This window comes from Neovison vison, chromosome 7, assembly GCF_020171115.1.
Source record: "Neovison vison isolate M4711 chromosome 7, ASM_NN_V1, whole genome shotgun sequence".
Lineage (NCBI taxonomy): Eukaryota > Metazoa > Chordata > Mammalia > Carnivora > Mustelidae > Neogale > Neogale vison.
Window position 1 is genome coordinate 200,483,436 of NC_058097.1, and position 133,516 is coordinate 200,616,951.

Here is a 133,516-nt window from a genome sequence, read left to right on the forward strand (position 1 = left end):
GCCTGTCCACTGGTCTGGAAGGGAGGCCCTGGAGGGCTGCAGTGTCCTGGGGCCCCAGCCATAGCCGCAGGGCCTGGCCAGGAGACCCCAGGACTCAGTGTCTGACTCAGAGAACTGGGCAGGGGGCGGGTGTGACCAGGGTATCCAGAGCAGGACATTGCCAAGTCTGAGTGCCACCAAACCGTCTCCCGCCTGGCACTAACGGTGGCAGTCTGACTGAGGGGAGGGCCTTCGGGGACTGGCCTTCAGGAACACCTGTCGAAGGAACTCACAGTTTTTCCTTTGAGGATGGATTTTTTGGGGTTGTTTTGGAGGGGCTGAGAGAGACCCGTAAGTGCAGCCCCTGCCCGAATTGCTCTGTGAGCTCTGACCTGTTCATACAGCCTGGGGATGCGGGGATGGGGTGAGACCACGTCCTCGGGATCCAAGCTGCTGGAATCCCAAAGTGGGGGGCAGCGCCGGCCTCCCCCAGGGTGCACGTCGCACACTGACACAGGGAGCAATGCTCAGTGCTTACACCTGCCAGGTGCGGGGCTGAGCGTTCTGTGGTCATTTTTTCCTCACACTCATTTGAACCTGACTCTCCCCTGACCCCAGAGCAGGCTGTGGCTCCCCTGGGAACACAGCACAAACAGACCAGGCATAGAGTCTTAATCGCTCCGAGCCTCAGTTTTCTCACCTGTGAAATGGGGCTCTAGTCATTCAACAGACCGAGAACCTACCACCTACCAACCTCGAGGTAAGAGATAGAACCAGTCCCTGCCTTCTGGGAGCCTCTGGGTGGGTGGAGCCCGGACACGTGACACAAATCAATTCACACCGGATGGTGGTTACCATAGAGGCCGGTGCTGTGACCAAGAACATTAGAACTGGGAGCAAGAGAGCACTGGGACCCGGAGGTCCAGGAAGGCCCCCTGGCAAAGGGACTTGGAAGCGGGAGGCTTGGGGAGGAACACGAGTTCACAGGGCGCAGGCGAAGCCAGCCAAGCAGGAGGGAAACCTGTGGGGGGCCAGAGGGATCAGAGCCCAGGGGTCAAGAGACAGTTTACAGGGCGCATGCAGGGCCCGGGGAGGGGAGGGGAGAGAGATTCAGTCCTTCTAGGAACTAAGAGAAGAAAGCGAAGCAACAGGGTGCGAAGGGCAGAGAGAATATGGAGGTGGAAGGCCACCATGAGGAATTTGGGTTTTCTTTTCATCGCAATGGGACTGTATCAGGGCAAGAGGGGGTGCTGTTGCCAGCATCCCCGAAGAGATGATGTATTTCGAGGGGGGATCTAGACACTGGGGGAGTGGCAGGGACCAGAGAGGCAGGCGGCTCCAGGGTTGTGGCTCAAGCCTGTGGGTGGGTGAGGAAAGCGGCAGAGGAGAGGGGGACATGGGGAAGAGGCTGGACTTCTGCTTGCGGCTTGTTGAGTGTGGGATGCTTGTATCCTCCAAACAGAGACATCTCAGCCCGGAGGGCTGGAGCTCAGACAGCATGTCTGGCCTGCGGACATAGGCCTGGGGTCCCCAGCATAAAGGGCATCGCTGGCTATGGGAAAGGATGGGCTTACCCTGGGAGAAAGGGGGTGGTCCTGGGTGAGCCAGTGAGGTCCCCATTCCCAGGTCAGGGAGTGAAGGCAGAGTCAGAAGCAATTCAGAAGGAGCCGCTGGAGAGAGCCCAGAGGAAAACCAGGGACACGATGGGGAGGAGTGAGAGGAGTGTTTGGAGCCTGGAGCCAACAGTGTCTCCTGCTTCGGCTGAAAGAGGGACGGGGTGGTGACTTGGGGGCAGTGATGTGAGCTCCCAGCCCATGTACTGAGTGCTCAGTAAATGTTATCTATTGTCATTACCAAATTCCTTAAGCCCAGTGGGGAGCCAGCAGGGAACCGAGGGCACCCTAATGTGGGTGACTGAGGTGGCTAGATGGGAGGGGCTTTTACAGAGCGCTAGGGGACCTTCAGGGGCAACCGAGGGAAGCCCTGGCCGCTGAAGGGGCTGGGAGGGATCCATTGCCCCACTAACCCCAGCCCGGAGTCACAGGGAGCTGGAGCGGGGGCCTGCCGCAGAGACCCTCAGCATCAGTTCACCTGCTGCCTCAGGGAAGGGGCTGGGGAAATAAACACTACTCTAGTCTCCTCTTGAGCACCTAGGCCTCCCAGGGGCCGAACCCCAAAAGAAGTCTGTGGGCAGGGGCCCCTGGGGGGCTTTAGGACATGAGGTTAGCCATGAAGCAAGGAGAACAAGGAGGCAACGTGGACCAGCAGGGCAGACTGTGACAGTCCGACTCGCGGGATATCGTTGGCCTGGTCACTGTCTATTCTCATCTCCTGTGTCACCTCATCCAGCTGTCCCACCCCCTAGAATCTACAGGCATGCTTCCATGCCTCCTAGATGGAGTTCTTCTGCAAGTCCAAGGAGACCATGCCCTTTTCCATCATTCTAGATCATTTTCAGCACCTAAGACGTCTCCCCACAGCCACTCGTACCTGCCCTGGTCCCTCCTCTACCTGGCGACAGTCAGCTTTTAAAAACCTCATGCTACTCCCTGTCTTAAAAACCTCCAGTGGGGGGCGCCTGGGTGGCTCAGTCGTTTAAGCGTTGGCCTTTGGCTCAGGTCATGGTCTCAAAGTCCTGGGATCCAGTTGTGTACCCCCCACCACTCAGTCAGGAGTCTGCTTCTCCCTGTGCCCCTCACCCCACTTCTGTTCTCACTCTCTCTCTCAAGTAAATAAATAAAAATTTAAAAGGGGGGGGCACCTGTATGGCTTAGTGGTTTAAAGCCTCTGCCTTTGGCTCAGGTCATGATCCCAGGATCCTGGGATCGATCCCCACATTGGGCTCTCCGCTCCATGGGGAGACTGCTTCCTCCTCTCTCTGCCTGCCTCTCCGCCTACTTGTGGTCTCTGTCTGTCAAATAAATAAATAAAATCTTTAAAAAAAAATTAAAAAAAAAAAAGAAAGAACGAAAACACCCCTGGGGTGCCTGCGTGGCTCAGTGGCTTACGCCGCCGCCTTCGGCTCAGGTCATGATCTCAGGGTCCTGGGATTGAGCCATGCATTGGGCTCCCTGCTCAGCAGGGAGCCTGCTTCCCCCCACCCCCGCCCTTCTCTGCCTACTTGTGATCTCTCTCTTTCTGTCAAATAAATAAATAAATGAATAAATAAATAAATAAAAAATCCGGTGGCTTCTCTTTGCTCCCCTCTTGCTTCTGAGGGGTTGGGAGGTGGGGTGGGTGTGGGGTAGGGGTGATCCTTCTTGTCTAGGGTTCCTGCCTCTATGTCTTTCTCTAAAACAGCCACTCCTGGCCCTCTGGGTCCCATAGCCTGTTTGCTTCCTGCTGGGGATTCATCACAGCTTGGAACATTCCTCTTAATGGGTATGTTTACTTATTTACTGTCTGTCTCCCCGCCCTCTCAGGAAGGCACACCTTTGTCTCCAGATCCCAGCACAGGGCCTGGCACACAGAGGGTGCTGAAGTTTGTTGATTGACTAAATGGAGTGAGACCACGAGAGGGCCCACCGCATACCGCGCACTTTGCACTGCTCCGTTATAGCATTCTTCCAGTGACCCTGCAAAGGGGGCAACGGAGGCTTTGAAAGATGAAGTGATTAGACTCAGGTCATCAGGTGAGTGACCCAATTACCTGAGTGACCCGAGAGACCACTCCAGCCTGCCTGATCCAGAACCGACAGAGTGCTCCTGGGAGAGAGGAAAGGGACGGGTCCCACAAATGTGCTAAAGATGGGTGTGTGACGCCCTGAGGGCAACGAGGGGCTCTGCTGGAATTAGGACAAAGAGGAAGCAGGGGAGCAGACCCAGGACGTGTTTGGACTGCTTAAATGTTAGGGAAGGCTCTTTCTACTGAGAGGGTTCTTGAGGCCCAGAGAAGGCAAGGGACTTGGCTGAGGTCACACCGCCCGTCAACGGCAGAGCCAGGATTCAAACCCAGGGCTCCTGGTGCCTCCTTAGGGGACTTGGCGGGACAGGGCATCAGCCATCTGCATAAGGAAGTTCTAGTTCAAGAGGCGGCATAGCACAGTGGTCTTAGATTTTCCTGGCTGCGTCCTGAACTAACTATGGGAATTGGGAAAATCCTTCAACTTCTCTGGGTCTCAATTTCCTCCTTGTTAGACATGGAATCAAATGAGCTGATGTTAAGGAACCCCTTAGTGGACGCTTCAGAGTTCTGAGTGTCTTTGCAAAGCTTCCGGGCTCTGAAGAAAAACCTGGCTCTGGGGAGTAAGGGGGTGGGACTACTCATCAGTTCTGAAGATGACGGTGGAAAGTTTCAGAGGCCTGGAGGGGACAGTTCTGCCCTGGAGCATCTCTCTCAGAAGACACTCTGGTGAGAGTGGCTGTCACTGAGTCACTCCGATGTGCCACTGAGAGATGAAGGGAGCTGGGAGATGGGATTGGAAATTGAAACGAACCTTTCTTCATGCTCTATCAATTAGACAAGATCTTCGGCCCTGCTACCCTTTTCCACCTTTCAGACACAGGAAAAGCCCACTGAGAATCAGGGTCTAGAGGTGCAATGCCTGGAGGGAGTCCCAGGCCTGCAGCGTCCCAACTGAGTGATCATGGAGAAATCTCTTATCTGGCCAAGCCTCAGCTTCGTCATCTGTAACTTGGGGATGATGAGAAAACCTAATTCTCAGTGTCACCACGAGCATTAAGTGAGATAAGTCATGCAAATCTCTTAGCACAGTGCCTGCCCCAAAGAAAACAGACGCCCTGGGAAGGGGCTGAGATTATCCCCCACTTGCTGACTAACAAGGGAGCTCACCATTGTTTTGTGCGCGTGGGCAGAAGACACGAGATTCCTGGGTCAGAGACAAAGGACTTCATCACTCACGGCATAGTGAACAGTGTGATCACCAGCCTATTGACATTAGTCTCCCTGTCCCTAAGTCCCACAGAGGTGGCACCAGTGGGCCAGACAAATGTCTGCACACAGTGCATTGCAGTATGGAGAGAATTCTAACCTTAGAGCACTCAAATCTTTTCTAGTGGCCAGCAAGCATGTCCGCACTTGGCTCTGGAGGAGACTTCGTCTTCATCTTCCATGATTGCTTACTATACCTACATCCCTGAGAAAAGTCCTGGACAAGGGAGGCCCGGCCTCTCTCACATTTCTGCAAAATGAGCAGAAACTCAAGAGACTCCTGGATAGTTGTTTTGCAAGAACAACCAACCCTCACATTGGAACTGTCTTTGATTTTGGCAGATTTTCCCAAGGCTGCACCACTCTATTGGCACCTGTTCAACAGGGTCAGAAACCAAATCTGTCCAATTTGTCACATGCGGCATTTCTTAAGGCTGCTCTCAACAGGACATCAAGGCCAAGATGAGGCCAGTTTATAGCCCTTACCTCAACCACGACCCTCAGGAGGTCCTAGCTGAACAATTTCATAAAGCGTCCGATCTCCCTGACAAAGGCAAGGTGGCTGCTCCTTAGCTTTCTGTAACAACCTGTCCATTTGGCTGGAAGGGTTACTCGCCGTGGAGCAGCTTATATGAACAGCTGCACATACTCTGCCCGGCCCTGTAAGGAAGAAGTCCAGGGAAATCCTATCTTCTACAGCACCAGTGAGCTGGTGAAGGAAAGCTCTCCCAAAAGCCGTCCAGGCCAAGGTGGTGCCATTGATTATTTCAACTAAAGTTGGGGATACAGTTCAAGTCATCCTGTTTTCAAGAAAGAGGCAAGTTACTCGTTGACTTCCACACAAGTTGGCTAGTCTCAAGGGTGCACATGGTGCTTCTGGGAAGAAACCTGGCGCCCCCCCCCACCCAGCCCAAGTTGGACAAAACTCTATCAGTTAGGGAGCACAGGTTGATGGTGCCTCCCATTGGCCTCTCCACAAGCTGGTAGCCTTAGAGTTCCCAGTCCAAGTTAAATCATTGAGTCTAGTCCTTGTTTTGGGGGGATTGACTAATGGCCCAACCTGTCCCATTTGTCCATGCCACCAGCCAGATGGCATTCATCTACCCCAGGGAATTGTGAGTGGTGATGGCTATGACTGGGTGAGGAAGACACCTGGGGGTCCTGGGGTTGGCAGGTGTTTTGTGTGGAAAGTATTGGAGGTGAGGCGGCTCTCTGCTCCTTCCAGGCTTTCAGTAAGTTAAGCGGAATGACAATCCAGCAGGTCAGAACTGAGGACAGCAGGCCCAGCAGTCAGTTAAATTTAAACCCCTTGCGAGAGTTTGGGTGAGTGGCACCAGGATGTTGACCTCAGTAAGGGAGGTTCTGGTGGCCAGAAAGGCAACGATCATTAATGTCTCTGCTTCCTCCGTGTCTCCTGTGTCTGAGGTCCTCCTTCCCCAGCTGCTGAGGTGGTCGTTTTCCTTCAATGTTACAAAATCCATCTGTTCTGTTCCAGTAACTAGAACGTCCCCTTTTCCCAGTCATTCCCTACTTAAACCTTTCATCTGGAAGGGTCTGGTGCAAGAAGGACAAGGACGTTTTTATAAAACTTACATGGACTTGGGGCGCCTGGGTGGCTCAGTGGGTTAGGCCTCTGCCTTCGGCTCAGGTCATGATCCAGGGGTCCTGGGATCGAGTCCCACATCGGGCTCTCTGCTCAGTGGGGAGCCTGCTTCCCTCTTTCTCTCTCTTTCTCTGCCTGCCGCTCTGCCTACTTGTGATCTCTGTCTGTCAAATAAACAAATAAAATCTAAACAAAACAAAACAAAAAACCAACTTACATGGACTCATCATGTCCCCCAGTCTACATGTGGGCCACTTCCGGGGACTCAGAGAGGTACGCACAGAGCACTCCTCTTATTCTCATGATCCAGGCCCATGAAGCCCAACAAGAGAAACTAGGTGGTTGACCCACGATTGTAGGCCCCCTTTTGACTGAGCTGCCCCCCAGGAGACGCACCAGCCAGGCTGGGGCCAGTGTTAGGGGAAAGAAAGAATCCTACATCTAGGAATGGTGAGTGTAGAAGTCTGAATTTTTATGTAAGTAATCTCTATACCCAGTGTGGGGCTCGAACTCACAACCCTGAGATTTGGAGTCCCATGCTCTACTGACTGAGCCAACCAGGCACTCCAGTGAATTTTTTAGAACTGGTCTAAGCTCCACCCCTCTCATCCTGATCATGACAAAGGACCTGACCAAAGGGAGATGGCTCCATCCTGGGCACAGCCACATTCAGGGACTGAACTGCTATATTGAGATGTGTGGACCAGGAGGGAGGGCCAGAAATTTTCCTGAGGTTTTGTTTTAAGTAAACTCTACCCCCAACGTGGGACTTGAACTCATGACCCCGAGATCAAGAGTCACAGGCTTTTTGAGTTTATATTTGAGGAGGTTACTTCAACACCCAATGCCTGGGGCTGAGAGAAGGTTTGGAAGGGCAACCATATCCCTAGACTATAAGCCCATTATGGAGTGGCTTTTGGGATAAAAGTCACCCTGTTGCTAGATCAAATCATCCAGAAAGTTAAAAACACAGATTAGTATCAAGAACCACAATGATGGGGCGCCTGGGTGGCTCAGTGGGTTAAGCCGCTGCCTTCGGCTCAGGTCATGATCTCAGGGTCCTGGGATCGAGTCCCGCATCGGGCTCTCTGCTCGGCAGGGAGCCTGCTTCCTCCTCTCTTTCTGCCTGCCTCTCTGCCTACTTGTGATTTCTCTCTGTCAAATAAATAAATAAAATCTTTAAAAAAAAAAAAAAAAAAAAAAAAAAAAAAAAAAAAAGAACCACAATGATGTGGCCGCAGTTGGCTGGTTGGACTGGAGCAGCACCCGTGTAACCACAAAAGTGTGAGGCATCACCGATAGCCCCAAGAGGGAGTGAAAGGTTCTATGTATTCAACCCCTCAGGAGTGAACAGAGGCAACACGGCATATACTCTGGCCTCTCTAGTCCCAGGAAAAACAGATGAACGTTGCCGGGAATCACAAGTCTGGCGTGGAGTGGCACCAGAAGCACAGAGTCCCTTATTTTCTTTTTTTTAAGATTTTATTTATTTATTTGACAGGCAGAGATCACAAGTAGGCAGAGAGGCAGGCAGAGAGTGAGAGGGGGAAGCAGGCTCACTGCTGAGCAGGGAGCCCAATGTGGGGCTCGATCCCAGGATCCTGGGATCATGACCTGAGCCGAAGGCAGAGGCTTTAACCCACTGAGCCACCCAGGCGCCCCCAGAGTCCCTTATTTTGTGCCCATTCTATGATGGCGGACCTGTGGCCATGTCTGGTATGTTGAGGGATCCAGGCAGAAATGGAGACAATCTGGACAATGCAGGATCAACCAACAGCTTGATTTCTGTCAGTCTCATTAGAGAATGACCCTTTAGCATGGGCATCTACATAAGTGATCTAGCCTGGTCTACTCTGATTTGTTTCCACAGTTAGCTGAAAATGTTACCATCTAAAACTTTCTATTGGGTGGTAGGGTTACTATTGCTGACATTATCTACCTGGCATTTAGGTACTCCTGGATGTAGCAAACACATCATGTAACAAACAAAACTTGCTTTCCAGTTGGACCTGCAAGGTTCATGCCCTTTGGCTAAGCTGGGCTTGAGTTGGTCCATATAGATGAAGGTTTGTCAATTTCGTTGATCTTTTCGTTGAACTTGTAGGTTAGCTGATTTTCTCTAATCTTCATTACAGCCTTCCTTTTGCTCGCTTTGGGTTTAGCTTGTCCTTCTTTTTCTACGTTCTTTAGGTGGATATTTAAGTTACTGATTTTAGGTCTTTTCTTTTTATAAATGTAGACTTGACAACTATAAATTTCCCTCTAAGCACTGCTTTGGTTGCAACTTGTAAGTTCTAGTTTGTTGTGTTTTTAAAGATTTTTAAAATAAATCTTAAAGAAGCTTCTAATTTCCCCTGTGATTTCTTCTATGACCCATTAGTTATTTAAGAGTGTGTTGTTTAATTTCCACATATTTGTGAATTTCCCCAGTTTCCTCCTGTTATTGCTAGTTTCATTGCATTGTGGTCTGAGAACATATTCTGTATGATTCCAGCCCTTTTAAGTTTATTGAGACTTGCTTTATGGTTTAACATATACTCTATTCTGGAGAATGTTCCATGTATGCTTGAGGATATGCATTCCACCGGCATTGGGTGGAGTGCTCTATAGATGTCTGTCCTTACTTGGGCTTGAGTCACGCAGCTGTGACTTTTCTTTTAAAGGGGTCTACCTTGATAGAAGCTATTTCTGTCTGACTGTGATAATAACATCTGTTTTGGCCTGGTTTTAATATAAGGGCTAGGAGCGTTTCCTAAGTGGGGCTGATCGCAAGAATTTAACTGGATTTCTTTGGGTCACCTTTGAGCAGCGTTGTAAACCCAAACTAAGACGATAAGAACACTAAGAGTAATCAATGACTCATCTGTGGTTTTCTATGGGAGTTGGTCTGTCTCAAGAGAGTCTCCCTGAGTGGGATAAATCTCCCTTATATAAGCAGCCAGGACTCCCTGGAAGGGAAAAAACCAAACCAACCAACCAACCAAACAAACAAAAAACCCTGAGACCTTTTACTGTCATCTTGGAGTGGGTATAAGATTGGCATGACAGACAGTAGGAAGGACTGAGTGGCAAGATGGCTCAGCTGTTTTTATTCTCTCTTAACAAGCAGCACCTCCCAAGTGAGCCTCACCTCCCAAGTGAGCCAGCAAAATTCTAATGATTCATCTGGTTTTTGTCTGTAGTGGTAGTAAATTTCCCTCCATTCATGTTTAGTGTATGTGTGCTGTCTGAAAGGGGACAGAAACTTCTGTATGCCCTAGATGAGTCTTAGGATTGGTTGTTACCATGGGGCGGACCGAGGGTGACCCCTCCACTCCCCAGTTCTACCCGGAGGAGAGTTAGTAACTCCTGGGCGATGTCTGGCAGCTGACCTTGAATCGATATCCGGGTACTCTGCTGGTAACTACCTCCCCAATTTGTCCTCATGAGCAGGAAATAAAGTTGAAGACCCCTTACTGCTTGGTTGATTATACAATCTGGTCAACATGTGTGTTGCTGATTCCTTTGGTCTTCCCTCAGAACTTGTTAGTAAACCCCTGAGGTCCTCATACTGAAAACCATGTTTCTTTTTTTTTTTTTTTTAGATTTTATTTATTTGACAGAGAGGGAGAAATCACAAGTAGGCAGAGAGGCAGGCAGAGAGAGAGAGAGGGGGAAGCAGGCTCCCTGCTGAGCAGAGAGCCCAATGCGGGGCTCGATCCCAGGATCCTGGGATCATGACCTGAGCCGAAGGAAGAGGCTTTAACCCACTGAGCCACCCAGGCGCCCCTGAAAACCATGTTTCTGTCAATGTCTCATCCCCCGTGCCCAAACAGTCAAGAACTGTGGTAAGGTCTCTCATTTCACCCTACTTTCAAATAAACAAGTTATGGGGATACAATTTTGTGGCTACCGGCAAAAAACGTGAGACTTTTGAGTAAGAGATGAAGGACTTTATTACTCAGGGGCTCTGGGTGGCTCAGCCATTAAGTGTCTGCCTTAGGCTTGGGTTGTGATCCCGGGGTCCTGAGATCGAGTCCCTCATCAGGCTCCCTGCTCAGCGGGAAGCCTGCTTCTCCCTTTCCCTCTCCCCTTGTGTTCTCTCGCTGTGCCTCTCTCTGTTAAATGAATAAATAAAATCCTTTTTTTTTTTTTAAAGAACTTTATTACTCACAGCACACAAGTGTCATGAATGTGAGCATTTCGGTCCCTTCCCCTTCCCCTCAAGTCTTGCCAAAGCAAGGCGGCCGGACTCCTATAGGTGCCTGGGGGGACTCTGAGCTGGGGGCATCCAGGTGTTTTATAAGGGGCAGTAATACGCCAGCCCTTTGCTCCAGCGGGGCGAGTTGTCTCTACTGTCCAAGGCTGTCCACTATACAAACATCCAGCAAAAGACAGTCTGGAACCAAGGTAATGTCTCCGCTCACTACACCTGTATTCACGTTAGAGAGGCGGTGATCAATGGTCTCCAACCGCCTCACTCCTCACATCTCACTAAATCCTCAAGGCAACCCTGTCAAGTAGGTCTTTAACTGACCTGGTTTCACAGATGAGGAATTGAAGTCCAGAGAAGTGAAGTGAATTACTCCCGGTGACATAGCCAGTAAGCAGTGGATCCGGGATCAAACCCGGGCCAACCTGATTCCAGGCCTGTGTCTTGTCCATCCTCCTGCAGAACTTGAGGCATGGAGGGGCTCTGAAGGGAGAAAGATGATGGCAATTCTCTTGAGTAGTGGGACGGGATTGTAGGGAGGGTGGGAAGGGTTGAGGGGGGCCAGGAGCCAGATCTGTAGGACCTTGGAGACCACAGTAAGGATTTTGGATTTTTGTCTAAGGTTGATTGGGAGATGCCAGAGAGTTTCAAGCAAAAGAGTGGTATGACCCGATTTATGTTTTTTTAATTCTTTATTTGTTTATTTGACAGGCAGAGATCACAAGTAGACAGAGAGGCAGGCAGAGAGAGAGTGGGGGAAGCAGGCTCCCCGCTGAGCAGGGAGCCCCATGCGGGGCTCGATCCCAGGATCCTGAGATCATGACCTGAGCCCAAGGCAGAGGCTTAATTCACTGAGCTACCCAGGCGCCCCTGACTTGATTTATGTTTTAAAGATTTATTTATTATTTATTTGAGAGAGAGAGAGTCTTGCCGGTTAAGTGAGAGCACAGTGGGAAGGGGCAGAGGGAGAGGGAGCTGAGTGCAGAGCCCCATGTAGGTTTGATCCCACAACCCCAAGGTCACGACCTTACCAACACCAAAAGTCTGATGCTCAACTGATTGTGCCACCCAAGTACCCCTTGATTTATGTTTGTTTATTTATTTATTCACTTATTTATTTTTGAAGATTTTGTTTATTTTGTTGGAGAGAGGGAGAAAGAGAGAGCACAAGCAGGAGGAGTGGCTGGCAGAGGGAGAAGCAGGCTCTCCCCAAGCAAGAAGGGCGATGTAGAACACGATCCCAGGACCCTAGGATCATGACCTGAGCTGAAGGCAGATGTTTAACTGACTGTGCCACCCAAGCGTCCCCTGATTTATGTTTTAAAATAATTGTTTCCTGTTCTGCAAGGTGGGGATAACAGTAGTACCTTCCCGATAAGGTTGTCATGAGGAGTAAATGATAGGGATTAAACAGAAGGAGGAGAGCCGGAGTCTTAGTTGGTGCCAGGAAGAATAGCTGTTGGCTGAGTGGATACTGGCCATGACGGTGACAGAAGGTGCACTGAGAAATTGAGGATGGGACTGGGAGCTGAAGACAGTATGGACCTGGAGGGTCTGTACAGGCCGGCTAGAGTTCAAGAGGTCCTCTAGTCAGCTTGGCATAACTTACCTAGGGTCAGGCCCAGAGTCAGGAGCACTGCTGCCCTAGAGCCTGCCAGTAGATGGAGACAGTGAAGAGGGGCACAGGTCTCTCCAAGTAAGCAGGCGGCAGCAAGGGTCAGAAAATAGCAGTTTCAGGCAATCTATGTAGAAGGAAGATGGGGCCAGGAGAAGGGCGTTCAACCTCCAGGTAAGAATGCAGAAGTATTTGCTGTCTAGTTAAAGGAGGAGGTTGCCAATGAGATTACGGGGGGGGGGTGTCTAATCCTAGCTCCTTCTCCCCTGCCCTGCGAACCGCCCTAAGGCCCTTCAGGCTACACTTTAGGGCACCATTGCCTGCCCCCTCTGGCTTCTCCAAACCTAATAAGGGAGAGGATGCTTAAAGAAAAAGAACACAGAAGGTTGGGGTGGGGGGCGGAAATCGAGTCCAGTGTTCAGGGAGCGGGGATTTCTCAAACCAAGTGGTCCCCATCTGCGGCGGGCAGGAAGGGCGACCCCGCGCAGCCACTTTCAGGTCCTGCGACCCGAGCGGCGTTAGCCCGGAGACTCCCGTCCTGCGGCCCAGCGAGCCCAAAGTTCGTCTACCCGGTTCGCGCGGAGGAGCTCGCCCACAGCCCAAGAGCTCCAGCAGCAGACACGCCCCACTACGGGCAACGTGACGTCTGACAGGCGCCATTTCCGCCCTCATCCTGGGCCTAAAGAGAGGGGGCGGAGCCGAGCGGAAAGCGCTCTGCTTGTACGTCACGTCCGGTGAGCCTAGTGGCGACAACGGCAACATGGCTCTGAACGGTGCTGGTGAGGGTCTGGGCTGTGGGGGCCTAGGGTTGAGGGGTGCAGGAGGTAGCCCGCTCGGGAAAGACCCCTCTGTCTCTTGTGCCTCTCTTCCCCCAGAAGTCGACGATTTCTCCTGGGAGCCCCCAACCGAAGCGGAGACGAAGGTTCTGCAAGCGCGAAGGGAGCGACAGGATCGCATCTCCCGGCTCATGGGCGACTACCTGCTGCGTGGTTACCGCATGCTGGGCGAGACGTGCGCGGACTGCGGGGTGAGGAGAGACTCAGGACGTGGGATCCGGGTTGGGACCGCGGACCAGGCCGCACGGCCCTTCCCCAACTCTCTGGACCCCATCGCCCTGCGTCTCACCCTGTGTCTCATCCGTGCCCGCGTGCTTTCTGCTTCTAGACGATCCTCCTCCAAGATAAACAGCGGAAAATCTACTGCGTGGCTTGCCAGGAGCTCGACTCAGACGTGGATAAAGATAACCCGGGTGAGGGGCGAATGTGCTTGGAGAAGCTGCGTGGTGATAGAGGCCCAGAAACAGTAGGTTTGGGAGGTGACAGTGGAGTCTGTGGTGAGGCGGAGGTAAGGCGCTTTCCCTTTTCGGCTAGGACCATTCATTCAGTAGAAGCACTAAATACCCGTGTGCCAGACACTATCAAGAGTCTGAGCTCAGTTGGGCATAGTCCTAATGGGAGAGATGAAGGAAGGGCATGAATAACTCTGACACAAAGAAGAAAACGGAGGAAGGAAAAACATCTCAAGCATAGGAAGACCAGAACAGTAGAGAGGAGGTGGCCCAGGGCTGATGGGGGACAGACTTCCTGACCACTCCATCCACTTTCTCCTCTTTTAGCTTTGAATGCCCAGGCTGCCCTCTCCCAAGCTCGGGAACACCAGCTTGCCTCCGCCTCGGAGCTCCCCTCCGGCTCGCGGCCAGCCCCTCAGCCCCCAGTACCCCGTCCAGAGCACTGTGAGGGAGCTGCAGCAGGGCTCAAGGCAGCCCAGGGGCCGCCCCCTCCTGTTGTGCCTCCAAATACAGATGTCCTCGCCTGCACACAGGAGGCCCTCCTGCAGAAGCTGACCTGGGCCTCAGCTGAGCTGGGCCCTAGCACCTCCCTGGAGACCAGCATCCAGCTGTGTAGCCTAATCCGGGCTTGTGCTGAGGCTCTGCGCAGCCTGCGGCAGCTGCAACACTGAGAGGCCCCTCCTGAGAAAAACCCTCTAGAAAAACAGCTGTCCTCTTGTGTGGTTTGTTCTTTTCTTGGTTCTGAGTGTGCATGCCAGCTCCAGCTCCACTTGCCTTTTTCCTACCTTTGGCCTCTTACTCTACCACTGTCTGCTCTCCCTGATGCCCTGAGAGATTCGTTGGGCTTGTTTGTGCTTGCTTTCCCCCAGTCAGAATGAGGGGGGAGGGAGAGGACTATGTGATACTTTCTTTCGGAGGAGGAGGTCATAGCCTCCTCAAAAGCAGGAACAAGAGGGATGGACCTCTGCGGCATCCCTGCTGCTTCTCAGCCGTCCAGTGCTCAGTTCCCAGTCTTGAGTGAGATTTTGGGTTCCAGCCCCTTTTGGTATCTTCTCTGTCCCCTGAGCATTCTGATCCCATCATCCTGACCCACCTCATGCCCAGTCAAGGTACTCAGACACGAGACACTGACAGGGCGTCCGGTTTCACGTTAGGGACCCAGTGTGGACTTAACTCAAGTTTCCTGACTCCCCACCCCCAGGCTTAGATCCTTTCCCTGGGGAGTTAAAATTGAGCAGAATAATTAAACACATTTTTGTTGCGGGGAGCAAAGAAGAACCGCTAAGGAACCCCATTCGCCGCTTTCAGTCTCTTTCCCCGCCCCTTTTTCTCGCTCGGTTCTGGTGGATACCCCGTTCCCTTTCTCAGCTTTTCGCGGTGTGGTCCCACCACCGTAGCCCTTTTAAGAGAGGCCCCGCCCATACGAAGGGGGTGGGGCAGGGGCGGAGTCGGAGGAGTCGGGGAAGGAACAAAGCGCGGCCTGCGGGCGGCGGCTGGGCTCGGCCGGCGGGGCCGCGCGGTGCGGGGCCTGCGGGCTGCGCCCGGGCGGAGGGTTGAAGGGAAAGAGGCAGCATCGCCGTCCGCGCCGGCCGGGCCATGAATGGGCTGCCCTCGGCCGAGGCGCCGGGCGGTGCTGGCTGCGCCCTAGCCGGGCTCCCTCCGCTACCGCGCGGCCTCAGCGGTCTTCTCAACGCAAGCGGGGGTTCGTGGCGGGAGCTGGAGCGCGTCTACAGCCAACGCAGCCGCATCCACGACGAGCTGAGCCGCGCGGCCCGTATCCCCGATGGGCCCCGCTACGCTGCGGGCGCCACCAACGCGGGACCCGCCGCCGGTCCCCCCGGCCCGCGTCGCCCTGTCAATCTCGACTCAGCACTAGCAGCGCTGCGCAAGGAGATGGTGAGCGGCTGGGCCCCGGGCCAGCCTGGCGGGGGGCTGCAGTTGAGCTTGAAGGTCCCGGGGCGGAGCGCAGTCAGAGGCCAGTAACCGGGATCTCATGGCTTGAGCGTCAGAAGAACTGCAGAAGCGGGTTGGGTCAGAGGGGTTACAGTAACAATGATTATAGTTGCCGTTTATGCCAGTAGTTACCATGTATTTTTAAGTGCTTTACTCATGTTACTTTATTCCATCTTGCTAGGTAAATGTTACCCCTATTTTACAGATGAGGGTCAGTGACTTGTCTAAAGATTCACAGCTTGTAGATGGCGTCGGCTGTCCACAAAAGTTTGTTGCTTAGAGAGGTGCAGGAAGATTGGCTAGGGCTGAGGGTGGCCTGGACCCCAACCCCAGCCCACCCTCAGTCTTTTGCAGGTGGGGCTGCGGCAGCTGGACATGTCCCTGCTGTGCCAGCTGTGGGGCCTGTACGAGTCAATCCAAGACTATAAGCACCTGTGCCAAGACTTGAGCCTGTGCCAGGACCTGTCATCCTCCCTGCACTCAGACAGCTCTTATCCACCTGATGCTGGCCTGTCTGATGACGATGAGCCTCCCGATGCCAGCCTGCCCCCGGACCCGCCACCCCTCACTGTGCCCCAGACACACAATGCCCGGGACCAGTGGCTGCAGGATGCCTTTCACATCAGCCTCTGAAGAGCTGGGGGTGGGGGGAACACGCACCCATGCAAAAGGCTCAGAAACTCAGCCCGTAGTCAGTACTCAGACTTCTAGTGCCTGCTTTCCCTGTACCACCTCACTTCACAAGAAGGCAAACCTTTGGGCCCCTCAGAGGTAAAATTGCCAACGCCCTCTCTCCCGACTCTGGTTAGCTAGCACTGGGGCAGGCACCTGGGCTACAGCCTTGGCCCATGGCACCAAACCTCCACTCCTCCCACATGTGTGCACCCCAGCTTGGCCAACCTGCTGTCTGGTGGTGGGGCCCAAAGCATCTGGCACTCCCCTTGACGTCTCTGGGATTGGGATGAGTGCCTGGTTCCCATCTCCTTTTCACCTTTTGCTGCTATTGGCAGCTGCTGGCTCAGGGGCATCCCACCTCTGGTCCCTGGGTTCCACTGCTCTAAACCAGGGCATCCCCATTCTTGCACCCACCCACGGCCGGGAGGGCCAAGGCTCCGTGCTGGATATTTAAGTTTAGGGGCCAGACTCTTGGGCACGTAGGTAAATAAATACTCTCTCAGCGTTCTTGTGTTCTGAATGCCTGGCTCTGGGGCGGGGAGATAGCGGTGTTTCTGGGAAGTGCGGTCCCGCGCTCCGCCGGCAGGTGGCGCCGAAGACCCCCGAGTGGAAGAAAGGCTTGCCTACGAGGGAGTGCGAATCCTCCCTCCACCGACGGGGCTGGCGAACAGGCGGAGCTGGCCGAGCTAGCACCGTGGTCTGCGACGGCGGGCGAGTAACTTCCCCTCTGGCCGGAGATCTGGGAGCCCGACCCTCCCCAACCCGCCAACTCGCCTTGGTCGTTCCTGGCCCGCCAGGAAGAAAGGAGAAGGAGCCGCCCATCTTGAGAGAAACTTTCCACCCCAAGTCGGGGCGGAGCTGGGGCGGCACAGGAAATGGGTGGGCCGGAGCCCGCGGGCCTAGGGGCCCTTCGGAGGGAGAGGGGAAGGCGCCTCCAGGATGCGCCCGGGAGCTAGTGAGTGCTCTTCGGGTGGGAGGAAACAGCTGCAGGGGCAGAAGGGGATGAGGTGGCGATGGCCCACACTTCCCCAGAGGCCACAGAAGCCCTGGGCGAGGGGGCGGGGAGAAAGGACCAGGGCCCTGCGCTCCGGGGCAGGAGATCCAGCTCTGGTGAGGAGCGTTTACGTTCCAGACACTCCCATTCTGCACTTACTCTTGTACAGGCCGCCTGGCTCCCCAACAGCACTTGGAGTCTTTAGGCCTGTGTGTGAGGGACTTCCTCTTACGGAGGACCACACCGCTGGGCCTAGGAGACAAACCCACGTGTCAGGCTCGCCGGAAGAAGCCTGCACATTTGGGGATGGTGGGTGTTAAGACCTTCAGGCACACACATAAACCCCCTACAGCTCCCTGAGACGAAGAGGAGAGGACCTCGTGGTTACACACTCAGGCTTCCAGGCTGCTCACCCCCACACCCTGCGCACGGTCCCTTGCCTCTGGAGACAACAGTCGGCACTCTTGGCAGGTCAGAGAGGCTGTTCAAACCAAGTATTTATTAAGCACCAGGTTGCAGTCCGTTCACAAACTTTTTTCCTAGTGCCGGCAGGGAGGGAAAGCTGATGAGCTGCCCCCAGGGCAGTTCCCTAACTCCAGCCCTGACACCTGGAGGTGCTCATTAGCATGCTGGGCCCGCAGGTAGGCGATAAGGGCTCGGATCTAGGTGTGAACAAGGCAGCTAATGCCTGGGGCAGGCTTCTTAGGAGAGGGAGAGTAAATATGTGTGTGTAGCCCAAGCTCCTGCTTACACACACACACATAGACACACACACACACACTCTCTCTCTCTCTCTCTCTCCCTCCCTCCCTCCAGTCTGCAATAACGGATTCTGTTTAATGAGACCTCAGAAATCAGCCAGTCTATGTAGGGAATGCTTCCCCAGATTTCCTACTCTCAGTGACTGTAAAAGTCAGAACTATAATTATCCCTATTCAACAGAAGTAGAAACTGAGGCTCAGAATGTTAGTACTTTGCCCAAAGTCACACACTTGTTGGAAATCAGCTGCTTGTGGGGTGTTGGGACTGTCTTCCGTGACTGGCAAATGCGTGCTACCCAAAGGTAGGGACACTCGAGTTGACCCCTGACTCTGCTCTAAGACCTGGGTGACAGCAGGAGTCTGCCACCCCAGTGTTGACAGTTGGCTCTGGCTCAGATTCGCAGCGTGGCCCTGAGCATGTCTGTTCTTTCTGGGGCTGTTTCCCCAACCTGTGAAATGGGGCCATCATCAATCAGTACGTACCTCCCAGGGCTGCGGGCAGGAAGGGTGGCGGCCTGGGCAGTGCTCCTGAGGGCGGCACCAAATTGCTGGTAGCTCTCTCCCCGGCCCACGCGTCCACACCGCCTCCGCGCGCTATCAGCGGGCCGTGCTGTCCGGGCGGGCCCCTTGGTACGACCCCAGGCACCCCCCCCCCCGCTCCCGCCCCTACAGCGGCCGCCGCGCGAGGCCCCGGAAGCCAGGCCGCCCCGCCCCCCGCTCCCGCCCCGGCCCCGGCCCCCGCCTCCCGCCGGAGCCCCGCCCGCCTTCCGACGGGGGTGCGGCTCCAGGAAACGGCGCGCTCGCCGCTCAGCGCTCCCGCGACCCGACGCGCCCCGACGACCCGGCCGGCTCAGCCCGACCACCCGGCGGGCCCCAGCGGCGGCAGCGGGGTGATCGGCTCCGGGTCCGAGCCTCGGACATCTCCCACGGACGGGGCGGGCGGCGCGGATAGCAGCCCGGGGGGCCATGGGGACCCAGGCCCGGCCAGCGGTCGTGGGCCAGCGGGAGCCCCGAGTCTGAGGAGCGGGCGCCGGGGGCGGCGGGGGCCATGACCTCGGTGTGGAAGCGCCTGCAGCGCGTGGGCAAGCGGGCCGCCAAGTTCCAGTTTGTGGCCTGTTACCACGAGCTGGTGGTGGAGTGCACCAAGAAATGGTGAGTGGCAGGGAGGCCTGGGGGCCTCCGCAGACCGGCTGGGACCCCACGGCGCCGCTGGAGCCCGAGAGAACCCTGTCCCCAGCCCGGTGGCCCCTTGCCCCCACCTTGGGCCCTGGTGTCCCAGACACAGAGACTCAAAAATGCCTCTGCAGCTTGTGGGACCCCTGGAGTTGGGGGTGTGGGTCGCTTTTGGGGAGTGGAGGTCAGAACTGGCAGGCCTGAGAATCTGTCTGTGCCCACAGCTTCCCTAGTGGCGCTCAGCGCTGGGGGAAGGGAGGTCTCGTGTTTTTGTGACCAGAGGGACGGTTGGGGTAACATCAGAAAAGGGAGCAAATTCTGAGGTCTGCGGGTGGCCTGGTCGTGGCAGAAACCTCCATGGACCGCAGCACAGAGCAAGGGTGTTGCCCCCTCCTCCTCTGCCCGCTTGTTGAGCCAGAGGAACCCATACGCACACTTGAGCCAGAGTGGGTGCTGGGAGGCTGGCTGTGTCTCCACGATGTCCTTAAAAGGGGAAACTGAGCACTGGGAGGGATGAGGAGGGAGGCCCCATCTACTTAAAGGAGCCTGAGGGCTCCGAGTCTGGGAGGAGAGGGCTTGGAGGGCGCGGCTGCGGGGTGGGGAGGCTAGGTGAGAGCATACAGGACCTTACTGGACCGCCTGCGGGCCCCAGGGGGCATCTTGTTCACGTGCTCCCACCCGCAGCTGCCGGGACCCCTGCGTCACACCCTAAATATACGTGTTCACTGGTGTTCGCTGGTGTCGGCTTCCCTTGGCTGGATTAGGGCACAGCTGTGGGGGCCTCACCCGCCAGGGCCAGGCCCGGCTAAATTTAGGCTCCCAAGAGGAAGAGCTGCTCCGGCAGGAAGGGATTATGGGGTCCAAAGGGAGGAGAGTGAGCAGGAGGCTGGGGTCCCTGGGGCAGCAGCCATATCCCTGGTTTTGACTGGGCCAGCCAGAGGGCCAGCTCACTGCCTTGGTGAGGCCCAGAAAAGACCAGGGCCTGGCTAAGGTAACACAGCACAGGGCTTGGACTTGAACCCCGGCCTCTGGCTTCTGCCTTCTGCCCCAGGATCCTGGGGGAGGCCAGGCGGGGAACGCTGGGCATGGTCCCAGAGCCCAGGCCCGGGGTGCGGGCAGTGGCAATGCATCTGAGTCACGGGAGTCCAGGCTAGGAAGCTGCCCCTGCCCAGGTCTTGACTGCCCAGGAGGGTGTGCCCAGCCTGAGTCAGGCTGCCTGGCCAGGCCCCGCCCTCTCTAGGCACCCCCTGTCTGCTTCCCCTTTCTGGGAAGGCCCCATGGCTACCTTGCTTAGCCATCGCCTACAGTCTGGGGTTGGGAAGAGGAGCTTGGCTACAGGCCAGAGGGCTCTGGGCTCTGCTTTGTGACCCTGCCTGGCTCCCAACCTCTCTGGGCCTCAGCATCCTCAGGGGCTGACCAGGAAGCCATTTGTCCAGCCTCAGCCCACAGAGGGGCGGTGAGGTGGGCAGACATAGGCATCCTGGCTTGGGGCTGGGCACAGGCAAGAAGGCCTCTTGTCCTGTCCTCAGCCTCATGGTCCCCTCAACCCCCCCCACCCTCCTGGGTTACAGCTGGACCCTCTAACCCGAGACAGCCTTCTCCCTCCCCGGCCCAGCCATGTGTCAGTTCTGGGGGGCCGGGCTCGGCGCAAGCAACTCGTTGCTCTTGTGTTATCTGTCTCTTCACATCTCTGCCTCTCCCCTGAGTCTGCTCTAGCCTGTGCGGTTCAGCCTGGCGGTCACCCTCTGGAAGTCTTCCTTGATGCCCCTTGTGGGAGTTCAGGGGCCCTGCAAAGCTAGAGTCCAGAGCTCGGGGTTTGCGAGTTGGGGAGCATGGCTGATTCTCAGGGCCCCGGGGCTGTGGGTGGGTATCTAATGGCAAGCTGACCCTCTTCCTCTCCGACCACCTCCCACCCTCTACCCCTCGCTCTGACCCCAAGCCTCCCCCCAACCTCAGACCTTCCCGCTTGCCATTCCTTCTTCCTGGAGCCCTCCTTCTCCAGACCCGCGCACAGCCTGTCCCTCCCCTCTGAGCCTCCGCTCAGACACCCGAACCTCAAGAGGATCCCAGTGGCTCTCTCCCGTCTCCCTGAAGTCTGCTTGTTAATTTATTTTCCTTCTTGACTGGCACTCTTCCCCAGTCTCTGTCGTCCCCAGCCCCGGAAGGGTCTTGCCTCCCTTTAGCTCTGCTCTGCCCCTAAACTGGGCTAGGTTTACAGGGCGCACTCCCCACATATTTGTGAGTGAATAGGTTTGTTTAACTCTGAGTCTGTGCCTCTCCGTGTCTCTAAGTCTGTGTCTCTTGCAAGGTCCTTGCTGGGTTTATGTGGGTCTTTCCGTCTCTGTGTGTGCCTGTCTCTCTGAATGTCACTGTCTCTCTTGGTGTCTGTCTTCAGGATCCCTGCAGACCCACATGGGGCCTTTGCCCTTCTGCCCTGGGCCCCGCCCTGCCTGCGCAGCCTCACCCTGCTCCTGGTGGCTCCCGATAACCAGCTGCCTGGGCCATCTCCTGGGGGAGGGGGATGTGGGCAGAAGGAAGACCCCGGAGGAGAAGGAGAGCCAGGCCGGGTGGGCCTCACTGAGTAGAACCTCCTTCTCCCCACCCCCAGGCAACCCGATAAGCTGGTGGTGGTGTGGACCCGGCGGAACCGACGAGTCTGCTCCAAGGTGGGGGAGGTCGCCCGCTGGGGGTGAGGCCAGCCGGGTGGGGGGATAGTGGGTGAGTGAGGTCTGATGGGGGAGTGGAGTCCGGTGTAGGTTTGGATCTGAAACCATATAAAGGAGAGAAAGATGAGGTCGAGTCTGGGACTAAGGGCAGGGGGCGAGGGGAGAGCCATGAGTCAGGGAGGCCTCAGACTGTGCCTTGCAGGCCCACAGCTGGCAGCCAGGCATCCAGAACCCGTACCGGGGCACTGTGGTGTGGATGGTGCCGGAGAATGTGGATATCTCTGTGACCCTGTACAGGGTGAGTCCCTAGCCCTTCTGCACAGGTGGGAATGGGGGGGTGGGTAACACGGGGGATCCCCCAGTGGGTTATCTATCCAAATAGCAGAGCACAAAGGGGTGAGACCAAGAACCGAGATGGGGGTGGGGGTGGCCCAGGAGGTCTCCTCGGAGGAGGTAGCATGCACATGTAGGGCCACGAGCAGTATGAGAGACAGCTGGCCCTTCTCCCCACACTGCCTTCACCCCAGAGCCACTGTACTCACCAGTGCCTCCTTTCCCTAGGACCCTCACGTGGACCAGTACGAGGCCAAAGAGTGGACATTCGTTATTGAGAATGTGAGTGGCCCGGCAGGCTGGGGCCCAGGCTCTTGGGGGCTGTGGGATGGCACTGATGGCCCTTCCCCCGGCCCCTCTCCCTGGCCCGCAGGAGTCTAAGGGGCAGCGGAAGGTGCTGGCCACGGCCGACGTGGACCTGGCCCACCACGCAGGGCCCGTGCCGGCCCCGGTCCCCCTGCGGCTGCGGCTAAAGCCCAAGTCGGTGAAGGTGGTACACGCCGAGCTGAGCCTCACCCTCTCCGGGGTTCTGCTGCGGGAGGGACGTGCCACGTGAGTGCCCACCCTCTTTCCTTGGCCTCGGTCTGCACCTCCGACCCCAGCCCTCACCCCCGACCTCTGACCCTCCCCACCCCCCACCAGGGATGATGACATGCAGAGTCTTGCCAGCCTCATGAGTGTGAAGCCAAGCGATGTGGGCAACCTGGACGACTTTGCTGAGAGCGATGAGGAGGAGGCTAATGGCCCAGGGGCCCCCGAAGCACGGGCTCATGCCCCGCAGCCAGGTGGGCTCATAGCCTGCCGTGGATGAGATCACCAGTACCGAGGGAGGGTGGGGGTGAGCCGGGCCGCGGGCCGTTGGCGCAGGCCCAGTCGGGGGGCTCGCTCCTGCCCAGGCAGTCCCAACCTGCCCAGCCGCTCTGACTGTCCAAACTTGGCTCCTAGTCCCGTGGCAGCCTAGCTCATTAGCTGAGTCCTCCAGGCCCTCTCCGCAGCCCCGACGGGGTGCCTGCCCAGGTTGGCACCTGTCCTGAGCTGGCCGGGCCGAAAGCGTGGCGGGGAGATGCCGGCCCGGTTCCCCAACCCTCGCCACCGACCCTCATGCTCAGCCACTAGCTTCCTCACCCTTCCCTTGGCTCGTTAAGGCTTCGTTTCTGTCTGTCCCTGTGGTTCTCTCTCTCTCTTTCTCTGCATCCGAGGGCCTGTCTCTTCTCGCAGGCCGGGGCGGTGCCCTGAGGCTGGGGCGTTTCCCAGGTAGGCCCAAGACTCTGGTTGGGGGGAAAGGGGTCCGACCTGAGGGGCCCTCCCCTGGGTTGACCTGTCCCCCATCCTCCCCCCAGACCCACCTCGGGAGCTGAAGACAGTTTGTGAGGAGGAGGAGGGGGGCCGGGCACAGCCCCCGCAGGCAGGTGAGGCCCAGGCTGGGGGGCTAGGACTGGGGAGGAAATGGACCTCTGGTCTCAGGGCCCAGGCCTCAGCACCCCTCCCTTCCTTCCTCCCCAGCTGCCCGCCCTTCTAGCATGGAGGATACCAGCCCAGCCCCTGTGAGTGCCCCTGCGCCCCCAGCCAGGGCCTCCCGGGGCCAGGGGTCAGAACCAGCTGCTGTGGCAGGGGGCCAGGAGGGGCTCAAGGCCCCAAGGCCCCCGGGAACCCCACCAGAGAGGAGGTGAGATTTGGGATGGGCCCTACCTCCATCCCCTGCCCCACTGTTAGAAAGCTCCGTTCCCCCTACCTACCTGCCTTTCCGGGGCCTCAGCAATCAGAAGTGTGGGGATGGGGCTGTCAGTGGAGCTATGTGGGTTCCCCAATGCTTTCTCCTGCTCTCCCCTCAGGTCCTCAAGACAGCCAGGCCAGGATGCGGCCCCCACGCCAGCCCCTCGGCTCCGGAAAGGCTCTGATGCCCCTTGGCCCCCAGGCACCCAAGGGGAAGATGAAGCTCCCAAAGCCTTAGGGGCTCCCCTAGCAGGAGTGGGTTCCTCTGGGGAGACCCATGCCCAGGGAAGCCCTCAGGAAGGGACAGAGGCTCAGGGACCCGGGCTGGGCCCAGGCATCGAGGGTGGCGGCTCCAGAGTCTCTTTGGTAGGGCAGAAACCCGAGGTGGAAGAGGGGAGCGCTGGGGACAGGCCAGGGGCTAGGGGGGTGGACGCCGGGCACGAGTCAGGAGGCAGAGAGGTGAACACTAAGAGCTCAGACATCAGCACGGGGAAGGCTGAAGAGAGTTTAGAACCGAGTCAAGTGGATGCTGAGCAGAGATCAAAGGTGAGACACGAGGACACCAAGGGGTCAGAGGCTACAGGGGTGATGTCTGAGGCCAGATTCAAGGAGACTCCCGAGGCTCCTCCGAGGGGCTGCCAGGGAAGGGCAGGGGTCAGGAGCAGGAATGAGGCTCCCACAATCCTGTGCGCATCCCCAGCGGAGCCTGTGGGGCACACCCGGCCTCTTGGTGACCTCAAGGGGGCTGGGGCTGCCGCAGGCCAGGAGAGAGAGAGTGCAGAGGTGAAAGGCAGAGCCCCTGGTGTTGGGGGGACAGGCCCGGAGCAGGGTCCCTCTGTTGGAGCAGCAAGCATCAGGTCCCAGGTGAGCAGGCACCAGAGGGCCCCACCAGCAGCTGACCAAGGAGTAATGTCTAGGGATCTGGGGTTTGGGGAGGCAGAGGCTGGGGATTTGAGCATCCTGGGAACAGAGACTAGGGTGGCAGAGTCACAGGTACTGGGAACCCAGGAGACAGAAGTGAGGGGATCAGGATTCCCAGAGATAGAGACTGGGACAGCAGAAGCTGAGGTATTGGGGGCCCAGGAGACGAAGACCGTGGGATCAGGGGTCCTGGACTCAGAGGCTGCCGGAATGGCAGAGTCTGAGGAACTGGGAACACAGAAAACGGAGGCTGAGCATTCAGGATTTCTGGGGACAAAGATCAGGATGGCAGAGACTGAGATATTGGGAACCCAGGAGCTAGCTAGTGGTTCAGGGATACTGAGGATAGAGGCTGAGACAGCAGAATCTGAAATATGGGGGGCCCAGGAGACAGAGGTGGGAGGTTCCAGGATGCCAGAGATAGAGGCTGGGAGGGCAGAGGTGGAGATATTGGGGACCCAAGAGACAAAAGTGGGGGTTTCAGGGATAAAATCTGAGATAGCAGGGACCCAGGAAATAGAGGTAGGTGGTTCAGGGATGCCAGTATTTGAGACCGAGATGGCAGCAACAGAGATACTGGGGGCCCAGGAGCTAGAAGCTGGGGGTTCAGGGGTTCCCAGGACAGAGAATGAGATGACAGGAGCCCAGGAGACGGAGGTGGCAGATTCAAGGGTTTTAGGGAAAGAGGCTGGAATGGCAGAGGCTGAGGAACTGGGGACTCATCAGCCAGAATTTACAGTGTTAGAGGCTGAGAAGGCAAAGGCTGAGACTTTGGGGGTCCAGGAAGCAGAGACTGGGCTTGGGGGGACCCTCAAATACGAGGCTTTACAGGATCCCATCCCTAAGTATGGAGTTTTAGAGCCTCAGGGAGCAGAGGAGGAGGTGGAGAGTACAGTTTTAAGGGTCCAGGAGGTGGAAGTTGGGGCTCAGGGGGTTTCAGAGACCAAGTCTGGGGCTTGGGGAGCCTCGGAAGTACAGGTGGAGGGTTTGGGGCCACCAGAGAACAAATCTGGTGTTTTGGAGGCCCAGGATGCAGAAGCTGGGGTCTTGGGGACGGAGAATGGGAAAGAAGCTAAGGCAGACCTCCCAGAGGCCAGCCTGACTGAGGTGCAGGTGGCCAGCGGGGCAGGGGCCGGGGTGCCCAAGCCCTCAGGGGCCTCTTCCCCAGAGGAGCCTGAAGAGGACAGGAGGCTGCCGGGCAGCCAGGTAGGGATGGGGGCCGCCGAGGGCCCAGTCTGCTGCTTCCCACTAACCTGGGGCTGAGCTAACGGCGGCTCTGCATGGACCCACCTGGTGGACTGGGGAGTCGTGGGACAGGGGCTCAGCTTCAAGGAGCCCCCCTCACCCTCTCCTCTCTCAGGATGCCCTGGCTCCCCCTTCTTGTCTTCCCTGGGCTGCATGGAGCCGGACACCCCCTAAGCTGATTTTCTGGGCTGACCTTGAGGTGTGGCTGCTGGTGACCTCTGATCTTGCCTGGGGGCCACTGACCTTTTAGGTGACCTTGGTAGATAACCACAGAGCTGGAAACCCTTTGCCTGGTCCCAGGGCTCTGACCAGTGGTCTCTGGTGATCCCTGCAAACCCAGAGCTGGGGCTGTTTTCTGCCCGAGGGGCAGAGGGCACGGTCCTGTGTTCACAGGCCCTGAGCCCATCCTTGTGTCCCTAGGCACCGCCTGCCCCAGTCAGCTCCAGTCAGTCCCTGCTGGAGTGGTGCCAGGAAGTCACCGCTGGCTACCGTGGCGTCCGAGTCACCAACTTCACTACATCGTGGCGCAATGGCTTGGCCTTCTGTGCCATCCTGCACCGATTCTACCCAGACAAGATGTGAGCCGCCAGAGCGGGTGGGAAAGAATGGGGGAGCCTCCCGGGAGGGCTGTGGGAGCCCAGCCTCTGACCAGTGCTGTCTCTGCAGTGACTATGCCTCCCTGGATCCGCTCAACATCAAACAGAACAACAAGCAGGTGAGATGCAGAGGGAGCCACGCCTGGAGGGAAGATTCTAGAGCCAGGCCTAGGACTAAGATTTCAGGCGGGTCCCTAACTCTTCAGGAGAGGAATCTGGGAGCTGCAGGGCCCCAGCCGTGGACTTTGGAAGTTTTGCCACTTTTTAGCTCTCTTGAGCTTTAAATCGTTTGGTTTCCTTAGTTGAGTTTAGTTTTGTTTTACAGCATATTTCCACCGGATGGTTTTTCCCAAACCACCCTTCGGTGTGGGTGCTGGGTTGCTGGGTGACGGCGGGGGCGGGCCCTGCAGCTAGATCTCCCCCAATGGAAGGGGGAAGGCGTTGCTAGGCAACCCCTGGCGTGCCAGTCGCCGGGTAACGCCCGCCGCTGCCGCCGCCGCCGCTGATCCCCAGCTCCCCCATTCCTAGGCCTTCGATGGCTTCGCGGCCCTGGGCGTGTCGCGGCTGCTGGAGCCGGCGGACATGGTGCTGCTGTCCGTGCCGGACAAGCTCATCGTCATGACGTATCTGTGCCAGATCCGCGCCTTCTGCACCGGGCAGGAGTTGCAGCTGGTGCAGCTGGAGGGCGGCGGCGGCGCCGGCACGTATTGTGTGGCCGGCGCCCGGCCGAGCCCGCCCGACGGCCTGCACGCCGGGGGCCTGGCGCAGCGGCTGCGCGAGCACCGGGCGGAGGCGCCGGAGGAGCCCAAGGGGCCCAAGGAGCCCGAGAAGCCCGAGAAACGCGCGGAGGACCGGGCGGCTCCTGAGGCGGCCTCCAAGGACCACGATGCCGAGGCGGCGCAGGAGGCGCGCATGGCGGGGGCCCCTGCCGACGGCCCCGGAGCCCGGGCGTCCGTGCCCCCGGCTGAAGGGCTGGTGAACGGGGCCGGGGCGCCGGGCGCGGGGGGCGGCGTGAGGCTGCGGCGGCCGTCGGTCAACGGGGAGGCCGGGCCGGTGCCCCCGCCCCGCGCGCACGGCTCCTTCTCCCACGTGCGGGACGCCGACCTGCTGAAGAAGAGGCGCTCGCGGCTGCGGAACAGCAACTCCTTCTCGGTGGACGACGCGGACTCGGGAGCGGCGGGAGCGGCGGGAGCGGCGGGAGCCGCTAGTAGGACTTCCGGGGCGGCGGCCGCAGTGAGTGTCCCCTGTGGCGCGGGGATCGGGAGAGCGGGAGATCGGGCCAGCGAAGCACCGGCCCGGAGGGGCCCCCAAGAGCAGGGCTGGCCCAGGGCGGCGGGATTCAGCTGGACCCGGCGAGGCCCTTTTTGAGTGGAGGGACCGAGGTGCGGCGGCGGAGTCCCCCCACGACGCAGTGAGCTCCTGCGCTGGGGACACATGCAAGCCGCTTGCGGCGGCGGGGGCAGAGGCTCCACCTTTGTCTCCAGTCTTGGGATATAGGCTAATGGCTGACACCCAGGTGGTAGAATCGTGGGCTGGAGTAGGAAGTTCCTAGAAGACTCCATGTTTTCAGCACTCAGCGCGCTGCTGTTTATGAACAGTAAAGTGGGTTGGGCGTTTCTTTCCCTGCAGGGAAAAGGTCACCCTGTAGGTGACCCAGGGACCACCGTTGCCCTGTAAGCTGGGACAGAGCTTCTGTGCTCACAGGGACCATCCAGGGCCTCCCAACCCCGAGGATCTCTGACTCGGATCTTTAACTCCAGATCCTGGAGACCCATTCTTCTCTGATAACGGGAGGTTGGAGATGGTAGACCCAGCCAGGTGCTGATGTCCCCCACCCCTGTCCCTGCAGGTCTCAGGTTAGGGTCTCTCGGGGTGTCCCATGGTCACTGCACCGAGAGGGGACAGTCCCAGAGAAGGCAGGGATTTGCTCAAGAAAACTGAAGCCATTTCGGCTGAAATGGCTTTCCAACTGGGGTTCCTTCCACCCAGTGCACCCGTCCTGCCTGTGACAGCGGGGGCAGCTCTGTGAGGCCACGCCTTCAACTGCCCGGGGATGACCCCTGAGTTCTAAAGAAAGGCGGGCACAAACTGGGAAAGTCTTTCTGGAAGAAGCAGCCATGTGAGCGAGGCTGATAAGTCAGGAGGGCAAGCTTTCCCAGATGAAGGCTGCGAGGGGGCGGTTCTCATGTGGGGGACCTGCTGCAATTATCGCTGGCAGGAAAGCTCGGGTCTCACCGGGGATCAGCCTGCCTGTCAGCCCACGGAGCTAAGGCCCGCAGGTGGTGATGAGGCTGTCTCGCAGTGACAGAGCAGTGACAGAGGCAGGCATTGGGAATGAGAGACAGGAGGGGCCCGGAGGCACCCACAGGGGATGTGGTAGGCAGGGGTCAGGCACAGCCACCCATGGGCCGGTCTGCTGGGCTCTAGCAAAGCCTCCTTGATGTGTGGCAGTGGCTCTTTGAATCTCAAAGGGGAGGGTCCATCCTAGACCTTTCTCTGCCCAAGTCCCAGCGTCTGGTCCTTCCAAGCCAGGGCCCTCTCCAGACCTTGTCCCATAGGCCTGGAGGGGACACCTCGTTTTGTTTTGTTTCTTTTTTCTCTTAAAGATTTATTTATTTATTTATTTGAGAGAGAGAGAGAGAGAGAGTGAGAGAAGCAGGAGGAAGAACAGAGGAAGAGAGAGAGAATCTCGAGCAGAGTCTGTGCTGAGTGCCAAGCCTGATACAGGGCTCGATCCCATGACCCGGAGATCATGATCTGAGCAGAGACCAAGAGTCAGACCCTCCACGACCCAGGCGCCCTGGGACTCCTCATTCTTGGCCATTCCCATCCCCCATGCCCCGTACATGCAGTGGGAGAAGGTCAGGCCTGTTCCTGCCCTTGGGAGCTCCCAGGGTCCTGGCTGAGATGACGTCAGGCACCTTGAAGCTGGGGTGGGGTGGAAGCAACACCATAGGGAAGGCAGGACGCCTCTGCCCAGAAAGGCTTCCTGGAGGAGGGGCCATACATGAGGGTATAGAAAGCGGAATCGGGGTCAGACATGAGGAAGCTTTGGCATTCCCATCAGGGCTGGGGTGAGTAAGCTGAGTTGTTGCTGAGGTTGGGGTTTTTCCTTCACCCTCCTGCCTCTGCCTGCTCTGCCTGGTGAAGAGCCCACTTCCCTGTCCCTCGCCTGTTCCCATGACTCCTTATTGGCTCCTAACTGACTCCACACAATACCCCTTCCAGGGAGGAATGATCACCCCATTTTGCAGGTGGGAACATTGAGGCTCAGAGAGATGAAGGAAGAAGCAGAGGAAGTTGAGGTTCACCTCTGAACCCAGAACTCTTAAATGGCACTTTCTATAAGGCCCCGCAGTATTGACTGGCTGTGTGACCCCGGGCAAGCCATTTAACCTCTCTGTACTCTCTCCCTGAGGATGAGAAGCATGCAAGGGCGTGAAAGTTCCTCCCAGAGTGGCCTTGCGACACCCCTTCAGGGTGCTGTCAAAAAAAAAGGGGAACTGTTGGGGTGCCTGGGTGGCCCTGTGGGTTAAGCCTCTGCCTTCAGCAGGGTCCTGGGATGGAGCCCCGCATCCTGCGCCCTGCTCGGCGGGAAGCCTGCTTCCCCCTCTCTCTCTGCCTACTTGCCTCTGTCTGTTAACTAAATAAATAGAATCTTTAAGAAAAAGGTGGGGGGGACTGTGTTCTCCCACAGATGCCTTTCTAGAGCTTTGCGACCCCCAGATTACACAGGGCTGCCCTTCCTCCTACACAAAAAAGACACAAACAGAAACCCAGTGGGTGTCACTGGCCCAGAGGCAAAGAGCAAATTGGTGGCCAAGCTTGGGAACAAATCACGGGATTGGACAGCCCTGGGTGCTAAGCCAGGCTCTTTATGAGCCTCATCTCTGACCTCCAGTTTCCTCATCTGTAAACTGGGGATGGTAATCACCCGACACCCGGGGTCACTGGGGGAACTGAAGGAGTCCGTATATGCGCTGCGCCAAAAGCATCGATGTTTAGTCAATAGCCCTTCATCCGTGGTCCCCACGTGCACCCCCTGGCCACCCCTCCCACCCCCGTCTGCAGCGGCTTCCTCTGGGCAGGCAGACACGGGTAGCCAGCAGCCATGACGGCGTGGGCGCTGTGCTGGGGACAGCCTGGGAGGCCACACGGGAGCACTGGGGATCAGTGAGGGAGTCTGTGAGTCCAGCCTGGGGATCAGTGAGGCTTCAGGATGTGTGAAGGTGAGGGAGGGGGACAGAGCGGTGTGAGAACCCGAAGGGGCCTCAAGGAGGCATAGCTGAGCTGGGTCATGAAGCTTGCTGATGTGAGGCTGCCCCAGAGAGAGGCCATTCTGGGCCGAGGAAGCTATTTGGGGAAGCGAAAGTCCATGCACACGGTTAGGGGGTAGTAGTAGAGGCCGGAGCTGCCACCAGGTCTTGGCCACAAGGCTGAGGGCTGAGGCGGGGGTCGGGGGAGACTGACACCAGCGCGTGACTGCTTTAGGAAGACCCCTCAGTTGTGGCTTGAGGGTGCAGTCGGCAGGCAGGGCTTGGGGAATGGCTGCCGCTGACCCAGACCACAGAGGACGGCCCCTGAGCGGGGTGTGTCCAGGGGTGCCTCTCCGAGAAGTGCAGGGTGGGCTGGACAGCCAGGTGGTTCAAGCCCTTCTTCCCACCCTGTGACCCAGAAGGGGGGCTGGAGCAGGAGCCATCAGAGGGGACCTGATGCCCCCCCCCCAGCTGCCTCTCCCAGTGGGTAGCCAGGGGTGGGGCCTATTAAGGGCCAGCCCTGGGGCGCCTGGGTGGCTCAGTGGGTTAAAGCTTCAGCCTTTGGCTTAGGTCATGATCCCGAGTCCTGGGATCGAGCCTCGCATGGGGCTCTCTGCTCGGTGGGGAGCCTGCTTCCCCCCCCCACCCCTCTGCTTGCCTCTCTGCCTACTTGTGGTCTCTGTCAAAATAAATAAATAAATAAATCTTAAAAAAAAAAAAAAAAGGGCCAGCCCTGCCTTTCCAGGCTGAAATTGGTAGGTCCAGCCAGCCTGGCCTTTTCTGAGGGTCCTGTGGAGAGCCCAGCAGGCGTTAGATTTGATAAAGTGGGAGGGTGCCCCCTTTTGGCCAGGATATGGAGGTGCTGGTTCAGGATGGCCTTGGTCCTGCAATGAGTTGTATCAGGTCAGCTCAGTAGCGTGTGTGACTGTGTGGGCCCATGGCCATGATCGAGACGCAAGTTCTAGGTGATGCGAGTGGGAAGTGGCCTCATGGAGCTCCATGGAGGAGGGGATGAGAGAGGGAAGGAGAGGCCCCTGTCCAGTCCTCCTCAGCCTTTCATCCCTGGCTTTCACAAAATCCCCCTGAAGCGAGGGTTTATCAGCCCAGCCCCAGGAACAAAGACTGTGCAGCTCCAAGAGTGGGAGTAGAGCGGCCCAGGACCACAGGGCCAGGGAGGGTGAAGGCCATGGCCTTTGCTTGGAGAGGCAGTTTCCCTAGAGGGGCTGGGGTGGAGCTCTGTGCACTCAGAACTGGAGAAGCAGTGGGGTGGGCACAGCCTGAGCTGAGGCCCTCCTGTCCTACCTGTGCAAGAGGCTGTGGCTGGCCCCAGGGTGGTACTGTTGGGAAAGCCCTACAAGGCCTCACTGGCCTCTTTCTCCACAGGAAGGCCTGAGCCCTGACCCCAGCTCAGCCTCTGGCCCACCCACAACCACAGCCCCACAGCAGCCCCCTGGTGAGTAGTTCTTCCGGAGGAGCAACCCAGCTCAGTTCAGGCTGTTCACAGATCCATCCTGAGCTGGGGATCCCCTGGGGGGCTGGTGTCAGTTGGAGGTGTCTTAGCTTGGTCTCTGTCTGCAGGTGGGAGTGCCCCCCCGGAGGAGCCACCCCCAAGTCCAGCGGAGGAGGCTGGGCTGGTAAGACGGGCTGGGGTGGGCGGAGCTGATGGAGGGCAATCTCTAGGCAGAGCCGGGGCTGAGCCCACTCTGGCCTTTGCCCCCCCTTTTTTGCAGCAAAGGTTCCAGGACACAAGTCAGTATGTGTGCGCAGAGCTGCAGGCTCTGGAGCAGGAGCAGAGACAGATAGACGGGCGGGCAGCCGAGGTGGAGACCCAGCTGAGGAGCCTTATGGAGTCAGGTGGGGTAGCCTCTGAGTCCCCTCGCCAACACACGCTACCAGGTCTGCCTAGCCCTGCGGCCCTTCCCGATCTGGGGAGGAGTTGGGAGGAGGCAAGGCTGGGGTCACTGTCCCATTTACAGCTGGACAAGGGAAGCAGCTTGCTGGAGGCACACGGCTCTGGTTTCTGGGATGCCTGCAGGGAAGCAAGCACCGTCCCTCCACCCCAGCCACCCTACTCCTGCCATCTGGGTTGGGGGCAGGCCTTGTGACTGCCCTGGCCTGGTTCTAGGTGCCGACAAGCTGCAGGAGGAGTTGCTGATCCAGGAATGGTTCACGTTGGTCAACAAGAAGAACGCTCTCATCCGAAGGCAGGACCAGCTGCAGCTGCTGTGAGTGCAGGCAGGCCCCGCCCAGCGCGGGCAGGCCCCGCCCAACGCGGGCAGGCCCCGCCCAACGCGGGCAGACCCCACCCAGCTCGGGCAGGCCCCACCCTTCACGGGCTGGTCCCGCCCAGCGCAGGCAGGCCCCGCCCAGCGCAGGCAGGCCCCGCCCAGCGCAGGCAGGCCCCGCCCAGTGCGGGCGCCAACCCCAGCCAACCCAGGGCCAGCAGAACAGAGGGAATCTCGGCGGCTTTGGTCAGTGGTCAGTTATTCACCGCTTTCTTCTTTCTGCAAAGATCTTTTTGAAAAATTGTTCAGTCATCTTATTTCCTCCCCCGGAAAAATCCTGTATAAGTTGTACACCTTGTAAATTGGTACTGTTTTTATGAATCAGAAAACCAAGGCCCAGGGAAAAACATAACGGGCAGGTCAGGGCTGAGTGCCTCAGTTTGAGTCTGTTCCTTTACAGTAAGGAAAACCGAGGCCCAGGGGGAGCTGAGTTGGCTTCCGAAGTGGCGTCAAACGCGACTCTTGGCCATGTTTGTTTTTCTAGTCTTGCATGATGAAGGCAGTTTTGCCTCCTTTGCATTTTGGATCATTTTTCAGAATAACTTTGGTCTAATACTTAGGGCTTATGAATAATGATCATCCAAATAATCCTGCAAGGTTGTTTCTTTAAAAGAAAGAAAGACAGACAGACAGACAGACAGGAAGGAGTGGTGGGGATGGGAGAAAACCGGATAAACATCCAGAACTCGGGGAACAGTTGGAAGATGATTTGGTGCAGGGAGAGGGATACAGAGCTGCCCTCAGGCCAGCCCTCCCCCCAACGGGTAATGAGGTGGGATGCGGGGCAGGGGGCGGTCACAGCGGTGGGACCCCTCCCCCTCCCTTTCCCCTGTCCGCGACCCACCTCCCTCCCCCCACAACCCCACACACACAGCATCGAGGAGCAGGACCTGGAGCGCAGGTTCGAGCTGCTGAGCCGGGAGCTACGGGCCATGCTAGCTATCGAAGGTGGGCGATGGGGCCTGGGAGATGGGGCGGGAGGGGCTGAGAGCCAGGACAGAGCAGGGGCCGGCGCCTCCTGACCCTCCTCCTCCTCCGCGCTCAGACTGGCTGAAAACGGCCGCGCAGCAGCACCGAGAGCAGCTTCTGCTGGAGGAGCTGGTGTCCCTGGTGAACCAGCGCGACGAGCTGGTCCGGGATCTGGACCACAGGGAGCGGATGTGAGTGGGGCAGGCTCCGCGTGGGGGTCTGGGGGGCGAGGGGTGGGAGGTGCTCGCTCCGGCCCGCGGGACTGGGGGTGGGGGTGCGGCGCGCAGAGCAGGAGCAGGGCCCCGACTCTGACTTGAAGCCGCGCCCTCGCAGCGCCCTGGAGGAGGACGAGCGCCTGGAACGCGGCCTGGAGCAGCGGCGCCGCAAGCTGAGCCGGCAGCTGAGCCGGCGCGAGCGCTGTTCGCTGAGCTGAGCCCGGCCCGCCCGCACCGCAGGTTTTCCCGCCGCCGCCGCCGCCGCCGCCGCCTCCGCGCGGGTCGCCGCCCTGGGCTGGCGCTGCGGAGCACCGGGGGCCGCACGGCCGCAGCGCGCCGCTCGTGGGGGCCGCCGCCGCCCCTGAGCTGGAAGGAGGAGGGTGACCCCTGGGGCCGGACCGCCGGGAGCGGCTGGACGGCCGTGCCGTCCGGGCCGTATTTATTGGTCCTTGTGAGTGCGTGAGCGTGTGTTCGCGGGGCCGGAGGTCGGGGGGCGTCCCAGGAGCGCCCCGCAGAGCCACCCCTCCCCGACGGCGGGGCCCGGGCGGGCCGCCGCAGGAGCAGGGATGGCCGCTGAGCCGGGGCGCCCCCGCCCTCCCCTCTTTCCTGATCTTCGTGAGCAATAAAGTTGGACAAGCCTTTCTCAGGACTGGGGCTTTCAATAGACGGAAGGGGGTGGGGTTGAGGCCGATAAGGTTGTCTGGGATCCCGAGTGGGGCCCCTGCGGGCTTGGAGGTTCCCAGAGGCGGCCGAGGGCCCTGCTCGGCCTTCACCCTGAAAGGATGGTGCGGTTTCAGGATGATGGGGTTTGGGTCGTGGATCGTTGGGAGGCCCATTGAAAGAAGAGATGAAAACAGTCGGGGTTATTGGCCCCCTTTTTAAAATACACTATTGCCTGAGGGCCTTACAGTCATCCGCACCCCCCCCCCCCTCTCTGGAGGCTTCCTCTGGAGGCTTGTCCACCTGGAAGGAGCTCAACTCCATCAACTGACCCTGTCAGCAAGTCGGGGCCTGTTGTGGGGCTGCAGCCGGGGGCGCCAGGGTGCTCAGAGCCAGGTCATCCTGGCCCAGGATGCCACCTTGGTCTTCAGCGGTCATCGGACCACTGGACCCAAAGAACTTGACCAGAGCACGGGCCTGTGGCAGCTCTGAGAAGGTCTCCACAACGAGCAGCATGGCCAGGAGCCCGAGGAGCAAGTAACCTGGGGAGGAGAGGTGGGCTAGGGCAGATCCCTGCTCCCCTGCCAGGCAGGTGACCCGCCACGCCTGGCACCTGGTGCTGCTCACAGTCTTCTGAACGCAGCCATCAGGCTTCTTCCAACCGCAACCCACCCCCTAGGTAGGGCCTTCACCTGTGCCGCTTAGCCTCCCCAGCCCTTTATGGGAGTCCTGGTCCCAGCTCCTCATCCCTCATCTCCTTTCCCTCCCACTCCGTGGCAGCTGGACTCACCAAGAAGGGCCAACTGGCCAAGGTGGTAGAGCACAGGGTGTAGGCCACGGCCACGGCCCGGCAGCAGGTCCCCCAGGCCGATGGTGCTGAGTGAGCCGAAGCAGAAGTAGACGGCTTCCAGCAGGCTGCAGTCACCCTGCAGACCCCACAGCACCAGGGCCGGAAGCAGCACGAAGATCGCGGCCACCAGCAGTCCCCATCCAGCCGCCTGCAGCAACGCTGCCCTGGCCGGGGCCAGCTGCCACCGGCTGGCTCCCCAGGCCCCCAGGCGACAGAGCAGGGGCATCAGGCAGCGGCGCAGGGTGGCCAGGAGCACGAGGGAGGCTGGCAGCCCAAGGGCTGCGTAGACCATGCAGAAAGCCTTTCCGCCAGCCGACAGTGGGGCCATGTAGCCATAGCCTGGAAAGGAGCAAGGCTGTGGGCAATGAACCTGCGAGAGGGATGCTAGTGTCCCCCAACCAGGCGTCCGGCAGAAGGCTGCCCTCTGGTGGCCGAGATGATGGGAACTGTTCTGGCCCGGGCTCTAGCTGGCTTTGCTCCTCATTCCCTGGGGGTCTTAGGCAAGTCTCTTAACCTCCCTGGCCGCTCTTCTCAGTTGGTTATGTGTCCGACTCTTGATTTTGGCTAGGTCATAATCTCGGGGTCATGAAATCAAACCCCCGTGGGGCTCTGCACTGAGCCTGGAGCCTGCTTAAGACTCTCTCCCTCTTGGCGTGCCTGGGTGGCTCAGTGGGTTTAAAGCCTCTGCCTTTGGCTCAGGTCATGATCCCAGGGTGCTGGGATTGAGCCCCGCATCGGGCTCTCTGCTTGGCGGGGAGCCTGCTTCCCTTCCTCTCTCTCTCTTTGCCTGCCTCTCTGCCTACTTGTGATCTCTGTCAAATAAATAAATAAAATCTTAAAAAAAAAAAGATTCTCTCCCTCTCCCTCCCCACCCCCCACTCTCTAATAAATAAGTAGATACATAAATAAACAAACCTCTCTGACCACTCTTTTCTGGAAAATGTAGGAATTAGAAGAGGCAGTCACCTTAGGCCTCTTGTAGCTGGGACAGTTCTGAGAACTGCTGTCCTGTCCCAGGGGAGGCTGAGTGTTCTCAGATTCCTCAGCTCTGCCCTTGACCGATACAATTCTTGCAAATCCACTAGGAAGAATGGTACCCGCTGTTTCACCTCCTGAAGGAGTACTGAGACATCCCGTGTGCTAGGCCTTGCTCTAGCATCTGAGTCTGTCCGGGCCCTGCTTTGTGGTGCCGGGAGACAGGCAGGTGCTGCAAAAAAGAGGCAGTGTGCCCGAGAGGGCATTCCAGCCTGGAAAAGTATGTGCAGATTTAGGGCGAGGTGGGAGAGCAGGCAGTGCTGGGAGAACAGGACCGGCTAGTCCTGCCAAGGTGGTAAACTCAAGTGCCTGGAGGAGCCAGAGGGGAGACAAGAGGGAGTGGTGGGGACTGTGCTGCCCTGGGGAGGACACGCTCTGCCCCAAAGGGCTTGCCTCTTCCAGACAAAACGGAACCCCTCACAGGGATTCTGGCCCAGTGCAAAGAGGTTTCCTGATTGTTCACAAGAACCAGGCAATATAGACTTTCATTCAAAAAACATTTAAACACTTTCCAGGACAAAAAACCTGCAGGGCTGGGTCCCATTCCTTTATTTCTCTGGGCCTTTGCACATGCTGTTCCCTCTGCCAGGAATTTCTTCCTCCCTCATCTCCATGCCCTCTTGCCATGGCTAACATCTCATCAGGACTTCCCCCCCTGGAGACTCTCTCCTGCGTCAGTGGGCCTCATCTGTGTCCGGGGTTCACTCCATTTTCCTCCACCCAAGAATTCACCTCACAATACCTGTCCCCTCCCTTTGTCTCAGGCCCTGGGGTCTGGTCTTAGGGGGTGTCAGGGGGTGTGGCTGAGGACACACCCACCTGGCAGCTGAAGTGGAGGCACCAGTTGGGGTGTTGGTGTGGGAAGCACCAGCTGTGACATCACGCCTTGTCAGGCCTGGGCTCTGGCTGACCTTTGGGGGCTGGGAGAAGGGCTACACCCCCAGGGTCCCCAGGAGTCCCCTCCTGCCCGGCCGCCTGGCACCCTTACCCGTGGTGGTGAGGATGCTGGCAGTGAAGAGCAGGGCCGAGGGCAGGTCCCAGTTCCCGGCCTCTGAGCCATTGCCCAGGCTGGAGACCCCGTGGACCTGGGCTGCCAGAGCGGTGCCCAGCAGCTCCTCCAGGGCCCCCGGGGGCAGGCAGGCCCCATACTCCGCCTGGAAAGTGGCCAGCTCGGCTCTGAGCTTGGCCTGGAGCTGGAGCGCTGGAGGCCCCTCCAGGGTTTGAAACACCACAGCCCCAATCCCCAGGGCCAGCAGGTGGGCCACAACCAGTAGTGGGAATCGGGCCCAGGGCCTCAGAGCCCCCATGGTGAGCCGCCCGGAGTTGGAGGTGCTGTGGCAGCCGCTGCTGTGCCAACCGCAGGCACCTGGGAGGGGCTGGGCAGGGTGGGGCCGGGAGGAGGCGCTGGGGCGTGGGCGGCTGGAGACCGAGGGACGCCTGGGACCGGGAAGCCAGGGAGATGTGAACGAGCTTAGAGGCGATCGAGGTCCATTGTCCCTGTTTCTGGGCCCAGACATTTGCCCAATTCCCCGCAGCTGGGGAGATGCGGGTGTGGAGCCGCAGGGGGAGGCCTGGAGGGCAAGCGACTGGCTCGGGCCCCATGGTGGAGGCTCCTTCGAGGAGCTCGCTCAGCCACACGCACTCCGTTCACCCCCTCGGCAAGGGCTTCGATCCGGAGGACACCAGAGAAGAGGATGGACCCAGGTCCCTTCCCTCCTGCTGTCGCCACCAGAAACCCGTTAGCAAGGAAATGTGTTAACTTCACAGGGTCATATGTGCCCTGAAGGTTTTTTTGGGGGGTGGTAGTGCCCTGGGGAAGGCTCCTGCAGAAGTGAAGAGTGACGGTGCCTCCGAGGAACAGGAGAGGCCAGCCAGGCCTCTCGGGGGAGGGGGGGGAGAGGAACAGGAGACTGGCTGTGGGGGGATGAGGGTGAAGACACAAGGCCTGGGGGACAGTAGCAGCCCAGGGAGACCTACGGGGGTTATGGCAGGTGTCCTGCAAGGAGGAGGGGAGAGGAGGAGCAGGATTTGGGATGGGTCAGGTAGGGGCAGGGTGGTGAGTGGGGCCGAGGATGCCCAGTGGCCTCTGGACAGAGGTTCACCTACGTCCATTCTGAGTCCTCCCTGAGAACCCTCCATGCTCCGAGGTCCTGTCCCACAGAATAAGGGACCTGGTGGGCCTGGCTGCTGGGGAGTGGCGAGGGGGAGTCTAGGCTACCGCTCCCCAGAACCGCAGAGGGGCCCTGCCCCGGGGCTTGGCATGGGGGTGGCCGCCCACAGAGCCCTGCAGCAGTAAGAGTGTGGGGGGCCCTGTGCCAGGGCGGGTTCCTCCTCCCGGCGCCAGACCATGGCATAGAGACAAACCCAGGACAAACCTCCAGAATGCTACCCGGAGGGCCCCCCAACCCCCAGCTCGGCAAGCTGCCGAGGATGAGCAGGAAAGGCCTGCAGAAAGTGGGAGCCGAGGACGGTCTGGACCACCTGACTGAGGCCCATGGACTGGACCCCAGCCAAGGCCCAGGCCGACTGCCCATTGCGCTGGGGGCATGGAGCCCCCAGTTACCTCCAGGAAGGTGACAGGCTAGGCTTGGGGAGACAGCTTGGGGAGTTTATTTGGCTTCATTGGATCCCGAGGCCGAGGCCCCAACCCTGGCCGGGGCAGTAGGAAGGCACCCAGAGAGTCCCGGCCCCAGATTACCCCCAGGGTGGGGTGGGGGGGTCCAGGCACCAAGCCCTGGGGCAGGGGCCACAGTAGCAGGGCTTTGTCAAAAGTGCTGGTGACCGCTGAGGCTGGCCCCTCTCCCTGGCCCTTCCCCTCCTTCCTGTGCCACCCCTGGGGGCAATTCCCTGAGACAGGCTCTGGTCCTCCCAACCAGCTGGGTACAGTGTTGGGCCCCAATGGGGCAGGTAAGTTGGGGGACCCACAGGTTTTGGGGTGTGGGGGGGTGTGGGCCCCCCATCCAGTGTGAAGGCTTCCTGTGCAGTGTAGTGTTCCTGACCCCCCAGAGGGGTCCCTGGGGGAAACCGAGGCAGCTGCAGAGGCTTGCCCAGCTCCAGTGTACACTGTGGCTCTTCTAGGGCCGCTGGAGCCCAGGCGGGGGCAGCCCGGCCCACTCAAGGCCCTGCCTTGGGCGCCCACGGGGCCTGGGCGCCTATGTCTTTGGTCTGTGCCCTGCAGTCCTGAGGGCCTCCCCGGAAGGGGTTGGCAGGTGGAGAGTCCCAGAAGGGGTCCGAGTCTGGGAACAAGGTCCAGGGTGCCCGGCGAGGCGCAGGCTGGGGCGAGGACAAAGGCGAGGGCCGGGGCCCGGCTGACACAAAGCTCCAAGGGTCGATGCGGCTGCGAAGGGGTGAGGGCCGAGGTCGGCTGATGAGGCCCAGGGGCGGTGAGCGTGGGGTGCCTGGGGTGCCAGGAGCCGAGCGGGATATCCCCGGCGGGGGTGAGACGGTACTTCCTAGGAAGTGGGGGAGGAGGCATGGGGTCAGGTGGGGGTTTGCCCATCTGCACAGGGAGCTGCTTGACTCAGGACGTCCACCTCTGCCGTGTTAAGAACAAGATCTCTGGGACAGCCTGGCTTGGGCTCGGATCCCAGCTCTGCCATTTACCTCTGGGATCCTTGAGTCCCTTGATCTCTCTGTGCCCTAAGCTTCCTCACCTAGAGCCTGGGTATGACCTGAGCGCCTTGCTCAAAGGGTGGGCAGATGGGCAGGTGGTTAAGCGAGACAATAGCCCTATGGGGCCGGCCGCGGGAGGAACAGAACCTGGAGCAAGTGAGCAACCAGTAGGCGGAGCTCTCCTCCCCTCCAGATGATCATTCCTTTTATCTCACAACCCGCCCAGCCCGCCGCACCCCATCCCTGCAACTGGGTGGCTGAACTTAGAACTCAGTTCCCTCCAGGCAGCCCCCAGCCTCACTGCCCTGCGGGTCCCCCCCACCCCGCAAGCAGGCCAGCTTCGGGGCTACTCACCACGCCTCTCTTCGTCGTGCCGCCGGGGGCTCTTGGCGGACAGCTGGCCCACAGGGACCCCTAGCTCCAGCAGCAGGGGTGCAGGGGCGGGTGGGCCGGGGGCCTCCGGGGTCAGCAGGGAGGCGGGGACGTCGAGCGTCTTGGGGGAGAAGCGGATGGGCTGGGAGGGAGGCGGCTCGGCGGGGGACGCGGTGGGCAGCGCGCGGGGCGTCGGTGGCGGGGTCTCCCCACGCTCGCGGCCTGGTCCCCCCGGCGGCGGAGTTTGCAGGTCGCGGCCCAGGCCCAGGGAGGCGAGCAGGGCGGTGCCGCGTAGCAGTGCGCGCTGGATCAGCTTGGGCGTCCCGGAGCCGCTGCCCCGCTCCGCCGGGCCTGCCCGTCGCGGCTCCTCGGGCTCCGGGCTGGGCCGCTGGGGGTTACCTGGCAGTGGGGGCGGGCACACATTAGGCACTCTTCGGGCAGGGGCCACGAGGACACCTGAGTGGCCCTGGAACGAGGACCGAGTTCTGCTCCTCACCAGCGTCTTCCCGGACTCCCATTACTCCCCCACTCAGTTCCTGCCCACCAACGGGGACTCCCTCCCAACCCCAAGCCAACTTCGGTGGCCTTAGTGTCCAGCCAGGGGCATCTGCAGGGCTCCTGTGCCCTGTGTCCACCTCCTTCTTGTCTGGTCAGGCCGGGTCCTTTTGCCCACCTCCCCCTACTAGATCAATAGCTTGTACCGGGCACACAGGCCAGTTCCAACGTACACAACAGCACCGAGAGGCATGTGTCACTGTCCCTCTCCTAGAAATGAGGAAACTGAGACTCAGAGTGGTCAGTGCCAGGCTCAAGCTCACTGATTTAGGGGCATATGTTATCCGATCCTCATGTAGGGGTTCCAGGCTCAGAGAGGTTAAGGGTGTGTCTAAGGCTGCACAGCCAGGGAGGGCTGGAGATGGCCTCACTCCAGGTGGAGGCAACAGGGCCTTCACTCCCCATCAATTCCCACCCAGACTCTGCTCTGGATTTCAGGACATTGGTGTCCTGCCTATGGGCCTAAGGTTGACCTGACTCCGTTCTAGACCACCAGGGGCAACTCTGGGGAACCACACATTGAGAAGGCAGTGGTGGTAGGGTCCTTTGGTCCTGTGATGGCCTCCCACAAAGCCCAATTTTGTCAACTCCTCTTTGGCTCTAGAACTTGCCATGGCTCTCCATTACCACTAACATAAAGTCCAAGCCCCTTGGCTGGGCTTTCAAAGCCTTCTCGCACTCTGCCCACCTTGCGCCCAGCCTGGAGCAGGACATGAGACTGGGTATCCAGAGGAAGAAATGCAATGGTGGGGAAATTGAGCTTTTACTAGCAGGAACTCAGTTCGGGGTCCCTTTTCTCAGCTACAGCCCTTACCCAGGCTCTGACCCATCCTCGCGCCCCCACCCCAGGTCCCTGCCTTCTAAAATGCAAATTGGCCAAATTCATTCTCATTTCTGGCCCTTCCTGAACTGGCTCCCGCCTGCTTTTCTGGCTTCACCCACCCATTCACTCAACCAACATCTGCTGGGACTAGGCTGGGCCCCACAGACCCAGGGGATGAAGTCCTGGCCCTCACCTGCTGCCCGAAACCTGTAACTCCCAGGCTGTCAACTCCCCTCCGGGTCCCAGCCCGGCTTCCTCTCCCCTGGGTGTGGAAAGCCAGGTGCCTGCACACACACTGTTCCCTCTGCCCAGCACACCTTTTCCACCTCGCCTTTCTGTGATCCCTTATTCACCATTTAAGACCTAGGTGAAGGGTCCCCTCCTCTGTGAAACCCTGCTATGTTAATTACAACAAGAAATATACATTGAGTCTTCATCTCATTTTTGGCACAGAACTCCTGAACTCCCAGCTCTTCCTAAAGGATCGGATCACAGAAGCAAAAGGTGCTTCTCTGCTCTTCCTAACCAGCCCCTTTTAATCACATTTACGTTCAGGTTAATGGGGTCACTTCTGGAAAGCTCATAAGGAAGGGGGTCTAGTTGCTGGCAGCACAGACCACAGGACTAGAGAGCTGGAGACTGAGGTCTATCACCAACAGCCAATGGTTAACTCAACTGATCACGTTCACATAATGAAGGCTCCATCAAAACCCTAGCCAAGGGGTTCTGAGAGCATCCAGGTCGGCCTGCACCTGGAGGAGCTACGCGTGGCGCCCGCAGAGAGGGTACCGAAGCCCCACGCCCCCTCCCACATGCCTTGCCCTGCGCATCTCTTCCCTCTGGCTGTTCTCGAGCGATGTCCTTTATAATTAACTGGTAATCTAGTAAATAAGCGTTTTTCCTGAGCTCTTTGAGCCATTCTAGCAACTGATCAAAGGTGACGGGAACCTCTGATTTAGAAGCAGCACAGGGGACAACCGGACTTGGGGCTGGAGACCGAGGTGGGGCGGAGATGCGGGGTAGGGAGGGGTCTTGTGGGACAGAGCCCTTCACCTGGGGGCTAGCCTGTCAGAACTGACTGTGAGCCACACATCTGGTGTCAGAAGTGGAGGGGGTGGCACCTAAGGGAGAACAAGGTTTTTTCTTGCTTCTAGAAGACTTCCTGGAAGGCCCCCTCCCACCAGAGCGCTTATGGCTCTCATCAGGCCTGACACAGCCGCTTCCTGCTGCCTGCTGCTCTCACTTGTTTCTGAGCTGCCCCGACCGCCAGACTAGGCCCGCCCCCAGATCATGGCAGGGCTGATTCCTAACGTGTCCATGACTGGCTCCTAAAATGCACTGACACAGTCTGATGGAAGAGTCCGTTCTCCTGCTCCCCTGCAACAGCCACACAAGCTGAGTGCTACGCTCCCACTATGCAGGTGAAGGCACGGGCCATTTATAAAATTAAGCAGAAGAGGAGACAAACATGTCTCACACCAGCAGGAAAAGTGAGACAGAGTTAAGGGGAGATGGAAGTCAGTCTGCAAAATGGAAAGCATAAAGACATTCCTGTGGTCAATGGCCTGAGAAACAGAGGTTTCCAAGAGGTACGTGCCTTGCTCGAGGTAATTCAGGAAGGGGTTCCTTGAATTTGCCTCTGAGCTTCCTAGCATGAGGAGGAGGCATCCCTGGGTTTAGGATAAGGGAGTACAACCATTTTCGACCCACGGATGCGGATGAAATCGTTTCCGTGAGACCTCACAGCAAGGACACACCATGTGGTCGTTAATGGCTCTAGGACAACATACTTCGTGTTGAACCTGAACCAGAATCCCGGGGACATGAGCATGAGAGGGGCTGTTGCCTCAGTGCAGGCTGACTGTTCTACCAGCAGGCAACTCACTGCGGCCCATTCCCCAGTAGTGAGGCCCTTGCCTGAGCAAACTCACAGGGTTTTCTTCGATTCTCAGCCAGCCTTCTGACTCTGTGGGTGGCTGAGAGGTCAAGGTCATATACTCTCCTGGACCCAAGATGGCCACTGGAGTGTGGACTTGTGCTCAGAGAACCAAGTGCTCGGCCAGCAGCTGGGCTGGGGTAGGGGAGCTCCTTCCAAATAAGGTGCAAGCTTGTGGAGGTTCAGGCCCTTTTGTTCCTACTCCTGCTTGCTTGGGAAGGGCAGGCCCAGAGGGCTCTGCCGAGCATGGTAGGGGGGGCCTCAACCTAAACACCTGGGTTGACGGGACTTTAAGTTCTCTATTGGCCCTTCTAGCTTGGTACATTCAAGAGCAGGTGAATCCAAGCTTCCCCCTTGGCCTTCCAATGCTCCCTTCAGTCCCTGCAGTCCAGCCAGCCTGGGGCAGTGCAATTCCTGGAGCGGGGAATGGTGTGTCAGAGGACGGTCCAGGGTCCTGCCTCTAGAGTCAGACCTGGGTTCAAATCTCTCCTCTGCTGGGTACCCCACATCAAACCAAAGAACCTCTCTGCACCTCTCTGTATGTGCCCAGCCCTTTCTTCAGGTGAAAGCTTTTAAGGCTCTCAAATCCTGAGGCTTAGGATCCTCAAAAGCTGAGGGCTCTAGGTAAGGTGACTTTACCTCTTAGAGCCCCGATTTTCTCATCTCTAAAATGGCAAAAATAACAGCACGTCCCTCACTGGGTTGTTGCTCAGATGGAATGCCTGCTGCCCATAACTGCCGCTGTCCTCACGGAGAAGAGAACAGCTCAGACCCGGATGCAGTGAGAGCAGGCCCTGGATTCCCTCCCCCCCACCCCCCACCCCTGCTCAGCTTGCTTATCCTCTTCTCACCTGCAGGATCCCCAGAAGGGACTCTGAGAAGCATAGTTTGGCAGGCACCTGCCCGGCTCCACTATGCACGGTCCCCTCTCTGGACCCAGCTTCCCTTGGGTCCCAGATGGGCAGTACCAATCCCTGTCTTCCTTCCCTCCCTGCAACCTGCCAAAGCCTGGCTGCTGCTACAGGGCCAGGACCGAGCCCTCTCACAGGCCAGGCCGCACTGAGAGAGGCCGCACTCTGGGCCCCCTGAAGCCTGGGTTGCACCTGGCTCAGCTGTGGACTTATAGGGCAGATGTGAATACTAGGAACGGCCTGCCCTACAGTTAATTTCTTGTAGTTCTCCCCATAGTACCCACAGAAGTGCAGCAAGAGCCTGCTAGGGATAGACAAAGCCACTCACCATTGAGCATTGGGGGTGTGGAAGGAGATCCCAAGGAGGACGAGTCATCTGAATCCAGGTACCACGTGGCTTCGTCCAAGCGGGACCTTCTCCTGGGGAGGGAAGTCGGGCTTTAGCAATCTTAGGACTATTGGGAGGCAGATGATGGTGGGGTGGGGACACTCAGCACTCACCTCCCATTCTGGGCTTCCCCAGGCTTGGGGGAACTGGGGCCCCAGGCCCAGCATGCTCGCCGTTCTCCATTGCTTGAGTCCTCCAGACGTCGGGGGGACTGGCGGCCCCATGCCTGGCCTGGTTCTGCGGGTTCCACTGTAGGAGGAGAACCAGGGAGTCTGAGCTGAGACCAGGAGCCCCATCATGAGAGTCAGGCACCAGGGACAGCTTCTTAGAGGATGGGGGATCAGGCTGGAGCCCATGCTATTCCAAGGGTGGGCTTTGGGCCACAGAGAATCTGAAGAGAACTGAGACGGGGTGGGTGGGTTTGGGTCCTGGGGCTAGCACTCGGGTGGGGTATAGTTAGTTCACTGGGGCAATCTTGTCTGGGTTTGAATTCTGGCCCTGCCCCTCATTAGCTGTGTGACATTTGGCAAGTTACTTTTTTCACTTTTCTCATCTATGAAACTTAGAGCAAATGAATGCTGCCTGAGAACTCAGAGGTACCAGCCTAGTCAGACAGCGGAGGGAGCCTGGGTGCGAGCAGTCAGAGGAGGAGACAGTGGGTGGAACCCACCTCCTAAGATAAGGTTTGACAGAAGAGAAGGGGCCGTGGAGGGGTTTCACATGAGAAGAGGTTTCTTACACTGGATCGCCCGGAACCGGGGGAAGGTGGGCGAATCCCCAGCTCCGACCTCGAAGACGTTTCTCCTCCGGTCCAGGCCAGGTGAGGCCTGCACAGTGATGCGGTGTTTGAAGTCTGGGGTTGGGGGAAAGCAGGGGAAAGGTTTGTGGTGAAGAAGAGCCAGGATTCCAGCCCTCAGGGCCATCAGCCGGCTCCCAGGCCACGAAGGCAGCGCAGGGACCGGGCCTGGCACGGTAGCTGTGGGACTGGGGCCCGCATCACTGCCTTCCTGGCCCGTCAGACTCTCTCGGTAAGAAAAGCGGACGGGGGCGCCTGGGTGGCTCAGTGGGTTAAGCCGCTGCCTTCGGCTCAGGTCATGATCTCAGGGTCCTGGGATCGAGTCCCGCATCGGGCTCTCTGCTTGCCTCTCTGCCTACTTGTGATCTCTCTCTATCAAAGAAAAGCGGACGGCCTGGACGCCAGCATCCGAAGAAGCCAGACGCAGTCGGAGATTGCCGGAGGGGACGCGCCAAGTCCCCCAGGCCTTACCGGAACTTTCATGAGCCCCGCCCCTCCGCGGGCGCAGCCACTCCCCGGCCGCCATGCAAATATTTCCGCCAGAACCCGCCCACACACGAAAACAGCGCTCCCGGCCCCACCCCTTCCAGCCCTCGGCTCACAGGTCCACCCACCAACTTCCCCGACCAATCCCAGTATGGCCAGCACAAGCCTGACCCCGCCCTCCTCCGCTCACGCAGCCAATGGCTGGGCCCCGCCCCTTACCGAGGGGCATGCTGATGCGCTCGCCGCCGTCCCGCGCGCGGAGCTTGCTGCGCTTGAAGGTGCCACGACGGCGGCGAACGTGCGGCCGCTCGCGGTCCACCTGCTGCAACAGCAGCGTCAGCTCGCGCTCGAACACCTCCAGCTCCCACTGAGCCAGCAGGTGCTCGCGCCGCCGCAGCTGCTCCGCCTGTGACCGCTGCTCACGCGCAGCCCGGGTCAGCTCCTCCTCGCGGCTCAGAAGTTCCTGTGCCAGGGACAGTGAAGGCAGTGGGATCAGCCCGGTACAGACTCTGCCCCAAGAAGACCGGGGAGGCACTTCCTTTCCTTTTCCAATCGGGACCCCTACCTTTTCCTTGGCCCGCAGCTCGTCGAAGAGGCCTTGGATCTCGCGCTTCCAGCCTTCCTGCATGGAATGGAAGGAGTCCCGCGGCATTTCCCGCAGGACTTGCGCCTCCAGCGCCTCCAGCTGCTGCAGGATGGAGGCAAAGTCGGGCCTGCGGTGGGGGTCCTGCGCCCAGCAGTCTGGGGACACGGAGTGGAGGGGGCACAGAGTGAGAAGGGGTCTGTGGGGGGATGTGTCTTGTGCCAAGGAGCTCTGCCTCTCCCCCTCCAGTCCCCTTACCTGCCATGAGCTGAGCGAAGGGCTCAGGGCAGGTGGACGGGATGGGCAGCGTAAGCTTGTTGACGGCTACTCCGTAGGCTACAGCAAGGCAGTCGATACCACGGTAGGGCACCTCCCCAGTCAGCAGCTCCCACAGCAGCACCCCAAAACTGTGGGCAAGACAAAGGGTCGTGTTCCCTCCTCTACTTACTCAATGCCATTTCACCCCAAAGCAATGAGGAGCCAAATGATTTGAGTTCCCTCTCCCAGGGGTCTGCCTTTCTGCCCAGCCCTCGATTTCCATACCCCCCTTGGCCCTCCTCAGCCCCACAGATGGCCTTGTCCAGGCTGCAGCCAGGTCTCACCTCCAGACATCGCTGCCCTTAGAGAAGGTGGAGGCCTTGATAACTTCAGGAGCCATCCAGGCATAGGTGCCTGCTGCGCTCATTTGTGTGGTTTTGTGCCACTCCCGGGCCAGGCCGAAGTCCGTGATCTTCAAGGTCTTGTGGTCCATGTCATCGCCTTCAATGGGCTGCAGCAGCAGAACTGGGGAAGAGGGGGGCAGGACTGTGGGTACTCCGTGTTCAGATCGTGGGGTCAAGGGAGGAGCTAGAAGCAAACCATCATCTGACAGACATGCTGGCTAAATACTGGGAGCACAGAGGTGATCTTGCTCTGGACGGTTGAGGTAGAATCAGACAAAAGTAGCCATACTGGGAAACGTGGTTGGAGGGGCTCCTTGAGGCCAGGCTTTTATGCTCAGCTCTAGCACTCCCAAAACAGCCTCTGAGGCACACATCATCACCCCCATTTTACAGAAAAGGAAACTGGGCAGAGAAATGACTTGCTGAGATCATATGCAAATAAAGAACAGATTTCAACCCCGTCTGTGTGGTTCTTAAGCTGGTGTTCATTGCAGAGAAACCCCTGTGTCTTGTCATGTTGCTGAGGCAGGAGTGTGAATTAGGACCTCCCTTGGGATGGGGAGCAAGAGGGAACCCCTTGGTGAGAAAGGAAACCCAGTACGCCCCAGTGCCCATACCCCCTCATGGCTGGTACAACCCCGCCCAGATGAGAGCCTCCAACCAAAGATGTCTGCCGCTGCAGAGCTGGATGTGAAGAACAAGGGGGTTCGAGAAGCGAAGGTTCTCGGCCAGAAAAGGAGGAGCTTGGGACAAATGTGGGAGTGGATGGTCACATCCGACAGGGGCTTGTGGAGCTGACCCAAGGGGGGCCTTGTATACAGAGAAGCAGCAGCTTGCAAATCTCATCAGGACAAACATGGCTCAAATGAGAGAAGGTTTTGAGGAACAGAAAGACGATAAAGTCATAGAATCATCAAGGGTTTGAAAAAGCCTCTCCCTTTCCTGGTAAATGTAGAGAAGCGACATTCAAACCAACTACCTTTCTGAACATATGTCATTTCAGGACGCACATACCTCTCAGCTGTCCTGGCCAGGGTGACGGCACTACTCTGGGGCAGCTTAGGGTAGGGGCAGAGGGGTGGAGCAGAGGGGATGGGCACCTAACCCAGCCTGGTGAAAGGGAGGACTTCTCAGAGGAGGTGGCGGGACCAGGGGTAAAGCCCTAACTCCCGATCCCAGAGCTTGGTCACTGGCCAAGTTCTCTGGGCCTTGTGGGGACACCTGGCCCTTCTGTCCACCCCTCCCTTCAGTCTTTGATCCTGGGGCCTCTGCCTGCTTGTGCCGTTTCCTTAGGTCCTCCCCTAGCCTCAGCCTTTTCAGTGTCAGTGGTCCTCAGAGCGTGGCCTCTCCTCAACCCCTACCCACTGTCCCCGGGCTGTCTTGGCCTCTCCTAAGTGCCCGCTGCCCCCTCCCCATGGGCCCTCCCACATCTGGAGCTCTGCGCCAGGAGTGGGTTCAGCTGTCCATCACTGCTCTATCTCATGTCCAAATGCCCTCCCGCCCCCACCTTCATCCTCCCACTGCGGGGCAAATCTCCCTGCAATTTCTCCTAATCCAGGGAACGGTCCTGCCATCCACCCTCTTCTCTTCTGGAGCCAGACTGGGGCTGAGTCCTGAATTATTCATAAAGCTACGGATAACAAAACCCACCTCGGATGGTCGGCATAAGCATTTAACAAGTTCACTTTTTTTTTTTTTTTTTTTAAAGGAGGCTCCATGCCTGGTGTGGAGCCCAACCCAGGGCTTGAACTCACAACCCTGAGATCAGGACCTGAATGAGATCAAGAGTCAGACACTCAACCAACTGAGCCCCAACCCCCACCAGCACCCCCAGCAAGATTGCACTTTTTAAATCCTTAGTACAGGGTGGGATGTTTACTCTGAGTGTCCTAAAGCCTGTCCGCTGTCCTAAAGATTAGTTCTCCGCCATCTCGAGTCGGCTCTCCTCACGGTCCTCTGTTACAAGCATTCCCCGATTTGCAACAGCCTCTGGCCTGGGTCCTGGAGGCTCAGAACCGGACCATTTAGTAAACACTACACAGGTTCATTCCAAAGCAGAACCAGAACAGGGTGAGGGCAGGTGGCTGGAGTGGAACCAGCCGGAGGGTCTGCGTGTTGAGGCTGGAGAGGGACTCCGGTTTCCTCTGGTCACAGGATCCACCCATCCTCCTTAAGACCCACCGGTCAGGCCTCTAGCCACTTGAACCTCACAGACCAGTGAAGCACTTTCCGCACCAACATCTCTGGCTAGGAGGCCAGCCTCCCCTCTTCCATCACATAATCTGAGGCCCAGAGATAGGCAGCCTCTCATCCAAGCCTTGGGACTTCTTTGTCCTGGTGACCTGTCACCTCCCGCCCCCCAACTTGGCTTGACACCTTTGAATCCTTATCCTCATCTCCACATCCCCTTGAATTTGTCCCAACCCAAATTGCTCATTTGGCGCCTGATCTAGACCTTGGGGAAGGGGTAGTCAGGAGCCACCTGGAGGAGAGGGGGCTGGAGATCCCAAGATCTCAGTCCCCATGTGGGGCTTCCTGGCCTCTGGAAGGGCCCTGGCCCCCAGCCCCCTCCCCAGGCTGGCCTCTGTGGGGCTAGGGAGTGGTGTGCACAGCTCACACCTCTTCCGCTTCCCTCCATGGTCCCTACTTCTCCTTTCTGGGAGGCCTGGGCCAGGTCTCCAACTGGGGGGGAGTCCTTTGGGGGAGCATTGGGGGAGGTCAGACCCAGGCTGGGCTGGCTGGTTAGTCCTGTGACTCGTGGGCCTGGAGAATTCCCCCTCCACTCCCCGCCAGGCTTCCTCACAAGGCCCCCATTGTCCAGGAAAATCACGCCATTGTTTCCTGCCTGTGCCCCCCCAACCCAGGGACTCCCCCCACCATCCCGCAGACAGCACCCCAGGCCTAGGACTGGGGTCTTCGAGGTGGGAGGCCAGGCTCAGGGAGACTGAGGGCACCTTCCCTGTCCTTCACCACCACCCAGACTCTGGGAGAGACATACAGGATGGGGGGGATGTAACCCCTGGCTCCTTCCTCTCCCACAGAAACCCCCCCCCACCCTTGGCTCTTTCCTCCCCTGCAGGCAGCTGGGCTGGGGAGGGAGCAGAGGCTGGAGCAGGGGCAGGAAGCCGGCTCAGGGGCAGCAGGAAACGCAGGAAGCAGTGGGGAGGGTGGGGAGCAGGGGCCTGGGCTATTGTTCCATTTTTTCTGGAAAGAAAACTGGAGGAAAAACAGAAGAAGGGAGTCCCCTCCCCCAAGGCCTTCGGGGAATCTCCCTTGGGTTGGTGCAGGGAGTGGGGGTCCCTGGAGGGCTAGAGAGAGGGAGGGAGGCTGAGCAGTGCGAAGTGCCCCACTGGATGAGGGGAGTAGGGGGGTGGCCGGCAGGCCTCCCCAGATCCCTCCAGTCCTGGCAGGGACTCGGATATTATTGGGTCCTGCCTTTCTCTCCCCACAAGTCACTTGTATACGGCCAGCCCAGGCCATGCAGCCCAAAATATCCATGCTCACTACCCCCCAGGAGCTGCCCATGTCTCTCAATAACCCATCAGCCCCAGCCCTGTGTCTCCACTACTGGGGGGCGGGGTATGTGGCGCTGGGCCCTGCCTCTTTGCCTTCGCTCTGGCCCAGGCCCTAACCAAAACATCCAGCTGGTGCCTCATTGAACGCGGCCTGCTTCTGGCCTGGTGTGAAGCTTGTCTCCTCCAGGAAGCCCTCTGAGCCTGTCACTCACTTGTCTCGGACCCATGCTGGGCAGTGTGTTGGGCCTAAGATGGCTGGAGGTGGAGTACCTTACTGCTTAAATCTCCCTTAGCCCCACCATGCCCACCCCAAGTGCTAACTCTAGGTAAGGCCCTCTCGGTGATCCAGACCGCAAATGTCTACCCGCACAGCTGCAGACCCACCACATGGCAGGCAGCAGATGCCAGGCCCCTCCAGCCCCTTACGCCATTTCACCTTCCTGGTCACTCCCTTTATCCAGAGTCCAAAATTGAGGCTCTGAGTTGAAATAACCAGCTAAAGGTCATGTACTTAGGGGTACGGGCAGGGCCAGAATTCCAGCCCTGTCCCCAGCCTTGACCACCAGGGGTGGGGGGCCGGGCAGGGAGGCTTTCCACTCCAAGATCTCTGTTCTGGAAGCGCTTTCTACCCCCAGAGCACAGCATCAACAGCACATGGGCGAACTTGAGGGGAGAGAAAGATGAGTGCCAGCATCCAGAGCTCATGGTTACGCAGAATGCCTACGACTCACCTGGGAGATCCCAATTTTCTAACCTGGCAGCCGGGAGCTGGGGCCAAGGACTGCTGAGGCTCGGGCGCAAAGGACTGTTTGGTGCCTGGGTCTCCGGCTTTGGGGCCGGTGTGGGCCCATGGCGCTCCGAGTCAACTGGGCTCCCCTAGGACAAGAGCTCCAGCCTCTAGTAGACCCCCCAGGTGGCTCAGCTGAGAGCTGGCAGGTGTGTGCTTGGGCCATGCCGCCCTCCAACCATGCTCCCCGAAACTCACTGTTGTTGGACTTGAGGTCTCGGTGGATGACAGGCACCAGGGCCTCACAGTGCAGGTAGTGCATCCCGCGGGCTATCTGCACAGCCCAGTTGACTAGCACGTGTGGGGGCACACGCCGCCCGGCCAGGGCACGGCTGAGGGGCCCACCGGCCGCGTACTCCATCACCAAGCACAGGTTGGGCTCCTCCAGACACACGGCCTTGAGGGCAATGATGTTGGGGTGTGCCAGCATGGCGAAAAGCCGGGCCTCCTGGCGCACGCTCTCAGCTGTCACACTGATGTCCTCATCGGGGTCCTGGCGAGCCGCCTTCACGGCCACCAGCTCACCTCGCCAGCTGCCGCGGTAGACCTTGCCGAAGCCGCCGATGCCGATCACCTCCTCCAGCCGCAGCTCTTGGAAGCTAGCCACCTCGCAGGGGGGCGGGCCACCGCCCCGAGACACATAGTTGGATGGAAAGATGCCCACCTGGCCGCCCACCTGGCCCGCCCACCAGCCCTCATCGCCAGAGATGGCTGCATCCCGGGACAGCACCTCCACACGGTCGCCCTTCCTCAGGGCCAGTTCGTCCTGCCCATTGGGCTCGTAGTCAAACAGGGCTGTCCACACAGGGTTGGCATAAGCCGCTGTCTTCGGGGACCCCTCTGGCCAGACTCCGCTGCCGCCGCCCCCACCGCCCCCACCACCACTGCCATTCCACGACCCCAGCGGGCTCTTGAGAAAGAGGTTCTTCAAGGGCTCCATGGCTGGGAGCCGATATTGGGGGCAAGCGGGGTACCTTCCCTGGGTGCCCCTGGTCCCCACCCCCGCTGGCGCCCGAGGCCCTAGTCCCGGAACCTGGGCATCCGGGCCCTGGCCCTCAGCCCCAGACCCAAACCTCTCTGGGGAGCCAGGAGTATTGACTCCCGGCCCCCCGCATCTCGGGCGTCTGAAGGGCCACCCAGGGCAGTGTGGTCAGGCTTTGGGGGTGGGACCCCGAGGCCTCCGGCGTCTCACCATGGCCAGCTTGGAGGGACCGGGAATGTCCCTCAGTCCCGGAGCAGTCCTGGGAGGTTGGCTCCAGCACTCGCCCAGCGCAAGGTGGGGCCAGCAAGAAGGCAGCGCCTGGACTCCGTTGGGTCTTTTTGCGCACAGGGGGTGGCTGGAGTGTCCCTAGTTGGGCCGAGCTGCGGCTTCCCAATCCGGCTCCCTCAGCCCGACGGCTCCAACCCCGTTCCCTTCTTCCTCCTCCCTTTGTACTTTGGCCCGGGGGCGGGAGGCAGAGGTGGAGGGTGGAGTTTCACTTTTTTCCGCTCTTCTCCCTCCTGCAGGAAACAGCATCAGATGACGCGGGCGGGTAGACTGCTCCCCTCCCAGAGGCTGCCGGCGCTGGTCCCGGCAGTTCCCGGGTAGGCGGGCAATGAAGGGCAGGAGGGGATGGGTATCCCCAAATGCCCATCCCTGAAGGTTCAGGGTCAAGGTTGGTCTTTGCTAAGGACAGGCCGTCCCCTTTGCATCCACATCAGCAAAATGAGGTAAAGAATCTGGCTTGGGAGTGAGTCTAGTCTTGGCTCCGAAGTTGCACGGCTGCGTGACTCATCTTCTCTTCGCCTCCTTCCCTGCATAGCTGACACAGGGACCAGAAGCTCCTTGGGTTCGGAGTGGGCAAGATTGGAATACGGAACTGGCTGCATCTCAAGCTTTAGGAACGGGTTGTCTAAGCCCATCCTCTTCCCCTCACCTGGTAAATAATCCACTTCTTTCATGCCCCTTACCAAGTGGTTGGAAACCTGAGACTGTCGACCTGAACTTCGCCCAATGGTTGGATTCAGAATGGCTAAGTCGCCGTCACAACCGCTGGATAGAACCCTCCACCCCCATTGCCTAGAGCCTGTCACTTTAAGAAAAGCGACGTTATCCTATTTCTATTATTCATGCCTGTTCTGGAGGGCTGCTTTCTACAAGCTAAGTCTGAGCTCTGACCCGGAAGTAGAGGCAGATAGGGGCGAGAGTGCAGATTTGAGGTCCTGCACTAAAAGGGGCGGGCCGAAAGGGGCGTGCTTTGGGGGCGAACTGTCGCAGTAGCCCTGGGAAGTCCACGCCTCCAACCTCTTCCCGCCTCTTGTAACTCACTGGGAGAGTTTTGTGCCAATTAATTCCGCCATTACCCAGTGGCCACTCAACTATCCCTTCGGCTCCGCCCAGTGGTGTCAACGGGATTGCCAACGCCTAAGTGTACGCATGCGTCCCAGCGCTACGACTCTGCGCATGCCTCCCCGGCGTCTTAGCGCTCCACCACCTTCCTGCGCGTGCGTCGGGTTTCATGCCTTCAAGTTTTCCTTTTCCGGGTCTCAACTAGGCTCGTCGGGCGCATGCGCCACCGCTGGCTGGCGGCTCGCTGCTCCTTCCGGCCTTCCCCTTGGGCCGGGTCCCGCAGTAGCCGGGCGAGCGCGGAGACCGAAGCGACTGACCTGTAACCCCGGAAGTGGACCTCAGGGTCCCGGGGCTCTCCCCGGGCCGGAGCCGAGGGAGCCGTCGCCTGCACCCGCGGAGCACCCACCCCACGCCCAACTCTGAATGCCGCCGACGGGTGTCCGGCCCGTGCCCCGTGCCCGCCTACCGGCTCGGCCCCTCGGAGTTCTGGGCCGGGGGTGGGGGCCTGGACCCCGCCCCTGATGAGGCTCCACCCCCGCGTCCAGGCCTCGCACCGCTGACTGCTCGGTCGGCCCCGCCCCCTGCCCGCCCCGTCGCCCGGCCGACCCCTCTCCCCGGCTAGGGGAGGCCATGGCGTGAGCGCGAGGCCGGGCCCCGGGGCCCTCGGGCGCCAGACGGGGCATGGGCCGGCGGCCGCCCCCATGAGGGTCCCGGGAGGGGGGCGCGCGCAGCAGCGGCGGGGCCATGGGGTCGCAGGTATTGCAGATCCTGCGCCAGGGGGTGTGGGCCTCGCTCACCGGCGGTTGGTTCTTCGACCCGCACCAGAGCACTTTCTCCAATTGCTTTCACCTTTACGTCTGGATCTTCCTGCTCACCTTTCCCTTCTTGCTGTACATGGTGAGATGCTGCCGCCACCTGTAACTCCCGCCGGGGAAAGGGAGGGCAGGTGTCACGGAGGGGTGCGGACCTGGCAGTGATTCGGCGCTCTGTCTTGTAGGCTTGGGGGTGGAGAAAGGACTCACTGCAGAGTTCGGGGGTATAGGGAGGAGCGACCAGATTATCCTTTAATTGGGTTGGGTGACCTTGAGCTTCTCACTGGATTTCTCTCCAGTGAGAGGATAAAACCCCCTGACAGGGTGTTTGGACCAGTTGCAAGGGACGGGTGAGGAGGTCTTGTGAATTTGTTAATGCTGGCTGTGACTGTGGCAGTAGGTCTATCCCATGGGGACAGGGCTGTGTGAGGAGAACCTGACTCAGTGCCGCCTCCAGGTCCTGCCCCCCAGCTTGATGGTGGCCGGCGTGTACTGCCTCGTGGTGGCTGTCATCTTCACTACCATCAAGACTGTGAACTATCGGCTACATGCCATGTTTGATCAGGGCGAGATTGTGGAGAAGCGCAACTCGACCATGGGGGAGCCAGAGGAGGAGCCTGTACAGGGGGACAGCAGTCTGCCCAGGTGAGTGGGGTAGGGGCCGTGTGGGGAACTAAGGGGTCTTGGTGCCTGGGCTTAAGCATCTGCGCCTTGGGGACGTTGGCTTCAGGAGCAGATGAGCCCCTGTTCTGTGGTCAGCCCCACAGGACCCTTGAGAAGAGAGGAGTGCTGGGGATAGCGGAGGAAGTAGGACCTAAAGGGAGGGGGAGGTTAGCTGAAAGCTGGCGCTTTTCTCCCCTGCTAGGGACCCGGGAGTGGAGATGACAGTGTTTCGGAAAGTGAGTTCCACGCCTCCAGTTCGCTGTAGCTCCCAGCATTCTGTGTTTGGCTTCAACCAGGTTTCAGTGAGTGCTCCCTACCCTCAGCCTGTCCCACTCCTCTCCCAAGAGCCCATCCCCACCGGGTATGTTCAGAGGCTATTTCTTATCCGGCTTGTTCCTTCACTTCTCTCTTTGTCTGCTCAGGAGCTGCTGCCCCGGATGGAGGACTCTGGTCCCCTCAGAGGTAGGTGGCTGCTGCTCAGGTCTGAACTTGGCGGCGTGGAACGGGATGGCGCCTTGGTGTCTTGAAGTCCTGCTGACACCTGTGGGGCTGTGGTTGCAGACATCAAGGAGCTGGTGCGGGAGCAGGGCAGCAACAATGTGATCGTGACCTCGGCGGATCGAGAGATGCTGAAGTTAAGCTCACAGGAGAAGCTGAGTGAGTGGGCATGCCTGGCGGAAGCCAAGGGGGAGGATGGGCTAGCTTGTCTTTGAGTCACCCCAACTGTTGCTTTTCCAGAGCTCTCTTTGGCCTTCAGAATGGGGCCTTCTCATGGTCCTGCTGCAGCTGGGCTCTGGGGAAGCGGTGGTCACAGGACCCCCTTAGTGGCTAGTTGCTTTTGCGGCATGCTCTTTCCTCATTTTGTTTTCCTTTTCTCTGATAGTTGGAGACCTTCCCCAGACACCCCCGGGGGCTGCCCCAGACCCCTCTCTCCCCAGCACAGACTCTTCAGATCGTTCTCCCTTGGCCGGGGATGGAGCCCCCTGGAGTGGGAGCAGTGTGGCCGACACTCCTATGAGCCCCCTTCTGAAGGGGAGCCTCAGCCAGGAGCTGAGCAAGAGCTTCCTGACCCTGAGCCGGCCTGAGCGGGCCCTGGTGAGGACCAGCAGTCGACGGGAACAACGCCGGGGAGCAGGTGGCTACCAGCCCCTGGACCGGCGGGGTTCGGGTGAGCCCACGCCCCAGAAAGCAGGCTCCTCGGATTCCTGCTTCAGTGGCACCGATAGGGAGACATTGAGCAGCTTCAAGAGCGAGAAGACGAACTCAACCCATCTGGACAGCCCCCCCGGTGGCCACGCCCCCGAGGGCAGTGACACAGACCCACCCTCCGAGGCTGAGCTGCCCGCATCACCAGATGCTGGGGTTCCCTCCGATGACACGCTGCGTTCCTTTGACACCGTCATAGGCGCAGGGACGCCACCGGGTCCAGCTGAGCCACTCCTGGTTGTGCGGCCCAAGGACTTGGCCTTGCTGCGGCCCACCAAACGGCGGCCCCCCATGCGAAGACACTCCCCACCTGGCCGTGCCCCGAGGCGGCCCCTGCTTGAAGGCGGGGGCTTCTTTGAGGACGAAGACACCAGCGAGGGCAGCGAACTGAGCCCAGCCTCTAGCCTCCGATCTCAGCGCCGCTACAGTACTGACAGCTCCTCTTCCACTTCCTGTTACTCCCCCGAGAGCTCCCGTGGGGCAGCCGGGGGACCCCGGAAGCGACGGGCCCCCCATGGGGCTGAGGAGGGGGCTGCTGTGCCCCCCAAGCGGCCCTATGGGACCCAGCGGACGCCTAGTACCGCCAGCGCCAAAACGCATGCGCGTGTGCTGAGCATGGATGGGGCAGGGGGTGATGTCCTCAGGGCCCCCCTGGCTGGCTCCAAGGCGGAGCTGGAGGCCCAGGCAGGGGTGGAGCTGGCTTCTGGTGAGCCTGCTCTGCTGCCTGCTGAGGCCCACAGGGGACCTGCTGCCAACCAGCCCGGCTGGCGGGGGGAGCTGCAAGAGGAAGGTGCTGTGGGGGGAGGTGAGTGCCCGCTCTGCTGGGGGGCGGAGGGAGGTGAGCTGGGTGTGGGCTTGGGTTTGGACAGAGCCCAGGCTGGAGTGGAGCTGGTCAGAGTCAGCTCGGCCTCTGGCTCAGGCAGTGGGTAGATGAAGACTGAGCGAAGGAGTATCGTCTGCTGAATCCCTCACATGAGCAGGGCTGGGAGATCGCAGACCCCTGGCTCCAGGTCCTGCAGTTAGCGCCAAGCCCTTGTCCACTGAGGGCTCTCAGCATCCACATTCATCGTGTCCTGATTTCCAAATGTGGAAACCGAGGCACAAGTGGTTAGGTGACCTGGCTGGGCCCCAGAGGCAGGACATGCTTGAATGAGACCTGACCTGTAGTTCTGGGCAGGGGCTGCTGCTGCCCCCCCACCGGCCCCTACCCATGTCCGAGGCTGTGTCCACGCCTCTGTGGCTCACGCGCGGGGCCTCTCTCTGGGCAGCAGCTGACGAGACTGGCAAGCGGGACCGTACGAGCAGCGTGCGGCGGACTCAGGCGATCCGCAGACGCCACAATGCGGGCAGCAACCCCACCCCTCCAGCCTCTGTCATGGGCTCGCCGCCCAGGTGAGCGCCTGCCGGGTGGCCGGAGGGGTGGTGGGGGCCCGTGGCTCTGAGTGGCGCTGACCTGCGGGCTGTCCCTTTCTCAGCAGCCTGCAGGAGGCTCAGCGCAGCCGCGCCGCCTCTCACTCCCGGGCGCTGACGCTGCCCTCCGCCCTGCACTTCGCCTCCTCGCTGCTGCTCACGCGGGCCGGCGCCACCGTGCACGAGGCCTGCACCTTCGACGACACGTCCGAGGGAGCCGTGCACTACTTCTACGATGAGAGCGGTGAGCCCCTCCCTGCATCCAGTGGCCTGGCCTCTGTGGCCCGCCACCCCCCTTCCCTCCTGCCGAGGGTCTTCCTTGTCCCCGCGGCAGTGCTCGCTCTGTTGGCCACGGACCTGCTCAGCCCCCGTGCTGCCCGCCGCCAAACTTGCAGTTTCTCTGAGACGTGGGCGGCTTCGTTGTCCCTGCTCTGCTTGTGAGGAAGCCAAGGCACTACCTGAAGTCCCAGCTGAGCAAGTGGCAGAACAGGGACCCAAGCCGGGGGCGGGCTGACCTGCAGGCCCTCTCTTCTCCGGCTCGCGGTTTCCTGGGGGCTGCTGGGCTGCCGTCCAGGGGAACGCCTCACTGGGTGGTTCATATGGGTCGGGCTTTGGTGCCCCTGTCCCTGACATGCTGCCTTGTGTCCCCGGGCCCAGGTGTGCGGCGTTCCTACACCTTCGGCCTCGCTGGAGGCGGCTACGAGAACCCCGTGGGACAGCAAGGGGAGCAGGCAGCTAACGGAGCTTGGTGAGTCTCCTGGCTGGGGCTCTCCTGGCCTGCAGCCTGGTGGGTTTGCTGTTTCTGGGCATTTTCTCTCTGCGCTGTGCTGGGGCAGCGGCAGCTCAGAACCTCTAGGAGAAGAGAGGGGAGCACCGAAGGGCAGGCCTGCAGGGATCCTGTGATACTGCAGTAACATGGCGTTTCTGGGCAGGAGGCTGCCAGGAAGCCCACGGTCTGGGAGGGAGGCACTTCTGTCCTTTGCTGCCTCTGGATCCTCGGTGCTCCTTTTGAGTATCTGAGCAGCCCCCGAGGCCCCCAGTTATGGCCTGGCTTTGGCCTTAATCCCTCTGCGGTCCTGGGGCTCTCCAGTGGCCCCGATCTTTCTTCATGGCTGCTGTTCCCACAGGGACCGCCACTCGCATTCCTCCAGCTTCCACTCGGCTGATGTCCCGGAGGCGGCAGGCAGCCTGAACCTGCTGCAGCCGAGACCTGTGGTCCTGCAGGGTATGCAGGTGCGCCGCGTGCCCCTGGAGATCCCGGAGGTGAGGAGCCAGTGGTCGGGGAAGGACCCGCAGGCGGGGCAGTGGCAGGGGCGGGCAGGCGGCTCCCGGAGCACTTGCCCCCGTACCGAGAGGGACAGGCTGCTCGGGTGAGTGCTCTGGGGGCCCTCGGGGTCCATCCTGACCTCTGACGGCTGGCGGTGGGCGTGCAGGCTCTGGATCTCTGTGGCTCAAGGAGTCGTTCGTTTGCTTATTCAACAAGTGTGTCCGGAGTACTTTCTTTATCTTGGAGGGGCCCGCAGGGAGCTGGGACGGCGGGTCTCTGCAGGGAAACCCGCCGAAGAGGCAGCGCAGCTTACCTGGCCAAGGCCTGCCGCTCCCTGTGCTGGGCCCAGGCATGGGGCATGGCTCGGGGCGCTCTGTCCCTGCTCCTTAACTGTAACGTCCCGTTTCGCTCCTGAAAGTGTCCCGGTTTGCGTCATAAATTACACGGTCAGCGTGGTAATAGCAGACGTGTTAAGGATGCATAAAAAACAAACTCAGAACTTAAAGAACGGTGGTAAAAGGGCACCCACATGTCTAACACTTAGGGTCACAGAGCACATGCAGTGCCCAGAAGCCCCGTATGTCCCTTCCTGATGCATTTATTTTCCTTAGTGGTCACACAGGAGGGACACCATGGTCCTGACACCGCTAATGGCCACATCCTGCTCTGCATGGGATCCCCAAGGCCCCACAGAGCACCAGACCCATAGCTTGCCTCCTGAGTATCTGTGGGCACGAGAAATCCCGAGATTAAGTAGCTTGCCCGGGGCCTCACGGCATGGCCCCTGGCACCCAGGCTTGTCATCAGGGCTGGGGCTCTGTGTGCTCCAGGCTGGGGAGGTCAGAGTGACCCCCAATGGCTCCGTCATCAGAGGATGGTAGAATTTGTACTGGCTCTCAGAGGGCAGGGTGGACCTCATTGAGCCCAGGAAGAGGCAGGAGGAGAGACTCCAGCCCTCAGCAGCCATCGGGGCATGTCCCGGGGACCTGGAGAGACGAGCGCGCCTTTGTGATGGAGTCGCAGGACAGGCCGCAGGGCCACTAGGTCGTGGGGCCTTCTGTGGCAGAGGAGACGGCGGACCAGTCAGTGTGCGCCGGGCAGGGGAGTGTGGTGGCAATGGGCCGTGTTGGGGGGCGAGGGGCTGATGGCTGCGGCTGTGGGGACCGCAGTTTGACCTGCTGGACCAGGACTCCCTGCACGAATCCCAGGAGCAGACGCTGATGGAGGAGGCGCCTCCTCGGGCCCAGCACAGCTACAAGTACTGGCTCCTTCCCGGCCGCTGGACGTCCGTGCGCTACGAGCGGCTGGCCCTCCTGGCCCTGCTGGACCGGTGAGTGCCCATCTGCTGTGGCCCCCGGGCCTTCCTGAGCCTCTAAATGTGGGGAGCGCATTTTGGCGTCCCTGAAGGTGCCTCAGGCTGGGGTCTGCGGTGGGGTTTGACTAGGTAGGTCCTCCTGGGACGCAAGGGCATGGCCTTGTGGATCGTGCTCTAGGCACTCCCTGCCCCAGAGCTCTGCTCCAAACCGGCTGTTCCCAGCCGGTCTCTTGTTTTTATTTGCTCGGTGTTAGAGCTGATGAAATTGAGTTCTGTGGTCTAGAAAAGCTCACAAACCCCTTATGTCAGCCTTCCTGTTTCTTCGGGGTAACTGAGGCCCAGGAAGCCAGACAGGAAAGTCAGATGACTTCTGTTGTCTGCATGGATGGCTCGGGCCTTGAACCTGTGGCCCAGTTTCCCACGCTCTGGATGGCCCCCGGCCCTGCAGCCGGCACGTGTCCGGCACCGCCTGTGTGCACAGCACAGCGTGCCTGACCGGGCATGCGTGAGCCAGAGACAGGCAAGACCTGTGGTGGTGGCCCTTGGAACCTCGGGGTCTAGAAGGGGCAAAGATTGGGATGCAGGGTAGCGATGGGGCAGCTTTCTGGAGCAGGTGCCCCTGGCCTCGTCCCTGAAAGGGACAGGTTCGCATATTTGGAGGACGAGGGGTGGCTTGGGCATAGGCTCAGACGTGGGCCTTTGTGGCTGGGTCCTGTCCTCCTCCCCACGCCGCCTGCCTTCGTCCCACTAGCTGGGAAGGGGATGAGTGTGTCCTGACCCTGCTGTCTCTCCAGGACTCGGGGGCTGGTGGAGAACATCCTCGGTGTGGGCCTGAGCAGCCTCGTCGCCTTCCTGGGATACCTGCTGCTGCTCAAGGGCTTCTTCACGGATATCTGGGTCTTCCAGTTCTGCTTGGTCATCGCTTCCTGCCAGTATTCCCTGCTGAAGGTCAGGCCTTGCTCCTTGGGTTTCCTTCCCCCACCCCCCTCTTTCCAGAAGTCTCCATGCCCACAAGGTGGAGCGGTGTGAGCGTGAAAGCAGAGATGGTGTTTAAGATGCCCTGTAGTTAGCTCTCTCTCTGACCCATGAAAGAACTGAGACTCCAGATGGTGTAAGGCCCTGCCCTGGCCACCCCGGATAGTCCGCTGGTGGAACTGAGCAGGGCCTGGGGTCTCTGATCCTCCCTTGGGCTCTCGCTCTCCCTGCCAACGTGGCTCCTGTCTCTTCCAGAGTGTCCAGCCTGATGCGGCATCTCCCATGCACGTGAGTACCCGTGCCTTTACCCACGAGGCTCGGGCGTGGGCCCTGGGCAGGGGCTGACACAGGCGTGGAGGGCTCTGGGAGGGGCAGGGCTCCCTTACCACCTCTGTGGCCTCAGATCTTCAGTCCCGCTGCCCTTACTTTGAGGGCCAGGCTTCCTATCTTGGTTCCAGGGCCATGGGCAGGGCAAGTGTATGCATGTGTGTCTGTGTGTGTGCACGTGCGTGCAGGATGGTCAGCTGGGGACAGCTGGCTCCTCGCTGTCCCGCTCCCCAGGGCCACAACTGGGTGATCGCATACAGCCGGCCTGTCTACTTCTGCATCTGCTGTCTCCTCATCTGGCTGCTGGATGCTCTGGGCTCAGCCCAGCCCTTCCCCCCCGTCTCCCTGTACGGCCTCACGCTCTTCTCCGCCTCCTTCTTCTTCTGTGCCCGGGACGTGGCCACTGGTGAGATGGGGCGGTGTTGTGGCCCAGGGGAGTGAGGCCCCGAGGCTGGCAGGCCAAGGGGCGGTGCGCGGGCTGACTGACCGGGCCTTTGCCCTCCCTCCCTGCCAGTGTTTACCTTGTGCTTCCCGTTCGTCTTCCTCCTGGGCCTCCTGCCCCAGGTCAACACCTGCCTCATGTACCTGCTGGAGCAGATAGACATGCACGGCTTTGGGGGTACAGGTAGGGGGCCCATAGGTAGCTTGGGGGGTCGGGAGAGCATGGGGCCTTGGAGGGGCTGTGGTGTACGGCGTGGCTCTGGCCTTCTGCTGATCTTTCTCCCTGTTGATGCGGTGGATTCCAAGAGCCCGTCTCCTCCCCCCTCCCCCCACCCCCCCACAAGCAAATGGCTTAAACCCAAGAATGTCAGAAGCTCTGAAGGCCTCTCAGGGCTCGGGGAGCGGACAGCACTGGACTGGGGATGGGGCCCAGGGAGGTTAGCCCCTGGGAGTTGAGGAGCATCAGAGCCCTGGCACGCGGGAGCTGGCCTTGACCTGCCGTCTCTCCGCTCGCAGCTGCCACGAGCCCGCTCACAGCGCTCTTCAGCCTCTCCCGCAGCCTGCTGGCCGCTGCCCTGCTCTATGGCTTCTGCCTTGGGGCCATCAAGGTAGGGATGACCTGTGGGGTGGGGGGCATGCTGAGGCCCAGGGGGGTCGTTGGGACGGGACTGTGAATTGGGCTCAGCAGTGGCTTCTCCCGTGGGGGGACCCCCACCCCCCACTCCCCACGCTTCCCCTGGCCTCCCTTGACCAGCATGGGTTCTCTCCCCAGACTCCTTGGCCGGAGCAGCACGTCCCTGTCCTCTTCTCGGTCTTCTGTGGCCTCCTGGTGGCACTGTCCTACCACCTGAGCCGTCAGAGCAGTGACCCCACTGTGCTCTGGTGGGTGCCTGCATGGGCCTGTCTGTGCGCATGTGTGTGTTTTTGTGAGTGTGCATGGCAAGGGTTGGCGGTGGGGGTCTGTGCATGTGCCTGTCACCAGCTGACCCTGGAGCCCGCAGGAGGAGGGGCGGCCCCCGCAGACCCAGGCCTCTGCCTTTTCTCACCCACCCCAGGTCCCTGATCCGGAGCAGGCTCTTCCCCGAGCTGGAGGAGCGGAGCTTGGAGACGGCGCGGGCTGAGCCCCCGGACCCCCTGCCAGACAAGATGCGCCAGTCGGTGGTGAGAGGCTGGCGCGTGGGGTCCTGGTCTTGGGGCGGAGGGCTGCCCGGGAGCGGTCGGCCCCGGGGTGGCGGGCACCCACGCTGGTGTCTCCTGGCCTTGCAGCGTGAGGTCCTGCACTCTGACCTGGTGATGTGTGTGGTGATCGCCGTGCTCACCTTTGCCATCAGCGCCAGCACCGTCTTCATCGCCCTGAAGGTTCGTGTGGCCTGGGCTGCCCCCTCGCTCTCCGTCGGCCTGAGGGTGCTGGGCTGGCGCGGCCTCGTCCTTCTCTGCCCTGGCCCGCCTGTGCCCGGGCCCCGTGGGCTTCTCGGCCCGCTCGCTTGGGCTGAGCCTCCGGCCTGTCCCTCTTGCAGTCGGTGCTGGGCTTCGTGCTGTACGCACTGGCCGGGGCCGTGGGCTTCTTCACGCACTACCTGCTGCCGCAGCTGCGCAAACAGCTGCCCTGGTTCTGCCTGTCGCAGCCCGTGCTGAAGCCCTCCGAGTACAGCCAGTACGAGGTCCGAGGTGAGCGCCTTTCCCAGGGTTGGGGCCCTCTGACCCCCTGCCTCCCTGCCCCATGCCCCGGGGACCTCCGGCCGTCTGGGCTCCTAGCGCCAGCAGGGGGCAGCCTCTGCACATGGCTCCCTGTCCCCACGGCCCCTGGGCAGCCCTGCCTGTGCTCTCTGCCTGTCCTCTCCCCACCAACTGGCTGCGCCCCGACTTGGCCCCTGCTTGCCCCCGCCCCGCCCACCCTGCCTTCCTCTGCCTATCTGCTTTCACTGGGGAGATGGGAGGATGTAGAATTCCAAGGCCCTAAAGGGATCTTTTGTCCAGAAGGATTGATCGGTTGCCCACAGACTAGGTCTGCTTGGCGGATTTTTATTTGGGCTGTGCGATGCAGACGTCTCTAAGCCTCTGTTTCATCACCTGGATTTAGTGCCCGAAATTCCACGTGCCCTGTTTTCCTTCCGCAATAAAGAGTTTGCCCCCTGGGCTGGCGTTCCCACGTGGCTACGGTCAGCTCAAGCCAGGGGACAGTGACCCGTGATGAAGGGCTGCTGCTCGAGGTCACTGTGGATGCGGGCCTCACCGAACCTCCTGCGGGCACCTGGGATGTCCTCATTTGGTTTGTTTTTCCAGATGGCAGAATGGGCAAAGCATGTGCCCTAAGACCCGGAATGGCCTACCTGGGCCTCATCACCCTCCTTTGCGCTGCCACAAAGTCTTTGAGGGCCCAGAGAGCCATGTCCACTGGTTTGCCCTCCCTCTGGGCGTATACCTCACCTGTCCAGGCAGTGGGAGGGGAATGTGGCCGGTCAGCAGTGCCGCCTTCTGCCGCAGGCGCTGCGCAGGTGATGTGGTTTGAGAAGCTGTACGCCAGCCTCCAGTGCGTCGAGAAGTACCTCATATACCCGGCGGTGGTGCTCAACGCCCTCACGGTGGACGCCCATGCCGTCGTCAGCCACCCGGACAAGTTCTGCCTTTAGTGAGGACTGCCCTGGCCCCCGCCATCCCACTGTCCATATTCCCGTGGGACACGTGAGACACTGAAGCCCACAGATGGAATGAAACCTGCCTCAGTTGCCCCAGCAAGCGAGCTCCTGCTGCCCTTTGTTGAAGATAGTTGCCTCTTTGAAGACAGATGTGTTTCCCAGATGTGTCTTAAAAGGGACACCCCTTCAGAGAGCAGAGACTGCGCGTCCCTTGCCCAGGAGAGCAGGGCCCGGCTCAGTAGAGCCCAGGCCAGGGCTGGGGAGGGATGGGCCCCCTTCCCTGCTGTCCCCGAATCCCACCTGCCACGTAATGCCTGTTCCTCCCCCACAGCTGCCGGGCGCTGCTGATGACCGTGGCTGGGCTGAAGCTGCTGCGCTCAGCCTTCTGCTGCCCTCCCCAGCAGTACCTGACCTTGGCCTTCACTGTCCTGCTCTTCCACTTTGACTACCCACGCCTCTCCCAGGGCTTTTTACTCGACTACTTCCTCATGTCTCTGCTCTGCAGCAAGGTGAGTTGGTGGCCGTGCTGCAGGCTGAGCGGCGGTAGCAGACCCTGTCTGCGTTGGCTGCGGGGAGAACTTTCCCAGGGGCCTGCAGCCCCGCTAGCTGCTTCTCCACGTCCGCCCCGCTGTGGGCCTCTGCAGCAGGTCCCCCAGGGGCACAGAGGAAGCTGTGGTTTAAAGCACTAAAGTCACTTGCCTTCTGTCCCCCAGAGAACTGGTGAGCAGCCCGGACTTGAATCCGGGTCCCTCTGACTTTGCTGCCCAGTCTCGGAGTCATGTCCCTTCACCACCTTCCTTGTGGACAGTTACTAGGGAGTTAAGTAGTTAAGACTTGGCTTTGGCCTCTGGAAACCAGCCTCTGAGCTCCACCCCTTTGCCAGCCACAGCCTCGGGGAGCAGTGGAGAGCTGAGTTTCAGAGGCCCATGGGGCCTGGACAGATCTAGACTGCTCCTCCAGACTGTGGGATCCCCTGATGTGGGGCTTGGGGATGCGGGGAATCACTGAACAGAACCATTCCCTGGCACTGTCCTGGAGGCCCGTGGCGGTGCCTGCCGTGGGACCCCAGCATGGGCCTGAGCCATTTTCTCTTTGACGTGGGCATTCTAGTCTGGTTTCTGGTCTGGTCCAGGGTGGTAGAGATCTGAAGTGTGCCTCCTCTGAGGGCGGGGCCCGTCTCGACTTCCATTGTCACGGTCGAGGCCCAGTTTCATCACTCACCGATGGCTTGAGCAAGCCATTGTCCTGCCCTGCTTTTTCTGAACTTTCCCGTCTTGTCCTGAAATGGGACAAGACGGGAGGCTCTCAGGGTGGTCCCACAAGTGACTAATGCTTCCTTAGAGGGTCTGCTAATGGCAACAGGCTTCTTTGCGCCAGGTCCAGAGAGAAAGGGCTGGGAGTCCTGGTGCGCTTGACCCCCACAGGGGCAGCCCCTGGGGTAGCCCGAGGCTCTGAACGGGGTACTTGGCCGACCCTGCCTCTGTGAGTGACCTGTGTGACTCTTCCTTTCGCCGTCTCCAACCCGCCAGCTGTGGGACCTGCTGTATAAGCTGCGGTTTGTGCTGACCTACATTGCGCCCTGGCAGATCACCTGGGGCTCCGCTTTCCACGCCTTCGCCCAGCCCTTCGCCGTGCCTCGTACCCAGCCTGCCGCCTGTGACCTGGAGATGGGGCATGCGGGGAGGGCGGCAGCCCGGAGGGGGGTGCGCGGGGCAGGTTGGTGGGAGTCCACGGGTGGCAAGGGAGGCTAGGGTGGGGTCCTGCGTGCCCGCCACCTCCTTGACTGGTGCGCAGACTCGGCCATGCTGTTTGTTCAAGCTCTGCTCTCCGCGCTCTTCTCCACGCCGCTCAACCCTCTGCTGGGCAGCGCCGTCTTCATCATGTCCTACGCGCGGCCCCTCAAGTTCTGGGAGCGCGACTACAAGTGAGTGTTGGGGGAGCAGGCGGGTCCTCCAGAGGTGCCTCGGAAGGAGGGGGAGCTTGGGGCCCAGGCGGGGTGGGGCACAGAGAGGGGCTGCAGCTGGGGGGCACAGCCGCTTTCAGGGGGCTGATGTGATAAGGACAAAATCTGAGTCGGGCCAGGCCTTGGGCTGCGACCCTGGGTGTCCCGGCTGTGGGGTCCTGGGGTTGTTCCCTCATGTCCTAGAGCCTCGGCCTCCTATGAAATGGGGCTCTCATGACATCTGCCAGAGAACAGGGCTGTGGGCCATGAGGACGCGGTGGTGGGCTGGCAGCGATCCTCTCCCGAGCCTGTCGGCCGACTGGGTTTGTCGTTCTGTCTGAACAGCACTAAACGTGTGGACCATTCCAACACCCGCCTGGTCACGCAGCTGGATCGGAACCCCGGTGTGTTCTCAGCCATCCAGGGGCCTTTCGGGTGGTGCCTCCCTGGGGAGGGGGCCTCGCTTACTTGTCATTTTGTCCACGTGTCTGTCTGTCCCGGGCCTCAGGCGCTGACGACAACAACCTCAACTCCATTTTCTATGAGCACTTGACGCGCTCACTGCAGCACACGCTGTGTGGGGACCTGGTGCTGGGCCGCTGGGGCAACTACGGCCCCGGTGACTGCTTTGTCCTGGCCTCTGACTACCTCAACGCGCTGGTGCACCTCATCGAGGTCGGCAATGGCCTTGTCACCTTCCAGCTGCGTGGCCTCGAGTTCCGGGGTGAGCCGCGGGGCCTGGGTCTGACGCAGGCCGCTGCGTTTCATGGCGCGGGAGGGCCGGCTTCTGGTGCAGCCCTGCGCTGGTTGCAGGGTGACGTGGGGCAAGGCGCCCTTCCTCCCTGGGCCTGGGTTTCCCAGTCTGAGTGCTGAGGTGGCAGGGCCTCCTTCGGCCAAGCCGTGCCCCCGGCCTGCTCTCTGGTCTCAGGTTTGGCTCAGCTTGGGTGCCACGTATAGCCCCTGGTGAGTGAGCCAGGTCTTTGCCCTCCGGGCCATGCACGTGTTGGACATTAGATTCGGAAGAGGCCTCTGAGAGTACAGAAGGGCTCGAGGCCCAGCTCACGAGCACCATGGACCTGAGCAAGTCACTTTGCTCTGAGCTTGTCTTTGCCGTGGCCTCTGGGAGTCTGGAGGAGGAAAGGTTCGTTTGTTAATCCATGGGTCTAGTAACTGTTGCTCACGGCATCCTCGGACAGGGAGCAGCTAAGGTCTGGGCTCTCAACAGGGAGAAGGCAAGCAGGGAGGTCCCAGTGGCCCCCTGACTGGCTGCTCCCCCCCGCCCCCCCAGGTACTTACTGCCAGCAGCGCGAGGTAGAGGCCATCACGGAGGGTGTGGAGGAGGATGAGGGCTGCTGTTGCTGTGAGCCCGGCCACCTGCCACGGGTCCTGTCCTTCAATGCCGCCTTTGGGCAGCGCTGGCTAGCCTGGGAAGTGACAGCCAGCAAGTACGTGCTGGAGGGCTACAGCATCAGCGACAACAACGCGGCCTCCATGCTGCAGGTGTTTGATCTCCGCAAAATCCTCATCACATACTATGTCAAGGTATGCCCGGTGGGGGCTGGGCAGCAGGGGTTCCTGGATGGCTCACCGGGAGCATCCTGAGTGCCACCTTCTGGATGGTTGGGAACCCGTTTTTCCCCAAGAGAAACATAGGCCTTAGAGAGCTTTAAGCGTCCTTCAAGATGCCACTCACCACCGGACAGCAGGCCCCACGGGCCCCAGTGGCTTGTGTGCCTCTGACAGTCTAGTGTTGGGGGGTGGGGCGGAGAACAGGGCTCGCTGTCCATCTCCTGGGAGATGCACCTGGACAGTGAGTCCTGGCGGCGGGCGGGCAGCGTGTGCATGAATCCCCTCACTGGGCTGCTGGTCCTGGGAAGGGCGGCTGCGGAGGCCGGCCTCCTAGACCCCCGGGAGCCTGCCCCACTCTGGTTGCAGAGCACTGATAATGCTAACGGCGGTAAATGATGATTCCAGGAGCGGCTGCCAAGCGCTGGTGGCTACCGGGGGGCAGGCTCTGAGCCAGGCTCCACTCCCGAGCGGGTGAAGCCTACCACACCCTCCAGGGGAGAGCCTGCTGTCAGCTCTGGCAGTTGGCTGGCAGGACCGAGCGATTAGCCTGTGGCCCCAGGATCAGGAGAAAGTGGCGGAGCCGAGCTCAGATCCAGGCCTGGGCCTCCCTGTGTCAGTGTCGGTGCTCCAAGCCCCTGCACGGGGGGTTGAGGGCTGTGAGGCGCAGTGTGGGGTCCAGCAGCAGCCCTGGACTGGGTTCTAGGAAGCCTCCTTTGGGATGTCCTCTCTTTTGCTGTGCCTCAGTTTATCCCCTTGAGGAGGAGGGATCCCTGTAGTGCCGCAACAGGGCAGGAATGATGGCACCCGAGGGAAGGGCACTGTTTCAGCGAGGTGAGGGTGCCTCCTGGGCCCCTTGTGCCCTCTTAGCGTCTGCCCTGGGGCTCCCTGTGCAGGGCCTTGGGGTGGGGGAGGCCCGTCGGGGCCCAGGGCAGCCGGCTCACCTGAGGCTCTCTTGAGGGCAGTCCTTTGCACCTCCCGGCTGTGCTCTTGCCTCTGCGGACACCCCATCGTGGCATATGTCAGAGAACCTGGAATTCCTCCGTTGATTTTCCTGTTCCCCCAGCCACTCCTAGGGAAGGGTGTGCGAGCCTCCCGCCCCTCACCTTCACCCAGAGAGGCACTGTGGTCCAGACAGGGACATTCCCAGGCTCAGGTCATCCAGAGGTCATACTTCCGTCCACCTGTCTGTTCTGTCCCGCACTGTCCGAGAGCTGCCCCTACGCAGGTCACCCTGCTGCCTCCCGCAAGCCCAGCTCAAGGCCAACACGACCGTCTCGTGGCCACACACCAGGCACACAGCCCGGCCCAGGCTGCAGGCTGAGATGAGCCCCAGCCCTGCCAAGCTGACCATCGCATGGGGAGGCTAACTCGCCATGGCTGTAGCCGCCTCACAGGCCGGCACAGTCGGAGCGGGGTGGCGGCGTCCGGGGAACCTGGGGGTGCTCTGCCAAGGACAGTGTGGGCTCAAGTGGGAAGGAGGAGTTGGGGCTGCCAGGGGCAGTGCCTGGGTGAGGTGGCAGCCTCTCGGGCCTGCAGACCGCACCAGAGCTACCCTGCTGGACGTTCCTGCTCCTACTGCAGGGGTGCCTGTGTTTGGGGCCAGTGCAGCACCCTCCCCAGCCCTGGACTCGCCACCCCATCCCCGGGGAACGGGGCCCACCTAGGGTGGGCACATGGAATCCCAGTGACCTTGCTGGTTGCCAGCTGCCAACCTTACGCTGCCCGTCCACCCTGCCCGTCTGCCTTCCAGAAACTCTCCATCGGCTCAAAGCCTATGCAGCAGCCTGTGACTCGGAACACAGGTTACTGTGCCTTTCCTTTTTTCTGAGAGGAGCGCCCTGTGGCTCCCAGACCTCCGCTGCCTAGAGGGACCGGGACCCACAGGTACTCAGGCCCCGCTGGCTTGCAGGCAGCCCCACTACCTCAGCCTGACCTTCCAAGGCCTCTGAGATCGCATCCCACGGCGTGATGGCGTGGAAGGTACTGGGGGCTCCAGTCGTAGCTCAGTCTGCCCTGTTGTTTCACCTCAGGCAAGTCTGCTGTCTTTCTGCGCCCCGGTCTCTTATCAACGGGGATCTTCTGAAGCAAGCAGGCGAGCACTTGTCACAGGCAGGACCCTCCAGGGCTTGCTCTGTAAGGGGGGTTTGCTTCCTGGCCACATTCTCATTCCTCCTCCCTGGCCTCAGAGAGGGGAGCAGACTGGTCTGTGTGCCTTCAGGGAGTTCAGAGGAGACACAAGGTGGGAGTCCTAGGTGACATCCTGGGGCTTTCTGTCCCGTGGCCAGGGCGCGACTGTGGCCCCCAGCCCCGGCCCTAATGCCTGCCCCTCCTCGCAGAGTATCATCTACTACGTGAGCCGCTCCCCGAAGCTGGAGGCATGGCTTAGCCACGAGGGCATCGCCACGGCTCTGCGGCCGGTGAGGGCACCAGGCTACGCGGACTCAGACCCCACCTTCTCTCTGAGTGTGGACGAGGATTATGACCTTCGCCTCTCCGGCCTCTCTCTTCCTGCCTTCTGCGCGGTGCACCTCGAGTGGATCCAGTACTGCGCCTCCCGCCGCAGCCAGGTCCAGCCCCCACTGCCCTGGGGCTGCCCCCCAACCCCGGTTCCCCTCCCCTGTCCCAGTTCCTCTTGCTCTCAGCCTCCCTTGGTCTGGGCCCGAGCCCCCACCGCACGTTTCCCTGCCCTGGGTCTGAGTGGGGCTTTGGGGACGGGGTCCTTGTGCCACAGCCCGTGGACCAAGATTGGAACTCGCCGCTGGTCACGCTGTGTTTCGGCCTGTGTGTGCTGGGCCGACGGGCCCTGGGGACAGCCTCGCACAGCATGTCTGCCAGGTGGGTTCCATGGGGCCAGCTGGGCCTCCCATATTTCCCTCTACCCCCTCCACAAAGAGCTCCGGGCCAGCGGCCCCCAGGAACCGCATCGGCCCTTCCTCCAGGTCGGCTCTGCCACATGGGCAAGGCGCTGCCCAGTTCTAGACCTTTCCTGGTCCCCACCACCCCTTGAGGGACCGAGACAGAGCTGGACCTTGTCGGGATGGGGAAACAGAGGCCCCGTTGGAGGCATGGTCTGGGCTCGAGTCCTGGAGTGGAGCAGCAGAACTCGGAAGCTTCACGCTCCCCTGTTGCTTCTCTCCCCCAGCCTAGAGCCCTTTCTCTACGGCCTTCATGCCCTGTTCAAGGGCGACTTCCGCATCACCTCCCCGCGGGATGAGTGGGTCTTCGCGGACATGGACCTGCTTCATCGTGTGGTGGCGCCCGGGGTTCGCATGGCCCTCAAGCTCCACCAGGTGGGGACAGGCGTGCGGGGGAGGGTGGGTGTCGGGGGATGGAGCGGGGTGGGGGGCATTGACCCAGCTGTCCTGTTGGCCCCACAGGACCACTTCACGTCCCCGGACGAGTATGAGGAGCCGGCCGCTCTGTACGACGCCATCGCCGCCAACGAGGAGCGCCTGGTCATCTCCCACGAGGGTGACCCCGCCTGGCGCAGCGCCATCCTCAGCAACACGCCCTCGCTGCTGGCCCTGCGCCACGTCCTGGACGACGCCTCAGACGAGTACAAGATCATCATGCTCAACCGGCGCCACCTCAGCTTCCGGGTCATCAAGGTGGGGACCGAGGGCCTGGCCCCCGCCCCGCCCCCGCCTGGCGCCAGCCCCCCCTGACTTTTTGTGCGGGCCGTCCTGCAGGTGAACCGCGAGTGCGTCCGGGGCCTGTGGGCCGGGCAGCAGCAGGAGCTGGTGTTCCTGCGCAACCGCAACCCCGAACGCGGCAGCATCCAGAACGCCAAGCAGGCCCTCCGCAACATGATCAATTCGTCCTGTGACCAGCCGCTGGGCTACCCCATCTACGTGTCGCCCCTCACCACCTCACTGGCCGGCAGCCACCCCCAGCTGCGGGCCCTGTGGGGCGGCCCCATCAGCCTGAGCGCCATTGCCCGCTGGCTTCTGCGCAGCTGGGAGAGGTGAGCCCGGGGGCCGAGGTCCTGGAGTGGGAGGCGGAGGCTCGGCGAGGTGAAGCGACTTCCTCCTAGGGCTCAGAGTGAGGAAGTGCTGGAGCCAGGACTGGGTCCCGAGAGCCGACACCGTCCCAGAGCTGACCCGCCTTCCTGCCACTCTCCCACAGCTGAAGGTGGCCTTTCGCCTTCAGAGCCATCGATAATGCCTCTTAGAAGATCCTGGAAAGTAGATGGCGAGATCTCTTAGAGACGGGGTCGTGGGGCTCAGAAACCTTAGCTGGCTTGTCCTAGAGCTGGGGACCTGCGCCTCTGGGGTCTTGGGCCCTCCCCCTTCCAACCTGTCCCTCCCTGCCACCGCCCTCCCAGGCTTCATAAGGGCTGCGGTGCCGGCTGCAACAGCGGCGGGAACGTGGACGACTCGGACTGTGGTGGAGGCGGCGCCTTGACCTCCCTCAGCAATAACCCCCCGCTGGCCCACCCCACACCTGAGAACACAGCAGGTGAGCTGGCGAGGCCGGCCGGAGCCAGTGGGAGAGGACAGCCTAGCTGAGACCTCGACCCTCTTATCTGTCTCCCACAGGCAGTGGTGACCAACCCCTCCCTCCCGGCCCAGGCTGGGGCCCTCGGTATTCCCTGAGTGGCTCTGGTGATGGGCGCCCCCCTCCTCTGCTGCAGTGGCCGCCCCCTCGGCTCCCTGGACCAACCCCTGCTTCCCCTGCACCCACTGAGGGTCCCCGGCCCTCAAGGCCCCCTGGCCCTGGTCTCCTCAGTTCTGAGGGTCCCAGTGGGAAGTGGAGCCTGGGGGGCCGGAAGGGGCCAGCAGGATCTGAGGCGGAGCCAGCCTCAGGGAGCCCCAAAGGAGGAACCCCCAAATCTCAGGTAAGGGTCCTGTGGAAGAGTTGGGTCCTGGGCTGCTCAGGTCTGCTGTTCCACCGACCTCTCTCCCCACCCCTAGGCGCCCCTAGACCTCAGCCTCAGCCCGGATATCGGCACCAACACCTCCTCGCCCCCCAGAGCAGCCCAGGACATTCCTTGCTTGGACAGCAGCGCTCCTGAAAGTGGCACACCTACTGGGACCCTGGGTGACTGGCCTGCCCCTCCTGAGGAGCGTGAGAGCCCGGCCGCCCAGCCCCTGCTGGAGCATCAGTACTGAGCGGCCTGGTACCCTCTGGATCCCAGCCCCAGGATTTAGTAACTTGGATCCCCAGGCTCTGGCCTCCTCTGCTGGACCACAGAACTGAGGGGCTTTGGCTTCCACATCTGAACCCTGACCTCTGGCTGCCTTAGCCAGAGTATCAGAACTAAGTGGCCCAGACCTCTCACCTTGATCCCTGATCTCTCATCCCTAGTCCAGGGCCTGGGCTCCCCAAACTGAGGCAGGCAGCCTCCCAGCCAGGCCCCAAAAGCCAAACCCATGGGCTGGTCCCGCTTTGAGCCCGTGGCCAGGACTGACTTGACTTGGCCCCCGGGCCCGCACTGCCTGCAGGGGCAGCCCCCTGGCCAGGACCTGGGGCTGAAATGTGGGAAGGGTGGTTTCTTTTTTTCTTTCATTTTTTTTTTCCATGCTTCGGAGACACCAGAATTAATAACACTATTTTTGATTTTGGTTGGTGTTTTCTTTTTCTGACTGGGAATGTTTGGGTGGAGCGTGGGGGAGGGTGGCCAGGTCGGGGTAGATGAGCACGGGCGGGTGGGGAGGGGAGAGAGAAAGAATGCGGGGCTGGGTGATGATGGGAGATAGTAGTAAGGCCCAGGTGGGGTTCAAGTAGGCCTAGGTCCCCTTCCTCAGAAGACTTCCTTTTAAAACCTTCATCTGAAGTTCGGTTTGTTCAGTTTCTCACCCCTGTATTTTCAGACTTCCAGTTCATGAGGTTAGTGCCTAAAATGATCAGCCTTGACCTTGGTGAAAGCCTTTCTCTGAACCTAAAGTTCTTCAGCTTATAAAGAAGAGAGGACACCTGTCTAAGGTGTTTTAAGAATGAGAGCATGTGTAGAGCAGGGTTCAGTGCTTAGTGAGTGCTCTTAAATAGTCGCAGTTTCTGGGCACCTGCCTGGTGGGGTGGAGGAGGGCAAGGGGAGAGGGGACACAAGGAATCCTGCTGTAGCCCTCCCGGGTGGTCTGGAAAGCAGGCACACTATTCTGCGTTTCTCAGCTGAGGCTGGAGGCCCAACAGCAGGGCCGGACTGGGCCAGGCTCCGTTTGGGTGCTCCCACTGAGCGCCAACCTTACCGACCCAGCCAGTCCCCGCCCTCTGAACTTCCCGCCGCAGACTGCTCCCAGGCTGGGCCCACCCCCTCCGCGGCGGTCCCGCCCCCCCACATGGCCCCGCCCCCAGGCGGAGCCAGCGCCGGAGCAGTAGCAGGAGAGGCAACGGGACCCCAGCGCGGGAGGCGGCCACCAGGCGGGAGCCCCAGAGGTACCGGCGGGAGCGGGGGAGCGGAAGCACCGCGGTCGGGCCGGACAGGGGGAAAGGTGGCTTGGCGTGGGCCCGGGTGGTGTGTATGTGGAAGGGGGATCCTTGCCGCGTTCGCTGCCTGCACCCTCCTAACCTCCGTCCGGGCTCCGGTCCCGAGTCAGCACGTCCAGTCCCCTGTGTCCGGCCGGCTGGCGGCCCCCACTGTCCTCTGCGTGACGGGCCGGCCCGCCCGGCCAGTGTGAGGGCGACTGGATGCGGCGGCCCCCGACTCCTCTGGGCGGCGCTGGCGACTGCCCTTGCTGCCGGCCGTGTGCGGGGCTCCCCCTGTCCTGGGGCTCCCCTGATATTGGGACGGCCTCCTCCCCAGCCTTTGCACACCGCCCCCCAGTCTGAGGTCTGGCCTGGGAGGAAACATCTGTCGCGCCCCCTGGCAGCAGAAATGGGGTCATGACCTCCAGATGTGCTGGGAAGCGTCCAGCGCCTCCTCCTGGGGCAGCCAGGCCTTCCGGATCTGTGGGGGCGGGGCCGGCCCTCTCCCCCCAGTGACACAGGCTGCAAGGAATGTCCTGGCCTCAATGGACCCTGTGTGAAGCTGCCGGGTGGGGGGCAGAGCCCAAGAACACCCCCGAAGGCAGAGCCAGAGCCCAGCCTTGGGCCAGAACAAGAGGCAGCCCATGGGCTGTGCACACACACATACACAGAGCTCAGCCCACACGCAACAGGGGCATACACAGCTCCCCTCTCATGTCCCCTCCTGTCCCCTCCCACCCCAACACACACATCACAGCCCAGGCCCGAGAGCTTGGCACATGGACCAAGGGCCTGCCTCACCACCACATACTTAGCACATGGCCGGCTTCACACTCTCGAACCTCCTTTCAGTCTCCCAGTGGTGTTGGGAAAGGGCAGAAGGGGTAACCTCATTTTAGAGATGAGAGGACAGAGGCTCAGCCTCGGTGTCAGACATTGTCCTAGGAGGAACTATGGGAGGAGGCACCCCGAGCTTGGAGGCCTACCCTTGCAGGGTCCTGGAGCTGTGGATGAGGGCTGCACTGAACCCCTGCCCCTGCCCTGTCCCGGCCCAGCCACACACAGCCTCACTGGAGGAGGGACCAAGACCTGCCAGCAGTTGTCTGTGTTGCCAGTGGAGGGTCCCATATCCCTGCCCTGCCTGCCCACACCAACCTGGTCCACTTGGGGCGCCCCCCCCAACTTTCTCACACCACCCTTTGCACCTGCCCTTGGGTCTCCACACATTTCCGCATTTAGCAGGTCCCTGGTGCCTTGGGTGTCTCAGTCTTACATCCTGTGAGACTTTGAGCCTCAGCCCAACCCCCATTCACCTCACACCTACACATACAGGGACAGTTGTGGGCAGGTACCGCACTGTTTAGGCCTGGGAGATTGGCAGACCCGGCTTCAAATCCTAGCTGTAATGTGGGGTTATGTCAGGCAAAGAGCCTCCCTTTATCTGGACCTCAGTTTGAGCATTTGTCACATGGGGCTCAGACTCCCCTGTCAGCATCAGGTAGGCAAAGGTCCCATGGTCCCAGTTCCTGCAAAGGGGCTCCATCTGTGTGACTCCTTCCCCTCTCCCCCAGGCATGGCCACAGTCTCCCGCAGAGAGTGAGCCTGGTTGGGCCTGTCCTTCAGGCCGGAGTGATGGGTCCCATAACTGGGATGGTGTGACCCCAGCACCTTCCTCAGGATATGGGGCTGGGCAGGGGGCTGGGCTCAGAGTTGGGGCCACTTCCTGTACTGAAGGGAGTGCTCCTGCCGTTTCTGTTGCCCTGCCAGTGCCCCCGGGAACCCCTGTGTCCTTGAGGTGTTGAGGCCATGAGAGCCAGGACATTGAGACCCAGCTTCTGGGTGCTCAGCTCCTCAGGGACCCTGGAGGAAGTGGGAGGGGCAGGGAGGAAGGTCTCTGGGGACAGGACGTCCTCCCTTTGTCAAGTGGGCTGGACTCAGACACCAGTGGCCCCATGGGTTTCCCGTCCCAGGCGGGACAAACCCATCTGTCCAACTGGGCCAGGACTTGGTAGGGACCCTCATTCTGGGCCCAGGCCAAAGCCAAGGTGTGTGAGTAGGAACTGAGGGACCCTGGCAGCCTCCGTGCTGCCCGGGTTCCAAGCCCCCAGGGCCAAGACTGGGACAGCCCAGCCCCTGGCCCTGACCAGTGCTTAGCTTCAGGAGGGGGCTGGAAACCTCAGCCTAAGGCAGACAAGGAAGTGGCCAGGAAAGCGGAAGCGGCTTTGATGGTCGCGGAGGGGGCCGGAAGCCAACCCGCGTGGTGGAGGACCAGGCTGGGGGCCTGGGTTCCTGTTTTCTCCCCAGGCCCCTCTGAGCAGCCCCCTCCTCCCTCAGGGCAGGAACTGGCCTGCTGCCCGGGCACCAACCCCCAGTGCCCGCCAATGCGACCCGTTCCCCGGAGAGCCAGGCCCACAGCACGCCCATGTGGGCCGGCGGCGGCGTGGGGAGCCCTCGGCGGGGCGCGGCCCCTGCACCCACGGATGACCTCTTTGCGCGCAAGCTGCGCCAGCCCGCACGGCCCCCGCTGACACCGCACACCTTCGAGCCAAGGCCAGCCCGCGGCCCGCTCCTGCGCAGCGGCAGCGATGCGGGCGAGGCCCGGCCCCCCACACCAGCCAGCCCGCGTGCCCGTGCCCACAGCCACGAGGAGGCCAGCCGCCCTGCCGCGGGCCCCACCCGGCTCTTCACTGACCCGCTGGCCCTGCTGGGGCTGCCGGCCGAGGAGCCGGAGCCCGCCTTTCCGCCAGTGCCTGAGCCCCACTGGTTTGCCCACTATGACGTGCAGAGCCTCCTCTTTGACTGGGCTCCAAAGCCGCGGGGGACGGGGGGCCACGCGGAGGCCGCCTCTGGGACTCCGGCCTCTGCTGAGGACCGCTCTGCGGGCTCGGACCTGCTGCTTGAAGCGCCTGGCTTTGTGAGTGAGCTTGGGGGTGAGGGCGAGCTGGGCCTGGGTGGACCCGTGCCCCCACCCGTGCCCCCTGCACTGCCCAACGCCGCCGTGTCCGTCCTGGAGGAGCCACAGAACCGAACTTCAGCCTACAGCCTGGAGCACGCAGACCTGGGCGCCGGCTACTACCGCAAGTACTTCTATGGCAAAGGTAGGGGGAGGGCTGCCTGGCTGGGCGGCAGTCCCTGTCACCTGGGGAGCACACAGTAGGGCTCACGAGTTGTCCCTTCCCTGTTAAGTTCCTGGCCATATGAAGAATCGTGCTCTGCCTCTGGGGCCAAAACCGCCCTGCGGAGCCGAGTTTAACCGTTCCTAAGGCCTTTGGCCGCCATCTGATTCTTCCTCCTACCCCTCCGGGCTTGGGGGAGATTTCCCATCAACATTTCTGTGAGGTGGAAACAGGTCTGAGAACCTCTGTACCCTTGTGGGAAACTTGTTCCTTCACATCAGCGGCCAGAAGGGAGGGCCGCTTACATCCTGTCGCGGAACATGGGCGTGGCGCGCGGGGCCTTGCAGGACGTAGACCTGGAAGCGGGCAGGCATTGGCCCTCTGCGTCGGGGGCCAGGCGTGCTGTGGGCGGAGCCTCCGAGGGGGCGGGGCAGAGGGCCGAGCATCAGGGAGGCCGCACGAATAGGGATTTGGCCTTGTAGGATGTAGGCGGGGCAGCGGAGGGAGGGGGCCTTAGTCTAGGGTCCGCGCTACTAGATGCGATGGGGCGTGGGCGGGGCTTCGAGATGGGCGGGGGCGGGACCGGTCATCCACGGCCCGGGCCCCCATCCCCACCAGAACATCAGAACTTCTTCGGACTGGACGAGGTGCTGGGCCCGGTGGCAGTGAGCCTGCGGAGGGAAGAGAAGGAAAGCAGCGGAGGGGGCACTCTGCACAGCTACCGCATCATCGTGCGGACCACACAGGTGGGCGGGGGTCCTGGGATCCGATCGCGCATTGCCTCCTTGAAAACCTGTATGGATTCTGAGGTCCGTACATCCCCTCCTCAGCTCCGGACCCTCCGAGGCACCATCTCGGAAGATGCGCTGCCGCCGGGGCCCCCACGGGGCCTGTCCCCTAGGAAGCTTCTGGAACACGTGGCTCCGCGGCTGAGCCCCACCTGCCTGCGCCTGGGCTCAGCTTCACCAAAGGTGCCACGCACGCTGCTCACGCTGGATGAGCAAGTGGTGAGTGGCCGGCGGGCCCCCACTCGGACCCCAACCCAACAGCTACATACACCTGGTCAGAACCCAGCCTGTCCAGCTCCCAGCGACCCAGCCTTGTCCCTGATCCTGGGCCAGACAGTGACCCAGGAGAGCTGGCCTTTCAGAGAGGGCAGCAGAGTTCATCCAGAACCTTGCCTCTCAAAGTAAAGTTTGTAGACCAGCAGCAACATCCACATTATCTAGGAGCTAGTTAGAAATGCAGATTTGGGGGCCCTATACTCCGCCTCTGGTCTGCTGAATCAGAGGCTGTACTTTAAGAAGGTCCGGAGTTAATTCCTATGTACATTTCAGCTGAGAAGCACTGGTCTGACCATCCCCTCCCCTTCCTGCACACACTCTCTGTGCATTTGGCCAGCAAGGCGCTGCCTAGTGTCCTCTCAGTGCGGGGTGCTTACGCCTTGGGGCTGCCTATCCCACTATGGGGCAGTGGAAGTCCCTCCCTAGCCTGTGCTGAAAGCTGCCCGCTGGCTCTGATTCTCCTCCTCTGTGTCATTCAATCTGTCAGCCACTCAACAAACATTTCCTCAACCTTGGTGCCAGGCCCCAGAGTGGACGCTGGAGACATGTCCAGACCAGGTGCTGTCTCTTGGTAGCTCACAGCCAGCGGGGGGAAAGAGAGAGAGACTGACCCGCAGGGAATCGTGAAGGATTGTGGAGCAGTGAAAGGGGAATGTTGAAGGCTCCATGGGGCACGAAGTTTGTTTTGACAGCCCTGCCTTGGCCGGGGGTTTAGGGTCATGGTAGAAATGTAAGCGTTTAAGTCAGGAAAATCAGGCATTTTTCTGAGCAGAAGGAACAACTTGTGTGAAAGCTTAGAGACTGAGGGCAGGTCACACTGGGGTCCTGTAGGGAGTTCTGTGTGGCTGGAGTCGTGCTTGGGGGGAAGGAGTGGGGGGGAAGGCTTGCATTTTGTGGTGGGGGCACTGGGGAGCCATGGAAGATAAGAGAGGTAGAGCCTCTGGCTGGAGTATTGGGGCCAGACTGGAGGGTCAGGGAGGCCAGGCCAAAGGCTGTTGCAGTCATCCAGGCCACACCCGGCGGGGATGATGCAGATGGGAAGGGGAGAGGACAGTCCAGGGGTAGATGGATGGGATGGGAGCATCCAAGAGGAGATGAGGTGTCCAGGTGAGGGAAGGATGTCTGGGCAGCTGGAGAAGTATGAGGTTGGGGCTGGAGGCAGAGACTGGAGTGTGTTCCCATGGAGACAGCTGTTGCAGTCACTGAGGGCGAAGACCGTGGGTGGAGAAGAGGCCCAGACCAGGGCAGGTGGGGTCGCTAGGGTCTTGGGCAACACGAAGTTTAGTTGTTCCAAGTGCCTGCTGTGGTATGACTGTGCTAGGACGAAGCCATGCCTGTGGGCTGTCAGGGGAAGCTGGGGTGGAAGCGGGGCTGCAGGGGTTCCGAGGGACCCACTCAAAGTGGGGCCTGTGGGTATAGACAAGTTTCATACGAAGAAAGGAGGCCTGAGCTGGAGGGGCCCGAGAACCTTGACCTTGGCACGATTAACGCCCGATGGGAGGAAGCCAAAGGAGCCAGGGGCAGGGCAAGCGAAGGTGGTGCAGGACTCAAGGCCTCTAGAGGCTGGGCTGGGGGTGCCTGGGATTTGAGGGAGGGGAGGACAGGCTAACCTTGAGATAAGGAGGAGAACAATGGGAACATTTACTGGGATGAAGCACACTCTGCCTGGGTCTTCTCCACGAATCACCTCCTTTCTCTCAAGGGGTCACTTGAGAACCAACACCCCTCCTGGTCCCTTCCCACCTGTGACTTCTCCCGACCACTGTCAGCAGGACCTACCGAACCCTCTTAGAAGACCCAGAGGAGGCTTAGGGAGAGTGGTGCTCAGGGCCACATGTAGAGACAGCCCGGCCCCCGGATCATTCCCCAAGACCTGGGGGGACCCCAGAGACTGAGACCTGGGCCTTCCATCTGTTCCCCGCCCCCCCCTTCCCGGCAGCTGAGCTTCCAGCGCAAGGTGGGCGTCCTGTACTGCCGCGCGGGCCAGGCCTCGGAGGAGGACATGTACAACAACCGCGAGGCAGGACCCGCCTTCATGCAGTTCCTTACCCTGCTGGGCGACGTGGTGCGGCTCAAAGGCTTTGAGAGCTACAGGGCCCAACTGGACACCAAAAGTGAGGTCCTGGGGGACTGGGGAGTGGGGGGCGGATGGCCTTGGCGGGAACCAGCTGCCTTGTCACTTCTCTACCCCATGCTGGCCTGGGCCCAGGCTCGGGGTTGCAGAGTTCTTTGGGTAGGCTGAGGATACGGGTCAGGGGCTGTGGGGGCCAAGCGAGCCATAGGCTGGAAGGAGGGACTAGGATCGTCCCCCGAGGCCCTGACGTCCTACCATCTGAGCTGGGGCCAAGGGGGTGTGCGGGCACCACGCCCCCCACCACACACATAGTCCCCAGCCCAGCTTCCTGGGGAGCATGCCTGCTTCTCTGGTTGGAAGTGTCCCAGGGCCCCTCATGGAGCACCAGTCTTGCCTCTCTCAGCTGCTCCCCACATGCTGGTGCCTGGGCCGACATCTGTCCTCTCCCGGGACATCCACCCCCGCCTCCCTCATAGCGGCCCATTCCTCCTTTCGGTCTTCATTCTGTCTCGGCACGCCTGCCTGGAGCCTGGAGCCTGTGGGGGAAGGGGAAGGGAGCAGCCACAGCTGAGGCCCCTAGAGCTCATGGCCCGTGGCAGGAAGGGGTTGTCCACCTGCTGGTTGGGGACACAGGAGCTCCAGACCGCAGGCAGGGATGGCAAATTCAAGAAGATTCCCTTTCCTCTCCCTCTGTGTCCCCAATTCCCTGGCCGCAGCGGATTCCACGGGCACGCACTCCCTCTACACCACCTACCAGGACCACGAGATCATGTTCCACGTGTCCACGATGCTGCCTTACACCCCCAATAACCAGCAGCAGGTGTGAGGGGGCTAGCTTGGGGGGGGGTAGCCAAGAGCCTCTGGGGACCCCTGCAGCGGTGTTGTGTGGGAGGAGGCATTTGAGCCTTGGCCTGGCTTCTCTTGAGCCTTAACAATCTTTCCCAGAGGCAAACACCCAGACCTTGACCAGGGGCAGATGTGTGGTGGGGGGGGGGCTGACGCCCGGGCTCTGGCCTGACTGCATGTGGAGGAGCTTGGAGGACAGACAGGCCCCGCTTACACCCCCCACCGTCTAACTCCCAGCTCCTGCGGAAACGCCACATCGGCAACGACATCGTGACCATCGTGTTCCAGGAGCCCGGCAGCAAGCCCTTCTCCCCGACCACCATCCGCTCACACTTCCAGCACGTATTCCTGGTGGTGCGGGCTGACGCGCCCTGTACTCCGCACACCTCGTACAGGTGGGTGCCCGGAGGGTCTCAGTTCTGCCGATGTCAGGGGGCCTCCCGGTTGCCCCTGACTCCCGCCTCCCTCCCCTCAGGGTGGCCGTGAGCCGCACCCAGGACACCCCGGCCTTTGGACCAGCTCTGCCCCAGGGCGGAGGCCCCTTCGCGGCCAACTCCGACTTCCGCGCCTTCCTGCTGGCCAAGGCGCTCAACGGCGAGCAGGCAGCGGGCCACGCACGCCAGTTCCACGCCATGGCCACGCGCACGCGTCAGCAGTACCTGCAGGACCTGGCCACCAACGAGGTGACCACCACGTCGCTGGACTCGGCTTCGCGCTTCGGCCTGCCCTCCCTGGGCGGGAGGCGGCGGGCGCCCCCTCGGGGCCCGGGCGCCGAGCTGCAGGCGGCGGGGGCGCTGGTGTGGGGCGTGCGCGCGGCGCCCGGAGCGCGGGGCGCGGCTGGGGCCGGGGTCGAGGCCGGAGGTCCCGACGACGCCGAGGTGCCCTGCCTGCTGGGCATCTCGGCCGAGGCGCTGGTACTCGTGGCGCCGCGCGACGGTCGCGTGGTCTTCAACTGCGCCTGTCGCGACGTGCTGGCCTGGACCTTCTCGGAGCAGCGGCTCGACCTGTACTATGGCCGCGGGGAGGCGATCACGCTGCGGTTCGACGGGTCCCCCGGCCAAGCCGTAGGCGAGGTCGTGGCGCGCCTGCAGGTGAGGCCCGGGAGTCAGGGCGGTCTCCCCGCCGGGTCCCCCCAGCGCCTCCGAGGGCCGAGCGGGCGGTGGAACCCCTCGCTCCCGCCGCCTCTCCCGTGAAAGGGGAAACCCGGGGCGGGGGGGGGGGTGTCAGACCCAGCCCTGGCGCTTGGCAAAGCTGGAACTGGGGGGGGGGTCCTTGGGCGGGTGGCTTGCGCTGTCTGAGCCCCAGACCCTGGGTCCGCGGGGTGGGTGCGGGAAGGTCCGGGCGGCCCCGGGGGCGGGGGCGGGGGTGGCGCCGGAGCGGTCCCCTCTCTCCCCCGCTCATGCCCCGCCTCGCCCCAGCTGGTGAGCCGCGGCTGCGAGACCCGCGAGCTGGCGCTGCCCCGCGACGGCCAAGGCCGCCTGGGCTTCGAGGTGGACGCCGAGGGCTTCATCACGCACGTGGAGCGCTTCACATTTGCCGAGACGGCGGGGCTGCGGCCGGGGGCGCGCCTGCTGCGCGTGTGTGGCCAGACGCTGCCCACGCTGGGCTCCGAGGCCGCCGCCCAGCTCCTGCGCTCGGCGCCCAAGGTCTGCGTCACCGTCCTGCCCCCGGACGAGAGCGGCCGGCCCCGCAGGTCAGGCCCGGGACGCGGGGAGGCGGGAGGACCCGGCCACTGGCCACCTCGGAGCCCGGGCCTCCCGGGTCGCCGTTAGCATTTCCCGGAGAGTACCGACCTTGAGGCAGGCTCTCCTCGTCTCTTAATCCCTGGGAGTCACATATGCAGTGTGAAGCCAATTAAACAGGCTGTTTTCACTGCTCGGGATCTAACAATCAGCTCCATCTTTTTTTTTTTTTTTTTTTAAAGGATCATCCAAGACACATACATGCTATTGATTAATTGCTGCCTTAGCCAGGATATGCGAACTTTTTCTGTGAAGGGCCAGATAATAAATATTTAGGTTTTCTGGGCCATCTGGTCTCTGCTACAGGTACACAGCTCTGCTGTAGCACAAAAGCATCCGTAGACGATTGGTAAATGCATGAGTTTTCTTTATTCCACTAAAACTTTGTGGGCACTGAAATTCGAATTTTCTTGATTTTCACGTGCCATGAAATATTCTTTTGATTTCTTTCAATGGTTTAACAATGTAAAACCCACTCTCACACAGGAGTACAAGAACAGTCACATCTGCTGAAACAGAAAAAGGCACACAGGCTGGATTTGGTTCACGAGCAGTAGGTTTTAGATCTCCACGCTAAGTGATTTACTTGTGTTAGTATTTAAAGCCTCACAGCAAGCTGTGGACCAGTACTGTTATCCCCATTTCACAGATGGAGAAATCGGTGTTCCGAGCAAGTTGCCCGGGATACGCAGGGGCAGCACTGGGGCCGGAAAAATGGAAAAATGGCCAGCAGTCAGGCAAACAGTTTTCATTGTTAGGGAGTTTGGAGAGCTCTCCTCCTGGAAGTGAGCCTCAGGGACAGCTGGGAGTGGGGTTGGAGATGGAGGACACTGGGGACGGGCCGTTCCTGCCTGACACTGCCCACTCCTCCCTGCAGGAGCTTTTCGGAGCTGTACACGCTATCTCTGCAGGAGCCCAGCCGGCGGGGGCCCCCGGAGCCGGTGCAGGAGGAGGCCCCAGGGGTGGTGACCCTGCTGCCCACCACGAAGCAGCTGCTGCAATTGTGCCTGCACGATGGTGGCAGTCCCACAGGGCCTGGGGATCTGGCTGAAGAGAGGACTGAGTTCCTGCACAGCCAGCACTCACCGTCCCCCCGCAGGTGCCCCCTCTCGGCCTTCCCTCCTCTCTAGGCGCAGGGAGGCTGGCCCGGTGTGGTCCTGAAAGCAGGGGCCGTGGGGTGCAGCTTCCCTTGCTGAGCTGTCCCTGCTCTCCCCAGTTCCCTGTCAGACGAGGCCCCGGTCCTACCCAACACCACCCCGGACCTCCTCCTGGCCACCACGGCCAAGCCGGCAGCACCCAGTACTGGCAGAGAGACACCCCCCACCCAGGTGAGCAGAAACAAGGCTCTGGAGCCTGAAGCACGGGGCTGGGCATGATGGTGGTGGTGGACGTCTGTGCATCCATACCCATTCTTACCGCCCCAGGATGGGCCTAGCAGCCCCAGTGGTGGGGAGGACAAGGACGACCCGGCCCCAGAGCTGAGGGCCTCGTTCCTGCCACGAACCTTGTCTCTGCGGAACTCCATCAGCAAAAGTGAGTCTAGGGCAAGGTGGGGGGGGGGGCTCAGAGCGGCTGGCTTGGGCTTCCCTGGCTGAGCCACCTCCTTGTGTCCACAGTCATGTCGGAGGCAGGCAGTGAGACCCTGGAAGACGAGTGGCAGTCCATCTCAGAGATCGCCTCCACTTGCAACACCATCCTGCAGTCACTGTCCCGGGAGGGTGAGGCCACCAGGGCGCTGGGGCTGGAGCCGGGATAGGATGGGGCTTTCTCCTTTTACCTACCTGCCCACGTGATCCCTGTGTCCACCCACAGGACAGCCCATCCCGGAGAATGGAGATGGCAAGGGAATGCCAAAGGCCGATGCTGAGTAAGCCTCCCTGTGTCGGACCTAGTCCCTTCACGGTGCGCGCGTGACCACCGTCGGTGCCCATGCACGAGAACTAAGCCTTGTCCCAGGCAGGGCTCTGCTTTTCCAGACATAGAAGTCTGCGAACACAGGAACTGGGCCTGTCCCATTTAAGTGGGTTGGGGGGCAGGCAGAGGTGCTGCTGCCTGCCTGGTCCTGTGACCTGACCCCTCTGTCCTCAGGCCAGAACCCGGGAGCCTGTCCGAGAAGGTTTCTCACCTGGAGGCCACACTCAGGAAGCTGCAGGAGGACCTGGAGAAGGTGACAGTGTGGGTGGGCTGGGGGTCAGCAGGGAGTGTACAGGGCTGCCCTGGGAAAGGAGCCAGCGTCGTGACACCTGCCTCCCCCCACCCCAGGAGAGGGCCGACAGGGCAGCCCTGGAGGAGGAGGTCCGGAGCCTGCGGCACAACAACCGGAGGCTTCAGGCTGAGTCGGAGAGCGCTGCCACCCGCTTGCTCCTGGCATCCAAGCAGCTGGGCACACCCACCACCGATCTGGACTGAGCCAACTGTCTGGTCCAGCCTCAGCCTGGCTGGGGACCTGCTGGCTACTGCTCAGGCCCTTCAGGGCACCTGGGGCACAGCGGGGTCCCTGGGCCCTCCTCAGGAACTCTCCCTGCGCTCAGCGGCGCATCTTAGCACTGCCCCACTCCCCCTCCCGGAATTTGGTGGTGAAGTCCCCCTTACCCTGTCCCTGTTTGTAAATATTCTGTGGAGAAAAGGGGACTTCAGGGAGTAAAGAAGCCGCTACTATTTGTGTCTGTGCGGGTGTTCCTGACATGACAGGGGAAGGGGTTTTGCCCCCAGAGGCTCCAGCCAGGTTCCCGGGACCACTTAGAAGGACAGGCCTTTGGACCATTGGTCCAGGTTAGGTTGGCACTCACTGAGGCGTTCTCTGAAGCTAGGCTTCTTGCTCACAAACATTTATTTGGTCTGTTGGGAAGCAGATGTTCACACCCCACCCCTACTCTGCTTTGTCTTGGGAGCCGGCCCAGCCAGGCGATCAGGGACAGAAGGGACAGAAGTGGACCTGCAGGGCAGGGGGAGGGATGGAGTTTTAGGGATCAACGGGAGCCTGACTATGCCCGGATGTAAAGGCCCTCTCACTTTTCAAGGTGCTGCCCCCCAAGGCAGGCCGCACCTCCTTTCTGTAGGTAGGTTGGCGCTCCCCTGACCCTAAGAGGTGATCGTATGACCCTGGGAAAGCCAAGGGAGAGGCGTGGCCTGGCTGGGAGGACTAGGGCTCATTCCTTCCCCAGAGTACTCAGGCTGCGCACACTGCTAAGCCAACCGCTTCCTCTGCTCCGTACCCTTCTCAGTCCTCCGGGTGCCTCCGGCGGCTCGCCCTAGCCCCGCCCCCGGTGCTGGGGTTCCATCAAGCCCCGCCTCTCCGGGTGCTACCCTTCGGGTTCGCAGGGGTCCTGACCTGGCACCCGCGCTCGGGGCCGCCCCTTGCACTTGGCCTGATCCCTGAGTGGCCCACCTGCTTCGGGCCCCACCCCTGGCTCCGCCCCCCGGGCCCAGAGGCTGGAGCGCAGGCGCGGCTGTCCAGATGCTGTCTGGTTCCCCGACGTGCAGCAACTGCCGGGGTCGTCCTCGCAGGCGCAGTCCGTCGGCGTGTGCAGCCAGGGCTTGTTGTTCCCAGGGGACGCGCTAGCTTTTGCTGCAGGCCTCACCGATAACCCACAGGCGTCTGCCTTCGCCTCCCGCAGCAGCCCGAAGCCAGAATTTAGCCGCCGCCGACTCAGGGCCGGGGTTTCCCCGCAGCGCATCGCCCGCCCCCGCCCCTTGCAGAATGCTCTTTGTGCGCCTGCGCATTTGAGAAGGCAGGGTCTTGCGGGCCAAGGCCTTTCACGAACACTGCTTTACTGCGCCTGCGTCGGGCTAAACCGGAAGTACGTCCAGCTCCCTCTCTTGGCGCTGTGGCCTAGCTTTTGTTTAGGCCTCCCTGGGCTGCAGACTTTTTTCTTTGGCCCTCGCAGAACAGGATGTCAAAGGCCTCTACCCGGAATCTCCTCTTCCCCAGCAGATGCAAACTTTCCCTTAACCATCCAAGAGATGAAATTCAAACCTCTTTGTCCAGTGTCCTTGGTCTTTTATAGCCTGACCCCATCAAATCTTTCCAGCATGGTCTCTTTTACCTTCCTCAGTCTCGAACGCTGGTAAATGCTCTGTAAACACCCTACTCTGTTGATCTAAGACCTCAAGCTGATACAGCCTCTGTGACACGACCCTTCCTGAAGCTACTCCATTCCCACAACCGGTGGGCCCTACCCGCCCGCCTCTCCCCGGGCTGGGACAGCACCCGCATTAGCTGCCTGCTGTCATGTCCCGGGCATTTCATTCCTGAGGCCATCCTCAGACTGCCAGCTTCCGGATGGCATTGTAAATATTCATCCAGTTCTGGATCACTCATGTCCAGCAAGGTGTGCTGTTTGCTGAAAGAAGGGAAATCTCCAGCCAGCTTGGCAATGAATTTATTAGTTCAGAGTAGAAAGAGCAAGAGTCCAACTGCTTTGATTCTTCAGTAAAAACTGAGCCTCTTGATTGGAGAGCTGCCAGTCTGCCCTCACCCCTACTCTCCAAACAACTAGCCCTACTATTAAGGCACTTGAGAAAGGGGGAAACAGAGAAGTCTCAGACTGAACCTCCCTGGATCCTGGAAAGGGCCAGTGTTGTCCCACCAGTTCCCTCCAGCCACAGTTGAGCAAGGGAAGAGCTGGCAGAGACCTCTGCAGGGCCAGAAGGCCAGGCCCTCAAATGCTGGTGTTAGTTCAAGGACAATGCCAGCACCACAGAGGGGCTGGTAAGGGGCATTATTTTGGCACAAGGTGGGAATCAATCCATGATTGGAGGAAGACACTTGGTGATAAGGCTTTTTGGCCTCAAAGGCCATAGCTCCAGCTTGTCCCTCTCTCTAGGAGAGTATTAGAAGCTGGAGGGTTGGGGTGGGCACCCCCAGAATTCCCTATAAGGAGAAGGGAGCTGAACATCAGGGCTGGGGAAGAGTTTGATTCCTCCTGCTCCCCCCTTTCCAGAGAAGTTAATGCTTCTGCTTAAGCACCTCCAAAAAGAGAGAGAGATAGACACTGCCAATAAAAGAATAAAATGCGCTCCCCCCACCCCTGGAAGACATTACCCAAAGAAGTTGGGGGCAGCTGGAGCACACCCCCCAGAATCCATAAGTGCTTGCTTTGGGAGGGCTTCCATCTCCTGCAACCCTGTGCTCCAGGCGGGGTGAGTGTCACCCACTTAGGAGCTGATCTGACTCAGGAGGGCTGAGAAGTCCATGTCTGCGATGGAGGAGAAGTCTTCATCCCCTGAGAGGAGGCCGTTGGGGAGCCCAGAGGCCCCCAGGGGAGCAGGAGCTGGGTCGGGGGGCCTCTGGGACCCTGTCACCAGGCGAGTTATTGCCTCAGGGTACTCCATCAGCATGGGCTCGGCTGTGTGTGGGGCCGCAGATACACCTTGGTTCAGCAGCTGCTGAAACTCTGAGTTGTCGACGCATGCCAGGTCTGTGAACACGGCAGGGTCAGCGCTGCTGCCCAGCAGGGCCCCCAGGTCTTCGTCAGCGTCAAATTGCAGCTGTAGCAAGGCCTCCGACAGCGTCCCTTCCCCAGCCTGGGCGGTCTTGGGGGCGGGGGGGGCCACAGGCTGAGCGAGGCCCGGGGGGGCTAAGATTGGGGCCGGGGCTGGAGCCGGGGCTGGGACCGGGGCCGGGGCCAGGATTGGGGCAGGGGCCGGTGCCAAGGCAGGGGTCTGGTTTGGAATCTGCCCCGAAGGAAAGACCATGGGGGAGAACTCCTCGAAGTTGATGGTGCTGAGGGATGGCGTAAAGGGATAGGGCTGGGGAGCTGGGAGAGAGAAACAGAGAGTCCGGGCTCAGAGAAGCTTCAGAGACCCACCCCGCTGTCTGCGTCCCAGCCCCTTTCCGTAGGGCTTAGGATCAGCCCCTCCCTAGAAGGTCCCAGCCAGCACCCTCACTCCCTCCTTTCACTCCTTCTGACCTTGTGGTTCTATCCTCACCTCTTCCAGCCCCCCGAGCTCTTCCACCCTCTGAGAGGAAGGGATGCTGTCGGATCAGCTGGTAAAACTTCACTTGACAGCTAAAAACTAAGGCCCAAGACACCAGGAGCCCGAGGAGCATCCAGGGTCGTGGCCTGAAGCAGCATCCTCTTACTCTTTTATGAGCTACAGATGAGAGCGTACATTCTGCTACATTAGAGGAGATTTTGAGTCCCTAATTCTACAGAGAGCCGAGGGAAAAGACTGCATTTTTCAACTGTCTCCCAAGGCATCCAATACGGGGTTGAGCGGACACAGCTCTCACAGTTCTCAGACCGCAGCGCTCATTCGTGCATTAGCTGGTTCCTGGGCCACGCTTCCGCAGCCTCGGATGGCGCAGGTCTTTAAGAAGGCCCGGGAATGCACGTCTTCGCCACTCCCCTAATGGCTCTGATGTAGGTAACATCAGAGCCTCAAGCCCTAAGAAACAAGGGCCCAACAGAGAGCAGGCTTCAGGCACTGCGGGTGAAGCGGACTGCTTGCTTATCCTCCCAACCCAGCTATCTAAACCACAGGCGAAGGGACTTGAGCCTATAGTTCTGATGGGGCAACCGGAAATTCGTACCTGGCTTGGGGACGGAAGTTGTGCTTCGGGAAGGCACCGCAATGCGCCGGGGTGGAGGCCTGGGGTCAGTGGGTCCTGTGGGGCAAGGAAGGCTGGTCAGTTCCCAGCCCCTTCCTAGTCTCACTCCCCCACCCCACCCCCTTCCCTCTCATGCTCTCCACTGCCCTCTCACCATTGAAGGGACTTTTTTTCATGATGCTCTTGAAGGTCTCGTATGTCCTTTTGCGTTTCTCCTCAATCCGGTGACGATCATCTAGAAAAGTAACGGGGAGAAGTCGGCCTTGCTCTTTTTTTTTAAAAGACTTTTATTTATTTATTTGACAGGCAGAGATCACAAGCAGGCAGAGAGGCAGGCAGAGAGAGAGAGGAGGAAGCAGGCTCCCTGCTGAGCAGAGAGCCGATGCGGGGCTCGATACCAGGACTCTGGGACCATGACCCGAGCCGAAGGCAGAGGCTTTAACCCACTGAGCCACTCAGGCGCCCCGGCCTTGCTCTTTTCAGCTGGATCCCCAGAGCTTTCAAAGGACGCTCAGGAGAAGATGATGGCCCTTCCCTAAGACCCTTTCTCCAAACCCTCCCTGCCAATGAGAAGAGCCGCAGGATATCATGATAAGCAACAACTCTGAGAAGCCCAGAACTTTCTCAGAAGGCCTCTGTTAGTGACTGTGACCCCCCTCCCAAAGGCCACACGGATGCCTCTAGGTAAAGGGGCCACGCTCTGCGGGGGCAGAAGCCCTTGTGGGACCCTGTCTCCAGCTTGTTCTCTCACCAGCGTTGCCTACGTCCTAGCTTCCCCCCAGCCTGGATCCAGGCCTGGCCACAATCTTTGCGCTCTGGGGCAGCTGAGGCACGACAGGCTTGCCGAAGACCTACAGAGACCCATACTCTTATCCCTGATGGCTGCCTAGTTCCGTCCGGAACCTCCAGGACTGCTTCTAAGTACTGCGGCAAGTGGGTAACTCCAGAGTACTCAACGCCATGTCCACAGCCAGCCTCATCAGCTCACCTCCAAAACCCGCTTCCTCCTCCACCAGTGTCCCTGCACCACCCATGTGCCCTGTCACCAAAGTTAGAAACCTTGAAATCGTCCTCAACGTCCTCCTTCCTCTCACTCCCCACCATCCACGAACTTGACACACATCTACCGAGCACCCACCGCGCACGCTCCATCCTAGCCACCGTGGATGTGGCTCAAGTAGACGAGATGCCTGCTGCCCTGAAGGCTGACACCCTAGCGACAGGGGGACAGGGACACAACTACATACAAGGGACAGGAGTTCTGGGGAAGAGACACAGCGTGATGTAAGAGAACCAGAAGTGAGGCTGGAGCGTTGAGCCTGGAGGTGGCCGGGGAAGCACTGGTGTGAGCCCAGCCTATGAAGACCTGGGGCCAAGTGGTCCAAGCCGAGGCAGGAGGAGCTGGAGCGCGGGTCCCGAGGAGGACAGCAGTGGAGGGGCCTTTGGCCCTTCGCTCAAGGCTCACAGCACATCTCCTGGACCACCGCGCCATCTTCCTTGCAAGAGGCCCTTCCAAGGCCTCCTTGCCTTGAGGCTCTCCCTCTCTGATCCTCTACTCGATCCTCCCAGAGTGAGCGTCCAGATCCACTGGCGTCCCTTCCTTGCTTAAACCTTTGGTGGCTCCCCACTGCCTTTAGGATGAAATCCTGGATGAATGCCTTGAGCCTAACACTCAAGGCCCCCCTGCCAGCCCCGGCGCACTGCCCACTGGCAGCTCCCACGAGGCTGTCCCCAAACGCAGTGGGCACCTCCAGCACCCCTGCACCTCCAGGTGCCTGTCCGCCGGCCTGGAGAACGCACTTCTGGGTCCTTTTCCACCTTAAATGCTCCCGTCCCTTGCGGCCATCTCCAGCTCTCTGCACACACCTCCCTCCGTCTCACACGTCACTCTGTCACTCAAAAATCTGTTCTGCGTGTTTGTCTTTCTCATGGGCCTGAGCTCCCGGAGCGCAGGGAACACATCTTAGTCATCTCTGTGTTCACAGTCCCCAGCACGGCCCTGGCACACGAGCGGGCGCTTGCTAATTACTTGCAGAACGAACCGATGGCCGTTTCCGAGGTCGCTTTCCAAACTCTATTAGACCGCTCCGAGGGCAGCAAACACTCTCAGGCTAGATGATGGGCTCTGGACTGACAATCATTCTGGCTGTTCCTAATGTGGTCAGGTGCCCGAAAGCCTGGACCAAAATCATGACGATGTGGTTGTGGCAAGAGACACACAGCGTGGCAGCACGGGTCTGGGGCCAGAGAGCCTGGGTTTCAATACTAACTCTGCGGTCATCGATGTGACCTGGGGCAAGTTAGACGCGATCTTCTAAAATCAGGTAATTAATTCACTGATATGCTTGGAATAGGACCAGGCCCAGAGTAAGGACTCAGGGCCCTTACTATTAACCGAGGCAAACGAGAGAGTATGATTATTGCATGAACCCCTGCCCCGCCCGCAGAGTGTGGCCCGCGCCCCTAGCAGCAGACATCTAGCCCTGGCCTCGCTTTTGCTGGCAGGAGTCCGACGGCCCTGCTGCTTCCCTCCCCAGCTGCGTACCTGTGTCTGGCAAGTACTGGAACTCCATGGGCTCACTGAGCTCCCGATCTGAAGGCCGCCGCAGCTGCATGGAGACACGCACGGGGGCCTGCAGGCTGGGGTCCGCGTAGGGAGGTGTCCGGAACACAATGGCCACTTGTCGGTGGACGTCAGCTTGTGAAAAGGAGCCTCGGGCCTCCCAGCCTGGTCCCGTGAAATACACTTCAATGTCCTCTGCAAGGGACGGGGCAGCAATGTGGGTCACCGTGCTCAGCTCACACAGCTGCCTGCCCCCCGTCCCAGAGGCTGAGATTTGTTCCAGGAGATACATCACTCTGCTGCCCCCGAGGTGTTGGGGGGGCGGTGCAAGCCAGTCTCCCGACACTCACTGTCTCTGCTCAGCCTTGCCCCTCACCTCCTGGTCCAGAGTCCAGCCCTCTTCCTGGTGCGTACCTTTCTGCACCTTGTCACACAGCAGGAAGATCTCATCCCCGCCGAGGCAGCTCCCGGAGTTCCGGTTCACCCGGCAGATCTTGAGCTCAGCGGTGTTGGGGGCGCCTGAGGGTGTGGGGGTAAGGGAGGAAGCCCAGAACCATCCATCAGAGGTCTCCAAGGCTGGCCCCCACGAGATACAACATCTCTGTCCATCCCAAAGTCAAGGTTGCTCACAGCTTGCTGACCACACCTCTGAGGCCAAGGTTGACTGATCCTGTGGCTCCTCGCCCCCAACTTTTCTGGCAACTGTTTACGCACGAGCACCTCCTGTGCACGCGGCGCCATGCCAGGCACGGAGAACACACAAAACCCAAACATCCCTGACCTCATGGGGCTTACAGTGTGGGGGAGCCAGTCTGGTCGCGCCTTCTCTCTCTCCACCACACCCAAGCAACCTTCAGGGCCCAGTCTGCTTGGCAACAAACCCTTCCCTCCTGACCTCTACTTCATCCTGGTTTCCTATCCTTAGGGCTCCAGGGCCCTTTTATTTTCATTCATCCTGGCCGGTTACTTAATTAAAAGACTCCAATTGGTTGACAATGGCCCAGTCCATCTGTGAGCTTCCTGTGGGCTTTCATCACTGAATTACTACTCTGCGCCACCATCTTCTTCCTGGGAGTTCATTTCCTGGAGTCGTTAGTACAGTTCTGGCCACGCCAGCCTCTCATCACATATTCAAAGGGCCTGTCCTCCCTCTGACTCCCAGCCGGCCTGGAAGCTACGCCTCAGGGCAGCTCGGGGTCTTCTTCACCTTGTCCCCGCAGCCAGCACAGAGCTGGACACCGAAGAGGTGACAAATGCGCCCGATGCTTGAACGAAGCCACAGCTCCTCTCGCAGGCCATTCCCAGCCAACCCTGTTCCTCCTTCCAGGCTCGTCCCTCTCCCCTTCCCATGGCTCCTGGGCCACTTACGGTTGTCAAAAATGGGATGAGAGAGGACAGGTGACAAGCGGAGGGGCCTGCCTGCCGGGTCCCGCACTGTCACCTGGAAGCAGAGCCGCACTGCGTTCAGGTCATAGTCCCCACGCTGTTCTTCTATGGGAACTGCCACAAAAACACATGGTCAGGAGGTCGGGAGGCATGTCTGGGAATGGGGGGGCGGGGCGGGGCAGGGAGCTCAGGGCTGGGAGGATTGCTCAAGGGTGTGTCAGACAGTGGGAGTCCTAAAGGAGGAGAGAGAGAAGGATCTAGACCCATCACTGACCTGTGTGACTCATCTGTGACCCTGGATGTCATGTCCCCTCACTGGCTCCCACTTTCCCCAACACTAAAATGGGACTGTGTATTGAATGGGCAGCAAAATTCCAGCTGTACTAGGAGTCTTGGCCAATGAGGGAGAGACACAAGGAAGGTGACTTCGGAAGGGGGACAGAGGGTGGGGGTGCTTCCACCAGGCCCCGCCTTTGCTCCCTCACCTTGGAAGGGATTGTTATTGGTCTGGATGCGTTGACTGATGGCCTGCTCCAGGTCCCGCTTCTTTACACACTGGATCCCCAGGTTCTGGAAGCTGAGTCCCCCCCAGGAATGAGTCCCATTGTCTCTGCCCAGCCTGCCCCTCCCTCCTCCACCCATTCCCCAGATCACCACTCCGCTTCACCCCCTCGGATGGCTTCCTCTTGTGCTGCGAAGAGACCCACTCCCTACCTTGGCCGACAAGCACTTGTGCCCTGTGTCCTGGCCCTAGCCACAGCCCCTGCTGGTCCCCTACCCTCAGCCGCAGTGGCTTTTTTCTGTTCTCCAAACACACTAAACTCACCCTTCACTTCAAGGCCTGTGCATTTGTTCACTCTGCTTGGACTGTTTTTTCCATGCTTCTCCGCTCTTTCTCACTACTCAAGCCTTAACTGAAAGGCATTTCCTGACTTGCAGGCTCCCCGGCCACCCCTCCACCAGTCGGCTGTTCCTCTAACCTAAAACTGTTTTTATTTTCCTAAGTGAAGTTGCTCTGGGGGTTCAGAGGTGATTAGAGATCCACCCCCATCCCATGGAGCTCATATCTACTTGACAGTGGAGATGCACAAACAGATAATCCAAGGCAAAGAGAGTTCGCTTGCAGAACTAGGAGTGAGGAATTCTGCCCTGTGATCAGGATGGAGTCCCACTGTAACAGCTGCAGAGCTGCCCGGCCTCTTGTCCCCCTACCTCATCCCCATACCCTGCTGGTCAGGAGCTCACCTGTGGATGCAGCGGTCTGGGCAGAGCTCAGCCTCATAGAAGCCATCCCGGCAGTCTTTCCCCACAAGCTCATGGGGGTGAGGCCGGTGAGGGGGGTCTTTGGTGACCAGAGAGATGCGAACCGTCCCCGGCCCAGTGTAGCCATTGATCTGTTCAAAGTACAGAGAACATCTAGACACTCAGGAATTCCAGTCCCAGCTCCCAGACGCTGACTGCATACGGGCCCGGAGGCGAGCCCGCTGGCCTTCCACAGTTCTGCAAACCCACTCTGGGCCCCCCAGCCCACCACGAACAGCCATGCTGACCTTGATGGTGGGATGGGTCTTGGTGGTATCCGTGCTCCTCTCGCCTGGGATACTGCCCGCCGAGCGGCCCTCGCACTTGTAGCGGAAGCGCATTCCCCGCTGCTTGGGCTGCTCGATGATCTCCACATAGGGGCCAGAGGCCTGCGCAGGCTCTGCAGGCCAAACCCGGACCAGCCCCGTTCAGGCCGCTGCCCTCCCTGCCCCAAACCCTGGGGGCCTCCTCCCCAGTCACTGAGAAAGGATGGTCCACTTACCAGACGGGAAGATGAGGGGAAACAGGTCTGAAAGGGGAGGGAGACAGGGATCAGCGCAAGCCCACTTCCCAACCTTACCAGGCAGGGCCTGCCGCCCCTCGGAGAGGACGTGGAGCCAGGCTCCCTCCCTCCGAAGGGCACTGAGTCAGGGCCTGCTCCCTAGAGTCTGCGGTGGAACTAAGAAGGGGCAAAGAAGGCAGAAACACCTGTTTCCTGTGGGAAAACTGGGTACAGTGGCCTCTCCTTATGGAGGGAAACGGAGTCAGGGCCTGTTCTACTTCCACAAGGAAAACTAAGGGAGGGCACTCCCCACCCCTCATCCTGGGAGGAAACTGAGTCAGATACATTCTCCCCTAACAAGGAAACTAAGTCAGAACAGCCCCCACGGCCCCGGGGTGAAACTGAGTCAAAGCTCACCGCCACCGCCCCCCCCCCGGAGGATACTGAGTCAAGACCCCGCCACCCAAGGGGAAACTGAGTCAGACCCTTTAAAGCCCGCCCCGCCCCGCGCCACCATCCGGCCGGCCGCTCCCTGCGCAGCGCCCATCGGCGCAGGAAGGGGCGGAAGGCGGCGCGGGGGCTCCCGTCGCTGTCCCCGCGGCCCCGACGCGGCCACCCCGCGGGCTCAGAGGGCGCCCTCACCGTCCATGGCCGGGGTCCCGGGGGCGGGGCCGGGGTCGCAGCTGGGCCCGCAGCGCGCGCTAGAGCGAAGCCATTCGCCAGAGGCGGAAATGCGCCGCGCGCGCCCGCCGCCGCGTCACTGCCGGGAATCCAGCCGCGCCTGCGCGCTGCGCTGTCGCCGCCGCCGCCGCCGCCGCCGCCGCCAACACCAACCCCCGCGCGGGGCCAAGTGCGCGCCCCGCCGAGGACTAGAGGCCGCGCGCGCCGCCGCTGCCGGAGGCTGGGAACAGGCGCTCGCCTCTCCGGGGACTAAGAAGCTGCTCGTCGCGGCGCCGCTCCCGGGGCTGGCGGGGCCGCCGGGCTCCCTCCCTTGGTCTGGGCCCCGCCTGGAGGGCGGGCCCGGCGATTACTCACAATGTTTTTAGGGGATTTCGGGGCCCCCTCCCGCTGATCGGAGGAGTTTGGTGATGTCACCCAGGCCCGGTCTGGAGCCCAGCCAGGGCTGCTGGCTGCGGCCGTCCGTCTGCCCTGCGCAGGGAAAGGCCCGGGCCTGCTTCGCCCGCAAAGGCCAGGCGGCTGAACTCCACACGGTTTCCTAATCGCTGAAGGTGCTTCTTTGTGGTCGTCGCGGCAGAAGCATTTTTTTAAAATTAGCCATCCACCCCAATCTAAAGCAGTGGGGCAAAGGGGACGACCGGACCTCTCCACCGGCAGTGCTTGTCCTCGGACCGTGGGCTTCGCGGAGCCTGCTGCACGCCAGGGGCGACTGAGGCCGGGCCGCGTCCGCTCCCGCTAGCTAGGGGGGCCCGGGCGCTCGTGGGTTTAGGATTTGTAAACGCAAATGTGTTTACAGTTCATCCCTACTTCGGGTCCTGGGGAGCGGTGGGTGGGCACGCGGAAATCTCCAGAGCCTCTCTGCGGCCAGATGTCTGTGTCTTAGAAGGTCCCGGACCCCTGGGGCCGCCTAAAGCAGCGGGGTCATTTCCCCCTCTCTCCGGCCCATCTCCCCAGGGCCTACTGCTGGATTCCAACCGGTGATGAGCATTTCCAGCAATTACCCATCAAGTGACCTCTCGGCGGGGGTATCGTCTCCTATCTCCTAGCCCTTATGCGGGGTGAGGGAGGAGGCTGGAGTAACCCCACTCTGGCCTTTTTGCTCATCTCCAAAGGAAGATAGATGCCCCACGGCGGGCAGCAGGGCAGCAGATTCTTCCCCAAATGGAGAAAGACCAAATTCGTTCTAAATTAGGGAATCATGTGGGAATTGGAAAAGATTGGAAATTCTGACTTGCTTTCCCAGGCTCTGAAAAAACAGGAAGAGAAAAGTGAAAACAGTTAACCACCCCTCCCGCTCATTTCGGTTTCTCCTTTGGCTGGCCCGGATTTGAAGAGTCAACTCACTTTTTTTTTGTTTTTTTTGAGGAGGCCGACTTCAGGTTGACAGAATGGATTCATTACAATCTTTGGTTAATGACACACAATTATGGATTCTTGTATGAGCCTCTTTTTAAAATTCACATGTATTTGGGGCCACCGGGTGGCTAAGCCGTTAAGTGTCTGCCTTAGTCTGGGGTCATGATCCCAGTGTCCTCACATCGAGTCCCGCATGGAACCCTCTGATCGTGGAAAGCCTGCTTCTTCCTCACCCACTCCTCCTGCTTGTGTTCCTTCTCTCGCTTTCTCTCTCTCTCTCAAATAAATAAATAAAATCTTTAAACAAAAATAAATAGGGACGCCTGGGTGGCGCAGTTGGTTGGACGACTGCCTTCGGCTCAGGGCGTGATCCTGGAGTCCCGGGATCGAGTCCCACATCGGGCTCCCAGCTCCATGGGGAGTCTGCTTCGCTCTCTGACCTTCTCCTCGCTCATGCTCTCTCTCACACTCTCTCTCTCAAATAAATAAATAAAATCTTTAAAATAAATAAATAAATAAAAGGAGCGCCTGGGTGGCTCAGTGGGTTAAAGCCTCTGCCTTCGACTCAGGTCATGATCTCAGGGTCCTGGAATCGAGTCCCGCATCGGGCTCTCTGCTCAGCAGAGAGCCTGCTTCCTCCTCTCTCTCTGTCTCCCTCTCTGCCTACTTGTGATCTGTCAAATAAATAAATAAAATCTTTAAAAATAAATAAATAAAATTCACATATGTATAACTTAACACATTGAATCGCAGTGTGCCCATTGTAAAACTTAAGGGGCTATGTAGTGTGTCCACCCATGTGCTCCTCCCCTGTTCATCCCTCCCTACACTGCTGGCCATGCACCATCACCCAGTATTCTGTGTCATTCCCTTGACATGTTTTAAAAGAAAAAAAAGTGTACTCACGTATACATGCCTACACAACATGCTGTTTGGTTTTAATGAGTTCTGAACTTCTATGAAGAGAGTATCCTATTACTTTTCTTTGTTACTTGCTTTTATTTTTATTTTTTTAAAAGATTTTATTTTTTTATTTGACAGACGGAGATCACAAGTAGGCAGAGAGACAGGAGGAAGCAGGCTCCCTGCTGAGCAGAGAGCCGGATGTGGGGCTGGGATCATGACCTGAGCCAAAGGCAGAAGCTTTAACCCACTGAGCCACCCAGGCGCCCCTGTTACTTGCTTTTATTACGCAATATATTACTAAGATTCATCTGTTCCATAGTTCATTCACTTTTTACTATTGTACACTATTCTGTTGTGTACAAACAAACAAACACGGTTTGTTTATTTATTTGGCCTGAAGGTGGTCACTGGGTTTCTCGGTTGTTTTTTGTTTTTGTTTTGTTCTTGCTATTATAAACAATGTGATTAAGAACATTCCTGTGTGTGCGTCCTCTTGTACATGTACCCAAGATTTATTTGGGTATATACCCAAAAGTGATTTACTGGACTATAGAATTTCGCTTTATCAGTTTTCTAAATAGCGCCTTGGTTCTCTAATATCCTCCAAAATTAACCAATAGGCATTTTTAATTTCTTAAAAAAAAAAGGAATTTATTTATCTTTTTCACATAGAGAGAGCACAAGCAGGAGGAATGGCTGGCAGAGGGAAAGGGAGAAGCAGGCTCCCCACTGAGCAAGGAGCCCAAGTTGCTGCTTGGGTCTTGATCCCAGGACCCTGATCATGACCTGAGCCGAAAGCAGATGCTTAACCGACTGAGCCACCCAAGCACCCTGATCAATAGGCATTAAAAAAAAAAAAAGTAATGAATGCATAGATTTAAATACATTCGATGTGCTTTGATCTATTAATATTTGATCTATTGTTATTGAAGTTCAAACTGTTCCAACTCCGACCAGTGGAACTTTTTCAACTTTGTTGTTCAGGCCTTCTGACACAACTCCACAATTCTAGTGTCTAAGATCTGGAATTGGAAAGCTTTCCAAGGAGTCTGGTTCTTCTTAGTGGGAAATGGTATTTAAAGACCACAGTCTGGGGGCACCTGGGTGGCTCAGTGGGTTAAGCCTCTGCCTTTGGCTCAGGTCATGATCTCAGGGTCCTGGGATTGAGCCCCGCATTGGGCTTTCTGCTCAGTGGGGAGTCTGCTTCCCCCCTCTCTCTGCCTGTCTCTCTGCCTACTTGTGATCTCTGTCCGTCAAATAAATAAATAAAATCTTGGAAAAAAAATAAAGACCACAGTCTGAGTGCTAGTATCAATAAGTATTGTTGCCAATAGGCCAATACTTATTGGCCAATAAGCCAATAAGTATTGATACTGGGTGAGTCATTGTACCTCTTTTCAATAAATAGTTAGGCTATATATAAAATATGAAATGCATCAGGAGTTCACATTGGTATCTCCTTTTCAAATTTAGGACTATAGGGTTTTCTTTTTCTTTTTCTTTTTCTTTTTTTTTTTTTTAAAGATTTTATTTATTTATGTGACAGACAGAGAGTACAAGCAGGCAGAGAGGCAGGCAGAGAGAGGGGAGGAAGCAGGCCTCCCGCTGAGCAGAGAGCCCGATGTGGGGCTCGATCCCAGGACTCCGAGATCATGACCCGAGCCGAAGGCAGCGCCCCAACCCACTGAGCCACCCAGGCGCCCCCTTCTTTTTCTTTTTTAAAGATTTTGTTTATTTGACACAGAGAGAGAGAGAGATCACAAGCCTCAATTCTCTTTTTTCCAGAAATAGAAAAATCCATCCTTAAGTTCATATGCAGTCTCAAAGGACCCCAAATAGCCAAAATAATCTGGAAAAAGAACAAAGTTGGAGGATTTGTTTCAAAACTTACTCTAAGAGACGACTAATCAAACCAATGTGGTACAGACATAAAGATCAATGAAATAGAATAGATGCCCAGAAAAATAAACTTTTACATATATGGTTGAATGATTTTTAAAGATTTTTTTTTTTAATTGGTCAGAGAGAGAGAGAGGACATAAGCAAGGGGAGTGGCAGCCAGAGGAAGAAGCAGGGTGCCTGCTGAGCTGGGAGCCCGATGCGGTCCATCCCAGGACCCTGGGATCATGACCTGAGCCGAAGGCAGACGCCCAACGACTAAGCCACCCAGGCGCCCTAATGTCAGTATACTTAATGCACGGAACTATACACTTAAAATGGTTAAAATGGTAAATTTTATATGCTGCACATTTTACCACAGCAAAAAACAAAACAAAACAAAAACACCTCTGTTCTCAAGACGCCAACCAAATACGCATTTGATGTGTTTCACACTATACAAAAAACACTTTCAGAATTAACAACGCCAACTGCTACCAATAATGTGGTTATTGAAAATAGAAAATGTTTTTTCAGTGCTTGTGCTTAGGTATATATAACGGGGGGAACATATCCATTATCAGGTTAAGGCGGCTCATTCCTAGTTCTAATTTACTAAGAAAGTATATGGTAAATGGGTATTGATTACTTTTCCCACATCTACAGAGAAGATCAGATGATTTTTGTCCTTTATCCATTAATGTAGAGTATGATGTAGATTTCCTAATAGTAAACCATCATGTATTCTTGGAATAAAACTAACTTGGTCACAGTGTGTTATAATGTTGACTTTGATTCACTGCTATCTGTGGAAGGGATTTTCCAACTGTATTTCCATCTCCTTAGAAATATTAGAATCAGGGACGCCTGGGTGGCGCAGTTGGTTGGACGACTGCCTTCGGCTCAGGGCGTGATCCTGGAGTCCCGGGATCGAGTCCCACATCGGGCTCCCAGCTCCATGGGGAGTCTGCTTCGCTCTCTGACCTTCTCCTCGCTCATGCTCTCTCTCACTGTCTCTCTCTCTCAAATAAATAAATAAAATCTTTAAAAAAAAAAGAAATATTAGAATCAGCCTGTTGATTTTCATAAAACAGCGCCAAATCTATATCAATTTGGGGAGCATCAACATGTTAATATCATATCTCTCAGTCCATGATCATGGTTATGATCTACACTTGCTATGCTTTCTTTTCTTTTTTAAGATTTTATTTATTTATTTGACACGGAGAAAGAGAGAGAAAGAGCACAAGCAGGGGGTGTAGCAGGCAGAGGAAGAGGGAGAAGCTGGCTCCCCACTGAGCAGGGAGCCTGACATGGGGCTCGATCCCAGGACCCTGGGACCATAACCTAAGGTGAAGGCAGATGCCCAACCAACTGAGCCACCCAGGCACCCCTAGGTTTTCCTTAAATTTTTATGTAGTATCTTGTAGATCTCAGTGTACAAGTCTTGTACATTTTTTGTCAAATGTATCTCTAAGTATTCAGAATTTTATGGTATTTGTAATGTTTTTAAATTTTTAATTTTCAATTGTTGCCAGTATATAGACATATTATTTATTTATTTAAAATTGATTTGCTTGAGAGAGAGTGAGAGCACGCATGTGTGCAAGGGTGGGCGGTTGAGGAAGAGAGAGTCTTTTTTTTTTTTTTTTAAAGATTTTTTTTATTTATCAATTTGACAGAGAGAGATCACAAATAGGCAGAGAGGCAGGCAGAGAGAGAGAGGAGGAAGCAGGCTCCCTGCTGAGCAGAGAGCCCGATGCGGGACTCGATCCCAGGACCCTGAGATCATGACCTGAGCCGAAGGCAGCGGCTTAACCCACTGAGCCACCCAGGCACCCGAGGAAGAGAGAGTCTTAAGCAGACTCCACTCTGAGCATGGGGGTCAATCTCATGACCTTCGGACCAAACTGAACTAAAACCAAGAGTCAGATGGTCAACCAACTGTGCCACCCGGGTGCCCCAAAATATAATTTATTTTAGAATATTGCATCCCACAACCTTAATAAAGTCATATTTTGTTCTTGTAACTTTGTTGTAAATTCCTTAGGACTTTCTACATAGATGATCATGTTGTCTGCAAATAAAGTCAGTTTTGCTTTTTCCTTTCTATTCCAGGTGCCTTTAAATCTCTTCCTTCCTTTCTTGTTTTCTTGCTCTAGCTTAGAACCTCCAGTACAAGTCTGAATGAAAGTGGTGACAGTGGACATCTTTGCTTTTCCCAGATCTTAAGATGAAAGCATTCTCTTTCCTTATTAAGTAAAATGTTTGTTGCAGTGCTGCAGGGTTTTTTAAAAAGATTTTGTTTGTCAATTTATTTATTTGAGAGAGAGAGATCACAAGTAGGCAGAGAGGCAGGCAGAGCAGAGGGGAGGAAGCAGGCTCCCTGCTGAATGGAGAGCCCAATGAAGGGCTTGATCCCAGGACCCTAAGATCATGACCTGAACCGAAGGCAGAAGCTTAACCCACTGAGCCACCCAGGTGCCCTGTTGCAGGTTTTTTATAGGTGCCTTTAATCAGGTTGAGGAAATTCCTTTCTGTTGCTACTTTGCTGAGAGATTTTATCATGATTATTGGATTTTGTCAAATGCTTTTGCTACATCTATTGAGATGATCATACTGAACACATGTATTGAACTTCCTAAAGTGTTAATACAAAACAATATCTCAGCTGCCTCGTTCAGTTCCCTACAGTAGAAAAGACCTTAAAAAAATCCTTGGTTTTTATCTTGCCCCTCTTGATCAATACAGAATCGTGGTTGAATGTCTTAGTTTCACTTTTTGTTTTAATTACATTGGTTAGACACTATTGTTATTGCTCTAAGCAGCTGTGTTTATATGAATTTAACTACATGTCTGTGCTTTTATAGCTGATCATTCCTTCTCACAGTTCAAACCATCCTTCCAGGATAATTTTCTCTCTTCTTGACACACGAACTTTAAATTTCCTTGAACATGTTTCCTGCTATTAAACTCTTAATTTTTGATTATCTGCAATGGGTTCATTCTACCCTCATTCTTGAAAGATAATTTGATAACCATACAATTCTAACTTGGTTGTTTTGGCTCAATACTTTACAGATTGTTTTGTGGCTTCCTTTGTTGTCTTGAGAAGGTTGCTGTTGTTCTAACTCTTATTTCTTGACTACAAACCTGTCCTTTCTTTTTGGCTGATTTTAAGATCTCCTTTTTGTCTCTGATATTCTATAGTTCCAGTAGAATCCAACTGGGCATAGATTTCTTTCTCCTTAACTTCCTTGGGATAAATTATGTTTTCCAGATGTGTGGATGGATGTTTTTCATCAGTTTTGAAAACTTTGTATCCATTATCTCCAAATATATTGCCTTTCCTCCATGCTCTCAATAAGTTCTTTCTAGGACTTGTTAGTGAAATAACTAGATAGTCCTCAGGAAAAAAAAAATTTGCAACCCATATACCCAAGAAGGTCCTTCTATCCAGAATACATAAAGAACTCTGACAAATCAGTGATAAAAAGAGAAACAGTAAACATTGGCAAAAGAGTTGAAACTTCATAAAAGAAGATACACACACACAAAAATGGTCAATAAACACACAAAAGAATATTCATCGAGAGTCATCAAGGAATTGCAAACTCAAACTACAATAAGATACCACTTCGGATATACTAGAGTAAAAAAGACTAAAACATCAAATGAGGAAGAGGATGTGAAGCAACTTGAATGCTTGCTGCTGAGAACATAAAGTGGTACAACCACTTTGGGGAACTGTTTGGCACTTGTTAAATACACATCCACCCTATGACCAGTAATTTCACTCTTAGGTATTTTCCAAAAATGAATTTCAAAAAATTCTTTCACAAAATGCGCGTATTTATAGCTTTCTCATAATACGAGAAAACTGTAAACTATTCAAACGTCCACCAGTATAAGCCCTTTGTGAATGAATGGCTAAACAGATTACGGAATAGTCACACAATGGACTATAGTTATTGCACGTTCTTCTGTGGAAAAGCAGCACAGTGTCTGCTGGACGGTTTTTAGATTTAGACAACAGCATGTACTGCATTTGGGAATTATCTTCTGATCCATTCACTGGGTGGTCTGAAGGCTGCCAGGTTTAAGTAGAGCCCAGAGCACGAGAGAGCTCTATGTATATGTAGGTTAAGATACAAGGGTCTCTTGGGGCGCCTGGGTGGCTCAGTGGGTTAAGGCTCTGCCTTCGGCTCAGGTCATGATCCCAGGGTTCTGGGACTGAGCCCCAAGTCAGGCTCTCTGCTCAGCAGGGAGCTTGCTTCCCTTCCTCTCTGCCTGCCTCTCTGCCTACTTGTGATCTCTGTCTGTCAAATAAATAAATAAATAAATAAAATCTTAAAAAAAAAAAGATACAAGGGTCTCTGCCTATCATGATCTACAAGCAGTTATCCCCACCAAGTTTCAAGGTAATATATTCAAGATTCAGTCTGTGCAGATCCAAAGGGCAAATGTGAGTTTCATGACCATATGGCCCAATCTTCTTCTGTATTTGCTACATCAATATCTCATTCTTTCAGATCATGCCCTGGGGATTCTCTATTACCAGCTAACAGAGAAGGAAAACTAAGGCTTGGTTCATTGTTGGACCATTTTTGGTTCACTACTGTTCCACAGACCTACCCAGGGTGAAGAATAGTGGTTAGGGGTAATCTTCCCAGTGGGAAGAGCTTCAGGTGGGCAACTTGGTCATCAATTTGCTTTAAAGTGAGAAATTAATGGCTCAGAATAGGGATATATATGGATTCCCAGGCAGTGATGAAATGCTTGGTCAGGGACGGGGAAGTAGTGAGGGTGAGAGGTCAGAGACAAGGAGATGTAGGGAAGAGGCATGACAGTGGACCTACGAGAGTGGAAACAAAGCGCATGGATCTTCGTGTCTGGTGCTTCTGTCCACCAGACAGCATCCATCACAGAGAGAAACTAAACAATATGGTGGACGGGATGACTTGTCTCATAGATGTAAACCAGCTTTTGTTTAGGCTACTCTAGTGTTTGTACAATGGTTTCATGAGAAAGCTACTATAGCGGCAGGAATGGAGGTTACCTATGGCCCAGTAATGTCGGCTCCCTTTCACCACAGCCGGTGGCAAGTGATTTATATTGGGACTTTCTTCTATGGAGTAGCTGTGATCTTGTTCACACTGGGATTAGCATGTGTTTGAGGTACAGATTTGCCTTCCATACCTGCAGTGCCTTGGCCACTACCATAATCTGAGGACTTAAAGAGGATTTGATCCACCAACCTGTGAACCCACTTTATAGAGAATGAGACATAACCATGGTCACATGACCATATTACAGAATCTGCTAGTGCTACCATATACTGCCTCACCCAGGAGCTGCTGACCTGGGAGAATGCTAGCATGACCTCTGAAAGGTAGCTAACGTACTAACTTGGAAATGACATATGGCCTTCAAGATGACATACGGGTATATGCTGGCCATAGCATCCAAGGGGATATGCTTTTACCAAGGACACAAATTTCCACCAGACCCAAAGTTATGGCTATCACTTAGTCATGTGGGGCTCCTGGTACAAGTAAACCAGCAACTAAAGAAAGGAGTTCCTATATTGGCAGAAGTAACTAAATCTGATTGTTATGAGGAAATAGGGTTCTTTTATATAAGGGGGGAGCAATGGAAACATATCTGAAATTCAAGAAATTCACTGACATGCCTCTTGGTGTTTTCATGCCTATTGATAAGTATGTATTGGCAACTGCAGCAACCACCGAGTGAGAAGGATTAGGTTTGGGCTAACCCACTAAGCAAGCCCCCATGTTCATGGATGGGGAGAGTCAGTATTGCGAAGACACCACTTCTTCCCAAATTTTCCTGTAGAATCCGTGCACTCTCAATCAAAACGCTGGTGGAATCTAGCATAGAAATTGACAAATTGATTCTGAAACTTCTAGGGAAATGTGAGGGACCTATACTAGCCAAAATGTCTTTGAAAAAGAACAAATTTGCAAGAATTACATTACTTGATTTCAAATTTATTTTAAAACTGTATATTGGGCTTTGATTAAAGAGGGTTTATTGAAGTAAAAAAAAAAAGCTGTAGTAAACAAGAAAGTGGGATATTAGTGTAAAGACAGACCTACAGATAAAAGAAACAAATTAGAGAGACCAGAAAGAGACCTACTCACACACATGCAGGATCAACTGACCTTTAGCAGGGGGACGAAGATGGTTCAATGGGGGAAGGTTCATCTTTTCAAGAAGTGGTGCTGGAATAATGGGCCAGAGCTGGGGCGGGAAGGAAAGAAACTTAATCCCTACCTCACATCATATACAATAAGTGGTTTCTTTTTTTTTTTTTTTTTTAAGATTTTATTTGTTTATTTGACAGACAGAGATTACAAGTAGACAGAGAGGCAGGCAGAGAGAGAGAGAAGGAAGCAGGCTCCCTGCTGAGCAGAGAGCCCGACGCGGGACTCGACCCCAAGACCCTGGGATCATGACCCGAGCCGAAGGCAGCGGCTTAACCCACTGAGCCACCCAGGCGCCCCCAATAAGTGGTTTCTCGTCTCTGCTGGTGTTCACTGCTGGTAGTACCCTTTCACGTATTTGGTGGTGGTGGTTTGAGAAGTCAAACAACAGTCCTGTAGGCTTAGCTTGGGAAAGCTTCCCTCCATGGAGGGTTTGGTTTTGCTTTTGTTTCTGCTATTGGCTTCAGTGGAGGTGGTGAGCAAGAGGACCATTGTGTTCATCTTAGGACTGATTCAGCCTCCCTTTTGGGTTTAGCTCTAAATGGGAGTGTCAAAAGCAGCTTTAAAAAAATTTTTTTTTAATTTTTAAAAAAGATTTTATTTATTTATTTGACAGACAGAGATCACAAGTAGGCAGAGAGGCAGGCAGAGGGTGGGGGGGAAGCAGGCTCCCTGCTGAGCAGAGAGCCTGATGTGGGGCTCCATCCCAGGACCCTGGGATCATGACCTGAGTTGAAGGCAGAGGTTTTAACCCATTGAGCCACCCAGGCGCCCCCAAAAGCAGCTTTTTTATCCTTGTTCTTGTTCTGAGAATTTAAGAGTGTTGACCTTATGTTAAATGTGTTAGCTAAATATTTGAAGTATTTAAAAACTGCAATTTTTTGCCTTTGTTTATACAAATGGCTAATACAAAGTTTAACCCAAAGATGAACACAAATATGAACACAGAGTTTAATTAAAAATGTAAATATTATCTATAAGACCATATAAGTAGTTTTCTTGTTGGAGCAGGTTGTTGTTGTTGGTGGTGGTGTGTGTGTTTGTGTTTGTGTTTAAGTAGGCTTCATGCCCAGCAAGAAGCCCAACACAGGGCTTGAACTCACAACTCTGAGATCAAGACCTTAACTGAAATCAAGAGTCAGACACTTAACCAACTGAGTCCCCCCAGGTGCCCCGTTCTTGTTTTTTAAGTAGGATCCACACTCAACGTGGGGCTTGAACTCATGACCCTGAGATCAGGAGTCACATGCTTTACCAAGTGAGCCAGCTAAGCCTCCACAGAGCTGATTGTTCTAATAAAGAAGAGCAGAACTAGTCTTAGAACCTCCCAGTTTATTTATTTGTCTTTAAAGTTTTATTTGAGAGAGAGCAGGGGGAGGGGCAGAGGGAGAGAGAATCTTAAGCCTACTCCAAGCTGAGTGAGGAACTCCATGTGGGGCTTGATGGAGGTGGGGGCTTGATCTCACAACCCTGAGATCATGACCTGAGCTAAAATCAAGGGTCAGAAGCTCAACTGACTGCATCACCCAGGGGCCCCATTTATTTGCTTTTTCAAAGATTTTTATTCTGGGGACGCCTGGATGGCTCAGTTGGTTAAGCAGCTGTCTTTGGCTCAGGTCATGATCCCAGGGTCCTGAGATCAAGTCCTGTATCAGGCTCCCTGCTCACCAGTGAGCCTGCTTCTCCCTCTCCTTCTGCCTGCCATTCCCCCTGCTTATGCTCTCTCTCTGTGTCAAATAAATAAATAAAATCTTAAAAAAATTTTATTTTTAAGTAATCTCTACACCCAGTATGGGGTGTAGTTGTATGCTCTACGGACTGAGCCAGCCAGAGGCCCTAAAACTCTCAATTTAAATAAGGGACTTAGAACAAAGTTATGTCAGTTTTTCTTTCTTTTTTTTTTTTTTAAGATTTTATTTATTTGGCAGAGAGAGAGAGAGAGAGATCACAAGTAGGCAAAGAAGCAGGCAGAGAGAGAGGGGGAAGCAGGATTCTCGCTGAGCAGAGAGCCCAATGTGGGGCGATCTCAGGACCTTGAGATCATGACCTGAGCCGAAGGCAGAGGGTTAACTCACTGAGCCACCCAGGTGCCCCTGTCAGTTTTTCTGACACATATGAGAAATATCTGTACCAGTTGTGGATTTAATATTTGTTTCTATAACTCTCCTAAAATGACATCTTCCCTATCTCTTGGAATTGTCCTCCCTGTGATAATTTGGGAATATATGAATCAAAACTGTATCAAACTAGAAAAGCACACCTGCATATATATATATATATTTTTTTTTATTTAAGACTTTATTTATTTCACAGATAGAGATCACAAATAGGCAGAGAGGCAGGTAGAGAGAGGAGAGGAAGCAGGCTCCCTGCTGAGCAGAGATTCCCGATGTGAGGCTCGATTCCAGGACCCTGGGATCATGACCTGAGTCGAAGGCAGAGGCTTTAACCCACTGAGCCACCCAGGCGCCCCTACACCTGCATTATTTAAAGAAATCACTGCCTTGCACCTTTCTGGCCACCAGCCAGTTGATTTACTTTACATGTGACTTGTCTTAGTTCACTGGGTCCTGGGAACCAGCTCCCCTGGCCCATTTCCAGCATTGTAACAATAGCTAACATTGAGCATTGATTGTATGCCAGATTTTGAGCTAAATGCTGTACATGGTGATCATTTGAATCTAATGCTCACAGACAGTCTTTGAGCTGGTGTTGTACTATTCATCTCCAAATTACATGTGAAGTAGCAGGTTCAAAGACACTGGGTAATATGCTTAAGGTCACACAGCTTCTAGAGAAGCCAAGATTTTTTTTTCCAGATTTTATTTATTTAGTTTTTAGAGAGAAAGAAAGATCACAAGTAGGCAGAGAGGCAGGTAGGTAGGCAGAGAGAGGGAGGGAATCAGGCTCCCCACCAAGCAGAGAGCCTGATTTGGGGCTCGATCCCAGGATCCTGAGACCATGACCTGGGCCAAAGCAGAGGCTTAACCCACTGAGCCACCTAGGCGCCCCTAGAGAAGCCTAGATTTGAACCCAGTTCTCTCGGACCTGAGAGCTGATGTTTTGTCGCAATTACCTTACCTTTGACAATGTGACCAGAGCAAAGTCCCAGATGCAGTGGCTGGAAGGATGTTTGGGGCCCTTCAGGTCTGCCTTGAAGCAAGTCAGCTTCTGTAGTGTCCCTCCATGTCTACCTTTGGCTCCAACGTGGTCAGTTCAAGCAACAGGATGCTCGAGGCAGCTCTGGGTTTTCAAGGTCCTTTCTGATGTCGGGTCAGAATTTACCTCCCTTTGGCTTCCATTAAATGGTCAGCTTTTTGCCCTATGGGGCCTTAGAGAAGACATAAGCCTAGTCCCCACCCTAGGGAATCCCCTCAGATCTTGACTCATTCATTTACCAGATATTTACCGTGTACCCACAGTGTGTCTGGGACAGAGGAGTGAACAAGACAGAGTTGTAACCTTGGTGGGGTTGGCGCGCGCGCGCACACACACACACACACACACACACACATATCCTTTTAGTCTCCCTGGATTATTCCAGCTTTCCAGATTCAATTCCATTTTCCTTTGAAAATGTGGCCCCGGTGAGGTAGCTACACAAAGGACAAGGTCATGGGGCTGGCTGTGGTGACCCATGCAAGATGCTCTGGCTTGCTTCTGGGTTTTGGAGGAGCCCTAGATCCAGGGTAATGTCAAAGCTTTACTTTGTCCTAATCCTGGTAAAAAAAGGAAAGAAAATCCTGTCTCCCCATCTCCGTACACCAAACAAGCAGGCAGCAGGACAGGCCCAATTCACTGGCCTCCCTACCCTCTCCCAAACTCCAGGGTCCCCACTCCCACCCCAGCCAACTGTCTCTCGCTCTCGTCCCCAGCTCTTCCCCTAGCCAGAGCATGTGGGCCCTTCTCACTAAACTCACATTCTGCCCTTCTGCAGCACAAAGCTTCCTTATCCCTTCTCACTGTCTGCCACTCCCCGTCTCAGCCTCCCTTCCCTTTCCCCAGTCTTCTGGCCTCTTCCATCCCCCAAATCTCTCTCCAGTTCAGCCCTGGCCCAAGATCAAGTGTTGGCACTGTTTCCTGAGACTTACACCCTTCCTGTTCACCTCCCCAACCCTACTCCAACGGATATTTGGAGTAGAAGGAAATCTGAGATAGAATCCAGGTCAAACACACACACACACACACACACACATACACACACACACACACACTTCCTTTTATCCCGTGACTCTCCCTAGTCATGGACTCAGGACACAGTGGAACAAAAGAAGTCATAATGCCGGTTTCAGTCCTAACAATAGATGCGGAGAATGAATGCCTACCGAAGGGATAATGAGAGGTTCAGGGGCAGAAAAGACAGGAAAAGCAGAGGTTTCGGAGAGGATCCAAGAAGTTGGGGTGTCCCTCTGTATCCCAGCCCCCCGCCACCAGCCCCCACCCTGGCTGAGATACAGAAATAAAAACAGAACCCAGGGAGATTAGATTGCTGACAGCCCCATGCCTGTGTCGTGATTCTGGGCTGGAGCTAGGGTCAAGGATGATGGTCAGTGGAACCCGGAAGGTGATCTGCGGGGGCTCAGAGAGTCCCTGGGCATCATCAAGAGGGACGGGGCACAGAACTCCTCCCACCAAGAGGTCCATGGTTTGGGTGTCAAGAGCTAGTAGACCTGGAGCGGCCCTGATCTCAGGGCAGGGAGGGCCAAGATGCAGAAGGGACCAAGTGGACTTCTCACAGGTGCTTGCAGGAGCTGGATGCCCTCCCCCAATAATAACACTACCTAGCCTTTATAGAGTGCTCACATGACCCTTCATGTGAATAGAGCTCATTTACATCTCTTGTGAGATACTATTATTCCCATTTTACAGATGAGCAAAATGAGGGACAGAGAGGGGAAGACATCCACCCAGGACACAATACAAAAGTGCAGGGCAGGTATTTTCACTTTAAAAAAAAAAGTCAGTTTTATTAAGATATATTTGCATACAATAAATGCATATATTTTGAGTGTGTAGTTGATGAATTTTGACATATACATCTAGGTATCCATCACCACAATCGAGATATAGAACACTTCCATTTTTCCAAAATGCTCCCTTGTGTCTCTTCCCAGTCAATCTCCACAACCATCCAGTGAACCAGGCATTAAGTGATCTGTTTTCTGATACTATTAATTCAATTAGTCTTTCCTAAAATTTCATAAAACGGAATCATACAATATGATGAGGACTCCTCCCTTTGTGGGAAGGTTTTAATTTATGAATTCAATTTCTTTAATAGACATAGGACTACTCTGTATTTTTTATTTCTTCTTGAATCAGTTCTGGTAATTTGTCTTTTTAAATAATTTGTCCATTTCACATAGATCACTGAATATACTGACATAAAGTTTTCAAAATATTTACTTGCTATCCTTTTTTTAGTCTTTTTAAAAAAAGATTCTATTTATTTGTCAGAAGGAGAGAGTACAAGCAGGGGGAGTGGCAGGCTCCCTGACTCGATCCCAGGACCCTGGGATCATGATCTGAGCTGAAGGCAGATGCTCAACCGACTGAGCCACCCAGGCATCCCCTTTTTTTAAAAATCTTTTTTCCTTTTAATAAGACTTAAATAATAATAAAAAATCATACATATTTATCCAGATAGTTACCATTTCTGGTATACATCATTGCTTTTTTGTAGACCCACACTTCCATCTGATGTCATTTTCCTTCCACCTGAAGGACTTCTTAACATTTTCCCCCTAATATTTCTTATGGTGTGAATTTTATGTCTTAAAAAGTCTTTGTCGGGCGCCTGGGTGGCTCAGTGGGTTAAGCCGCTGCCTTCTGCTCAGGTCATGATCTCAGGGTCCTGGGATCGAGTCCCGCATCAGGCTCTCTGCTCTGCAGGGAGCCTGCTTCCTCCTCTCCCTCTCTCTGCCTGCCTCTCTGTCTGCTTGTGATCTCTGTCAAATAAATAAATAAAATCTTTAAAAAAAAAGTCTTTGTCAATATCTTTGAACCTCTTTTGCTGGGTACAGAATTCTATTATGCTGACAGCTTTTCTGTTTCAACACTTTAAAGATACTGCTTCACTGTCTTCTTGCTTGCGTTGTTAAACCAACAAGAAATCTGCTGCCATCCTTATTGTTATTTCTCTATAAATAAAAAATCTGCTTTTCTTCTTTTTCAGAAGATTTTATTTATTTATTCGACAGAGAGATAGAGCACAAGTAGGCAGAGGGGCAGGCAGACGGAGAGGAAGAAGCAGGCTCTCCACAAAGCAGGGAGCCCGATGTGGGGCTCAATCCCAGGACCCTGAGATCATGACCTGAGCCAAAGACAGTAACTTGGCCAACTGAGCCACCCAGGCGCCCCCCAATCTGCCTTTCTTTCCTGGCTGCTTCCAAGCTTTTCCTTTAATCACTGGTTTTGAACAATTTGACTATGATGTGGCTTGATTTTGAGTTTTCCATCCCCTCAAGTTTCTTGTACTTGAAGGAAACTAAAATTTTTGGCTCTGTGAGTTTACAGTTCTCATTAATTCAGAAAATCTGTAACTTTTATTTCTACAAATATTTTCTGTCCCACTCTCCTCATTCAGGGACTCCGATCACACATGTCTCAGGCCACTTGAGGTTGTCTCACAGCTCACCAATGCACTTTTCAGTTTTTGTATTTTTTCTGTTTCATTTTGGATAGTTCCTTTGATATATCTTTAAATTCATTAATATTTTCTTCTGCAGTGTTTAATATATTAATCCCATTCCGCACATTGTAGTTCTTATCCCAGGAAATCTGATGTGGGAATTTTTGTATCTTACATGTCTCTTCTTAGCTTTTTAAACATACAGAATAGTTACATATATATTTTTTAAAGACTTTATTTATTTATTTGATAGAGATCACAAGTAGGCAGAGAGGCAGGCAGAGAGAGGGGAGGAAGCAGGCTCCCCGCTGAGCTGAGAGCCTGATGCAGGGCTCGATTCCAGGACCCTGGGATCATGACCAGAGCCGAAGGCAGAGTCTTCAACCCACTGAGTCACCCAGGTGCCCCCAGAATAGTTATATTTTTAAGTGTCCTTATCTGCCAATTATAACATCTGTTCATTCTGGGTCAGTTTTAATGACTGATTTTTCTTTTCCCTATGGGTCATATTTTCCTACATTTTTGCATGTTTGTAATCTTTTACTGGATGACAAGCATTATGAATTTTACTATTTAGTATTTTTGTATCCCTATAAATATTCTTGACTTGTGTTCTGGGACACAGTTAAATTATTCGGTAATGGCTTGATTCTTTTGAGTCTTGCTTTTAAGATTTAGAGAGTTTTTTTCCCTCACACCAACAAATGCTCTAACACCAGCTGAATGTCCAACTATTCATTTCAGTTCTGACACTATTTGTAGTTAGCGCAGAACTCACAGGTTAGTCTCACAAGACTGCCCCCACTTCAGATGCCAGGTGCATGGGATCCCCAGTCTACCCACATGTCTGACTGGCCTTCTACAAATTTGGGGGGTTCCCATGGCCCTCCTCCCTCGGGTTCAATGACTTAGTAGAACTCACAAGAGATCAGGAGAGTGCTTTACTTAGAATTACTGGTGTATTACAAAGCACATAACTCAGAAGAGCCAAACAGAAGAGAGGCACAGGGGAAGGTATGGGGCTCAGAGAGCTTCCAGGCACTCTCTGGACACACCACCTTCCCAGCTCTGGAAGAACTGTGTATCCTGTGGTTTAGCAGTTTTTGTTGCGATCTCATTAGGCAGCCACGACTGATTAAATCATTGGCCATTGGTAATGAGCTCAACCTCTAGTCCCTCTCTCTTCTTTCAGGGTTGGGGGTGGGGCTAACAGTTCTAACTCTTGAATCACATGGTTGGCTCCTCCGGCTACCAGCTCCCATCCTGAAGCTATCAAGGGGCCTACCAGTAGTCATTTCATTAGCACAGATTTGAGTATTACTTTAAGGGGCTCATTATGAATAACAAAAGACATTCCTATCATTCAGTAAATTCCAAGGGTTTCTGAGCTCTATGCCAGGAACCCCGACAAAGACGATATATTTTGGATTATACCACAGATCTACTAGGTGGGACTAGAGTAGCATTTAGTTTGCGGCTAATTATTCCTCACTAGTGAGGCAGGACCCATCTAGGACCCAATGCCCCATGTATTATTAAGTCTTTCATTCTGACTGGTGGATACAGACACTATCTTTGGCCCATAAATATCGGTTAGGTCAAGGTGATCTGCAGTATTATTCAGGTCTTCTATATACTTACTGTTATTTTCTGTACCTGTTTTTATCAGTTCCTGAGAAATGAGGGCTGAAGTCCCTAATTGCGGGTTTTTCTGTTTCTCCTTTTGGTTCTGTCAGTCTTTGCTTCACGAATTTAGAAACTCACTGAAGGCCTACAGTTAGTACTTCTAAGTTTTCTTGACGATATAACCCCTTTACAACTATAAAATGTCTCTCTTTCTCCCTGGCCATTATTTCTTGTTCCAAAGAGAGCTACAGCTCTCAACTACCAAGGTCATATGACTAACACCACGGCTCCAGGCAAGCCCCCTCCTTTCTCTCCATCTCTACCTGAGATTCAAATCCACATCACAAAACTTACTGAGATCAATTTCCCCACCCTCCAGGCATGATGGAACCTCAAAACAGAGATGACGCTGAATTGTGGAGAAAATAAAGGTTCTCTGCTTTCTCGACAATGCTGCGACTACTGCATGGATAGGAGGATTGATGGAGAGGTGGACAGATGTCCTTTAAAGTCACAAAGCCCATCTATTCCTCCTGTGTTCCCCGTTTGTCAGCCTACTCCCCAGCAGCAGCTTCTTTCTGGACTTCTAGCTACCCTCCCAGATTCTCTTGCATGTCCTCTTCCAGCCAGGTCCTCCGTGCTCTGCCTGGCAAAGTTCCTACTCCCTCTGATCTATCTTTTGAGGACACCAGAAGCCCCCTGAATGTCACAGTGAAGTCATTTTGCATCCTGATCGCAGCCCATCCCCTGGGCAGCTTCCTCTCCGGTTCTCATTGTCAACCAGTCCAAACCTGAATTTCCTTTGGCCTCTACACCCATGCACACCCCCAGCAAAGCACGTGGTCTCCCACTCTCCCCAGAAAAAAGATCAAGGAAGAGGTTCTCAAACCTCACAAGACCTCAGCAGTGCTAACCCCCCCATGACATCATCAACTAAACACGCAGTCTTTGATTCAGCCAAATTTATTTTAGCTGCTGTCATTGTGTGCTTACTCCACTAAGACCTTTATACTCCACAGTTATTTATCTGTCATACCTACCGATCGAAAGAGGTGTAATTATTCACACTTTATAGATTAGGAAAGTGAGGCTCAGAGAAGTTAAATTACTTATTCAGTCGGATGGCGAGTAAATGGCAGAGCAGGGATTCTTTCTACAACATCGCTTTTACTTAATTGTATGTTCAAACACTTTTCAGATAGGTGAGATTTTGGGCACCTCGGGAGCTCAGTCAGTTGAGCATCTGCCTTCGGCTCAGGTCATGTTCTCGGGGTCCTGGGATCGAGCCCCACATTGGGCTCCCTGCCCAGCTCGGTGTCTGCTTCTCCCTCTCCTTTTGCACCTAAATCCGCTGGTGTTCCCTCTTTCTCAAATAAGTAAAATCTTAAAAAAAAAAAAAAGAAAGAAAGAAAGAAAGAAAGAAAAAGATAGAGGGGCGCATGAGTGGCACAGTCCTTAAGTGTCTGCCTTCTGCTCAGGTCATGATCCCAGTGTCCTGGGATCAAGCCTGGCATCGGATTCCCTGTTCAGTGGGAAGCCTGCTTTTCCCTCTCCCACTCCCCCTGCTCATGTTCCCTTTCTCACTGTGTGTCTCTCTCTGCCAAATAAATAAATAAAATATTTAAAAAGTAAACATAGATAGGGGCGCCTGGGTGGCTCAGTGGGTTAAAGCCTCTGCCTTCGGCTCAAGTCATCATCCCAGAGTCCTGGGATTGAACCCCGCCAGGGAGCCTGCTTCCCCACACACCCACCCCCTGCCTGCCTCTCTGCCTACTTGTGATATCTGTCAAATAAATAAATAAAACCTTTTTTAAAAGGATAGGTAATATTTATTTTTTAAAAGATTTTACTTATTTGACACAGAGACAGAGAGAGAGGGAACACACACAGGGGAATGGGAGAGGAAGAAGCAGATGTGAGGCTGGATCCCAGGACACGGGGATCATAACCTGAGCCAAAGGCAGCCGCTATAGGACTGAGCCACCCAGGCACCCTGATAAGATTTATTTTAAATGAAAAAAACCAAAAGCAAAATAAGAAATAACAGTGTAAAATAAAGTAATATAATATAAATATAATATAATAAATATAATATAAATATAATATCCCACCATAAAGTAATATTGAGAAGATATAATCCAAGTATATCATTCATTACACTAAATGCAGGGGACAGCAATGCTTGCAATACAAGCTAAATTACACTAGGTATAAAAAATAGTGTAATAATGGCATAAAAACAGACATATGGGCTGACTGGAATAAAACTGAGACCCCTGGGGCGCCGGTGGCTCAGTGGGTTAAAGCCTCTGCCTTCAGGTCAGGTCATAATCCCAGGGTCCTGGGATCGAGCCCCACATCAGGCTCTCTGCTCAGCAGGGAGCCTGCTTCCTCCTCTCTCTCTCTCTCTCTCTCTGTCTGCCTCTCTGCCTACTTGTGATCTCTATCTGTCAAATAAATAAATAAGTAAAATCTTAAAAAAAAAAAAAAAAGAATAGTGAGGGGGCCTTGCCTTCCCAGACGGGAGCCATTATAAGGACACTATGATGAAATCAATACAGTATTTGCAAAGAAGGAGATGAATTTACAGAGCCAAATTGGGGACTCAGAACTGGGTCCCAATTCATTTTAGGATTAATACAGGACACACAGGGTATTTTGATTCAGGAGGAAAGAGCTGAATTATGTAATGAGAGGTGCAGGCAAACAGCTCACTGCTAATCTGGACCAAAATAAATTCCAGAAAGATCAAACACTTAAATGTTGAAAATAACATAATAAATATCGCATAAGAAACTTGAAAAAATGAGAAGACTGTCTTAACCAAGGCTGCCAACCCAGAAGTTATCACGGGAAGGGCTGCCATCTTTGACTTAATAAAAAATCCCTTAAATGTATCCTCACCAAAGATGCCAGCCACACCGCAAAAAGACAGACAGAACAGATTTAGAAAAGATATTTGTGAAGCAAAGCTCCCACCAATCCAAGTGGAACAAACAATGTAACAGAAAATGAGCTAAGCGTGCAGAGAGCCAACTCACAGCAGAAAAGCTCCCAAGGCCAACAAGCAGAAGGAGAGATGCTCACCTGGGAACAGGCCGGAAGATGCACGGTCAAGCCATGCCACTCCACCACGTGACTCTTCAGTGTGGCGGAAATTAAAAAGGCCTTTAAGATCTGTTGCTGATGGGGAGATGGGGAAACAGGAATTTTCACACGTTTTTCATTGCTTAAAAAAAAACCAACCACATTTAGCTAATACTGGGTTAAACTGAAAATTCTTTCAATCCAGCAATCCTGCTGAAGGAAACAAATCCCTTAGACTCTGAAGGATATTTTGTAGCTGTGTTCGTGTTGGCATAAAGCCAAGAACAAAGCGGAAAGGCCCCAGAGAGCTGAATTCCACCTGTGGAATCGTAGAGGCATTAAAGAAGGAAGAGGGACTACTGACACCGCCGAGAAGGGGTCCCACGAGGTACTGCGGAGTGAGGGAAGTGCATTTGCTCAAAGCACGAAGAGTGACTAAGGAACCAAACGAAAACACATCTTGTGTACAAACGCTTGCACACATTCACAATCTTACTACATAGGCATAAAAACACACGTGTTATGGCCACGTATTCATCAGGCTCTCCAGAGAAACAAAACCGACAGGATGTTGGAGGTTGACCAGGCTTTGTAATGGTTGTGGATCATCCAAGAATAGAAATAGTTAAAAAAAATTTAAAGTATAGACATATATTTTTTTAAGATTTTATTTATTTATTTGACAGAGAGAGATCACAAGTAGGCAGAGAGACAGGTAGAGGTGGGTGGGGAAGCAGGCTCCCCGCTGAGCAGAGAGCCCGATGTAGGGCTCGATCCCAGGACCCTGAGATCACAACCTGAGCGGAAGGCAGAGGCTTAACCCACTGAGCCACACAGGCGCTCCAAGGATAGACATATTTTTAAGCAAAAAGCAGATTTCTGGTGAATGAAAACTTCAAAAAAGTTAATGTGTGTATTTGGGAAAGAGAGAGCACGCACATGAGCGAGTGCAGTGGGGAGGGGCAGAGGGAGAGGAGAGAAAGAACCCCAAGCCGCTGCCATGCTGGGCGTGGAGCCCGATGCAGGGCTTGATTCCAGGACCCTGAGATCCCAACCTGAGCCGAAACCAAGAGCTGGACGCTGACCTGACTATGCCCCGCCAAGCACTCCATGCGGTGAAATAAAACTTTCGAAAAGCCTTCCTGAACCCTCCCTCTTCAGAATGGTTCTAGGCAGAGCCCAAGTCAATCTTATCGCTCAGAAGACCACAAGACATGCAGAAGTGTGTTTATGAGGACTATTGGAGCAGATAAATGTTACCTAATAACAATAACGAAAGTCTACTTCCGTTAAGTTTGAGTAAGAAATCTCATGTAAACTTCGAGTTTGAGTAAGAAATCTCGTGTAAACTTCAAGATGACATGCAGAACTTAAAGGATTCCTGCCCCGCAGTCACTGTTGTAGCCACCAAGGCCACTCCCAAGTCTCTCTGCTGAGGTGGGGTCTGTGCTCTCCAAGGTCCCTGACCAGTTGGCTCTGGGATTTCTGGAGCAGGGCTGGCAGGGGCCAGTGGATTGGAAGGTAGGGTCTGTGTTCAAATGATGGCGCTGCTAATTCTTGGTTCCAGGGTTTGGTTAAGTCCCCAAGCTCTGAGTCCTCATGGTTTACTCGTCAAATGGGTACAGCACAAAACCCCATTCGCAGGTAACTGTGGGGTCAGATTCACTCTTCCAGCAAATGTTCATCGAGAGACCCTTTTGTGCAGGCGCTGGGGAACTAGGGGTGGACCACGCAGAAATGGTCCCAGCCCCAAAGACCCTGAGTGTGGGAAGGTGGGGAGTGAAACACACATGTTGCCAGATGACGAGCAGCCTGGGCTGTGAGGTCCAGAGGAAGAGTCGTCAGAGCTGGGAAAGCATTATCACCCCATGGAGGGGCCAAACCGGAAGGGCAGTGAAAGGTCAGAGGAAGGGCTCCAGGTGGGAAGGGAAGCGTCGGGGACCTCCTGTAAGAGGCATCAGCTCCTCTCTCTAGCCTATAGGGGGCCTCTCTCTGCCCACCCCCTCCTTTCTTTCTCTAACCTATGTATTCCCTCCTCCCCAAACCCATAAGTCATTCTCTATCTTTCACAATATTTTATATATTTTTAAATAAAAATAATGGAACAGGGGTACCTGGGTGGCTCAGTGGGTTAAAGTCTCTGCCTTCAACTTAGGTCATGATCTCAGCGTCGTGGGATCGAGCCCCACATCGGGCTCTCTGCTCAGCGGGGAGCCTGCTTCCCCTCTTCTCTCTCTGCCTGCCTCTCTGCCTACTTGTGATCTCTCTCTCTCTCTGTCAAATAAATAAATAAAATTTTTAAATAAATAAATACGAGGGAACAGAAACAGCGAATCATTTTCCTATAATAGACTTGTACTAAAAGTTTCAGAGCTTTCTGGAAAAAGATATAATAATTGAAAGATTTATCATTATGAACTAATATGTCTTGTGAATATGTCAATGACAATTAAAAATAATCTCCATCTGATTCAGACATTTGATGAGAGAAAAGATTAAAAGTAGGGAAATGAAGGGCCCCTGGATGGCTCATCGGTTAAGCCTCCAACTCCTGGTTCTGGCTGAGACTGTGTCCTCAAAGTCATGGGATCAAGCCCCATGTTGGGCTCCACACTCAGTGCAGAGTCTGCTTGAGATTCTCTCTCCCTGTCCCTCTGCCCTCTTGCTTGTGCAATCTCTCTCTCTAAAATAACTCAATAAGGGGCACCTGGGTGGCTCAGTGGATTAAGCCTCTGCCTTCAGCCTAGGTCATGATCTCAGGGTCCTGGGATCGAGCCCCGCATCTCTGTTCAGCAGGGAGCCTGCTTCCCCCCCCCTTCTCTCTGCCTGCCTCTCTGCCTGCTTTGACCTCTGTCAAATAAGTAAATAAAAAATATTTAAAAAATTAAATAAGTAAATAAAAGATTTTATTTATTTGTCAGAGAGAGGAAGAGCGTGCGCACAAGCAGGGGGAGCAACATGACCTTTGGCAGGTCTTGATCCTGGGATCAAGCCCCATGTCAGTCTCCCTGCTCAGTGGGGAGTCTGCTTCTCCCTCTCCCTCTGTCCTCCCCTCCTTGTGCATGTGTGTGTGCTCTCTCTCTCAAATAACTACAATTGTTTAAAAAAGGAACTCAACAAGTCCAATGCCAATTAAAGGCCAATTACTGAGAAATAAATACGATGAGTATTTAATATCTAGAAGTTACCACTTCTTAAAATGAAAACACAGAACATACAAAGCATGAATTAGCCACTTGATAGTCCTGACAACTGTTTTGTGATAAATATTCTAGATGTAAAAACCTCCCTTTCATTTTTTCATTTTACATTGACCTTGATCAAACTCTTGAAAGGGCGTCTGCAAGCAACTTCAACGTGGGCATATACACTTCATATAAGCTCATTTCCTTTTTTTTTTTTAACGGGGAGAACCTTTCCTCTGCCCATTCTGATTTTGGTTGTGCTATTGAAATCAATATTGTTAATTCAGATTTCCAATCAGTTTCTGGTTTCCTGCTGGGAGTATTTTACAACACTCACGTCTTCTTTGTCTCTTTGCCTTTCTCCTCTTGAAGTTTTTGCAAGGAACTGTAGCCTACTGCTAACACATATATGTTTTAATCTTTACTTTTTTTTAAAAGACTTTATTTATTTATTTGACAGAGGGAGATCACAAGTAGGCAGAGAGGCAGGCAGAGTGAGAGGGGGGAAACAGGCTCCCTGCTGAGTAGAGAGAGCCCAATGAGGGGCTCAATCCTAGGATGCTGGGATCATGGCCTGAGCTGAAGGCAGAGGCCTCAATCCACTGATCCACCCAGGCGCCCCTGTTTTAATCTTTAATTTTAAGCAGACTTCGTATCCAATGTGGGGCTCAAATACGACCCAAAGATCAAGATTCGCACACTCTACCAGCTGAGCCAGCTGGGTGCCCCACCCACAGCTGATACTTAAATGTTGGAATACCCCAGGGAACGTTATTCGACAGTATTTGGATAATGTAACATTTGGATCTCCTAGCAAGATGTGCAGTACTACACTGAATCCCATGTCAAAATGACCAATTTAAGGACTTATTTTTTTTTAAAGATTTTATTTCTTTTTTTGACAAAGACACAGTGAGAGAGGGAACACAAGCAGGGGGAGTGGGAGAGGGAGAAGCAGGCTTCCCACCAAGCAGGGAGCCTGATGCAGGGCTCCATCCAAAGACCCCGCGATCATGAGAGCCAAAGACAGACGCTTAACGACTGAGCCACTCAGGCACCCCTTAAGGACTTATTTGACTTCCAAAAGGTGTGAGCTCTTAGAACACCATTCATAGGATTTGTATAAAGGCCACTTTGCATGTAGACTTAGTCGGATGTGAGTTGCAGGAATGATTCACCGGTGTGGTCTATCCATGTAATGGAATGTTATTCAGCCCTAAAGAGGAATGAAGTTCTAACACCTGCCACAACGTGGGTGATTCTTAGAAACATTGTTCTAAGTGAAGTAAACCAGATGCAAAAAAGAGATATGAAAGATGCCATTTACATGAGTTACCAAGAGCAGTTAAATTCTTAGAGAGAGAAAGGAGAATCGTGGTTATGAGAGGCTGGGGAGAGGGGAATGGGGAGCTATTGCGTAACAGGTACAAAGTTCCCGTTGGGGAGGATGGAAAATATTCCCGAGATGGATGGCGGTGATAGCTATACAGCACTGAATGCACTTAATGCCCCTGAACTGTACCGTTAAAAATGGTTAAAATGTTAAATTTTATGTTATATATATATTTTAACAAAATTAAGACAAAACAAGACAAAACAATGCCTCACTGTTAGCAGAGACAGCACCATGAACCCATCCTTGCAACACAGAAACAACCATAAGCGAAACTAATTTCATCATGGTGAGTTCCTTCTTATGGACTCCTGGTTCTGCATTTGCCGACGATGTTCCATCAGTGGGAATGATTGTCCACTAAGCGCTAACGTGTCCATGCTTACTGCTAAGCTTTAACTGTTGTAGGAGAATTATAAGACTTTCCTCTGATTTTGGGGTGTGGGAAGGGACAGAGGGAGAGGGAAAGAATCCTAGGCAGTCTCCACGCCCAGCACGATGTGGGATTCAATCTCATAACCCTGAGATCATGACCCTGAGCTGAACTCAAGAGTTGGACGCTTGACCAACTAAGACACCCAGGCGCCCTGTTGTGTTTTGTTTTGTTTCTGATTTTTTTTTTTTTTAGGATCAGGACCAGCCACACAAACTGTGGGGCCCTTGTTTAAAAGTTATTAAGAAGAATCTTTGGAGCGCCTGGGTGGCTCAGGCATTGGGCATCTGCCTTCGGCTCAGGTCATGGTCCGAGGGTCCTGGGATCGAGCCCTGCATTGGGTTCCCTGCTCAGTGGGAAGCTTATTTCTCCCTCTCCCACTCCCCCTGCTTGTATCCCCTCTTTTGCTGTGTCTCTCTTTGTCAAATAAATAAATAAAAATCTTAGAAAGTGAAAAAACAGTTATTAAGAATTTCCAAGATGGCAACAGTAGAACGTTAAACTAAGTGCAGGACCTTTCTAAGCTCTGGACCCTGTGTAACTGCACAGGTCCACACACCCATGAAATTGGCCCTGCTCAGGATTCAGAAAAACACATTTCCTGAGAAACACGGAGAAGGAATTCCTGCCTGGAAGCGCTGGGTGTGAAAGCAGATGTATGTGGCCCAGTGGCCACTGCAGGCATTCTACCCCCTCCGGGGACTCCCCCACAGAACAAATCCAACCCACTGAGCTGGTGGTCTGCGGAGACCCTGGGTGGGGGATGGTGCCATCTTTGAGCTACTGGGCAAGCAGCCTTGGGGCTGCTCCACTTCCAAGGAGGTAAGAAGTTCAGTTTATTAAACCAGCTTACTCTTGGTTTTCTGTTATTTATAACTAAGAGTGTCCAACTCATGCATGTCTTAAAGAAACTTCCTTCTCTGTCCCCTCTGGTTTCCCCCTCCAACCGCTATCTACCCTACAAAAAAAATAAATAAAAATCTATAGTGTATTTGTTTTTTTGGAGAGAGAGAGAGAACAAGTGCATGCAAATGCACGATGGGGGGCGGGGCAGAGGGGAGAGGGAGAGGGAGAATCTTAAGCAGGCTCCATGCCCAACGCAGAGCCCTACGCGGGGCTTGATCTCACAATCCTGAAATCACAACCTGAGCTGAAATCAAGAGTTAGTCTTTTAATCGACTGGGCCACCCAGGCTCAGCCCCAGAGCTCATAGTTTTGATTATTTTCTTCCATTTTTCATTCAAGCTTCTCAAACATTTCAAACTCAAACCTCCATAAAGGTGGTGTCTGCTGCTTCCACTTTCTCAACCCCTTCACAATCTCGCTTTCATCTACCACCACCTGGGCAAAGAGCCCCGTGGTCCATGATGCTCACTCAGCTACTCCATCCAGTAAGCATTTTCTTGGCCTTGCTGCTGTCTACAGTGGCGATTCCCAGACCTGAGCCTTCAGCCTAGGACCCTGTGTCAAGCAGCTTTTACCCGCACTTTGAGTTCAGCGAGCATCTCAATGATTTGAGATCTTATGAGGCATAACTGCAGTGCGTGTGTTCAAAAAACACAAGTCCATGTTCATTTCCTTGAAGAGACAAATTCTTGGAATAAGGATCCTCCTCCTGCAGGATCTAAGAACCCCAGAGATTTGGGGCCTGCGCAGAGAACCACAAGCCCTCAATGGGATCAAGGTTCCTGTCTTCTGTTCCCAGGCAGGGTCTTTTCTGTCACCATGCTTTTGGCCACACCTCAGTCTGCAGGCACCTCTGTCCCTCCTCCGTGGCAGTAAGAGCCAGCTGTCCTCAGGCTGCTACTTGCGTGCCCTGTCCCCAACAACCTTCATTCCCTCAAGTCATCTTTCAGAACTTTAATCGGATACATTACTTTCTTATTCCAAGTTCTTCAAGGGCTTCCCATTGCACCAAAGCAAAATCTAACTTCCTCACACGAGTGCCATAAAAGGCTCTTCGACGGGGCCCTGCCAGCCCTCTGACTCCTGGAGAATCATCCCCCTGTTTACACTGGCTTCTCGTTCCTGGAGAACACTGAACTTGACCTCCTTACTCGCCATTCCAGCTGCTTGCGACACGCCTCCTCCAGATCTTCTGCGGCTGCGCCTCCTCGTTTCTATAATTTCAATTCCAGCAGAGCTCACCTACAGGGCTAGGTTGGCGTCAGGTGTACAATACAGTGATTCTGTCCATGACCTCGTGTCCGTTGGGATAAGTGTGCTCTTCATTCCCTCCACCTAACCTCCCCCCCACCCCGGTCTGGTAACCACCGGTTTGTTCTCCATATTTAAGAGTCAGTGTTTGGTCTCTTTTTCCTGCAGGGAGATCATGCTGGCTGCCTCAACAACCCTCCCGCCTCTCCTGGTTGCCGCTGCCGTGCTGTTTGGACGGACAGACCCTGGTTTGTCTACACCAGTGGAATCCCATCCTCCCTGGCCAGCGGCATTGGCTGAGGCGGAGACACATGCCCTGGGATGGTTTACTCTAAGGGATCCCCAGGATTTTCCTTCCACAGGTGGGTTGGACATTTTTCTCCTCAGACATGGCCTTGGACACACAGAGGCCCTACAGCTAGGTGCAGCTGTCCTGTGATCGTGAGAGAAGCCCACCTTAATGGAGGAGGAAGGTGACCATGAGGAGGCTGGAGTGGAAGGACAGAAGCTTTGTTGTTGAGGACACTGACAGAGAAGCCATCCTCAAGCCCTGCGTGTCTTTGGGCCACATGGACCAAGACATTCCCTCACTGAAAGCTGGAAGCAGGGAACTGCGAGACTCTGGGTGGTAGAAATCCTGACGGACAGCGCTCACAGAGGCCCACACTGACTGGGCCTCGTTCTTGGCCGGATCACACTGCTTTATCGTCAACACTTACCACTCTCCATGGGGATTATTTCTGTTCTGTTTTGTGAGTTGCTCAATTCCCTCCCCCTTCAACAGGGGCCTCCTCTGTTTCCACTCAGGTTGCTCCCGCGCGGTGTGGCACACAGGTGGTGCTCAGTGAATGTTGTCGAATGCCTGATGCCCTGTTCACGAGCTGTTTCTTTTTTCCCTTTTCACTCTCTGTTGTTTCACTCTCTCTGTCTTCACTTCCTGGAATATCCCCAAGTCCTTTCTCTGGCCAACATTTACTCATCCTCTAAATTGTAGATCATGTACCAAATGCTCTGGGATCTCCCCCTGGATCCATCTCCTCTGCGCTTTCCTTCCCATGCCACAAGACTAATCTTTCTCTGCAGTAAATGTCAGTGCACATCTCTGGCTCCCTGGGGAGACCATGTGCTTAATCCCTTGATAACTGAATGCCTACTATAAGTCAGGCACTATTCTAGAAGCTGGGAAAATAGCACTGGACAAAACAGTATAAATACTGTGTCCCTGTGTTCACGGATCTTATGTTCTAGTGAGGGAAAGACAGTTAACAAGTGAGTAAGAAAAACATGATTTGACCACTGGCGATCCAGGCTATGTATGAGTTGGGGGGAGAGATCTAACCTCAAGATATGAATTTGCAAAGACAACGAGCAAAGGAGAAGGGTGATGAGGTGAGTGGGGTATGGCAGGCTTAACTGGGGAGGTCAGTGGTGGCCTCACTGAGAAGTCAACATTTGAGCAAAGGCTTGCATAAGGTGACAGACAGAGCCAGGTGGATAAATGGGAAGGAAATCTTGAAGGCAGGAAACAGCAAAGGACCAGAGAAAAGAACTTCCTGCTACGTCCTGGAAACACGGGGAGGCCAGTGTGGATAGAATGTAGTGAGGGGACAGCAGGAAAAGCAGAGTTGTCATGAGGTTGGATATATACGGGGATTTTGAGTTTTACTCTGAGTTAATGACAAAAAATTGGTGGATTCTGATCATCAAGGTGACACGGTATAAATCACATATCTTTTTTTAAACGATGGATTTATTAGAGAGTGTGTGTGCATGTGCGCACAAAGGGGAGGAGGAATAGAGGGAGAGGGAAAAGCAGACTCCCTGATAAGGGGCTCGATCCCAGGACCCTGAGATCATGACCTGAGTCAGATGCTTAAGTGAGACACCCAAGTGCCTGGGTGTGAATTAATATTTTTCAATGATCCCTCTTGTTCCCGTGGATGAGGACATCGTGATAGTTCTGGGAGGAGGTGGTGGTAGCTTGCACCAGAGTGGCAGTAATGAAGGCACAGAGAAATGATAGAACCTAGAAGGCTTACCGTGAGAGAAAGTTGGATGACTTCAAGGTTTTTGATCTGAGAAACTGGATGGATAAAGCATCACCGACAAGGACAAGAAAGACAGTGGGAGGAGACAGTTGGGAAGGAAGACCAGGAGTTTGGTTTTGGACATGATCTCTCGACAACCAGGCAGAGATGCTGAACAGGCAGTGAGGCTGAGTTGGGGGGAGATATCTAAGCTCAAGATATGAATTTGAGAAACCTCAGCACGTGAATGGTATTTAAAGCCATGAGCCTGCAGGAGACCATGAGGAGAGAGTGTGGAAACAGACACGAAGTGCAGGGCCGAACCTGGGGCTTGTGAACACTCAGCAGTCATGGACAGGAAGAGGAACAAGCAGAGGAGATAAGGAGCAGCCACAGAAGTTGGATGAGAACCAGGAGGGTCTGATATCCTGGAAACAAGGACAAGAGCGTTTCAAGAATGAGACAATGACCAACTATGCCAAATGCCACTGCCAAGAGGATCAAGAAGCTGCCACAGGATTAGCATGGGTCATTGATGACTCTGACAAGGCTCAAGGGACTGAACCAGTACAACTGTGCTAGATAGCAGGTCCTGGATAAACACTTATTGATTTATTGACTGCTATCAGCAAATGGTCAATTTTGACAGTCTTCTGATTCGTCCTGTTCTGGTTTTACCTCTTTTAATTCAAAGACAGTGGCAGCAGGGTGATCTTTCCAAAAGGCAGATAAAATCATTCCCCCATTTATATCTTCAGTACAAATCATGCTGTTATAAACATCTGGAAGGTTGTACACATAAGGAAAGACGGTGTTTGTAGCACTGTTTGTAATAGAGGAAAATCGGAAATAACTTGGAATATTCAACAAGGAGTAACTGGTTATGGCAGGTAAGAATGTGTCTAAACAAGTGTTTAATTTACGTTGCTAAGCAAATGAATTGGGAACAGCACAATATGTACAGTCAAGAACCTACTTTTGGGGCACCTGGGTGGCTCAGTTGGTTAAGCAACTGCCTTCGGCTCAGGTCATGGTCCCAGAGTCCCGGGATAAAGTCCTGCATTGAGCTCCCAGCTCCATGGGAAGTCTGCTTCTCCCGATGACCTTCTCCCCTCTCCTCCTCCCCTCCCCTCAGATAAATAAATAAAATCTTAAAAAAAAAAAAAAAGAACCTACTTTTGTAATGAACAGACAACACAACAGTCTGTAAGGCAGAGACTGGCAAACATTTTCTGAGGGGCCATGCAGTAAATGGTTTAGGTTTTATGGACCACATCCCAGGCACAAATATTCACTCTTAATATGAAAGACCGCAGAGATAAAATGTAAATGAGCAGTATTTTAACCTCATAATTTTCATGTATCACAAAATAGTCTTCTTTTGATCTTTTCCCAGCCATTAACAGATATAAAAGTGATCCCACTGGCTGGCTGTAGGAAAACCAGAAGAGGGTTGGATTCAGCCCATAGGCCAGTTTGCTCAACCCTGGTCTACAAGACAATCAACCAAGATGTTCACTGTACACATTTACTCCTGATGGTCTGAGACCATACTTTTCTCCCCTTTAGCATGGTCTGTTTTGAGGGGGACAGTTTCCTCCCAGATTATCTGCTTGGCTCATCCCTTTACCCCTCTGAAGCTTTGGTCAAATAATACAATTACAGCCAGGCTTGCCCTGAGCACTCTATTTAAAACTGCAACCTCTGTGCCTGGGGGGCTCAGTGGGTTAAGCCTCTGCTTTCAGCTCAGGTCATGGTCTCAGGGTCCTGGGATCCAGGCCCCATGGGCGCTCTGCTCAACAAGGAGACTGCTTACCCTCCCCCCACTTGTGATCTCCGTCTGTCAAATAAATAACTGAATCTTTAAAAAACTGCAACCTCTTTACCCATGTCTTTTGGCTTGTAGTTTTTTTTTGGGGGGGGCGGTTTCATAACACCTAACACTTTTTCACATACTAAATAACTTAATTTTAAATACACTTGATATGTATACCTCTCCTTTTCCTCCCAACCCCCAAGACTGTAAGCTCCATGAAGCCAGGCTTCTTCACCATATTCACTAATGTATTACGGGCTCCTCGAACAACGCTTGGCACATGCTAGAGGATCACTAAATATCTGTTGAATGCATGCATGAACATTATTATTTTTTTTTGAACATTATTTTTTTTAAATAAATCTAGGGGCACCTGGGTGGCTCAGTGGGTTAAAGCCTCTACCTTCGGCTTGGGTCATAATCCCAGAGTCCTGGGATCGAGCCCTGCATCCGGCTGTCTGCTCAGTGGGGCGCCTGCTTCCCTGCCTACTTGTGATCTGTCTGGCAAATAAATAAATAAAATCTTTAAAAAGAAATAATAAAATAAAATAAAATAAATCTAATATACAAAACAACAAACCGAAACACCTGAATCCCCATCACCAGGAAAGGAAGTCCACAAACCACCCCGCACCAGGTCCGTCCGCAGTCCCGCCCACTTCCCCAGCCCCCCACTCCCCCGAGACACCCCCCTACCCACCCCATCGCGCCAAGCACGCGCAGTTCCTCCTGGCGACGCCTCCTGCGGCCACTAGGAGACGCCCGAGCCCGGTCGTCCTCGAAGCACAAACCTGTTCCCACGTGACTCGCGCTGTAACCACGTGACCGGCGTCGCGCCCGGTGGGCGTCACGTGACGGACTCAGCTTTCCTCCAATCGTTGTGCGCGCTTCGGGGATTCCGCCCAGGACTCGGACCGAAACTTAAAACACCCCGCTCTCCCGCCAGCCAAACGGCACGGCTGCCTGCTTCCAGCTGGACAGGGGTGTCTCTCAAAAGTCTTCTTCTAAAGCGGCTTCAAGAAGCGCGGGCCTACGGCGCGTTGAACCCCGGAAGTGACGTCTCCCAGAGGGGCCGGAAGTGGCAGTGGAGGGAGGGAAGATGGCGGAGGTGGTGAGTCCGGTGCCCGGGGCGGGGCGGAGGGAGCCAGGGGAGGTGGGTAGAACCCGAGGCCCCCCAGTAGCCGACCCTGGCGCCGCGCTGTCTCCCCAGGGGGAGATAATCGAGGGCTGCCGCCTGCCCGTGCTTCGGCGGAACCAGGACAACGAAGATGAGTGGCGTGAGTGACGTCGGGAGGCGGGGCTAAGGAACCTGAGGGCGAGGGGCGGGAGGGAGTCAACCGAACCCTCGGGAGGGGGTGGGGCCTCTATAATCCTGAGGCGGGCGGGGCGCAGATACCCAGGAGGGGCGTGGCTTTCTGCCTCTCCAATGGATAGGGCGGGGCTTGGGGAGGGGGTGGCACTTGATGACTAAAGGGGGTTCGGGTGAAAGCTTCTAAGTGCTGGGGCTTAGGGATCCGGCCTGGGGGAGGAGATCAGGTCTTAGGAGGGTGGATTCTCATCGCCTGGCTCGACTAAGGCTCCTGTTGTTCCCACAGCCCTGGCCGAGATCCTGAGCGTGAAGGACATCAGTGGCCGCAAGCTTTTCTACGTCCATTATATAGACTGTGAGTCGGGGGCTGGGGTGAGGTAGGGAGGCAGGGTGGGGTTGGGAGACAGCCTCTGGCATTCCTTCCTGAGCCGTCCCCACTGCTGCAGTCAACAAACGCCTGGATGAATGGGTGACCCACGAGCGGCTGGACCTAAAGAAGATTCAGTTCCCCAAGAAAGAGGCCAAGACCCCCACCAAGAACGGACTTCCTGGGTCTCGCCCCGGCTCTCCAGAGAGAGAGGTGGTGAGTAGGTCCCCTGCTTCACCTTTTCTCTCCTGCCTCCTACTTTTCTCATCTCTTGGCCTCAGGGGCTTTTGGATGGGTAGAAGTCTGCACCCTTCCGCTCTGGCTTCAGCTTGCAAAGGATGGGGGCAAAATTGTAGCTTCCAGAGTCCAGTAGCTATTCCTATGTCCTTGAGAGGGCAGAGGGTGGGGCTTGATTACTCCACGTTGAGGGGCCCCTATTCCCCTTTCCCATCCCACCACCATCCCCACCCCAGAGGAAGACCCTGGACCTATCTCTACAGCCGGCCTCCGCCCAGGCCAGCGGGAAGACCTTGCCAATCCCGGTCCAGATCACACTCCGCTTCAACCTGCCCAAGGAGCGGGAGGCCATTCCCGGTGGCGAGCCTGACCAGCCGCTCTCCTCCAGCTCCTGCCTGCAGCCCAACCACCGCTCAACGGTACCCTCAGCAATTCCAGGGACCTTGCTTTCCTCTGAGGTCCCACCTTCTCTACCTTCTGACCCACCTTTCTTGGTTTCTCTCTGCAGAAACGGAAGGTGGAGGTGGTTTCACCAGCAACTCCAGTGCCCAGCGAGACAGCTCCAGCCTCGGTTTTTCCCCAGGTGAGTCCCCCAGACCCTTTTCTTCTTCCTTTTCCCGTCTGGCAGCCCCTTCCAGACTCCTCTCACCACTCTCCGTTCTTTTCTCTCCATTTTACCTGCAGAATGGATCAGCCCGTAGGGCAGTGGCAGCTCAGCCAGGACGGAAGCGAAAATCAAATTGCTTGGGCACTGATGAGGTAGGTCTGGGGAGGAGGGAAGCTGAGTGAAAAGGAGGAACATAGTAGGATAGAGAGTTCAGTGATGGGTTTTAAAAGAAACAAGAAAGGGCACCTGGCTGGCTCAGTTGGAAAAGTGTGCCCCTCGATCTCAGGGTTATGAGCCCCTCGTTGGGTGTAGAGATTACTACAAAAAGTAATAAAGAATGCCTGGGTGGCTCAGTCGGTTAAGCATCTGCTTTCGGCTCAGGTCATGACCCCAGTGGGATTGAGCCCTGCATCAGGCTCCTTGCTCAGTGGGGATTCTGTTTCTCCCTCTGCCTGATCCGCCTGTAGCTCCCCTTGCTTTGCTCTCTGATGAGTAAATAACATTTTTAAAACCAAACACGTAAACATAAATAAATTGATAGCTCAACAAGAGGTGATGGCAGTGATGATTGTTGGTAGGATTAGGAGCCAGCTAGAGCTGGTTCGGGTCAATCATCAGTGTTCTCTTTCAAACCGCAATTGAGAACTTCCCTGGTTTCCTTTTATTTGGAAAGTGGGGGATATAATGTAGTACCAGCCTCCCTCTCCCTCTTGGCTGGTTGCTAGGCTTGAACAAGGAAAGCTACAGAAGGGTTATGCGAGCTGTTAGGTGTCCTGCCTGAGCTATTTTCTGTAACCTGGTGTTTTTTCCACCGGCCCTGGGCAGGACTCCCAGGACAGCTCAGATGGAATACCGTC

The 133,516-nt window shown here is 56.4% G+C and overlaps 9 protein-coding genes and 1 non-coding gene across 23 annotated transcripts in view; 6 read left to right on the forward strand and 4 right to left on the reverse strand.

Moving 5' to 3' along the window:
- Positions 1 to 6,963: 6,963 nt before the first annotated feature.
- On the reverse strand, positions 6,964 to 7,036 carry TRNAW-CCA. The gene has a single exon. It is a non-coding gene; the product is annotated as a tRNA-Trp (tRNA).
- Positions 7,037 to 12,955: 5,919 nt separating this feature from the next.
- Positions 12,956 to 14,274, forward strand: ZNRD2 (zinc ribbon domain containing 2). The gene is made up of 4 exons (XM_044259671.1): positions 12,956 to 13,059; positions 13,156 to 13,307; positions 13,445 to 13,529; positions 13,896 to 14,274. Exons 1-4 carry the CDS (start codon positions 13,041 to 13,043, stop codon positions 14,237 to 14,239), a joined length of 600 nt encoding a protein of 199 aa, XP_044115606.1. The 5' UTR covers positions 12,956 to 13,040; the 3' UTR covers positions 14,240 to 14,274.
- Positions 14,275 to 15,082: 808 nt separating this feature from the next.
- Positions 15,083 to 16,703, forward strand: FAM89B (family with sequence similarity 89 member B). The gene is made up of 2 exons (XM_044259672.1): positions 15,083 to 15,464; positions 15,876 to 16,703. Exons 1-2 carry the CDS (start codon positions 15,165 to 15,167, stop codon positions 16,152 to 16,154), a joined length of 579 nt encoding a protein of 192 aa, XP_044115607.1. The 5' UTR covers positions 15,083 to 15,164; the 3' UTR covers positions 16,155 to 16,703.
- Positions 16,704 to 18,754: 2,051 nt separating this feature from the next.
- EHBP1L1 (EH domain binding protein 1 like 1) lies at positions 18,755 to 34,594 on the forward strand. 4 transcript variants are annotated; one of them, XM_044259675.1, is made up of 19 exons: positions 18,755 to 19,103; positions 21,733 to 21,790; positions 21,993 to 22,088; positions 22,352 to 22,405; positions 22,497 to 22,675; positions 22,766 to 22,908; positions 23,464 to 23,532; positions 23,627 to 23,789; positions 23,956 to 24,382; positions 26,423 to 26,580; positions 26,669 to 26,717; positions 27,127 to 27,831; positions 32,238 to 32,307; positions 32,433 to 32,488; positions 32,585 to 32,708; positions 32,980 to 33,079; positions 34,014 to 34,087; positions 34,185 to 34,299; positions 34,442 to 34,594. In XM_044259675.1, exons 1-19 carry the CDS (start codon positions 19,000 to 19,002, stop codon positions 34,539 to 34,541), a joined length of 2,844 nt encoding a protein of 947 aa, XP_044115610.1. In that variant the 5' UTR covers positions 18,755 to 18,999; the 3' UTR covers positions 34,542 to 34,594. The 4 variants fall into 4 exon arrangements, with proteins under 4 accessions (XP_044115610.1, XP_044115611.1, XP_044115612.1 ...); XM_044259676.1 differs by having other exon boundaries at positions 23,956 to 24,091; XM_044259673.1 differs by having other exon boundaries at positions 18,758 to 19,103; positions 23,956 to 25,963.
- Positions 34,595 to 35,273: 679 nt separating this feature from the next.
- KCNK7 (potassium two pore domain channel subfamily K member 7) lies at positions 35,274 to 38,224 on the reverse strand. The gene is made up of 3 exons (XM_044259678.1): positions 37,857 to 38,224; positions 35,774 to 36,172; positions 35,274 to 35,525 (listed from the first exon to the last, which is right to left on the reverse strand). The coding sequence occupies exons 1-3, from the start codon at positions 38,173 to 38,175 to the stop codon at positions 35,320 to 35,322; spliced, it is 924 nt and encodes a 307-aa protein (XP_044115613.1). The 5' UTR covers positions 38,176 to 38,224; the 3' UTR covers positions 35,274 to 35,319.
- A 1,236-nt stretch (positions 38,225 to 39,460) lies between these two features.
- On the reverse strand, positions 39,461 to 53,921 carry MAP3K11 (mitogen-activated protein kinase kinase kinase 11). The gene is made up of 10 exons (XM_044259687.1): positions 52,493 to 53,921; positions 47,933 to 48,113; positions 47,589 to 47,737; positions 47,313 to 47,488; positions 46,967 to 47,210; positions 46,205 to 46,318; positions 45,579 to 45,714; positions 45,406 to 45,497; positions 40,835 to 41,251; positions 39,461 to 40,320 (listed from the first exon to the last, which is right to left on the reverse strand). Exons 1-10 carry the CDS (start codon positions 53,232 to 53,234, stop codon positions 39,983 to 39,985), a joined length of 2,589 nt encoding a protein of 862 aa, XP_044115622.1. The 5' UTR covers positions 53,235 to 53,921; the 3' UTR covers positions 39,461 to 39,982.
- A 13-nt stretch (positions 53,922 to 53,934) lies between these two features.
- Positions 53,935 to 74,750, forward strand: PCNX3 (pecanex 3). 6 transcript variants are annotated; one of them, XM_044259682.1, is made up of 37 exons: positions 53,936 to 54,004; positions 54,097 to 54,213; positions 54,829 to 55,520; positions 55,893 to 56,080; positions 56,301 to 56,400; positions 56,521 to 56,560; positions 56,660 to 56,755; positions 56,982 to 58,109; positions 58,573 to 58,696; positions 58,783 to 58,958; positions 59,372 to 59,462; positions 59,842 to 59,977; positions 61,151 to 61,311; positions 62,091 to 62,244; positions 62,527 to 62,559; positions 62,833 to 63,004; positions 63,113 to 63,223; positions 63,556 to 63,647; positions 63,812 to 63,921; positions 64,095 to 64,200; positions 64,306 to 64,398; positions 64,557 to 64,707; positions 65,524 to 65,668; positions 66,007 to 66,184; positions 67,205 to 67,313; positions 67,470 to 67,599; positions 67,963 to 68,021; positions 68,126 to 68,341; positions 68,906 to 69,159; positions 71,523 to 71,753; positions 71,918 to 72,021; positions 72,329 to 72,476; positions 72,564 to 72,794; positions 72,876 to 73,150; positions 73,511 to 73,644; positions 73,725 to 74,023; positions 74,100 to 74,750. In XM_044259682.1, the coding sequence occupies exons 3-37, from the start codon at positions 55,368 to 55,370 to the stop codon at positions 74,295 to 74,297; spliced, it is 6,126 nt and encodes a 2,041-aa protein (XP_044115617.1). In that variant the 5' UTR covers positions 53,936 to 54,004; positions 54,097 to 54,213; positions 54,829 to 55,367; the 3' UTR covers positions 74,298 to 74,750. The 6 variants fall into 6 exon arrangements, with proteins under 6 accessions (XP_044115620.1, XP_044115617.1, XP_044115616.1 ...); XM_044259681.1 differs by having other exon boundaries at positions 58,576 to 58,696; positions 58,780 to 58,958; XM_044259680.1 differs by having other exon boundaries at positions 53,937 to 54,004; positions 58,780 to 58,958.
- Positions 74,751 to 75,512: 762 nt separating this feature from the next.
- SIPA1 (signal-induced proliferation-associated 1) lies at positions 75,513 to 87,091 on the forward strand. Its single transcript, XM_044259686.1, has 16 exons — positions 75,513 to 75,561; positions 77,926 to 78,689; positions 79,326 to 79,453; positions 79,538 to 79,714; positions 81,711 to 81,885; positions 82,562 to 82,665; positions 82,929 to 83,086; positions 83,167 to 83,782; positions 84,110 to 84,384; positions 85,311 to 85,532; positions 85,650 to 85,761; positions 85,858 to 85,966; positions 86,050 to 86,151; positions 86,246 to 86,300; positions 86,522 to 86,600; positions 86,696 to 87,091. Exons 2-16 carry the CDS (start codon positions 78,014 to 78,016, stop codon positions 86,840 to 86,842), a joined length of 3,135 nt encoding a protein of 1,044 aa, XP_044115621.1. The 5' UTR covers positions 75,513 to 75,561; positions 77,926 to 78,013; the 3' UTR covers positions 86,843 to 87,091.
- A 1,708-nt stretch (positions 87,092 to 88,799) lies between these two features.
- Positions 88,800 to 97,485, reverse strand: RELA (RELA proto-oncogene, NF-kB subunit). The gene is made up of 11 exons (XM_044259688.1): positions 97,382 to 97,485; positions 96,740 to 96,766; positions 96,486 to 96,637; positions 96,181 to 96,329; positions 95,421 to 95,512; positions 94,918 to 95,049; positions 93,964 to 94,068; positions 93,532 to 93,744; positions 91,141 to 91,221; positions 90,969 to 91,043; positions 88,800 to 90,192 (listed from the first exon to the last, which is right to left on the reverse strand). Exons 1-11 carry the CDS (start codon positions 97,386 to 97,388, stop codon positions 89,591 to 89,593), a joined length of 1,635 nt encoding a protein of 544 aa, XP_044115623.1. The 5' UTR covers positions 97,389 to 97,485; the 3' UTR covers positions 88,800 to 89,590.
- Positions 97,486 to 131,004: 33,519 nt separating this feature from the next.
- Positions 131,005 to 133,516, forward strand: part of KAT5 (lysine acetyltransferase 5) — a 7,417-nt gene continuing 4,905 nt past the window's right edge. Inside the window, exons 1-8 of one of the 6 annotated variants that reach the window (XM_044259691.1) lie at positions 131,005 to 131,250; positions 131,350 to 131,416; positions 131,735 to 131,803; positions 131,895 to 132,031; positions 132,289 to 132,471; positions 132,561 to 132,635; positions 132,737 to 132,811; positions 133,485 to 133,516. The exon at positions 133,485 to 133,516 is cut by the window's right edge and continues 217 nt beyond it. In XM_044259691.1, the coding sequence (XP_044115626.1) occupies positions 131,239 to 131,250; positions 131,350 to 131,416; positions 131,735 to 131,803; positions 131,895 to 132,031; positions 132,289 to 132,471; positions 132,561 to 132,635; positions 132,737 to 132,811; positions 133,485 to 133,516 (650 nt within the window). In that variant the 5' untranslated portion in view covers positions 131,005 to 131,238. Of the gene's footprint in view, positions 131,417 to 131,734; positions 131,804 to 131,894; positions 132,032 to 132,288; positions 132,472 to 132,560; positions 132,636 to 132,736; positions 132,812 to 133,484 lie in introns of all 6 variants that reach the window. The other 5 variants (XM_044259692.1, XM_044259689.1, XM_044259690.1 and 2 more) reach the window with 5 other exon arrangements.

What these genes read in the sequence shown, in the direction of transcription:
- ZNRD2 (XM_044259671.1), top strand. An exon ending in AGACGTGCGCGGACTGCGGG is followed by an intron (nt 13,308 to 13,444) that starts GTGAGGAGAGAC and finishes TTCTGCTTCTAG; the next exon opens with ACGATCCTCCTCCAAGATAA. An exon ending in CGTGGATAAAGATAACCCGG is followed by an intron (nt 13,530 to 13,895) that starts GTGAGGGGCGAA and finishes CTCCTCTTTTAG; the next exon opens with CTTTGAATGCCCAGGCTGCC.
- FAM89B (XM_044259672.1), top strand. Translation starts at nt 15,165, where the DNA reads ATGAATGGGCTGCCCTCGGCCGAGGCGCCGGGCGGTGCTGGCTGCGCC. An exon ending in CAGCGCTGCGCAAGGAGATG is followed by an intron (nt 15,465 to 15,875) that starts GTGAGCGGCTGG and finishes AGTCTTTTGCAG; the next exon opens with GTGGGGCTGCGGCAGCTGGA.
- EHBP1L1 (XM_044259673.1), top strand. Translation starts at nt 19,000, where the DNA reads ATGACCTCGGTGTGGAAGCGCCTGCAGCGCGTGGGCAAGCGGGCCGCC. An exon ending in TCTCTGTGACCCTGTACAGG is followed by an intron (nt 22,089 to 22,351) that starts GTGAGTCCCTAG and finishes TCCTTTCCCTAG; the next exon opens with GACCCTCACGTGGACCAGTA. An exon ending in GGCCATGCTAGCTATCGAAG is followed by an intron (nt 34,088 to 34,184) that starts GTGGGCGATGGG and finishes CTCCGCGCTCAG; the next exon opens with ACTGGCTGAAAACGGCCGCG.
- KCNK7 (XM_044259678.1), bottom strand. Translation starts at nt 38,175, where the DNA reads ATGGGGGCTCTGAGGCCCTGGGCCCGATTCCCACTACTGGTTGTGGCC. An exon ending in CAGCATCCTCACCACCACGG is followed by an intron (nt 36,173 to 37,856) that starts GTAAGGGTGCCA and finishes GCTCCTTTCCAG; the next exon opens with GCTATGGCTACATGGCCCCA. An exon ending in TGGCCAGTTGGCCCTTCTTG is followed by an intron (nt 35,526 to 35,773) that starts GTGAGTCCAGCT and finishes TCTCCTCCCCAG; the next exon opens with GTTACTTGCTCCTCGGGCTC.
- MAP3K11 (XM_044259687.1), bottom strand. Translation starts at nt 53,234, where the DNA reads ATGGAGCCCTTGAAGAACCTCTTTCTCAAGAGCCCGCTGGGGTCGTGG. An exon ending in CCGGTTCCGGGCGATCCAGT is followed by an intron (nt 45,715 to 46,204) that starts GTAAGAAACCTC and finishes CTCCTCCTACAG; the next exon opens with TGGAACCCGCAGAACCAGGC. An exon ending in GGGGAAGCCCAGAATGGGAG is followed by an intron (nt 45,498 to 45,578) that starts GTGAGTGCTGAG and finishes TTCCCTCCCCAG; the next exon opens with GAGAAGGTCCCGCTTGGACG.
- PCNX3 (XM_044259680.1), top strand. Translation starts at nt 55,368, where the DNA reads ATGGGGTCGCAGGTATTGCAGATCCTGCGCCAGGGGGTGTGGGCCTCG. An exon ending in CAGCCAGTACGAGGTCCGAG is followed by an intron (nt 64,708 to 65,523) that starts GTGAGCGCCTTT and finishes CTTCTGCCGCAG; the next exon opens with GCGCTGCGCAGGTGATGTGG. An exon ending in TGTCTCTGCTCTGCAGCAAG is followed by an intron (nt 66,185 to 67,204) that starts GTGAGTTGGTGG and finishes CCAACCCGCCAG; the next exon opens with CTGTGGGACCTGCTGTATAA.
- SIPA1 (XM_044259686.1), top strand. Translation starts at nt 78,014, where the DNA reads ATGTGGGCCGGCGGCGGCGTGGGGAGCCCTCGGCGGGGCGCGGCCCCT. An exon ending in GGCCCAACTGGACACCAAAA is followed by an intron (nt 81,886 to 82,561) that starts GTGAGGTCCTGG and finishes CCCTGGCCGCAG; the next exon opens with CGGATTCCACGGGCACGCAC. An exon ending in ACTCCGCACACCTCGTACAG is followed by an intron (nt 83,087 to 83,166) that starts GTGGGTGCCCGG and finishes CCCTCCCCTCAG; the next exon opens with GGTGGCCGTGAGCCGCACCC.
- RELA (XM_044259688.1), bottom strand. An exon ending in CCAGACCGCTGCATCCACAG is followed by an intron (nt 95,513 to 96,180) that starts GTGAGCTCCTGA and finishes GGGGGGACTCAG; the next exon opens with CTTCCAGAACCTGGGGATCC. An exon ending in AACTTCCGTCCCCAAGCCAG is followed by an intron (nt 90,193 to 90,968) that starts GTACGAATTTCC and finishes TCTCTCTCCCAG; the next exon opens with CTCCCCAGCCCTATCCCTTT.